The 106,551-nt window shown below is 38.2% G+C and overlaps 8 protein-coding genes and 3 long non-coding RNA genes across 13 annotated transcripts; 3 read left to right on the top strand and 8 right to left on the bottom strand.

Moving 5' to 3' along the window:
* Positions 1 to 10,593: 10,593 nt before the first annotated feature.
* LOC131322817 (pentatricopeptide repeat-containing protein At2g38420, mitochondrial) lies at positions 10,594 to 12,582 on the bottom strand. The gene has a single exon (XM_058354316.1). The coding sequence runs from the start codon at positions 12,566 to 12,568 to the stop codon at positions 10,874 to 10,876; it is 1,695 nt and encodes a 564-aa protein (XP_058210299.1). The 5' UTR covers positions 12,569 to 12,582; the 3' UTR covers positions 10,594 to 10,873.
* Positions 12,583 to 23,884: 11,302 nt separating this feature from the next.
* Positions 23,885 to 26,369, bottom strand: LOC131322733 (uncharacterized). 2 transcript variants are annotated; one of them, XM_058354153.1, is made up of 2 exons: positions 26,176 to 26,369; positions 23,885 to 25,039 (listed from the first exon to the last, which is right to left on the bottom strand). In XM_058354153.1, exon 2 carries the CDS (start codon positions 24,488 to 24,490, stop codon positions 23,924 to 23,926), a length of 567 nt encoding a protein of 188 aa, XP_058210136.1. In that variant the 5' UTR covers positions 24,491 to 25,039; positions 26,176 to 26,369; the 3' UTR covers positions 23,885 to 23,923. The 2 variants fall into 2 exon arrangements, with proteins under 2 accessions (XP_058210136.1, XP_058210137.1); XM_058354154.1 differs by having other exon boundaries at positions 23,885 to 24,505.
* LOC131323787 (uncharacterized) lies at positions 24,506 to 25,036 on the bottom strand. Its single transcript, XM_058355629.1, has 2 exons — positions 24,674 to 25,036; positions 24,506 to 24,571 (listed from the first exon to the last, which is right to left on the bottom strand). Exons 1-2 carry the CDS (start codon positions 25,034 to 25,036, stop codon positions 24,506 to 24,508), a joined length of 429 nt encoding a protein of 142 aa, XP_058211612.1.
* Positions 26,370 to 31,176: 4,807 nt separating the features above from the next.
* Positions 31,177 to 33,072, bottom strand: LOC131321922 (uncharacterized). Its single transcript, XR_009198662.1, has 2 exons — positions 33,003 to 33,072; positions 31,177 to 32,626 (listed from the first exon to the last, which is right to left on the bottom strand). It is a non-coding gene; the product is annotated as an uncharacterized LOC131321922 (long non-coding RNA).
* LOC131321921 (uncharacterized) lies at positions 31,985 to 33,068 on the top strand. The gene is made up of 3 exons (XR_009198661.1): positions 31,985 to 32,094; positions 32,432 to 32,798; positions 32,829 to 33,068. It is a non-coding gene; the product is annotated as an uncharacterized LOC131321921 (long non-coding RNA).
* Positions 33,073 to 33,371: 299 nt separating the features above from the next.
* LOC131321920 (regulatory-associated protein of TOR 1) lies at positions 33,372 to 55,597 on the bottom strand. The gene is made up of 23 exons (XM_058352947.1): positions 54,815 to 55,597; positions 51,771 to 51,873; positions 45,612 to 45,694; positions 44,841 to 44,999; positions 44,643 to 44,759; positions 44,368 to 44,522; positions 43,396 to 43,550; positions 43,147 to 43,291; positions 42,987 to 43,065; positions 42,694 to 42,795; positions 41,934 to 42,017; positions 41,707 to 41,817; positions 41,153 to 41,506; positions 40,852 to 41,041; positions 39,195 to 39,803; positions 37,605 to 37,937; positions 37,287 to 37,410; positions 36,912 to 37,036; positions 36,243 to 36,388; positions 36,021 to 36,122; positions 35,169 to 35,254; positions 34,544 to 34,628; positions 33,372 to 34,080 (listed from the first exon to the last, which is right to left on the bottom strand). Exons 1-23 carry the CDS (start codon positions 55,130 to 55,132, stop codon positions 33,742 to 33,744), a joined length of 4,104 nt encoding a protein of 1,367 aa, XP_058208930.1. The 5' UTR covers positions 55,133 to 55,597; the 3' UTR covers positions 33,372 to 33,741.
* Positions 55,598 to 60,283: 4,686 nt separating this feature from the next.
* On the bottom strand, positions 60,284 to 61,849 carry LOC131323186 (uncharacterized). The gene is made up of 2 exons (XR_009199110.1): positions 60,816 to 61,849; positions 60,284 to 60,562 (listed from the first exon to the last, which is right to left on the bottom strand). It is a non-coding gene; the product is annotated as an uncharacterized LOC131323186 (long non-coding RNA).
* Positions 61,850 to 63,428: 1,579 nt separating this feature from the next.
* On the bottom strand, positions 63,429 to 64,237 carry LOC131323185 (copper transporter 5-like). Its single transcript, XM_058354870.1, has one exon. It carries the CDS (start codon positions 64,204 to 64,206, stop codon positions 63,730 to 63,732), a length of 477 nt encoding a protein of 158 aa, XP_058210853.1. The 5' UTR covers positions 64,207 to 64,237; the 3' UTR covers positions 63,429 to 63,729.
* Positions 64,238 to 69,013: 4,776 nt separating this feature from the next.
* Positions 69,014 to 70,527, top strand: LOC131323786 (protein FAR1-RELATED SEQUENCE 5-like). The gene is made up of 4 exons (XM_058355628.1): positions 69,014 to 70,089; positions 70,166 to 70,235; positions 70,323 to 70,385; positions 70,489 to 70,527. Exons 1-4 carry the CDS (start codon positions 69,014 to 69,016, stop codon positions 70,525 to 70,527), a joined length of 1,248 nt encoding a protein of 415 aa, XP_058211611.1.
* Positions 70,528 to 79,936: 9,409 nt separating this feature from the next.
* Positions 79,937 to 84,775, bottom strand: LOC131323227 (uncharacterized). Its single transcript, XM_058354918.1, has 4 exons — positions 84,408 to 84,775; positions 81,913 to 84,138; positions 81,335 to 81,679; positions 79,937 to 80,583 (listed from the first exon to the last, which is right to left on the bottom strand). Exons 2-4 carry the CDS (start codon positions 82,096 to 82,098, stop codon positions 80,308 to 80,310), a joined length of 807 nt encoding a protein of 268 aa, XP_058210901.1. The 5' UTR covers positions 82,099 to 84,138; positions 84,408 to 84,775; the 3' UTR covers positions 79,937 to 80,307.
* A 9,556-nt stretch (positions 84,776 to 94,331) lies between these two features.
* Positions 94,332 to 96,384, top strand: LOC131322335 (G-type lectin S-receptor-like serine/threonine-protein kinase SD2-5). Of its 2 annotated transcripts, XM_058353637.1 has the most exons (3): positions 94,332 to 94,922; positions 95,215 to 95,328; positions 95,428 to 96,384. In XM_058353637.1, the coding sequence occupies exons 1-3, from the start codon at positions 94,539 to 94,541 to the stop codon at positions 96,199 to 96,201; spliced, it is 1,272 nt and encodes a 423-aa protein (XP_058209620.1). In that variant the 5' UTR covers positions 94,332 to 94,538; the 3' UTR covers positions 96,202 to 96,384. The 2 variants fall into 2 exon arrangements, with proteins under 2 accessions (XP_058209620.1, XP_058209619.1); XM_058353636.1 differs by having other exon boundaries at positions 94,334 to 94,922; positions 95,215 to 96,384.
* The last annotated feature ends 10,167 nt before the right edge of the window (positions 96,385 to 106,551 follow it).

Raw genomic sequence — 106,551 nt, 5'->3', positions numbered from 1 at the left:
ATCCGGTTTGAACCCAAGAGAAAAGAAAAAGAGATCACCTAGAAAGCTAGAAAATAGATCATCAACGACCATTGCAGTTCAATAAAAACAACATACAACCATACTTGGAAGAAGTTTGTCGTGATCAACCACACAAAGAAACAAAGAGAGATGATTGGAAACATCACATCCACGAGGATAAATTAGAATATACCTGCCACAATATGAAGCTTAAACTAGAACAGACGAAGTGCATCAGTTTGCACATGATCACAATTCATCGACACCTCTCCTGTGCCTAACCAAATGAAACCGGCCCTAAGTCCTAATCAAATTGGGATTAACTAACACCTCTCCGATGCCTCCTGAAGAAAAACACAAGTAAATTTTTCCAGCCTCTAATCAGAGACATTTTTTTCCTTTTTGATAACCAATAAATTTGTAGAAAACACATCTATGGGATGCCCACCATTTCTCCAATGCCTCCTGAATATTTGGATTTTTTCGAAACTTTAGCCACTGCAATAGTGAACTGCACAAAACGCTCCATCCTGTTTGAACCCAAGAGAAAAGAAAAAGAGATCACCTAGAAAGCTAGAAAATAGATCATCAACGACCATTGCAGTTCAATAAAAACAACATACAACCATACTTGGAAGAAGTTTGTCGTGATCAACCACACAAAGAAACAAAGAGAGATGATTGCAAACATCACATCCACGAGGATAAATTAGAATATACCTGCCACAATATGAAGCTTAAACTAGAACAGACGAAGTGCATCAATTTGCACATGATCACAATTCACCGACACCTCTCCTGTGCCTAACCAAATGAAACCGGCCCTAAGTCCTAATCAAATTGGGATTAACTAACACCTCTCCGATGCCTCCTAAAGAAAAACACAAGTAAATTTTTCCAGCCTCCAATCAGAGACATTTTTTTCCTTTTTGATAACCAATAAATTTGTAGAAAACACATCTATGGGATGCCCACCATTTCTCCGATGCCTCCTGAATATTTGGATTTTTTCGAAACTTTAGCCACTGCAATAGTGAACTGCACAAAACGCTCCATCCGATTTGAACCCAAGAGAAAAGAAAAAGAGATCACCTAGAAAGCTAGAAAATAGATCATCAACGACCATTGCAGTTCAATAAAAACAACATACAACCATACTTGGAAGAAGTTTGTCGTGATCAACCACACAAAGAAACAAAGAGAGATGATTGCAAACATCACATCCACGAGGATAAATTAGAATATACCTGCCACAATATGAAGCTTAAACTAGAACAGACGAAGTGCATCAGTTTGCACATGATCACAATTCACCGACACCTCTCCTGTGCCTAACCAAATGAAACCGGCCCTAAGTCCTAATCAAATTGGGATTAACTAACACCTCTCCGATGCCTCCTGAAGAAAAACACAAGTAAATTTTTCCAGCCTCTAATCAGAGACATCTTTTTCCTTTTTGAGAACCAATAAATTTGTAGAAAACACATCAAGGGGATGCCCACCATTTTCTAAAACAGGCCAAGGATAAAAGGGCCCACTACATCAATAGCCTAAAAACTAATCACAAAAGGAAAAAAAAAAAAAAAAAAGCCCATGTACTCTATACTCCATACCGAATGGAAAAAAATAAAAAACACTGATCATGTCAAGGAATAAGTCGAGGATCGGATTACACACCATTAACTCCCAACCATGCAAACTAAAAAATAGACTCTTAAGGCTAAACATAGTCCTCTCTACCCCATCTAAGTATTTATTGTTCCACTCTCTTCTAATTCGCCACATCAAGCAAAGCGGGACTAAATCAAGCGCTACGTCATGATCTACCCATAGTAGCCCCAAACCATTCTTGAATAAGCTCTCTCACCACAGATGGAGAAAACAACAAGAAGACCGAAGGGAACTAGATAGAGTAGTCTAAATAAAAATAACTCTACCCACTTGTATAATTAATACCTTTTCCAAGTAAGTAAAAGATAGATAACAAAATGACAACATTACCCCATATTCAAAAACAAAACTTTTAGAAAAAGTGAGGTGCATAAAGGATCGTTACGAAAACTATATTACCCATTTAAATCCACCTAAACTCCACTAAAGGTCAGTTTTCTGCAAGTTGACCTAAGTGGAGCCCAAACTCCTAGATTTTAGGGGGAACCCCAACGCAAGGATTTTTTGGTCTTGGAGGTAATTAGGTATTGTTACATTTAAATCCACCTAAACTCCACTAAAGGTTAGTGTTCAACAAGTTGACCTAAGTGGAGCCCCAATACCTTGATTTTAGGGTCTATGAGGTAATTAGGTATTTTTACATTAGTCTGCATCACCAATTAATTGTGTAGGCGGTGATTTCTAAAAGTATCTCGGTTAAAATGATTAACAATATTACGTTTTCTTCAAACAAAATATATATTTACATAACACTTGTCTAAGTCCTAATTTAGCTAACAAAATATATAAATGACAGATAGCAAAAAATAGAAAAACCAACTAAACTCCAAGCGCCAACTAGTCGGCCCTAGGCACTAGGTGCCCCTCTTCCACCCAAGTAACACCCAGTGATTTATAGAACATTCCAAATGGTTGAGCTTTACTGGAAAATTTGAGTAGTTCACCAACAACTTTTTTTTAGCAGTTGATTACGATTGGCTGTGGCTGTTGATATAGAAACACCTTTTTTAAGTAGAGGAAAAGCATCTTTGTTTGGTTTCCATCAGCACTAGCCTTCTGCAAACATCAAAGTTATCAATAAGAATATCAAAATGGAATTTTGAACTACTGAATATGACAAGATTTATCGAAATCGACGATGGTCAAACCTAGGTTAAGACTACAAACAAAAATTTCTAGAGTTCAAGTACTCTTGCCATGATTTGAAAATATACAAAGATTACATAATGTAATCGTCTTTAAGCTCAATAGAAGAAAGCAAAAATAGATCTGACTAAAAGGAACTATACCTTTTACCTTAACATAAATATATGAGGTTGTAATTGGATATGATGACCAGAAATGCTTGAGTAATTCCTTAATGGACGTCCAATGCTAAAAAGTAAGAAAAGTTAATCTCAATAAAGCATAAAGGAGTATCGGAAATCCAAAACAAGATAAACGTCTAGCATCTAATGCAAAACCTATGGGCCTGTTGTTCTAAGGGCCGATTTTCAATAGTATCCAAAACCAGTTGTAAGAAACATGTTTTTCAAGAAGTGAGAATTTGAGAACAAGGTTCTTCAGCCACTGAAAAACTAGAAGCAGGGAATGTAGAACAACACTTTGTAACTTAGTATTCTCAATTCTGAAAGAGAGTTTTTTTTATTAATGCAAGCTTCATTAAAACAATTTCAAATCTGCGAGCAAAAGAAGTTTCAGTTCTATTATTTGTAGGTCTAAAATAGAAAACTATTTCTGAAATCTCTGCCAAACACAACCTATACCTTTCCCACCTACTCTTGGAAATAGAAGTCCCCAAAGTAAACTGAGAAGTTACAATATAATGTACAAAAATTGGTGCCAACTCACATGTAAGAGTTCCTCTTCAGTGATTTTTGGCAACCTGTCCAAAACACTCTCCCGTAGATTCTTCTCAAGCTAATATTTGGTGCTTTTAATATTCTGGGTCAATCCATCGAAAACCTGCATCTTCATTGACAATCATAGGTCCGTCACCTCTGCATATGGCAGCTGGCAGATAAAAGTATGGTGATAAATTTGCAACAAAAACTCTAAATACCTTAAAAGCAACATCAGGTTTAACTATGGGATCTTTTAATCCAGAGATTTTAACCTCAGATATCCGCTCCCTTAGAGCCTTAGAGAACCATAACCATCACCGGTGCTGAGGCTGCATTTAATTTGTCAAGTTCCACCAAGTGTGTCCCCCAAGTTTTTATTGCATTAGCTTGCTGAGAATCAAAGTATTCTCAAGGATCTTGGTCCAAGAGACAAACCTAGAACAACTATACCCCACCAAAACTAAAGCAGTTCCACTTTTTATTTGAAGAAAACATACTTCAATGAAGAGAAATGCCAATGTAAGGTCACGAGATGCCTGAAGATCTTCAATTTCAGCCAGCTAAGAAATCCTCTCAAAGCGTTCCTGGTTTACCAACCCATCCGATGCTCCATTAGCTAACTCAACTGCACAGAAACTCAAAGGTTAGCATCAAAACTAAAAGAATAAAAAGAGATCAAAAGAATTATACTAGGAAAAGCAACTATGCTAACCCTATTTTGACCTCGCAAGAGCCTTAGCCACAGACCTTGTGCCTCCCAATTCCACATTTTTATTAGAATTGACGAAACATAACTTGAAAAGAGAAAAAAGAAAAAGCATTACAAGTACTACTCCTATAATACAACTTTATTGAACAAATAGAGTTCTCCGAACTGATGTTGCATATATGTGTGCAAACACCGAATAAAAGAGAAAACACAATTGATGCACACCTTAAAAATAAAGATACAAAAAAAGAACACAAAAACAAAAGTGCAAATGCCAAACATCACACACACATGAGAAAGCACCATCAATTTGGTAGCCGGAGTAACCCAGTGCCATAACAGCCGTATAGCAAGTAAAAGGTGGAATTAGGTATTACTTGAACCCCTTTTGTGAATCCATGTCATGTCTAGGCTGCGACTTAAACCCTACCCCTCCACCATCATGATACTTAAGCCAATAACCGGCTGGCCACAGATACATTTTGACAATGAAACAGAAGAAATCTCAATAAGAAACCTTACCTATGGATCTTCCTTCAAAGACAACTGCACCATGGCGATAAAGGACTTGTGAAAAAGATATGTAGTAATCAATTCTTGGAGCAACAAACCTATGAGATGTGAATATGTTTTTTTTTTTTTTTTGTTAAGTAATAATGTCAATATGTTTGTCGCTACCAAAAAAAAGTTCTATGCAACAGTGACGTCACATCATCCTTCCTCCCGTGATATCTGATATCACATTGCACAGTTGCACTAAGGCCAGGGCCGGCCCAAACCCAAGGCCTCGAGCATCTAAAAAATTTCAAATTTTAAGGGCACTCCAATATTATTTGTAAATTAGTATATATATTATTTGTTCGTTTTATAACACAAATGTCTTTGTTAGCCCAATGGTAAGTTGATTTTAGTGTCCGAGTTTGAGTCTTCTGGGTAACTTTTTCTTTTGAAATGTTTTTTCCCCAAAAATAATGTTATTGTAACTGCCATGTTTTGAAACCAAGTCAAGTAGAATTCAAGCCAACCACTTAGGCCGTTGGTTAGTAGGGCACCACCTCACAATTTAGCCTTAGGCATCCAAATTTCTTGAACCGGCCCTGACTGAGGCTTTCGTCCCTTCCCGCCTCCCACTCCCGCCTTGCATTTATAGAGTACAAGTGTGTAATATGAAAAAACCTCTTTTGGTTGTATGAAAAAACTACAAGTGTGTAAGATGAAAAAAACCCTCTTCATATGAAGCCTATTTTGTGAAGCTGTAAAGCACAGAAGAAACGATTAAATCATTTAGTTGTATCAGCAACCTTCCAATCCTTCTCTTCATTCCATTGTTACAACATCCTAACATACTTCTAAGGCAGTGGCATAGAAAAGGGAAGTACTGCTAAATGTTTCACCGGGACCAGGGTTATCTCGTTGGATACTCAAAAATCGAAAGGCAAACCCAAGTGGCAGTAGCATGCAGTAGAACTTCCTAAATATTACAGTTTAATGAATCCTGAGAAAGCATTTATCGACATCTGACGACAGTTTCTAACCCTGTAACACATTGTGCATAATTCAAACCTTTTGGAAACAATGGTGATCCAAAGTAAAGATTTTTTGATATATATAATATGGATGGGTGATCCGAGTGCAGAATCAGGCACGATCTCCTTCGTAATTGAAAACTGGGAGAAGTTAACGACAAAGAGTCCATTTCATTTTTATGAAAATGTACAAAATTTTATAAGACAATAGCAGAGATGGAAATAAATAGAGAAGGCATGAAAATAAAAATCATTGGAATGCGGCAACAGACCATCTCTCAAAAAATATGAAGACAGTAGCAGCTCCGCCTAAGTGCAAATATAAGCCCAAAGAGATGCAGACCTCATAATTAGGGTTGAGCATGGTCCGGATTGATTCAGTTTTATAGTAAACTCAGAACCAAATTAATATCTACGGATTATGAATTTGGAGAACCAAACCAACCCACAAAAGACATTGAACCAAATCAATCCAAACCATTAAAATATGGTTCAACTTCAGTTTTAAACCACGGTTTGCATGTATAGAAATTTAGGGAAATTAGTCTTTGTAGTGAAGGAATTATAGGAATAAGAATTGGTTTTCGTGTATAGAAATTTAGAGAAATTTAAGAATTGGGTCGTGGAAGTTGACTGATATGGTGATTTCATGTGTTTTTTGTGTATAATAAATTAATAATCATAGGAAATTAAATATTGCGGTGGATTTAATATGATCAATGAAATTAGGAAAGTAGTTAACTAAGGCTCCCATATTTATTTGGTGAATTATAATTAAATTATATATGTAGATGTATGTATTATATAGTTCGGATCAGTTTGAAACCATAACCGTGAACGTGAACACACAAACCAAACCATATAACGCGGTTTCTAATTTTTTTAAACCATGACCAAACCATACTACTAAAAAACCGAACCAAATCTTTTGATTTGGATTGGTTTGGACTGGATTCGCGATTTGACAGATTTTTTGCGCACCCCTACTCATAAAGATCTTTAAACATGAGATTTCTTCTTTTGATCATGAGCTCCATCCTCGCCAAATCTAACACAAAATAAGTAAATAAACCTCAAATCAGTACTTATTCTTACCATGATGAAGAACAGCAAATTATGGAACTAGTTATAGCTAACTTTAGAACAAAAGTCCCTAAAAAAAAAAAAATTCGTACTTATCCAAAAAAAATAAAATCCAAATTTGCTTACTCACGAACAACTGTTAATAATATCCCAATATCCAATTTAAGCAAAGTAAATAGAAACCTCTCTAAATATGCATTTCCGAATTTTGTCTCAAACGACGAAGAAAAATAGACACTACGGAACATGTAAAACCTGGCATTTCTCAAATGACAGAAATAGCAATAACAAGAAACTCAACAAAGAACCAATTATACTCCCTAATCCCCATTTTCTTTTAACCATATGGGAAATAACTAATGCTTTTTGAAAAGGAAATCTGATTATTTTAAAATGCACAACCATCAAAGTGTTCAAACCTCGGAAACTGAACACCTTGAAAAGGGTAATTTACCAAAAGCATAAGACCAAGTTCCATCTATTCTCAAAATAGACAATCAAGAGTTCCCAAAATGGGGTAGTGGGACAGAAAACGAGCGATAGAGGAACTAAGCTCAAAGCAACAGCCTTGCTGGTAAAGCAGCAACATACACATGCGACTTTTTTCTACCACTCAGTCAAGGAAAACGTGGTTTCCCAACAAAATAAGAAATTGAACAGTGATGACTCGACATTCCCTATATTTTCAATACAAATAATAATGAGCCGCAGGTAAACTGTTCCACGCGAGAAATTCTTTAACAGTCTTGAAAATATGGGACACACATGTAGATGCACCAGATAGGTGTCCTCTTGTGTCCACAATGATACGGACATGGATACACAAACCCGCAAGGAGCACATATGCTTCCTAACTCATAACTTTTCTCTTTTTTGATGAAAGGTGGTCTCATTGGTGGTGCAACGATGTTAGCTAGTTCATCTCATGAAAACAAAACCGTCAGAGATATATATTGGGAATTTGGGTCACACAATTCGACTTGCTAATGTCCACATGCATATGCAGACCCGCTAGAAGCAGATGTGCTTCCTCCCTCGCATGTACGATCCTTTTCTTTATGGAAGGTGCTCTCGCGTACATTGCTACTTTTGTAACTAATTCATCTACTAAATCCAAAAAGCTTTTCAGAAAACTCAGCAAGACTGTTACAACAAACACATGTCAAACCTTGCCAGGACTTTAGTTCTAACCCGTCAAATTTTATCGCAACTTACATTTCTGCTAGTCTCTTTCTTTGATCTGTGCCAACATATGCCCTCAACTCTTCAATGTCCATAGTGCTGAAAGTGTCACTGAGTTTAGAATTTAGGAAATTGCATCCATCTAAAAAACTGGAAAATTCAACCAAGCCTGGAATGACTGAGACGTCCTTAAGTTGTCCTTTAAGATGCTCCATCAGAACGAAACCTGTCATAGGTAAGATTTTAAACAACAAATAATTCGTAAAATGCAAAATAAATTTGAATGAGTCGTAAGTGATAGCAGACAATAATAAGTAGATGGCCATAAAAGCTACGGGAGAACTTGAATCCTAATCTCTTCATATTTGGCAGAAGCAAATGCCAATTACTACCTAAAGCTGTCCAAGTAAGAAGCGCAGGGTCAACAAAACCATCACTAAGAAATTCTTGCTCATTTACTTATGAATTTGTCGACAAAAGTACATCATGGACAGAGGGAACTTGCCAAGAGCACTGCAGCTTATTCATATTTTCGGGTGATCAACTAGCGCTAACCTTTTTTGCTTATCAGCTCTTCTAACTTCAATGTTATCTGGTTTCATGCCTAAAGTGCGACTAGAGCAACTTTAAGATCTTAATTTGTTCCTATTTTTCACTTACAGCAATCTCTATTCATCATCATGCGGTAACAGTTGTATGACTTAAAAAGGTGCTTTTTTAAGCCCATATGTATCTAGAACAAACAATACAGTGGCACATCAAATTCCATACAGTTTTCGTATACAGCATTTCCTGCTTGGAAATGCATGGCCGTGTAGACAACTAATCCAGTTGTGCATCTTTCTTCCTAGGATGGTCCTTGGAACAAATCCAAAATATATGAAATAGAATGATTTCTGTAAGGATCAAAGACCATTTCTTCGTTCATGTACTTTTGGCATAATGGTGGAGTGAGGTTTATGTCACCTACCCCTTGTTCTCTTTTATTTTATATGATGATAAAGTTGATCTCCCCCGTTCTCGAGTGTAATGAGGAAATTAGTTCAGTCATTTTTCCCATTTTGACCGATGCAAGAGCTCAATTTGTACACATAAGCAATAAAATGAACGTGGTGCCCGAGCCCAAGATTGAGTTTGGTCATCAAAAGCTCATTTCAAATTGGTCGGGTAATTGAACAAAGAAAGCATGACCACCATTTCAATCACGTCAAGTTTTTAGATTTAAATTGAGCAACCCACTACACAGTTCAATAAGCTTCTGTTTGTTTAAATCATAAACTAAACAAAACAAGCTTAAACATGCTGAAATTTTCTAGGAATGTCTATCAAGCCATGTACTATTCGGTTCAAATCGGTTCGTTTACAGCCCTATGAAGTACACAGTTTGTGGAAACACACGCACCTTCCTGCCCTTTGATTATAAATGTAGCATAAACAAAACAAAATGGCATACAGGATATGAGTAAGTGCTTCGTGATGTATATGAGTGAGTGCTTCATGTGCCCTTCTTCACCATCAAGACCACTGGACCTGATCACTCATTGAAAGCCAGTGCAAAGAAAGGTGTTCATACACATAAGTACATAGGAAAAAGGTTTCATTTTCAGGTCAGTTGTAATTTCTCACCGCAACATTTTGAAAAATTGGAGAACAGGTCCATAGGGTATGTAAAAATTAAGTGTGATGATTACAAGGATAATGATCAAGAGAACAAGTTAGTCAATTGAACAGATAATGGGTAACTCCTGACTAAGTGCATGAACAAGGTAAAATTATAACCACGGCAAGAGCAATAACATGAAAAGAAGCACGTCAGGTAAGGCTATCAAGACGTGGGAAGGTTGCCCTTTACGCCAGTCATGTTGGATCTGTTCCAACGTCGGCTAGGATCAAAGGCAAATGCCCTATGAGCGCTTCAGCCAAGATTATTCGCCACCGTATCGTATTTCTTTGGGTTGGTAGTAATGGGACAGGGACATCAAAGAATCTCTCTCTCTCTCTCTCTCTCTCTCTCTCTGTGACAACACACGCATTCAAACACAAGTATTTCAAGTTTCAAAACAGGAAACACTTCAGGGCCCCCAAAAATGCGACTGTTAGTCACACTCACCTTTGATGTTTCAAGGAAAATATTAGAGGGAAACGAAGTTACTTATCATAACAAAAAAACAAAACCATCGGTTTTTTATTTTTTTTTGGGGCAAGTTACTTATCCTAATGACACAAAAATATTGTATTTAATCTACCTATTTCTGCTCTTTCCTTCCTTTTTTCTCCTTTCCATGAGTTCAAGATACAAACATAGCGACAAATGGGACCAGTTAACACTACCAATTTCCACTATATCATGAATACATATTATTCGGTCGCGTATTATTGTTATTCGTCCACGATTCTCATGCAGTTTCAGCTGATAACCATACTGCAGTTTCAGCTGATAACCATACACTGCAGTTCCAAGAAACAGAACAAAACTAAAGCAGAATGCAACAACAGATTGTGCCAAGACATGCAAAAATATTGTAGCACCAGTTAAATGGCCTACTTGCGTGGGTTGAGGTAAAACTGAGAGGAATAATACACAAGGCAGCGAAAAAAGTACCTCTTTCACAGTAACACTAAATTGAATCGCGTCTATGCTCTCAAAATGTAAGTTCTTTTACTGTTTTACATATATGAACTCAACAATAGGTATTTGAACTTTTTCTTCAGCTCTCCCCTGCAACTTGCAAGTAATTGTATGTTTAACTCAGATGCCCAAATTTGAGCTACAGTTTTCCATATAGGACGAGTCTTTGGTTTGAAACTGAAGCACCAATATGCACCAAAGGCTAATGCAACAGCTTAACATAGCAAATTTACACGCACACTATAAGTTCTGGCCTTCCAAGCATGTCAGTTTGAAAAGGGGTTTCTGCATGCATTAAACCGTTATCCTCAAAACCACAATTTAGCTCAGATCCTATGAGCAACGCTTCCCATGACCTAATTCCAGGAGCAAAATTCTCGCCAACAGATTCTTTTAGTAGTTCCAGTGCCTTGCCAAACAACCCTCTTTGGCACAACCCACATATCACATCGTCAAATGTTGAAGACGGAAGAGGAAATCCCTTATCTAAGATTTCCTTAACCATATGACAAACTTCATCAATTTCACCAACCTTAACCAACCCACCAATCAAAATCCCATACGTATGCGAGTCAAGCTGCACGCCCTTCTCCTTCATCTCTTTAACAATTTCCCTCGCCCTACTCAATTTCCCAGCCTTACAAAGACCCTTCAATAGCACGTTATAAGTGACAACATTAGGATTGCACCCCAACTCTTCCATACAAGCAAGCATAACAACTCCCTCCTCCACCTTGTTCTGTTTACGCAAACCATTTATGTAAACATTGTAAGTACGAATATTCGGAACCAATCCCAACACAAGCATTTCATCAAACAGTCGGTCTGCCTTTTCGAACTTCCCCTCTGCAATAACCCCGTCTAGAACCAAAGTATAAGCCACTACATTCGGCTTAATCCCACCCGTTTTCATTTGCTCCAGCACATCCAAAGCATCCATACCCTTCCCTTTCTTCACAAAAAACCTTATCACATTGCACCAATCCACCCTCCCAGGGGAAAACCCTAATCTGCTCATATCATCCCAGAAACCCATGACCTCAACACTAGACCAAGACAAATCATTTCCATCCTCACACAGAGTAGCAATTATCAAAGAACACAGTCTTCCATCAAGGCTATACCCATCGCTTATCATGAAATTCAACAACTTAATCGCGTAATTAACCTTCCTAATCCTACAAAGACCCTCTATCAATAAACAAAAGCAAGACTCTTCCACCCTTATATTCATCAACTGACTCTTCAACAAAATTTGGGGCACAACCCTAATACCCTCCCTGTTCCTACAGAGTATTAACAACAAACAATTCAGAGAATCTACTGAAGGAACACATCTAAACTTGGGTATTCTAAAGAACAGATCAATGGCGGGTCGAATCAAATTCGCACGGCCGTAGATTTTAATCAGATCGACGAGAACGAACTCGGGGGTTTCGAATTTTTCGTCGTTTTCTATCCGGTGGAGAATTGGGGGAATTTGGTCCAGTTTGGAGGTTTGGGCGAGGGTTTTGATGATGAAGTGGTAGGCGTTGGGAGTTGGGTCGCAGTTGTAGACGGAGAAGGAATCGATGAGAGTGGAGAGGAGGTTGGGTGAGGTTTTTGTAGATTGTTTTAGGGTTTCGATGGCTTGCTGATGGTTGAAGGTTTCTTGCCACTTGGCTTTGTATGGTGAGAGTGGCCATTTTCTTGTTTTTCTGAGATGGTAATTGCGACCACCACCACTTGTTGAAGAAGAAGAAGAAGAATATGATGATCCAAAGAAGAAAACCAGGTTCGAAGAAGAAGGATGATATGGGTTGCTCAGTTTCAAATGAGGATGATGGAGTTGATATAGCAGTGCCAGTGGTCTTTTGCAGTGAGCTACGGACCTCCACATTTTCTCCACCAAAGGGACTCCATATGCGAGATGACGTTTCCCCATCTTTTGTTTGGGACGGTAAGGTAGGTGGGCTTGAGTAAGGGTTAGAGCTGGACAACAGACACGAGGCACGACAACACGATACGAATCGGACACGAAATTAGCGGGTTAGGATTGAACATTTCTGACACGAAACACGAAAATGACACGACTCGAGAACACTAATTCTAAATGGGTCGGGTTAGGGTTGAACACGTGATACACGAAATTGACACGACCAACACGGTTACGAATCTGTGTTATCCATTTTCACGAACATATATACATAATATATGGTATATCTGCAATTCTATATAGAGTTAGGTAACAGACACGATAACACGACACGAACCGGACACGAAGTTAACGGGTTAGGGTTGAGCATTTCTGACACGAAACACGAAAATGACACGACTCGAGAAACACGAATTCTAAATGGGTCGGGTTAGGGTTGGGTGATTTGTGACACGAACCCGACTGACACGACACGAACACGACCCGACACGACCTGTTACCCAGGTCTAGTAAGGGTCATCATTTAGCCCGAAGCTCATGACCCGTCCAAAATCCGCCTGATCCATCGGGTTTTTATCCGGTCCGAGCCCGTAAAACGGGCGAACTGGCCCGGCCTATAGTTTGTAATGGGCAGGCTTGGGCCTATGAATTTTTACTCGGCCCGCCCGTAGGCCCGGCCCGTGAGCCCGCCGGTGGTACCCGTCCAATAGTCCGCCCACGGGCCCACCCATTAGCCTAAAATCCCATAAAATCCTTTCTCTTTTCCTTTGATTTATTTTCGGCCCAAGGAAATTTAAGCCCGCCAACCCGTCAATTGGGTATCCCATGGGCTGGACTTGGGTTTCAATTTATGGTAGGTAGCCCGGCCCGCCCGGCCCGAAAAAAGAAAAAGTCCGGTCGGCCCGGCCCATGAGCGGGCTTGGGCAGTGACTTGGCCGGCCGGCCCGGCCCGGCCCGATGACGACCCTTAGGCTTGAGCAACTCTAATCCTTACCGATTTCTCAATTACTCCCTCCATCCCAATTTACTTGTCTAAGTTTTATTTGTAGCAGGCCGAACATAATTATCCGCATCAGTCATAAAAAATGAGGCCAAGACCATCCGTGGCTGTACCTAAACCGGGGCTCGGCTCTAGACTGAGACCCCTCTATTAACATCGTATTTACCCCGGGTTCGGCGAAAGGGATGCTCGCCCATTCTTCCGAATCGGGAAGATGGTCAATAAGGAATGTATCATACCCCGTCCTATAGGAGAGGTAATGATGATCGCTCTCCCGGTTAACTCCAACGAGGTAAACACCGAAGAGCTCCTCGAGTCCAAACGTAAGGTTATATTGCCTCCTCAGCTCTATAATGCTTGTAATGATCCGGTAGGAGTTCACCGTGAGCTAAGAAGACGTGAGAGAGAGGGCTCGGAGAACCCTTCGGACGAACTGATGTAGAGGGAATCTAACGCCCCCCTCGGTGATAGCCATCAAGGGGACGATCAGCGCTCCCTCCCTGTGTGGAAGGTCTTTGGGGTCACTGTTTGGTAAAATCCGAACGTCAACGTCATGGGGAACGCTGTACACCCTCTTGAATTCAGCATAAGAAGCCGAGGAGCCATCAAAATATTGGTTTCGGTATGGGCATGGTCTCATCGCCCTTCTGCGTCCCCGAACCTCCTCAGGGGCATCTGCGAATGGACCCGGACCTTGGTTCGAAGTACTTGGGGCTTCCATCTCTTGGGGGTCGAACGTCGTCACCTCACGAGGAGCTCTCGAGGTGTCGGGCGGTTCAATGCGATCGATTGGAGTCCGAAAAAATGCTAGGGCCCGAAGTGTCTGGCGAATGTCCTCGGGAATTTCGATGGGAGAAGAACCTGAACTACTGGAACTGTCCGAAGAGAGCTCGATGACCATTCGCCTCTACCTAACCAAGGAAAAGAATGCAAAAAACCCGTTAGCTATATGCTCAAGGAAGAATCAAGGTTTAATGCTCGGGACGGAATGGTCATCACTCCTCGGAAACCTCGGTTACCGGTTCCTACGAAAGCGCTTCCCTTTCGGGAAGAATCTTTGAGGTTCAGAAATCTATATCTATAGCTTCAGGATGAATTTAGGCCTCGAGATGAGTTTAGGCCTCGGGAAAAGCATGAGCAGCGCCGGAGAAGCCCAGCGCCGCCCTATACCAGACGGTGGCGAGCGGTTGCTCAGCCAGAATGTACACAGAAAATGGCGAGAAACTCAAAAAGAATGGTCAAAACATGAAGATTAAAGCAAGGAGATCAATATACCTCAAATTCGTATAAGATCTCCCAGCCAAAACGCTCGAAATCTCGATTGAAAGCTGGAAACAGACGGCGGCGGCGGTTCGACTTCAGAAGCAGAGGAAAAGGTGACGATCTCACCTCTGTCTCTCCTATTTATAATGGGAGAGATGGAGAGCTACGCGGGAAACGAGGCGTCGTGCACCGAGCCGTTAGATCATCGACACGTGTTACCATCGGACGGCCAGTATCAAGGTTTCTGCACCGAGGACAAGCGCCAGATATTCAGACCTTAGGCGTGATGACGCGTGTCACCGAAGCGACGTTTCGTACCAATCAACTGGCATGGCACGTGCCAAGACAGCCTTTTTATTCTGAGACCTCGGCAACTGCTGACACGTGGCTCTTCTCTGGCACGGGTTGAACGGAATCTACCGAAGCAAATTCACTCTCCGGTTATTCTCTAAAAAGGATCAAGGCCTGATATTTCATACGATGGGATCAAGACCCTGAAGCAGAGGTGCAAAGCTCCAGGGCCTTGAGGGGCTATTGTGGAGGCTTCGGTCATGGCCTCGGTTGTCTAACCGTACCACCATTAACCGAAGTCTCATATCAGGCGAGACAGTGTATATTCTCCTCTTTACTCGCTCGGTATCAAGTCTCCTGTTGGCGCTTCGGTTATTACCGAAGTACAAGCATTCCGTTAAGGTCTCTTGAAAGAGTGTAGCACACCAAGAGGGACCAAGAGCGACACGTGGCGGAAAGAATCATCTAGGCCAGGTCTGGCCATGTGCTTCGTAACCGTCTTATCCGGTGCGTCATCTATGACGTCATCCGAGGCAGTTACCTAAGCCTGACCTCCACGCACTAGCTTGGAGCCCAAGTTAACCTAGGTCTATAAATATAAAGGGATACTCATCTTTGAGAGGTATGCCATCTTTTCCTAACCCTAGACCTAAAGCATCTCTCCTTACATCTAACTTGATCGTCGGAGGGTCACAAGGCTATTCCAGCCTTAGTGACTTGTTGCAGGTTCAGCGGCGGAGGAACAGAGCAGCGGAAGAGAAGTACTAGTTCAAACCAAGGTCCCTCCTCCTAAATCGAACCCCTACACCCTCCCTGTTCCTACAGAGTATTAACAACAAACAATTCAGAGAATCTACTGAAGGAACACATCTAAACTTGGGTATTCTAAAGAACAGATCAATGGCGGGTCGAATCAAATTCGCACGGCCGTAGATTTTAATCAGATCGACAAGAACGAACTCGGGGGTTTCGAATTTTTCGTCGTTTTCTATCCGGTGGAGAATTGGGGGAATTTGGTCCAGTTTGGAGGTTTGGGCGAGGGTTTTGATGATGAAGTGGTAGGCGTTGGGAGTTGGGTCGCAGTTGTAGACGGAGAAGGAATCGATGAGAGTGGAGAGGAGGTTGGGTGAGGTTTTTGTAGATTGTTTTAGGGTTTCGATGGCTTGCTGATGGTTGAAGGTATCTTGCCACTTGGCTTTGTATGGTGAGAGTGGCCATTTTCTTGTTTTTCTGAGATGGTAATTGCGACCACCACCACTTGTTGAAGAAGAAGAAGAAGAATATGATGATCCAAAGAAGAAAACCAGGTTCGAAGAAGAAGGATGATATGGGTTGCTCAGTTTCAAATGAGGATGATGGAGTTGATATAGCAGTGCCAGTGGTCTTTTGCTGTGAGCTACAGACCTCCACATTTTCTCCACCAAAGGGACTCCATATGCGAGATGACATTTCCCCATCTTTTGTTTGGGACGGTAAGGTAGGTGGGCTTGAGTAAGGGTCATCATTTAGTCCGAAGCTCATGACCCGCCCAAAATCTGCCTGATCCATCGGGTTTTTATCCGATCCGAGCCCGTAAAACGGGCGAACTGGCCCGGCCTATAGTTTGTAATGGGCAGGCTTAGGCCTATGAATTTTTACTCGGCCTGCCCATAGGCCCGGCCCGTGAGCCCGCCGGTGGTACCTGTCCAATAGTCCGCCCACGGGCCCACCCATTAGCCTAAAATCCCATAAAATCCTTTCTTTTTTCCTTTGATTTATTTTCGGCCCAAGGAAATTTAAGCCCGCCAGCCCGTCAATTGGGTATCCCGTGGGCTGGACTTGGGTTTCAATTTATGGTAGGTAGCCCGGCCCGCCCAGCCCGAAAAAAGAAAAAGTCCGGTCGGCTCGGCCCATGAGCGGGCTTGGGCAGTGACTTGGCGGGCCGGGCCGGGCCGATGACGACCCTTGGGCTTGAGCAACTCTAATCCTTACCGATTTCTCAATTACTCCCTCCATCCCAATTTACTTGTCTAAGTTTTATTTGTAGCAGGCCGAACATAATTATCCGCATCAGTCATAAAAAATGAGGCCAAGACCATCCGTGGCTGTACCTAAACCGAGGCTCGACTCTAGACTGAGACCCCTCTATTAACATCGTATTTACCCCGGGTTCGGCGAAAGGGATGCTCAGGCTCGGCTACCCTCCTGAAGGATGCCCAAGATTGGCCACCTTCATATAAGAAACCCCCATTGGCATGGTCTCCTTGCAAGTCACTCGTTGGGCTCGGCCAACTACAGTGGGGCGTGCCTCTCCACATGCAGAAACAGTTACGTCGAAAGATAATCATGAGAGCACATGGAATGTGCCAACTCATACAAAAACGGTTACCAGATTTATCTAGTGATGTCACGATCACATCACTTGGCTCGTGCAAGGCACATGTTGGTACTTGGAGAGCAAGCTAAGGAGACTCTATAAATACAGAAGGATCATAGTCCTGAGAGGTACATGCTTCTACAGATCTAAACCTTAGTCTCTTGCTTTACTCTCTGCATATTCTCATCCTCTCACCGGAGGGCCTTGCCGGGCAACCCCGGCCAGGTCTTAGTCCTGCGTTCACTGTGCAGGATAGGGCGAAGAGGCTAGGCAACCCTTGAACCAGCAAAGGAAGGACTCAGATCGAGGATCACGGGCCACACACTATTCTAACTGGATAAAAAAACTAGTTATATCTTTAAATTGATAATGAATTTTATATCCAATATGGATCTTATTTGATAAATCTCGACTTGTTCTATAATACAATATTTTCAAAATTACTTCAAACATTATAAATTACAAGATATAATCAATTGAAAAGTGGCACGAACTCCCAAAAGTAACAATTAAATTGGGACGGAGGTAGTACATTTTATACACATTTTTTTATTCATTTTGAGTTTTACCTTTTTATTTATCCAAATTTGGAGAGATCCAAACCCATAACTATTTTTCTCAACATCTCTTTTCACTCATAAATATTTACCAATTTGTCATTTTAATTTAAACTTTGGAGGAAAAGCCAAAAAAACACTAGATTTAGGTTTTTTTAAAAATGGGTATAGCATTAGAGAAGACATACCCAAATAAATCTTTTGACCCAAAATTTCACTCAAATTTGGGTTGATATATAGGGAAGGGCTGGAGATGCACTTATAAAGTTATACTAGTACTTATTAAGTCACATAATCCTTCAAAATAACCTTTGTTTTCTGTTTTACTTCTCGCTTTGTGCTTGCATTCTAAATCTTTGCACTCAGAAAATTTATTGTTGAAATTTTTTTGAAAGACGCTTTCATGCTCGCACTCTCATCCGCCTGTGCATTATGTGTGCTTATTATATTAAGCAGATGTTCGTTTGCCTTCCTTGAAATTTTGTGCAATTAATAATTGATCTTGGAAAAAAGTTTAAATATTATGATGGAGGTTAATATATCTACAGTCTTTCTCTCCTAAGAGGGTTCTCATTTTAGTTAAAATGCGGACCTCTTTTTCCGATCGAATTTCGATGATTCAAGCCGCTTAATATGTTCAGAACGTGATTTTAAGGGTACACTCATGAAATCGGCAAAAAAAATGGCATGGAAGGGCTTCATCCGAACAGTTTTTTATTGAACGGTTCAAATAAAAACTGCTCAAATCAAGCCCTTCCCAGTCTTCTTTTTTTTTTTGCCGATTCTCACGAGTACCCTTAAAATCACATTCTGATCACATTGAGTGACTCGAATCATCGAAATTCGATCGGAAAATAGGAGAAATGGAGAGGTCCGCATTTTAACTAAAATGAGGACCCCTTTAGAAGAGAAGGACTGAATATATCTAAAGACGTACATATTTTTGAAAGAGACTATTTAATTTTTTTGTGTCTTTTGTGAGTTTCTACTTAATTTCATTTCGTATTTTCTATTTTTCTGATCATAATTTTCGTTGAGATGAATAACTATATATTAATACTCCATCCGTCCATTTTTAAGTGTCTTGCTTCGTAACTCCAACTTATTAAAAAGACATTATCATTATACTTTTCATATCAATTTTTTCCTCCACTTTCTCTACTTACCTATCATCCTTTCACTTTTACTCACTAATATTTCAAAATGGAATCTAGTTTTAGGGACAAAATAGACAATGTACTAACTTTTACCCACTAACTTTACAAAATGGACACTTATTAAGGGACAGCCCAAAATGAAATTCTGGACTCTAAATAAGGAACGGAAGGAGTACTAAACATTTTTATGAAAAAGTCAAGAAAAGTTCACCAAACTATTCACTGTCTTTAAGAATAATTAATTTAGCTCGAACTCTCTCTTAATCTCTTTCATATGAGACGAGTTTTGACATTTATATTTATACTCAATTAAGGGGCTGATAATGGTCTTCACCTTTCATTAAAACTTTTTTTATTTGTTTGTAAGAATTTTTTGAATTAAAATGAAGATATTGCTATAAAACTAGTGCAATAATAAGATTGCAGAAACTAAATTGAGCACTGGACACAAATATATAGAAATGATAGTTTCTCCAGGAACTATCGAGAACAAAGTAGGTCTTCAGGACCTATTATATTATATCAGTGTTTTCTCTTTTGCTTTCTGTCTTTCCTTTCTGACTTACACGAGATAAACTGCATGGCCTTACAAAACTATCAATTTATAGTCAAAGCAAGGAACAACCTAATAAATAGGTTAGATGAAATAGTAGCCTTTGTCTTACAAGTTGATCATCCACAATAATTCACAACACTCCCCCTTGGATGATCACTTATTAAGAATATGCCTCGTTAAAACCTTGTCAAAGAAAATCTTAGGGAAAAAACCTTTGACGAAGGAAAAAGAGTACATCATTCTTGATTCTCTTGCTATATGGCTTCAGTCTTCTGATTGTCTCGTTAAAACCTTGCTAAGGAAAACCCAGTGGGACAAAACCTTAGGCTAAGGAAAAAGAGTGCAATCATTTTCAAGTTGTTGACTCCCCATCAATGCTGCAAGATAAATCTTTGAGTCGACGCATTCCGATACTATTTACCAAGTTCTTGAATGTTGTGGTTGGTAATGCCTTAGTGAATAAGTCTGCCAGATTGTCACTAGACCGTATCTGCTGAACATCAATATCACCATTTTTCTGAAGGTCATGAGTGTAGAAGAATTTTGGTGATATGTGCTTAGTTCTATCTCCTTTGATATAACCTCCCTTGATCTGTGTGATACATGCAGCGTTATCTTCATACAATAATGTCGGATGATCTTTGATTGACGACAATCCACATTTTTCCCGAATGTGTTGAATCATAGACCTCAACCAAATACATTCGCGACTTGTTTCATGAATTGCGATAATCTCAGAATGATTAGAAGAAGTAGCAGTCAACGTTTGCTTTACAGAACACCAAGAAATAGCAGTACCACCGCAAGTGAACACATATCCTGTTTGTGATCGGGCTTTATGTGGATCTGATAAATAACCAGCATCTGCATATCCGATTAATTGTGATGTTAATCAATTTGAATAGAATAAGCCCAAGTCAGTCGTTCCTCGGAGGTAACGCAATATGTGTTTAACTCCTTTCCAATGCCTCTGAGTTGGAGCAGAACTATATCGAGCCAACAAATTGACCGAAAATGCAATATCCGGTCTTGTACAATTTGCTAGGTACATAAGTGCACCGATTGCACTCATATATGGTACTTCGGGACCGAGTATATCTTCTCCCTCTTCTAGAGGTCGAAACGGATCTTTGTTCACATCGAGTGATCTAACAATCATTGGCGTACTCAAAGGATGTGCCTTATCCATATAAAATTGCTTCAAGACTTTTTCCGTGTATGTCGACTGATGTATTAAAATTCCATTTGACAAATGCTCGATCTGCAGGCCGAGACAATACTTTGTTTTGCCAAGATCTTTCATTTCAAACTCTTTCTTTAAATATTTGCGGTTTTTAAAAGGTCTTCCGGAGTTCCAACGAGATTTAAATCATCGACATAAACCGCAATAATCACAAATCCAGAGTTTGATTTATTAGTAAAAATACATGGACAAATAGGATCATTTTCATATCCTTCCTTTAGCAAATAATCATTAAGCCGTTTATACCACATACGACCAGATTGTTTCAATCCATATAAAGATTTTTGTAGCTTAAGAGAATAAACACTTCGAGGTTTTGATTTGTGTGCTTCAGGCATAGTATATCCTTCAGGGACCTTCATGTATATGTCAGTATCTAGTGATCCATATAAGTATGCAGTCACTACGTCCATCAGGCGCATATCCAGACATTCCATGACTACTAAGCTGATCAAAAATCTAAATGTGATTGCATCCATTACGAGAGAGTATGTCTCCTCATAATCAATTCCAGGTCTCTGCGAGAAACCATGTGCAACAAGTCGTGCTTTATAGCGCACAACTTCATTCTTTTCATTGTGCTTTCGCACAAACACCCACTTGTATCCTACAGGTTGTATCCCTTCAGGGGTTTGGACTACGGGTCCAAATACTTTCCTTTTTGCAAGAGAATTTAGTTCTGCTTGAATTGCTCCTTTCCACATTGGCCAATCATTTCTATGTCGACATTCTTCGACAGTTTGTGGTTCACTTTCTTCATTACTTTCTGTAATGTTTTCATTACTTCTAGTAATGTCAAGAGCAACTTTAAACGAAAATACGTTGTCAACAACGGTTTTGTTTCTATCCAATATTTTACCTGTGTTCATATAATGTATTGAGATCTCATTACTTTCAAGTACCTGTTCCTCTTCAGGAAATAACTCTTCAGGAGATTTCTCTTCAGGAGATTCATACTTACGAGAAAATATTGATAGATTCATTCTTTCATTTGCCTGTTTTGTGGGTTTCGCCTCTCCAGGAGCATTTGAATTTGTTATCTTGGTCTCTTCGAGAGTACCAGCTACTTCAGCCTCTTTGCCTTGGTTTTTCCTCTTCCGAGGAAATTTATCTCTTGCACCGACAGGTCTCCCATGCTTCTGGCGTGCCTTAGATTCATCACCTGCTAAGCCAGTAGTTTGTTCTGCAGGAACTTCAATGCGTGCTGGAATGTTAGCAGCTGGTATATGAGACTTAGTTACCTTCTTTGTATCTGTGAATGCATCCGGTAGTTGATTTGCAATACCTTGCAAATGAATAATTCTTTGAACTTCTAGGTCACATTGATTAGTACGCGGATCAAGATGAGATAATGTCAAAGCATTCCAAGTAATTTCACCTCGAGCTTCTGGCTGCGATTTATCTCCCCCTAATGGTGGGAACACTGATTCATCAAAATGGCAATCCTCAAAACGTGCTTTAAAAAGATCACCTGTTAAGGGTTCAAGGTATCTAATGATAGATGGAGAGTCAAAACCTATATAGATACCAAGTCTACGTTGAGGACCCATTTTAGTGCGTTGGGGAGGTGCAATAGGTACATACACAACACAACCAAAAACTCTTAAGTGAGAGATATTCGATTGTTGACCAAATACAAGTTGTGTAGGCGAGTATTTGTGATATGCAGTTGGCCTAACACGAATTAGAGAAGCAGCATGTAAAATAGTATGACCCCAAGCAGAAACTGGTAATTTTGTTTTCATGAGCATCGGGCGAGCAATCAGTTGAAGTCTTTTAATAAAAGACTCAGCTAAACCATTCTGGGTATGTGTGTGTGCAACAAGATGTTCAACATCAATACCTATTGACATGCAATAATCATTAAATGCTTGAGATGTGAATTCTCCAGCATTGTCTAGACGAATTGTCTTGATTGGATAATCCGGAAATTGTGCTCGTAATTTGATTATCTGGGCAAGAAATCTAGCAAATGCAACATTTCGTGTAGATAATAAACAAGTATGTGACCATCTGGTTGAGGCATCAACTAAAATCATGAAATAGCGAAATGGTCCACAAGATGGGTGTATTGGACCACAAATATCCCCTTGAACTCTTTGTAAAAAGGATGGAGACTCAATAATGACTTTAGAGAGAGATGGTCTAGTTATCAGTTTCCCTTGTGAACAAGCATTACAGGGGTAATTGCTGGGCAAAAGAATCTTCTGGTTCTTTAACGGATGCCCATGTGAATTTTCGACAATATGACACATCATTATTGAACCTGGATGCCCAAGGCGATCATGCCATAGCATGAAAAGTTTTGGATTAGAGCACTTCTGGTGCATAACCGCATATGATTCAATTGTTCTAATCGTCGTATAATATAGCCCAGAAGAGAATGCAGAAAGTTTCTCTGATACTAGCTTCTGGCCAGATACATTAGAAGTGATATATAAATACTCTTCTTTGCCTTGGCTGATGGTTTCAATATGGTAACCATTACGACGTATATCTTTGAAACTTAGCAGATTTCTTCTGGATCTGGTAGAATACAAAGCATTGTCAATCCTTAAATTTGTCCCATTTGTTAACACAATATTCGCTCTTCCAGAGCCTTCAATTAGGTTTGCGAAACCTGATATTGTATTGACATTTGCTTGTACCTTTGTCAATTGTTTAAAATATTTGTTTTCTTGAAGAATGGTATGTGTTGTACCCCGGTCTACCAAACAAATATCTTCATCAATTATCTTTGTATTTGACAATGCATCGTTAGTATCCATGTCCCTATTATAAGCAAGATATAAGTTTAAAGATTTCATAAATAGATAACTGAAACACACCTTAACATTTTATTACAAAGACAAATACAACATGACGTATTTCTTACAACATGATTAAAAACATAAACACACATTCAAGCTTATTACATGCAATATGAGTAGGAAGTGATAATTTAGTCTAACTGCTGGGACCATTCGGGGTAGTCGTTTTCATCATAAAGATCATTTTTCGTTCCACTTGGTTCACCGATATACTCAGAGATATCAAAAGACGAGATATCAAAAGGTTCAAAAAGGTCAGGTTGATTATTATGCATTTGATCAGTGAAGTTTGTTTCAATTTCCTTTTCCTTTCCTTTGATAGATGCCTGGTAAAGGTCTGCCAAATGCCTCGGCGTACGACAGGTACGCGACCATTGTTCTTTCGCTCCACATCTGTAGCAGGAGTCCTCAGAATTCCTAGGAGGTTTATTTTCTAAATTCTTCCCTTTTCCTGCAGACACTTCTGGTCTAGTCCACTTATTCCACTTCTGGGGAATATCTGGTTTCTTGTCTGATTTCTGAACATATCCTCCATGGACTTGATGGTTATGGCTACCACGCCTATGCCCACGTCCACGACCACGGCCATGGCCGCGGCCACGACCAGGACCACGACCTCGTCCCTGATTGGGAAAAGAGACTCTATTCGCTTCTGGGAATGGTACAGAGCCAGCTGGACGAGACTCATGATTCCTCATTAACAACTCGTTATTCTATTCAGCAACCATGAGACAGGAAATTAAATCTGAGTATTTCTCAAACCCACGCTCTCTGTATTGCTGTTGCAGGAGCAAATTGTTGGCATGAAAAGTCGTAAAAGTTTTTTCCAACATATCTTTTTCAGTGATAGTTTCACCACATAATTTTAATATTGAAACTACCTTGAACAGAGCGGAGTTATACTCATTGACATATTTATAATCTTGCACCCTTAAATTTAACCAGTGATAACGAGCTCTTGGCAGTATCACTGCTTTTTGGTGCCCGTACCTTTCTTTCAGATTATTCCATAAGGTTAATGGGTCCTTAACCATAAGGTACTCAGACTTCAGGTCTTCGTGGAGGTGGTGGCGAATAAATATCATTGCTTTGGCGCGATCCTTCAACGACGCGTCATTACCAGTTTTAATCGTTTCTCCTATTTCCATGGCATCGAGGTGAATCTCAATGTCAAGAATCCATGATAAATAATTTCTTCCTGAAATATCAAGTGCTGCAAATTCCAATTTTGTGTAGTTCGACATTATCTATAAAGATAAGAGATTTCAATTTAGATAAACATTTAAATAAGGGATAGTTAATGAGCGAGCCAAATAGATAAGAATCTTAAACATGTGTACCAAACAATGTTTGTTGAAACTTTGAGGGGTAGGTTGCAATAACTACAAACATGTGGCATAAATCATATTTTACTGAAAATTTTAGGGAAATAAGATAATAATTTCAAAAGAAGCCAACTTTAGTTCGTAAAAGAAACATAAAAGTCAAGTTCAAGCTATAAATATTTCTGAGGAAATTGAATCCTTATTAGTAAATTGTTTGTCCTCACCAACTGGTAGAATTTGTTCTTCTTTGATAAAAATAAATAACAGTAGTGGTATTTAATACAGTCTAGTCAATATTTTAATGTGAAGTAACAAACGGTAGAAGTAAATAGTGTTAACCAATATTTTCCAGATTGATTGCTTTGGTAGCTGGCAATTAAATAAGTCCAAAGTATTTTTCTATTTAACTATTAAATGGACCAACCTTACTAAATACATGTCGACAATCATGGAACAAGTTACATGAACTGATTTCTACATGCATGACATCATTCTTTTGAGTATGCATAAGAAATAAGCTGAACATAGTAAGACCTTAGGATGTGAGTCAGTTGTAATTCTTTGTGTATTGGCATATAAACATCTATAAATATTTCATATCTTTCATTAACGGGAAATAATAAAAAAAATTATAAAGGAGATGCTATAAATGTAAAAATATGTAATCATATTTCCAACCACTAGGGTTAGCTCAGTGGCCAAACTCGTGATTTTCCCTTAAGGAGGTCACGGGTTAGAAGCGGTGTGGCGGATTCAATATTGAAGACCCACCCGCTTTGTTGCAAAAAATACTTCGGGTATTCTCATTTTTTTTCATATTGTGCAAAATACTTTTGGTATTCTACCCTCCTTTTTTCATATATATAAGTATTTACTAGTAGAATACTTCAGGTATTCATTTTCTTTTATTATAAGTAGAATACTTCAGGATTCATAATTGGTAAGTACTTCAGGTACCTTCCTTTTTTTTAAACATATACTGCTTGTATATATTATGCAAAAGAAAAGAATATATAGGAAGCAGAGCAAATGAGTTACAAAAAGTGTAAATCATGTACCTTTCTCAGTAGGCTAGAGACTCGTGCTGATAACGTGCTATAAAACTAGTGCAATAAATAAGATTGCAGAAACTAAATTGAGCACTGGACACAAATATATAGAAATGATAGTTTCTCTAGGAACTATCGAGAACAAAGTAGGTCTTCAGGACGTATTATATTATATCAGTGTTTTCTCTTTTGCTTTCTGTCTTTCCTTTTTGACTTACACGAGATGAACTGCATGGCCTTACAAAACTATCAATTTATAGTCAAAGCAAGGAACAACCTAATAAATAGGTTAGATAAAATAGTAGCCTTTGTCTTACAAGTTGATCATCCACAATAATTCACAACAGATATATGATTATCCCATATTCTCACCCCACCTTCCTAGTATAAATGTAATTTGTCTTTTCCACCAGTAACATCAGAGCGAGACTGATCCCTAATCACTCTCAGTCCGCACACGGTGTTTCTTTTCGCTGATTCTCCTGCTTATATATTGGTTTCAAAGGTTTGGTTTGGTTGGTTCAAACCTAGAGTTCTATTCTATCAACAGAAATCTTCGTCTCCCATGGACGAAGCCGGAGCCATTAATAGATTCGTCGCAAATACAATTCTTTTTAATTTCTTTTTTGAAACTAGGAAATTTGCCTTATTATTACTCCATACAATTAACATGCTTTTGCCATTCTAAGAAACTCAAAATTTTCGTCCCCTCTTTCGATATTAGTCATTAGAATTCTTCCCCACGCTGCCCAATAGCCTCGTGTCCGTAACACAGATGGCGAACGCCCCACAACCCAAGCACACCAATGGCAAACGCCCCTATGTGGACAGGCTAGTAAAACACAAAAGCCAGTATGTGTGTGTATGTATATATGTACACCGGTTTGTTTCAAATGAGGGGATCATGACCCCCTTTTTCGGATCGAATTTCGATGATTTGAGCCATTCAATGTGTTCATAATGTGATTTTAAGGGTATTCGCTAGAAATTGGCAAAAAAAATGACCGGGAAGAGCTTTATCCGAGGCCGAGCAAAAAAAAAAGGGCTTCATCTGAACAGTTCCGAACAATTTTTTATTGAACGGTTCAAATAAAAACTGCTCAAATCAAGCCCTTCCCGGTCATTTTTTTTGCTGATTTCTACCCTTAAAATTACGTTCTTATCACATTAAGCGGCTTGGATCATCAAAATTCGAACGGAAAAGAGGAGAAATAGGGAGGTCCGCATTTTAACTAAAATGAGGACTCCCTCATCTGAAACGAACTGTATACACACACGCCAAGCTTCTACTAAGGGCGTCCTTAACTTGCTAATTAAGATTTCCTCTTTCCCGATCAAATTTTGATATTCCAAACCGTTCAATGTGTGCAGAACGTGATTTTAATGGTATCCGCTAGAAATCGGCAAAAAATATGACCGGAAAAGGCTTGATCAAAACAGTTTTTCATTTAAAATTTGATCGGAAACAATTTCAAACTCATAAGGTCCACATTTTACAAAAATAAGGACGCCATTAATTGAAGGGGTATATAGTAGCAATGAAGGAACAAAATGAGAATGCGGTTAACACAACTTCGTCCATTTCATGGTGCAAACACAATGAGAAACAAAAAATATAATTGAAAATGCATTAAGATGGATTACACAAAGATGCGAACCCATCATGGACTTGGCGGAGTATTCTGGAAGGGCGGAAGATTTTAAAGGATGGGGCGAGATGGAGAATCGGTAATGGGAAGAGGGTACGACTGGATGTGGATCCGTGGCTTCCAAGATCAAATGGGTTTCATCCAGTTGGTGTATCCAATGAAGGAGTAGGCTTAAGAGTTTGTGATGTTATCGATGCTGCTCAGCATGTGTGGAAAATGGAGGTGATTGATGCAGTACTGCGGGAGGAAGATGCAAAAGCAGTGCGTTTGATTCCACTTCCTTGTTCGGACATGGAGGATCGGTGGGTATGGCACTTCTCGAACCATGGGGTCTATTCAGTTAGTTCCGGGTATGAATCTGCTTTGAGGCTTAAGAGGCAAGGTTCGGCACAAGGAATAACATGAGGGGAGTCGAGCATGCGTGATGATGATAAGAAAGTTTGGAATAAGGTATGGAGTCTTCCGAAAGTTTTTGTGTGGAAATGCATCAACAGTATTCTTTCGATTCGGGAGAATCTATTTCGAAGAAAAGTTACGAGAGAGATGTTGTGTTTGAACTGTAAAGGTGATTGTGAGACTTTTCCACATCTTTTTTTGGAATGCCGGTTTGCGCATATTATGTGGAAGTCGTCTCCGTTTGGTTATGTTCCTAGCATGAATGGTCAAGCATCGATCTTGGCATGGTTTGATAGTTTGATTGATAGATGGAAGGGACCAGATGATGGAGGTTATATGTTGACGTTGGCAGTGATGATTATGTGGAGGATTTGGAAATGTAGAAATGAGGTTCTATTCAATGGAGCAAATTCGGACCCCAGTCAGATGGTGGGAGTAGCTGTCAAGGAAGCCGAGGAATTTATCCTTGCAATGAGGAAACAAATTCCGGAGTCGAGACAGCCAAGAATGGGAAGTGGGGAGTTGGCTCCATGTTGGCAGAAACCGACGGGTGGAAAGCTGAAATTTAATGCGGATGGGGCTTGGGTAAGCAGATCAGATGGATTGGCAGAGGCGGGTGCAGGGATAGTGGCACGGGATTCGAATGGATCTTTTGTGGCAGCACGTTCACTGAATCTGAGTGTGGTGGGTACTCCTTTATGTGCGGAAGCTATGGCATGGCGGGCAGCTTTTGATTTTGCCATTTTGCTGGGTTTGGATTCGCTCGTTATGGAGGGGGATTCACAACAGTTGGTGAGGTGTATTCGAGGTGAGATAGCGTGTTCCACTGAAGTGGAGGTGGTGGTGGAAGATGTGAGAAGATTAAGAAATTTGGTTCGGGAGTGTGAGGTTGTGTTTGTTCGAAAATCGGCTAATGGTGTAGCAGATGCTTTGGCGAAACATGGTTTGCGAGGTCCTGGTGTTAGAACTTGGGAAGCTAGGCCTCCTGATTGGTTGTTTTCTCCCTTGGGAAAAGATAACCGACTTATTTCTTGTACTGGAATTCTCTGAGTTATAATAAAAGTTTCATATCGTTTTGGTTAAAAAAAAAAAAGACATACTAATACAAGACAATATATACACTCAACAAATGTACTGAACAATAATTGCATGACAGATTTTGCTCGATTAAGTGACTAAGCAAAGAAATGAGTGTTCCCATCTTATCTATTCCATTGTGCGAAATACATCCTCCCTTTGTCCCGCAAAGATGATCTGCCATTTATTCTATTTTGGGATGTCTCAGAAATTGTCCATTTAAAAAAGTTTCCAAATAAGTAATTCAAGATGCCCATTTTGCCCCTCATTTTCTCTCAATTTAAATAAGTTTAAAATTTCAAAAAAAAAATCTCATCAAGAGGCAAAATTGATAGGGAACACCTAATATGTCCCCCTCTTATTGTGTTCCCGAATCGTAACATGTTATGCTTTCAAATGGTTAATGTTTTATGCCTTCAAGTGATTAATGTTGTGCCTTTGAGTGATTAATGTTATGATGGAGGAAACTGTAAAAAAGTGAATTTAAGAATATTCAAAATGTTATGCTATTCTGTGGTAAAATATTATGCCTTCAAGTGATAAAAATGTTATTCCTTCGAGTTGTAAAATGTTTTCAAGTAGTTATGTTATATGGGAGAATACGGTATCCCCAAACAAGAGGGGGACATTGTAGCATCTTCATTATGTTCACAGAAGCGCAATATAATCATTTTGTTCTCTCTCTTTTTTGTCAATGGAAGAAGCATATCCATTTAAATAGGCCATACGACATCTACAAATTAGCACCAAATACAGATAAGGTCATACGGCATAAAACGATTCCCATCCAGATACAGAGATACGGAAACACAGCCAAGCCCTAAAAGTAACGATATAAAGGAAAAAACAAAGAGATGAAGCTGATGTCTAGCGTCTATGCAAGAGTCATCACTCATTCCACACCGTAATCAACAAGAATCAGCTTAAGTGTAGCTAGTACCCAAACAGGCGCCTCTAGATGGCGGAGCTCCAAATCAAAGACAACATAAAACACAATGGAAATCAGTCCTCGTATCTGGAGAAACCAGACCGGAACAAAATCCCAGGGGGAAACCCGATGAAACAAAAATTGGCCTAAACATCCAGACAAAAACCGAACAAAAATATCCGAACAAACAAACCCAAAAAAACTAGACTAAAAACCAAAGAAAAAACAAAAAAGAAACCTCTGGTCTTGGAGATGTCGTCGAACAAATGCCGACACGAAATCTAGAGGCTTATTTGCTTGGGGGAGCCAAACCACCCTTACTTCATCTTACCGTCAGATCGTCCAAAACGAACCTGGCCGGAGGGGAAACGGTGGTGGAGGGAGGGGTGCAGAGGAGGTGGTGGGAAAGAGGCGGCAGAGGCGATGGAGAGTGGATCAGGTTGGGAATGGGTATTGAAGGACGGAGAGGTGAATGAGGGTTTTGATGGAGGGGGGGAGGACTAATGAGAGAGAGAACCATAACTAAAGGAAGGGATTTGATTACAAAAGTGCTTCACACACAACGGTTGTATAAAACACAACACACAACCAATCTCTAGCCGTCCATTGCTGTAATAAATGATCACGATTCACTCAAACTATTTCCCATAAAAATTAGATTTTTTCTTGGTAGAGTTTGTTTAAAATCTAGACCATCCAAATACATCTGGACGGTCAGAATTACGCACACAACCAACACAACGATTGTGCAAGTAGCATTTTTGATTTGACTATTATTTTGTTCTATTAAACGGTTGGTTTTCGAATGAAGGCCCAAGCCGCCCAACAAATGGAACGACGGGAGTACAAAAAATGTAGGTGATATGACTCACTTATCTATTAATTAGACTCTCTCTCTCTCTCTCTCTCTCTCTCTCTCTCTCTCTAAATATTCCATTTTTTTAAGGAAACATAAACTTATCATAGATAGAAATAAACAACACGAATACCAACCATACAAACAATATAGCAAAACAAATCAAAACGAAGACACAACAAAACCGAATTAAACAAACAAGATCAATCGAAACACCCTCACAAAACCCAAAAGAATAACACAAGCATGCCCTTAATGCCGAAACACACCGATCCCTGCAAAACAAGGATAAAGGACAAGAGACAGAAAAATCAATATAAAGCATGGTGTTGAGGGATACAGTAATTTTGAGGGTCACCACAGCTGTCTCCAATATCTCTTTCCCGTTTACGCTTTTTTCGAGTGGGGTTTTGCGTCCTCATCACTACGACTAGAGTGGGGTTTGGCGTAGCCTCATCACTACGACCACCAACTTTGACGTTGTCTATCTTCGTCCTTTCTGATTGCACAGATCTTAACAGATATAGGGCCACATACCTCTAATCGGTATCACCGGAAAGCCATAATTCTCTTAGACTGCAAATTTCAAGGTCCAAAGCAGTGTCCTAAAGAACATCTCCAACCCGATCGATCGAGGAATCCTCAAAGCTACTCCCTCAGTCCCTAAATAAGTGTCCGGCACACAAACCTAGGTCTTTAAAAAGATGCATTTGGTTTGTTAAAAAAAAATCAATTTTTTTCACAAATCAATAAATAGCAATGAGTTCTTTTAATTGTGAAAGAAATTAAATTTATTAACGAAATAAATGCATCTTTTATAAGGTTTAGATTTGAGCGCTGAACACTAATTTAGAGACGGAAGAAGTATGTTGATGAGGTTCAGGCATTGGAGAAGTAGACATGCATTTGGACAGGGAAAGTGGATCTGGCGCATTGACCATCAGAACATCAACGTCCTGAACACGAAGACAAACCTCAGAAGCATATGGGTTTCAAGTATGCCAAGGTAATTATCAACAGTAGTTTCACTTTAACTTCAGAGACCTGCTATTCGCAAAGAAGATTTATAGAGAATTACGTAAGAAAAAACGCATTTAGGCTATCCCAAAAAATTTAGAAAAATATCGATAAATTTTTTAATATTATTTTATGGGATCTTATAAAAAATCAGCTGTATTATTTTGGATTTATAAGGGCAAACTGATACTTACCGACGTCTGTTGGAGTTGATTTTTTACACGACCCCATAAAATAATATTTAAAAATTTATGGATATTTTGCAAGATTTTTGTGAGACCCGGAATGGGTCCAAACGAGTTTTTTCTTGCGTGATTCCCTGCAAATCTTCCTTGTGATTAGAATTTCCGTTAACTTCATACCCGTATCCAATTCCCGAAGACAATTGCGACTATCAAGAAGAAAATCTTGACCTATAATGACCTTCCTGCACTGGTCTCGTAGGACGAGGCCACTACGCACTAACAGGTAGATCCAAGACCTTGCCAACATTCCCAAAGTCAACCGTGCTTTGGCATCTACCCTGGCCTTAGCAGCCTGCAAAGCCAACCCCTCGTACAAAGTCAAAATCATCAGAAAGGTCGTCCAAAACTAAAGCTTCTTCCACAGGATTTAGATTAGAGATTCTATTCATTAGCGACAAACTTCGCGGTAACCCTCCTGATTCTCCACCTTGCAATACCTTTACCCTTATCCTCCTTAGAGAGGCGTTGTATACTAGAAGTTTTTTTTTTATCAGGTCGTATACTAGAAGTTGATCCGGTAAGAAACCCTTTTTTCAACCTAAAACCCTTCTTCTGCATCATGAGTGCAAACACACAATAATCTACAAACCATCCAATACCCTAACACTAACAGTTCTCACAAAAATTCAACAAGGCCCATATAAGCACGACAGAACAAACCTCCGAACCTGATCAAGTTCCAAAGTGCGGCAGAGGATCTACTGTGCGCCCACCAGTTCTGTTGTACTGGATTTCCCTACCAAAGTGTTTTGAGCCGTTAGATCATGTCTTAGAATTTCAGTGCATGACAAACGCCAATGTAATCTAATGTGGTTGAAAAAGTATGGGAACAGAGGTACAAAGAAAAACCAGTACATAGGATTTGATTCCGTACGGTGAATGGTATATCTAAGTAAACAATTGAACTTGATTGAAAATAAGTCGGTAGTGCAGCTTGAACAGAGACAATTATATAACAGAAGCTTGAAGAATGAAAGAATGGGTCCGAAGTCAAAAGGAATAAAAAATCAAAACTCTGCCTCTCAAGAAACTCGAGCAAAAAAAAAAAAGAAACTTGCATTAATAATAATGAGGAATATTCTGATTTTACAAATGGAACAAAGGGATTGGGAGGAAGGGGAAATATATAACACACCAGAAAAGGGGGGGAAGCACAAATTATAATAAAAAGGAGAAAAAAAAAAAACAGAGAATATTTACATCACTTTTTACCTACATATCAGATTATTTTGTCAAAGCCTCCGGAGATATGTTCCGGATTTCTTCCAGACCTGTATGACCAATCTATGAAGGCTAATGAATATATACCACACAATTTGCACCATGGGCCCCACTGCGAATTTGAACCAATACACCCGTTGCCTCATTTACTTGAAAGCTTCTTAGGGGAGAGAAAATGATGGCGATTTATCGTGGGGGAGATATTTCATCGGCGTAGATGGAGACACAGGCATCGGCTGCACCAGCTGCAAGCAGCAGTTGGTAGGGGTGAAAGGTGAGGCAACTTACAGAACCTATTTTCTGGGCCATGAAGGTGGGGTAGTATCGTATGCTCCCTAATTGTTCACCCTCCAAGTTGAAGACTTTGATCAGCTGTTTGGCAGAGCCACTGGCAATTATGGGGGCATGTCTATGAACAGCTAGAGACGTAAGCGAGCCCCTGTGAGCATCAATTGTCAAGTACGTGTCCTTCTGGCGTCTGATGTCAAGGAACTGAATATCGCCGGCTTGAGATGCACTGACAATCTGAGTACAACCAAGAAGAAAACTGCTGAAGTTGGGGAAAAAAAACTACAGTACGCACAGGCGTAGATTGTCCTTTTGTGGTCTTAATTGCGATATCTTTGTGGTTTAGTTATGTTAAGGTCTGGCCAAGAAAGTGGGGTCGTGCATTCTTTTTAGGTTGGTTATGAACTCTGGCTCGTTTGATTCGTATTGCTGTGGTGTGATTTTGGTAGTTGTTTCTGTGGGCTTTCTTGTTACAACTTGCTAGAAGGACATAGACATGTTACGAATTGCAAGTGACGAGAGCATGCGGTGTCACCAATTAGTTACAGAAAAGTGGTTTAGTTGGCTTCTCTGCTAAGTTTAATAAGACTTTCAAGGGCAAGACCATAACTACAACAGCAGCTTTTGAAAGGCATCAGACAACTAAAAGCACAACTTTGTATTGAAAAGTTGTAAGAAAATAAAGAGGTGTCGTTTGTACCTTTGCCGGATCAAGTCCAGGTTGAAAGCCTATCCCCACAACTCTTTCTACTCTCTGAGCATGTGGTCGCGTCAGACATACGAGTCTGGATAACAAAATTAAAACATAAATCAAAATTGGATAAAAAGATGATACAGTATGATGGTGGTCGACAAGAATGGATGTTAAAGAAATACATCACATGCATTTTTTAAATATGAAATAGAGAGGAGATCATTGCAGTTTTAAGGGTGCATTTCAAACTTGGAAGCAAGAAGGGAAAGGAAAAGGGAATAATTATTTCCCTTCCTTTGTTTAAAGATAAAGGGAATAACATGTTCAATAAAATAACAGAAACTGATTCCCCTCCTCTTCGCCTTGTTCTTTACTCCTTTGTTACTCCCATTCCATGTTACTTTTCTTCAACCTTTCACTTCTAAAACCAACCATGAGAAATTATTTAAATTCTCACTTTCCTTTTCTTCGCAAAACAAAACAGAGGAAATATTTCCTTTAGAACTTTTAGCACACTTTCCTTTCCGTTTCCCTTTCCCTTATACAAGTTCCAAACACAAGCTTATAAGAATGAAACCACTGCCAAATGGAGAAACAATATTGCCAGAGAGCGTCCAAGAAAATTGCTCACAGCTCAGGGGTTCGAATGTCAAACAGTCTGACTGAACCATCCACAAACCCAGCTGCAAATTGACCCGCATGAACTTGAGAAGCAGACTACAAAAGCATCAACACACTTGTTAGACAAACAAAAAATTCAGAGTAAAACTAACAGACAACTCTGGCACAATCAATATATTAAATAGTAACAGCAGAACTTGAAAACACAAAGTATTAGTTAATGTCTATAATGTGCACTAGAATTCACAAAAACGTTCAACAGAATGAAATATAATTTCCATCCATGCTCAAAAGCACCCCAAAAAAAAAGACAACTCTGGCACAATCAAGATAATAAATAGTAACAGCAGAACTTGAAAACATGAAGTATTAGTTAACGTCTACAATGTGCACTAGAATTCACAAAAACGTTCGGCAGAAGGGATATACTTCCCATCTATGCTCAAAAGCACCCCAAAAAACGACCATGCTTAATTGTCATTTAATATTATCCTTCAAGTTTACACTAAATTCCATAGGTCCATAACAAGTTAGTAGTGATTAACAACTAATAACACCCCATGTGTTTTACTTAACATTAACACACCAGCCAGGTCAAAATTTCCTTACACTGACCAAATTAATAACTGCAGTCTATAGTGAAATTTGTTTGCAAACTCCTCAATAGTAATAGGTGTCTGCTTGCTTAGGGTCTTATTGAGAGCTAACTTAGCACCCATATCAAATTGCAAAAACAAAGAAAAGGATAGATTTAAGGAACAAGTGAATAAAAAAAAAAAAAGTCAAGCAAACACAAGAGTAACATCAATAACCAAAAAGACTGAATAGCGTGAAACAGGTACAGGTTTGAGGCAAAACCCACCAAAGCTGAGATGCTGCAATCTGATGAGGAAGGAACAGAATTAACAAGCTGCTCTTTATCCAAGTCCCAAACCCTAATAGTTGACATTTCACCAGAGGCATACTAGGAGTAACAGAATTAAACACATGCATCAGCATAAGAATAAATAAAATAAAATAAAACTAATAAAGCAAGTAAAAACATTTAGATCCCACAGTTGAAGTGTCACATTCTAGAGCATACCAGATACCCAGACTGCTGCTGCCAGTCCACAATCGCATTCACACTGCGCACACCAGGTCTGTGACCTTGAATTGAAGAGAATGCAGTTAAAAGCTTTTGTTTACCCTTTACATTGTAATCTTTCCAAATTCGGATATTCCCATCACCTGCATCACACGTAGAGAGCAAAATGTTAGATTCATTTAAAAAAAAAAAGAAACAGAAGTTCAGGAAAGAATATTCATAAACACCTATGTAGCACGGACACGAATACGGATACGGACACAGACACGGCAATTCTAAAAAAATGGGGATACGGACACGGCGGGGGACACGCCACGTGTATAAATAAATAAAAAATAAATATATGTACATATATATAAAAAAAAATTGTGAACCATTGTATATGAATAATTTCACAAATTGTATAAAAAAATTTCAAAGGAAAAATTACAGTTTATAACCCAAATGTTTTGAATAATTTCATATTAACCCCCAAAAATTTTAAAAATATTACATTTTGACCCCTAGCCGTGTCCCCCATCAAAAAATAATAAAAATTATTGGACACGCCATGTCGTGTCCCCACCGTGTCCCCGTGTCCAATACGTGGACACAGCGCCCTTTTGGAGTGTCGGTGCTACATTAAACACCATCAAACTGAACAAATACAGCTGTATAGAAATTTACTTGAGGCAACAAGAAGCAAGCTGTCATCAAGCTCATTCAGAAGGCTGAGCTTTGATATTCCTTTGTCAGGACAATCATGATTGTCAAAACTGTTGAGAAGTGTGGCTTCCTCATAATTCCATATTCTGAAAAGACAGAAGCACGAAGCGGTTAATTCGAAACACAAGACAGGTAAAGTAATCAAATCCCATTGCATGTTCAGATTGATTCAAGTGGAAGAAGGTATGGAATTAGTATTAGTATATGCTATAACCATTTGAAAAGATACAAACATACTTCGCTGTGATCCTCAGGATACAGTATTACAGTTAGCCTGTGTTAAATAAATTAGGAAACAATGAAAAGAAACAAGTAATAATAATGAGACTCACATACTTGATTCGTTCGGTCTCATCGGCAGCAATAACAACTGGAGAGAAAGGTTGCAGCAACACTGTTTTGGTGCCCGAATCAAATTTTGTATCCCAACTAGCAATTTGGTTCTGTATTTTGTTAACAGCTGGCCCAAAAGTGAGGCAAAATCGTTACAAATTATAGGACCAAAACATTACCAAGACAATCAAAGCAGAACTCAATATCAATTATTTCACCGGACCAGATACCAGAATCAAAAGTAGATTCTGAAACAAAAAGATCATAAAACTAGTTAGGAGAAAGGACAAAAAAGGGAGGATGATCATTAAGAGGACGCACAAGAACGCTGACACTTTGTAATGAGGTCCAGGGCATATTTTTCTCTCTCCTCTCTTCTAGCCATTAATGCTTCACTATCATCTGCTGCTGTAAGAAGTGGTTTCGAGAAGTGACCACAACTCCAATTGTAGATGGTTGATTGTGGAAGAAAACTACGCTCTGAAACCCCAGAAGAAGCACCACCAGAACCTAAAAGTGGATCAGCTAATCCCGTGTCAGGAGTATTTATTAGGTGTGGCCGGAACTCTAGCGAACAAACTCTTCGTATTCCTGACAAGTAACTTGGTCGAGGAGGACTAACTGGAGGAGTTCTAAATGTAAGGGGCAAATGACCTGTTAAAAACATTCCAAAACACAATTTCCAAATTAGAAAATGATACAAGACTGAAATAGAAATAAAATTGCAACACGTCAGAGGGCAGACAGATGTCAGCCAAAAGTAGCATATCAAGATACCATGCAGTAAAGTTGACTATAGAATACCAATTTATATCTGAAGTTAATTTGTAAAGAACAATTACTACACGAAGGGCCAACCAATTTCAAGTGGATTTCCTACCTAACACGTAATTGGGTAAACCACTAGAAGGGTCAGCTAGCTAATTTAGCATCTGCACAGGTGAGCTTTTTGTTGCTTTAACTTAATTGACAGAGTTGTTCTCTTGGATGTAAAAAATGGTGGTCACTCTTACAAAGGTTGGACTGACTAGAAATGAAATGAAAACATTTAACAAGAACCAAAAATAAAAGGAAAATAAACAAAAATGCTAAAATAGGCCATAGGCAGCATGCAATGGATGCTTGAAGATATGCTAAAATAGGCCAATAGGAAGCATGCAACGGATGCTTGGATATGTATCACCAAAATACTTCAGATGTCAGTTTAATTGAATGTAAACAAACCAGATGGCTAGTTGAGGGCCCCCAGTGGAAGGCTCGCACGACGGGCTATTAGCTCAGTGGTAGAGCGCGCCCCTGATAATTGTGTTGTGGCTGGGCTGTGAGGGCTCTCAGCCACATCGATAGTTCAATGTGCTCATCAAACTAAGCGAATGATTATTGCCACATTAATTTCTGTAATGTGTGAGCTGGAATAGGAGGCCAATGCCTGGCAAAGGGGGCTGTAATAGACTGTCAAGAGGTTGGACCAAGATCCAACCAAAACAAAATAGTTATCGCCTCAACTTAGGCTAACTATCTGCACCGGACACCAATTTAAACTTCAGACCTACAGATTGATTCAATTCAAATTCAAATCCAATTAAGCTTCATGATGTTATCATCATTTATCACCTATTGCGTATAAGATAATCCAATTATACCTAGAGAAATAATGTGAAACTTTCATTTGTATTCACCTCAAATTCAGATCCAAGTTGGTTATGGAGTATTTTGCGGAAATGAGTTCAGGTCATATTAGTTAACATGCATATTGGATTTGAACTCCCATCCCCACATATTAAAACTCATTCTGATTTGGTAACTGCACAAAGCAATAGGTCAAGTTCTTGGCCTGGAGTCACTTGGCCAAATATGTTCAACATTGTTAATATGCAAGGATCACAATAATCAATAAAAAAACAAGATTACCTCCATTCATATCTAACCAAGAAGACGAACGGGCTAAGCCAGCAAGACTTGGAGCTGGAGTAGGGGGTTCACCCGGTCGAACACTTCCAATGGATTTCACAGATTTTGCCACCACCTGTTCAATCCCAATAATGGAAAGTACTCGCCGACCAAGGTTGGCAATACGTGGTGATGGATCCTTGGCTATTGTAAGCATAGCCAATACACATTGAGAATACAATGCATTGTCAAGAGGTCTAGGCCTTGTGTGGTGTACCGCACCATTGCTCATGCAGTCATTGAGTATGCCAGAATCGGAATGCTGGGATGAATCATCAGACAATGGAGACCCATGCATTAGTCCTGAAGTAGCAAGTGGGCTACTGGTGGAAACCCTCCCATCTCGGACCACGGATTGGTTTTCTCCACCAACTCTCAACAGAGGACCCATTTGGGTAGGACCCATGCTTCCGTGTGGCAAATACTGCGTTGGAGTAGAATAACCACTTCCTGTACCCTTGATGGCCAAAGAAGGTAAGGAGCTGAGAACAGAGTTAGACTGAGGTTTCCAATATGCCGCAGCAATTGACTTTAAGTGCTTGTTGTGGCCAAAAGCAAACCGTGCCAGAGCTGTTAAACACATCAAAAATTTATAGTCCATGTCCACTTGCATCAACATTCATTCGAAGTCCAAACAAGATTGGATAGGAAAAGCAGGATAATCTTTGAGGTGCTCACAGAAATGTCCATGGTATAATGCATTTGATTACCCAGTCCAAACATATTTAACATGCATGAAATGGTTCCAAAAAATGAAACAGATTGTATGCCTGAAGATTCAAGTGGATGGTCGGTTAACTTGTATTTCATGGCTAGTACATATTAGATACAATCCTAGTCAAAAGTACAAGATGACAAGAGACCTAATTTGCACATAGAAAATTACAACTGAACCAAGAATTATTCTACAAGCAACATTCATTTGGTATGACAACAATATATCTCAAAGTACATCACATTCAGCTTCAGGGAAAACGAAAGCAATCCCCTGCATCTACCCCATTAACAGCACCTGGAGGTATGTATCAAGTACAATTCAGAGTTCATACTTCAGCATTTGCAGCGGCAAGAAAATGACCAACAAAACTATTTATAGAACGTTCCGCTTAGGACTAAAAATACATGTAAGACATTTCCAGCAAAGCCATTAGTTCCCTCATATAAGAACCAAAAATAGAAATGTTTCCTTTAAAATACTGTACTGCCAGAATCCAGATGTTAAATTCCAAAGATCCCGCCCTTAAAATTACTTTAGTAGCAATTCAATTCCATTGAAGTGTTAGCAAACGGAAAAGGAAATAAAATGTCAAATTTACCAGTTCAAGCCTAAATTTACAAGTTCTAGCCTTAACTTCTCTCCTCTTTTTAAGTCCAAACAAAATAGTAGTTGTTTCAACAAAATAATTACCGTAGAAGCAATAAAGAATTCTCCTAAATCAAAAAGGCTGAGGGTCGACATACCTACAGCAACCTCTGCCCGTACAAGTGGGCTTCCATCGGAAACAACATTTAGAAGGCTTTTAACAATACTAACAAAATAGTAGTTGTTTCAACAAAATAATTACCGTAGAAGCAATAAAGAATTCTCCTAAATCAAAAAGGCTGAGGGTCGACATACCTACAGCAACCTCTGCCCGTACAAGTGGGCTTCCATCGGAAACAACATTTAGAAGGCTTTTAACAATACTGATCTCAGCTCTAACTTTTTCTTCATCATCACATTCTTCATCTCCCCCAACGGCATCTCTAGATGAGTCAAATCCAACATCAAGCAGAGTGCCCAGAGCAAAAACAGCCGATGCTCTCACCTGAAAATAAAGTTACTAATACCATTATGGTAGCATTAAAAATAAATGCACAGCTCAGTAATTATATTTCTCGAAAGATGCATACAAATACAAAAGAAACAAAGATGATACCTCAGGTTGGGGCTCAGAGAGTAGAGGTGCATAAATAGCTGGGGCATCTGCCTGCAAACCAATTGTTTGTGCCTCTGTAAAATCTTCCCATAACTTTCCAAGACAGAGGCACAGCCACTGAAGAAATAGGGGTTCAGTTTGCGAATCATTTGGAGTTGAACTCTGGAGGTGCTTCAAACATACATATACCAAACCAGCTTCAATACAGGCCTCCTGACCCCGCCGGTGTCCATCTACAATGACAGCCAAAACAAATGCAGCCATTGCGCGCTGTTCTGGATATGCTTCCACGCTGTCAAGGAACCTTATGAAGTAAGTGTGCCCCCCATCCTTTACCAGATCGACCTGACATGACTATTATCCAGCAAAACAAAACAAGAATGAGCACCAGTCCAAGGAGAAAGAAGGATATGCAAGGAGAATTGCCTAAAAACACAATTTAAAACACAAAACTAGAGAGTTGGCTGAAGATAAAGCAATATCATAATCTTCTGGTTACAGTGAAAATGTGATCCAAAGGTATCCCGCAAATCGTAAGTACTTCAAATATGAACCTTATCAAGTGCAAGGATCTTAGTCCATATAAACACAAGAATCTGCCGCAGCTCTGGTGTAGTAGTTTGCAACAGCTTTAGAACATATGGAAATATTCCAACAGACAAGGCCTACAAAAACAGAAATTTCATTTCATTACATATTTGATAAGATGCCATACTCTACTGATGCACATACACGCAAAACAAATAATAAGAATTCCAACAGCAAAGCCAACGAAAACTACCAGATCTACGGCCCAGGGACCCATATCGAGGAATCTTCCCAGAAGCACAAGTGCACGAAACCGATGACATTGACTAAGTAAAACCTAAGGAAAAAAAAAGATGTGTGAGCCGTCATATAAACAGTGGAAACATAAGCCACTATGCTTTGAAAATAATATAACCAAAAAAACACCGCAACACTAGTCCCAGAGTGCACATCCCAAGGAACAGAGAAAAAATTAGAAATGAGTAACAAGGATATTCTTTTTATTAACAATAAACACATCTTGAGCGACTGGATTTCAACTTTCCTATCACAAACGCACTATACTAAAGTTGAAAATATACTTGAAACTACCTGTAGAATTGGAGGTAGGACATTTAATCACCTATATCCTGAACTTAGGTACCCAAGGTGGATTTTTTCCAATCCATAAACCAGCATGAAGCCAACCACAGCATTACAACATTCATGACTACAGCTTAGGCTGCCAGTGATTGCATCTCATGTTGGGAACCAAAAGTCAGACTTGCAATTGTCATTTATTCGTACTGTTAAAATAAAGGGCACTTAAAACCTCAACATGTTCACAAAGCCCTGATAAAAGAAACTACTACACCCAACCTTACCAATCAAAAAACTAAAGAAACAGAACTTCACAGGAGATGTTGAAATCATGAAACCTACATCCCAAAAAATTTACTTGAAATCACCATAACAGGGAAAGAATGACCAGATTAAGGTTCAGCAGCCAACAAGGACCATGCAAAGAGCCACACCTGAAGAACGATAGGCAACTGCTCAGGCGGTTTCTTATGTTCAGATCCATGATCAAGCCACACCTCAAAAGCTGTTAATTGTTCTGTGAAAAAAGGACTTGGCTGAAAACAAAATGAACAGCCTATCATTCCATAATGACAAACACATAGAAAAGTCTAGAAAGCCAGAAGCGCAATATTCTAGAAGCACCAAATACTAATGAATAATTGTGCCAAATGCAAGATGAGAGCAATATTCTTGAGAGAGAGAGAGAGAGAGAGAGAGAGAGAGAGAGAGTTTTAAGGAAAGACACCTGGAAATCAGCGTTAGGATCCTCCAGCAAAGTCGGAAGCTGAGTAAGGCAGATTTCAGCAGCCATGTCCCAGGCATCCCTATAGTGTGGAAAGTGAAATGAATCAGAACACACTAAAAGACCACGAAGCAGAAAGACTTCACACATAAACAGTAGATACCACATATGATGCTGATGAGTAGGTGGCAACATAGGATATGAAATCGGGGAACAATTTGCCGAACGCATTATTCTCTCAGCAAGTAAAAAATTTCGGAACAAACTGGCAACTAGCAGATCTTGTCTAAATAATCTCTGAAAAAGATCTGCAGGAGGCAAAATTCAGCAATAATTACCACATCAGCAAAAAACTGTAATAAGCAAAACAGTACAATCACAGCTGCACCATACAATAAGCCTATTTCATTACCATGCGGGAGGACATTCCAAGCAATCGTGTCCGTGATTGCTGTAAATATCCAATTCAGTTCTCCCAGAAGTGTTTTACGGTCGTTTTGCCGGCCAGGAATTCTATCTATAAGCGAATAATCTAGAGAATCACGAAGTAATGAACGAGTGCAGAACCTGCAATAGACGCAACAAGTATCAAATGACTCACTAACCCATGCATAACCAACAGCAGACAATATAAAGTACATGGTAGGAAAGTAGGAAAGTGGGCAAGCATCAAATAGGTATTGCCACCAATGTTTTAAAAACTGGACCGGACCAACCAGTCCGACCAGTTGGACCGTCAACCGGACCATGGTCCGGTCTGGACGAACCACAAAACTGGTATAATTTAAAAACAGGCCTATTTTAGGAAAACCGTTAAAATCAACCGGTTAAACCGAAAACCGGTCACGGTTTGGTTGACCCAAACCGATCTGCGAAAATTTTGAAACTCAGGGCAGGCCACTTGTTAGATAGCTGTAATGGACAGCAAAGTTTGCAGCGTTGGCCACAAAAGGTTGTAAGGCTTTGTTTAGTAGTATATTTATGGATACTAGGGAAGCCTCAAGTTGGTTTTCCCACCAATGTGGGACTGACTAAAACTACACAATACATCTTTCTTGAACAATATAGTTCAATTCCTCCACTTTAACTTCACAAAACGATGGGATAAATTCTATTTTCAAATTTTATTCTTTATATATATCCGGTTATAATTAATTTATAAATTAATATATATTTTTATATAATTATGACATCACGGTTCGACTGCGATTGAACCGGTGACCCATCGACCCATCCACCCGGTCCCTTTTCCGGTTCACTCACCGGTCCGGTTTTCAAAACAATGATTGCCACAAAGCTAGAAAAACTTACAAGGAGTACTTTCAAGCACTTATAGAGCAAAAAGAGAAGAGAACAAAAATTGGTGATGAAAGAAGTGCGTCACCATCTCAATGCCATCTTGATGGGTGTTGTGAGACATGATGTGAACACATCAGCAGGAAATTCAGCACTCTGAGGAAGAGTCTCATGTGCTTCACAGGAGGCAAGCAGGATGCAATCCCTCGTGGAAGATCCAGAAGACGTACTCCAACCCTGAAGCTAAAAGAATATAAAAAAATTGCTCCTCAAGTCAGAGAATTGAAGAAAAACATGATCAATTCCTATATATTGGCAGAATGAAATACCCACTATGAATATAAATTAAAAAGCATTAAGTACCTCTATGAAGGTATTGACGATTATCCCAGCAGCAGAGCAATCAAAGACATAGATTGACGGGGTCTTTAACCAGGAATCTAGGTCACTGATCGGCAACGGGATATACTGTGTATAACTCTGCACCAACAAGACATTGTCACACAATGGAATTCGTAACATACGATTAACACTAAAAGGCATGGCATTATGAAAGCTAACCTTATTAAACAGCCAAATTTCACCATTAGAAGTTGGCTTCGGCACACCATGTCCATTATAGTGGAACAGAACTCTCTCAGATTTGGCATATTTGCGACATGTCGTACAAAGTTTCCTCACGTCTTCCACAGTGGGATCCAATTGGTACTTGTAGCGAGCCTGCCAAAAGTTAGACGAATTAGGCTGACATTGAGACGGGAAGGGATCCAAACTTCCACGATCCTCTCTTAGGGTATGGTTCTCATGCAGTTACTGAAAAATCAAATGGTGTTGTTACTTCATGTACTTGTTCCAAATTTGTTGAATGAAATTCAGACAAACGAGATAAAAGTAATTCTGATGAATGAAACATGATTACGGTCTAATCGATAAGGAAAGAAAATTAGGGAGGAGTCTCTTTTAAGCAATCTGTTTTTCACAGTTTTTTTTCTTTTTTTTTGGTGCATGTGCAAAAGAGAGGTGCTTCAATCAGCCACGGTACTCAGTACCATGTTGCATATCTAGTTTCTCTTAAATTTGGAACAAAGCCAATTTTAGAGGTTTTGGTCAAAATCATATATTTGAGCATATGTTGGCCATTTGAGAAAATCAGAGAAACAAACCTTTTCCCAAACTGCAGATTTTGAAAATGACCATTAAATCCTTCATTTCTCATATCACAAGTACTACTAATTTCATATATCACAATTCACAAGCACTACAAAACAATCATACAAGGACACTCAAACAAAAAATTCAACACTAGAAGCACTAATAGAATAATATGCTAACCCGTGGTTGCCACCTCTCGTACTGAAGACTCAATGTTTTCCCAATTGTTTCAAGTGCTTTTCGAGGGGCCATGGAGAATGGATCTGCAAAAAGAGAGCAATACACAAATGAAAATTTATTTTTGTCATAAACACTAAAGAGAGATAAATTGACAAAATTATAATTAAGAGGTACAAGTAAAAAGTGAAAAAGTGGTCCTCCAAAGACAGTACAATATGAAACCACCAAAAGACTCTAAAAACCACATGATGCCCTCGATCTGTTGACATCTGGATTCTGGAATCATCAAATCAATTTAAAAGTGGCAGAAACCAATGCCCAAAAAGACGTCAAATGACACTCTCCTACATAGACTCAGTATAGGCAAACTTACTTCGAAGATCCTAGCATTAAGCTCCAACCAAATACCAGCAGAGAGTTGTACACCATAACACAACACATTCATCTGTCACCAAAAACCCCTAAAGTCGATCAAAACAAATTGGGAACAAGTAGCAATGACCCACCCAACAAATATTCGCTAACCGAACCAACGATCCTGGGGATGGAGCCAAAGGGCAATTGAAAAATAAGCGATCCAAAGATTCCTCATTCCCCCTACAAATGGTAAACCATTGATGGAAAATAAAGCATTATCCTTTTCAATGTTTTACAAATTGCTATGCGCTATTCAGGCGGAAGAGAGATGCCAAGTGCCAAGGCCGAATAGTCCGGAACTAATCAGCTCCTAGAGATTATTTGGTTTTTCTTTTTTCTTTATTTTTTTTAAATCTCTCTTCACATCACACAAAGCTATGTAGCACCCACACCTCTAGAGGTCGAGGTATCGTTGTGTCTGACACGGGGACAAGATACGTGTCCGACACGCCACGTGGTGTGTCCAATTATTTAAGTTAATTTTTTTAGGGGACACTTCTGGGACACGTATGGGGACACAGCGGGGGTGTAAGTGTATACTATGTATAATTTTTTATTTTTTTGAGGGTAACTATGTTATTACTGAAATGTCTTGGGTTAAAGTGTAAGTTAACCTATAAAAACAAGTCCAAAAGAAAAGAGACCCTAACATCAGATTCCTCTCATCCATTTCGTTTTGTTTAAATTTTGCAATTTAAACTTGGGAAATATATATATATACACACATGGCATGTCCCCCGCCGTGTCCTTATCCCCATTTTTTAAAAAATTCCCATGTCCATTTTTGTATCTGTGTATGTGCTACATAGCCGCAAAGTTAAGAGTAAGAAATGAAATAAGACTAGGAAGAAAAAAATCAAGACTAAAAAAACAACAAAAATATTATAATTTTAGGTTTTGAATCAGTGAATCCTTCATATATTCCATGTTAGATTAGTCCCACATTGCTTGAGTATGGAATGGGAGATCACTTAATCACATGAGGGACCTCTCCACTCATTGCCAATTGGTCTTAAGATGGATATTAAGTTTTCACATGGTACGGCCCATTCCATCCCAAATTAAAAATTGATAAAGCCCACACTCCATGATAACAGACCAAAAAAAGGCTGCCCGAAGATCCACCCAAAAGTGGCTACACATGACAGACCTAAATGCAGTTGCATGTGAGAGGGGTTGTTAGACAATAGTCCTACATGGCTTGGGTATGGAATGGGAGATCACTTTAATTATATGAGGGGCCTCTCCACTCATTGCCAATTGGTTTTGAGACGGATATAAAGTTTCCACAACAGATTCATAAGATTTGGGCAAGCCAGATAAAACCGAACTTACATTCAGATAATGCACGTGATCATGGTATTATTCACCAATTGTCTTGCGCTCGGACTCCACAACAAAATGGGATTGCCAAACGCAAGATTCGGCATTCATCAAAGGTTATGGGTGCCATGTTATTTCAAATGCAAGTTCCTAAGTCATACTAGAGTGATGTTGTCCTTACAGCATGTTACTTGATCAATCGTATGCTATCTACCGTCCTTGGTGGTCAGATACCCCATACGGTCTTGTTCCCTGATCATCCTCTCCATTCCTTACCCCCTCAGGTGTTCAGATGCACATGTTACATTCATGCTCTAGATTCTGGCCAAGACAAACTTGATCTCTCATCCATCCATGTGTCTTCTTTGGCTACTTGCGCACTCAAAAAGGGTATAAATGTTACTCACAATCTCTGCGTCGTCATTTTATTAGTGCTGGTGCCACTTTTAATGAGTCATTGTCGTTATTTTTGGAGGACGAAGATGATTGGTTTTATGATCCCCTGATTTTTGCTACTGTTGCTTCTCTTAGTTTTCCGTACGAATCTTATCTAGTTTTCTCATATTTTTCTGTTCGGATTGGTCTTATCTAAAAATACTAGCAGTCTACTATGTCAGGGCCCAATTTATCAAATCCCAATTTATCAAATCCTGGACTTCCCGACTGGGAGTCTCGTGGCTGACAACACATTGCGGATCAAGTGTAGAAGACTGGGCAGGTTATAGCAGAAAACCGCGCCGCATAGGGTCCAGTGAGTGGGTGACCGATTGTATAGACCAAATCACCAACCCTACACTCAAAAGCCAGTTCTTGAAAATACATCAAACCTAATCCAAAAACACTCCAGGAGTTACAAGAACTAGATCCATAGCAACCAGTTTTACCAAGGGACACTAAGCAAACATCCACAAGACAGTATTTACCATCACGAGTAAGTTGGCACATCACATGAGTGTCAAGTCACCATCAAGCCATCGTGCGAGATAACAAATCCAGCACGACGGAAAAATTCGACATTCAGTAAACCGTTTTGGACAGTCACACTTCTGAATACAGTCCAAAACGGTTTAACGAATGTCGAATTTTTTCGTGGTGTCCGGATTTGTTTTCTCACACGATGATGGCTTGACACTCACATGATGTGCCAACCTATTGGGGATGGTAAATACAGTCTTGTGGATGTTTATTCAGAGTCCCTAGGTAAAGTTGAGTATGTTGATGTTAGGTTGACCCCAATAGTTAATACTGCTACGGATCTAGTTCTTGCAAGACTCCCGAAGAATGTTGTTGGATCAGGTTTCACATATTATATTTCTGAAACTGTCTTTCGAGTGTGGGGTGGGTGATTCCGTCTATACAATCGGTCACCCACTCACCGGACCCTATGTAGCTCTATTGTCTGCTATAGCCATCGAAACAGAAAGTTTTTTTGTCTATCATGCGCCAATTGACAATCCAGAACATGTAGGTCCTGGCTATACATAATGAGACTGGTTTGGTTACCAGTGGAGAGTTTTCCGGTACCCGTAATCCACCGGTGCAAGTTACGTTTGTAGGAGTGCACCAGTCTTCTACATTTGACTAGCGATGTGAGTTTGACTCTCAGCCGGGAAGTCCAAGATTTAAAAAATTAGGCCCTGACAAAGAAGACTGCCAGTATTTTTATGCACAATGATGGATTGGAGTTACTTTGAGGAATTGTATGGCACCAAGCTTGCAACAGTGGCCCTTCGCTGGGAGTCTGGGACAAGTCGCCAGTTCACCAAATTAAAGCTTCGACACTTGTGAAATCTACCACTTCAAGATTACACTGTCGGAATATGTATTAAATCTTGTTTTGTAGGTGAAATTACTGGATGGCAATAGTGTAGAAAAGTTGAGATGATGTTGATAAAATTGATTTTCTCAAGGAATTGAAGTTACTTTGAGGAACTGTATGATGGTATGAGAGCTAGGGTTTCGGAGAACTTGTTCCCCTAATTTGTGTCATAAGTGCACCATTGTTTGTTGTGTGATCCATGTGTTATGGATCGTTTGTTTACCTCTCCACGTGTTATATTAGAAACATTTTGTTTATGTTAAAATAACATTTAACCCCAATACTTTTTAATATTGCACATTTTACCCTATTTTCAAAAACTACAAAACATACCCTTTGAATAGCCGCTGCCTAGCCAAAACCCCGCCTAGCCGATTAATTCCCGACTAATGTATAAACGGGCTAATCAATGCCTAGACACTAAAATCTAGGGGCCGCCAAGGCCGATTTTATAACACTGCTCCTTTTTTGAGAGGCATCTTTAGTCATGAGTCATGACACTAACACGAGCCAACCAAGTATAGAATAAACAACACTATTACCATGGTATAAGAGACAAATGTTTTCCAAGCCTGTATTTGAAGAAAAAGAGGCAAATTACTATCACGGCGTCATCTATTCGATCAAATAACAACTTACACCATTATGATGCAACCATGCAAGGAGAAATTTTCAAGAATGGCCAACAAAAATAACCACTCATTTGCTTCACGGTCACTTCGATTTGTAAAAATCACTGCAATTCCATTAAAATTAGATTCACTTGAGAGAGACGTTGAAAGAAGCCATGGAAGGAAGCCATCATCTATTCATCATGAGATCAAATGAATAGATACAAACGGGAAAAAAAACACCCCAAAAGAAGAGTCACTCAAAGAGAAATCCTCTCAAAACCAAACATTCTCTCCATTGTTCCCCCTCAAGGACAGAAAAACATGAAAAGAAAGGAAAGATGTGAGACATAGATATCAATAGAGATTGCCATTTACCTATGTTAACCACAGGGGATCCCATTCATTGGTTCAGTTCCATACCTACTCCTACTAACACTAAAAAAGATTGCCATAACAAGTTACTCTCCATAGCAAGTACCCCCTAACCACAGGCCTGAAGGGCAATATTTCCTGTGGAAAGAACCCCACTTCCATGGGGAGAGAAATCACCTTAACTCACTGAATAATCTTTTTTCCATTCATCCCAATGTTACACTGAAAATACCACATTATTTTCTCCATTGTATGCACCACCCTCACTACAAACTTAACCAAGGACAAATAACTAATGGGAATACTACACATCACAGGCTGAGATATGGCGACGACAATGTAATTTCACCCGAAGCCCCCTCACTCTCCACCCCTCTTCTCTCTGCCTCCTCACCACCATCCTCCACTCCTTTGCCTCCCTCCTCTCTCCTCCTCCACCACCACCACTCTCTATTCACTAGGCCATCTCCATATTGATTCAACACCGTAAAGAACCCATCAACTTTCTGCTACAACACCATCATTCAGGCACACACCCTCCCATCATTCACCTCAATGCCCTCCTTTCCTTTTTTGTATGATGAACTTGTTTGTTCATTTTCCTTTTTAGGAAGTTCCTGTGTATAACTAAAAGCCGTCTAGTGAATACGAGAAGGCATACCAAACGTATCAAGTACAATCAATCTGTTTACAAGTGAAATATAGACACAAAAGAATTAGAGGGGCCAATAAAAAAAAAGGAGCAAACTTCTCTTTTAAGTTTTAACCCCTTGTGGTTTGGGCCATGTGCTGAGTATACCCCTCGCGTTTATATATCACCACTTAATTCCCCGTGCTTTGCAGACATTTAGCATTGGGAAGCGGAACTTGTAAATGACCTCAACACCCTCATCTTCTTTCTCTCACACATGTACATACACACACATATTAAATGGCTGACAAAAGAAACCCAAGCCCTATAGTACCTAGAGAAATCATGTAACATTCAAACATGCATGCACGAGCCTATACACCAGCAAAAAGGTCTTTCTATGATAACAATAAGCTAACAGTTAATTGGTAAAGAAATGTCGTCCCACTAAATTTGCATAAGGAGACCAAGAGCCCAACGTAAATAGTCGATATTCTGTCAAAGAGAGTGCATGCATCAGCATTTTGCAGTTTGAGATGAGTGAACATTGCACAATATGAACTATGCAATTCCCAGGTAAGGCAAGAAATACGAAAGAACGCAATAGTTTAGTTTGGGATATTGCATAGAACTAGCAAGTGCGATTATAACTCAGATGGAACCTCAAATACCCAAGTCAAGCCACCAAAATAGTGTTCCTCTACAATTTCATCAGGGCACTACAGCAAGTGAAACAATTACGTTTTGAAGTTACAAGTCCAAAAGTGCTTGAAACAGGACTGGTGCAGCAAGCTGGAATCGATGTGGGGAAACAGCACATCATGACCATGGGCAGCTAAACTTTTATTATGATGTCATGGTTTCACTCTGTATCTACCATTCGCAAGTTGTATTCAAAAGAAAGAAGGAATATACATAAGAGCAACAAAGCTAAAACTGCAAAGTCCAGTAGCAGCACATTTAAAGTATTCCAAAAACTGTACCTATCCAGCACTCCATTTTGGCACAAGGAGATATCTTAATTACATCCGGTGGGCTAACGCTAATGTTTAAACAGAGAACAAGTGCAACACATCCCGTCTTCATCTGCCATGAAAGTTTAAGGGTTGCCATCAACAGATGTATTAAGTATAAACACTATCAAATCTGCAGTTGGCTAGTAAGATGACCAAACAGAAATAAAGTACAACGTAAACTAACAAAAAAAGATGAACCCAAAAAATGTACGTAAAAGAATAATAGATATACAGTGCAGGCATATCCCCTATTCATGCAAAAATACCTTAGAAACAGAGAAATCAACTTCACAATTTGATGCAAGACAAGTAGTGAAGGAGAAGAGAGAAGAAGAAAAACAGAGCAGAAGATGGAACAGGGAAGGATTACCAATCAGTATTGCAAATCATTCAGTAGCTCACCTTTACATGTGGCAACCACCAAGGAAACACGAATCAATCAACATAATTAGTAAAAGTCCCTAAGTTTTCCAGTACCCTTGCTTTCATCTTCAACTTGCTTACCCGGGAAGAAAATCATTCCAAAATAAATTGTCCTAGCATATAATTTCTGTGCTAATGGCACACTTTACTAACATATGGATTGGTTCTTGGTAGGCACAGTGGATAGGCAGTTCAAGACTATGGTTCCCTTTCAAGTGAGAGCGGATACGACATATGGAATGAACTATCACCAAAGTTAGGAAAATAAAATTTGGGCAATGAAACTTGATTACAATGAGATGCCCAGATGTGTCCATTTCCATTCCAATAGGATAGCATAGGAACAAAATCTCCTTTTACTGTTGTTGCAGGGGATATATCTAAAATTTATAAGTAGTGTCATATATATAGATCATAAAAGTATCTTAAAAGTAAAAGGGGATGCAACCTCTACCACAAACCCCTGAAAAAAATCAACTAAGGAAATAAAAAATGGAAAGCATGCATATTAAGCCAAAAATACAAGAAAAAAAGCATCATCTTGTCAAACAATGTGCAGGACACCCCTCACCTTCATAGGTCATCCTATTTCATTCCTTCAACAATCACCAAAACAAGTATAACAAACAGTGTTCTAAAAATCGGCCTAGATGACCAATTAATCAGCACCTAGGCGCTAGGCAGTACCCTGCCTCTGCGCCAAAGGGCCTAGGCATTTGTCTAGGCTCCAAGCCGATTAATCACCCGCTTGGCGGGCTAGGCGGCTAGGCAGATTAGGCAAGCTAGGAGGACGATTAGGCAGGTGTGCGATGTGATTTTCAAAATTTAAGGATTTAGTGTCGTGGTAATATAATATAAGGGGCTTTGGTGTAGTTTTACTATGGGGACATACATACATTTCCAGTCTACCCAGTTCTCTTACACGAACGAAAATTTCAAAGACCCTAACTATCAAAACTTCACATTACATCTTTGTAATTGACTAGTTATTTGGTACTACTTAGTTTCATATGGGTTGAACGTTGAACTTCGCATTATTACTTAGTTTCCATTTTATTTAATGTTTTGTTCCACTTATGTTGTATTTGCTCTCAAACTTTGCCTAATGTCTAGGAGCCGATTAATCGGCCTAGGTGCTAGGCGGTGCCTGGTCGCCCAACTAGCACCTAGCGACTTTTAGAACCTCGATAACAAGGCCGCCTACAAAGCTGGAATATCACTACCCCTTAGAAAACCTTGTCCATTCTACAAGATGCAAACAATTCACAATTGACCTCGACATCATCCACTATGATCCAAAAGAAAGAACACCATACCCCAAACCTCTCAAGCAACTAGGAAGTATAAGAAGTTCCTATTCCTCGTATCACCAACCGTCAAGTTGTGTCAAGGCCACAAAGGATATGATAAGAACCTCTCTGAGCCAAGCTATCATCCCACTCACCAGGAAAGGGGTCTCATGAAACTTTCAACAAATGCCTCCACCAAAACAATCTCCAAACCCAAGAAAGGAATCAGGAGAACAATTTTCCAAACTACATTTACGGGCACGCCATCAACAATCAACAAACGTATCACCTTCCAAATACCAATTGAAACCCATGTCATTGCATTTCACCAAAGTTCATTCTTTTTCTTTTCTTTTTTTGATCGACACTAGAGTTCATTCTTTTGGAGCAAACAAATTAGGAAATCCAAGCAAACATATCATAAGCTTTTTCCATTATCCAGCTTCCAAAGAGTCCCTGACACAGTACTTGTAGCCCAGAAACCGACACCCCGACACACGAATTTTAAAAAAATGGAGGCCATGAGACGTTAGGGGACACGTTTTAAAGACCACATATGTATACTATCACATGAAGAAAAAGTAAAACAATTAAGGTTCTAATGTAAATATGCAACACACATATACGTTACATTATAACCATCATCATATCATTCATAAAAGTATTTCGACTAAAAGCATTTGATCATTTGTGTGCCTTTTTAACCAATAAACTATCACCCGTCACCCAAAAAATACGACTTCCCTTAGTTTTAATTAGATCCTACTATTTTTTTTTATCAACCCCGACTTGTTTTCCAAGTGTCCGAGAGTGTCCAGAGCATTTTAAAGTGCCCCCGGAGTGTCCAAATGGAAAACTTTGATAAAAAAAAACTAGGACACTTGGAAATGAATGTCGGACACGTGTTAGGAGAGTGTCCGGAGAGTGTCCAAACTCCAAATGGAAAACATTGATAAAAAAAAAAAAACTAAGGACACTTGGAAATGAGTGTCGGACACGTGTTAGGAGAGTGTCCGGAGAGTGTCGGTGTCCGACAAGTGTCCCACACCGGTACGTGACCTCTGAAGAAGTGTCCGTGCTACATAGGCTGGCACCAAGCCCGGGGAGAGAACGGGGGCTGTGGCAGGCTGTCTCACACCTATATAAACACGGATGTTTCGCTTGTTATCTTTAACAGAAGTTTCACCTATGCAACTAGCCACAATAATAACATAGGGAGCCTCAACAAAGACTCTGAATTGAAGCAGCTAACAACCATAAACACGGAGGATATAAAATGGTGGGGCAAAAAGAGCTTACTCGGTCCTTCGGTCGCCATTTCGAGACCAACCCACTGTCGGCCGGACCGGATGGAACACGAACCTCGAATGCCTCGTGTCTTAGGTCGCACAAAACAATAGTCTGCGGAAAATACGCCATGCTCGTGGCAGTGGCAGTAACACCGTTGCCATAACTACTGCTCGCGGTCTCGGAATCCCTGTCCCTATCCCTATCCGTTGTCTGGCGCCCAACCAAATCCACGTCATCGGCGATCGAGCAATCGTCGAAATGATTCGAGACCGCGGCCACTACCGGGGATTGCGAGAATCGAGATGCCATGAAATCTCCCAATGCCATCCAAAGCCCGCCCGAGAGTATCAGCCCTGCCCTAATCGAACCTTATCTCGACACCACACGCAGCAGGAGCTCATACCAGGTGTTGAGGAAATGAAACCCTAACGGCCGAAATCCGGAGCTCGTATGGATCACCGATGGGGGGAGAGAGAGAGTTAAAGAGGGAGAAAGTCTAATCGACGAAAGGGCTGAAACGACGGCGCATGGAGATATCTTTATCCAGCTCCGAAGACGTGAAAAGGGCGTGGATGAGTGGAGGGTTTTGAAAACCCTAGGGCGAGGATGAGGATGAGGAAGAAGAAAGAAGAAGACGGTGGAGGCGCACAATAGAATAGAGCAGTGCGGCTGAGGCCGAAGAAAGGGTTACGTTTAGTGGAATTTTTTAGTGAGAGAGAGGGGAGAGAGGGAGAGAGAGGAGGGAGGAGGAGAATTGTTTTTCTGTACTGGAGTAATAATTTCCAAGTGTGTAGTTGGGGAAATGGTATAGGAAGTGTATTTAGAGCGTATTATGTGAATATCCATGTGCGTGTACTGTTGATGATGCTATTCTATTGTCACGTTTTTAAAATATACAGTAGATTTCAAAGATACGGGTCATTGATAAATCCGGAACCCGAGGGGCATTCGTTTGACCAATGGATGAAGCTCCTCATCTACTCCACTGTCCTCCGGTGTGAGTAATTTTGAATCGTTAATAGACTTTTTTTATGATTTATATACCACACATTATAAAGAGTAATCAGAATCATTCATCCAGTAGTCTTTGTTAGGAAATGAAATATGTTTGTATTTAATTTCATTCGATTCGAGATAAACAGCTAATCTATAAATCACTTCATATTCATAAGAGACAAAATAGACACTTTAAGTTGAAAATTTACATTTGCAGTTCATTTTATCTTCTACAAATATAAGCTGGCCCAAACTAGAGGATTGTGTAGCGGACATAGGCTTGGTCCGGTACCTCTTTTTTTTTTAACCTGACTAGTAACTCCAATTTTAAAGTTTGTTTGTTAAGCTTAAAATAACTGTTTGTACAAAAGCTATTCAGCTTCGACAGTCAATATCAATTTCTATTCAAAACTATGACACGACCCTAAGCAACAATATTGTGAAGACGATTTGTATTTGGTTGTAGACATATATATTTGGTCAATTTTTTTGCTGATTTCTCGCGAGTACTTTCAAAATCACGTTCTGATCACATTGAGCGGCTCGGATCATCGAAATTCAATCGGAAAACGAGAGAAATGAGGAGGTCCGCACTTAAGGAGCCTATTTAAGGTCCTCACAGGAAGCTCACTGTATATATATATATATATATATATATATATATAAAGAGAGAGAGAAATAAAAAAAGCAAGAGATCTCAATCTCCCTAAAATGGAACGTTTCTATATTTGTCTCTTTATTCAATGCAGTGGATTTTGGAATAAGATAAAATTTGATGCAGGAAAAAAGGAGATAAGTGTTGGACGGAAGGGGAGGAATGAATCAAAGCGAACGTCGGAATATCATTGCCGATACAACGAAAGTTGAGTTACATGCACAATTATCTGTCAGTTTAAATATTTCATTACAAAAAATCAGAGTTTTCACGGCGTTAAAAGTAGTTAAAAAAAATCCGGCAAAAGTATTCCTGGCATTTTTGCAAACGCGGCTGACACCATTGTCGGGATTTGGAAATGGTTGCCGTTGTTTATTAGTATTGGCAGAAAAATTGGCGGGATTCATTAAACGCTGAGAAAAATGCCAGGTAATAATGTAGATATTTGAAAGGTTAATCGCACCCTACCCTGATCGCAACTTATTTTTATTCATCAAATTTTTTGTTTTCAGAAACGTAAACGGTAAAATAAATGGAAACCATTGTTTGAGTTGGGCCTAGGTGACCCTACAACCCTACTCCCTCGAAAGTTGTGAACTGGATGTCATGGGCATTTTAAGAACGAAAAGTAGGCAACCACTTCGGTGTCTCCCCTTGTTTTGGAGACACCGTAATTTTGACATAATAAAATCATTATTAGTATAATCTAAACCCCTTATATGCATAACGAAACCATAATAAGGCATAACCAAACCATTAAAGAGCATAATCAAACCGACGGACGAGATTGTGCCACACCACAAGTTTGACCAAAAGTGACCGGTCAAAAACTTGGATATAACAAAAACCATTAAATGGCATAACAAAAAACCCAAAAAGGCATAACACCAAAATTTGAAGGCGTAACATGAGTATAATATTTCCCAAACTGGTATAACATAAACCGGAAAATGGAGTAACAAAACCATTAAATAGAATAGCTGTTGAGTTATGACAACATTGGCATACCAAAAACCATTGAAAAGCATAACCAATAACCAAGGATGGCATAACTAGAACCGTAAAAGGAATAAGGCATAACAATACCAAAAATGAGCATAACAATAACCATTAAAAGACATGACCGTAACCACTAAAAGCATAACAGTACGGACCTGTCTCCACTGTCACTTTCTGTCTCCCGGGCCCAACTGTATTTTTTTCCTAATTAATTTATTCATTTGAAAATGTCTAACCTAACCGTGGTTTAGGGGGAGAAATGGGGAAAAAATTTAAAATGTAAATGTGTTTTGCGATTATGTCAACTAGTAAAATGTAACGGACCTCAGTAAATCATTTTATTTTAATAATCAAGGCCGTTGATTTAGTTGTTATTGGTTATTTAGTTGTTTTTGGAAATTTTGGGCTCCATCCGGTTTATTCTTGTTTATGAAGCTCTTCGATTTGTACAAAAATTCAACATAAAAATGATAACTTATGTCCGATAAAACTTGTAACGATAAGCAATTTACTTTATTTTTGGCAAGAATGATGTAATCTCTCTTACACACGAGATAGACGGTTCTGATTTTGAAGAAATAGATAAAACGGTCATCAAATTGTGAACTATAGGACTTTAATACCTACGTAAGCATATAATGTGTTCCGATCACGTGGTTACATCCGATTATCATAGAAGTTGGTGACAAACATAGAATCGATAAGATGTGCAATGTTAACGGTTTAGATCGGTCATCAGGAAAAAATATTGAACTTCCTTTAAAATTTATACATTGAACTTTATTGTTTCTTACTAAGATCTTGTGCTTTAATATAATGTACAATACTCATACGATCACAACACAATCACGACGATCGATACTGTCCATTTTGTTTTGCTTGGTGTTTTAATTGTTCTCGTAAATTTTTAGGCCTACCGGGTTTAGAATGCCCTTTTATTGGGATGTAGATTCATTATTAGAATGACATTTTACATCTGATTAAGTATGTATTGATAAGAGATTTAATTCATTTTTGGCAGAAGTATTCAAATCTTTGTTACGTAAAACATAGACGGTCCCGATTTGAAAAAAATAGCTGAGGTAGCCAAAGATTGGTGCAGTATGGGAATTTAACGCTTCTGGAAGCACCAAATGTGTTTTGATTTTGTGGTTGGCGACATCTGATTATCACCAAATTTGGTGACAATGATTAAAATCAACAATATGTTGAATCTCATCGGTTTAGATCGAGCATTTGAGCCAATGCGAAGATCAGGGCAAAAAACGCTGCCGTTTTGTGTGCACAGAGAATGCACCCACGGGAACTTATATTATTATCAAAAGTTATGTATAATAAAAGCTTCTCATAAAAGAATAGATGATTGACTTGTTGCAAGTGGTTATGAAAGTTGCTCAAATGCCAAGTGGACCAGGCTTGATTCGTGGCCCTTCCGTGCCTCCTTTTATTTTTTAATCTCTTTTGATCTACCACGCGAAATAAGGCTTCCCCTTAGCTACTATGTTCTTGTGCCTTAAATTAAATTCAAAATTTTGTTCTTATTTGAATTTTTTTCGCATTTGTAAGTTTCGTGCCAAACTTTTTTTGCATTTATTTGAAAATGTTTAACCGTGGTTAAGTGGAAAAATTTGGGAAATTTTTTTAATATGTAAACGTGTTTTACGAAGCTCTTTGATTGGTACAAAAATTCAACATAAGAATGATAACTTATGTCCGATAAAGTTTGTACCGATAAAGTTTGTAACGATAAGCAATTTACTTCATTTTTTGCAGAAATTATCTAATCTCTCTTGCGCAAAATATAGACGGTTCTGATTTTGGAAAAATAGATAAAGCGGTCACCGTGTTGTGAATAATAGGACTTTAATAACTACCAGGTTTGCCACCCCCCCTTTTTCCTTTTGATCTACCACACAAAATACTTGGGTAAAAGTAAAAAAAAAATTACTTGTCCGATTTCTCTTGTTGAAATGAATCAATACCTTACAATAGTTTGATTCAAAACAAAAAAATGTGAAAAAAATTCAAACAGGACAAAATTCTGAAATTTAATTTAAGTTTAAGTTAAGGTCACAAGAATTTAGTAGCTAATGTGAAGCCTTAGGGCTGTGAATTCTTTTTTTCGGGCATGTAAATTTTGACCAACAAGAGGTGAATTCTGTTTTTAGGACGTGTAAATTCTGTCAAATAGAGAGGGTAAATTATGTTTTTAGGGCATGTGAATTTTATCCAACATGGGTGAATTCTATTTTTAGGGCAAGTGAATTCTTTCCAACAGAGGGAGTGAATTTTGTTTTTAGGGCATGTGAATTCATTTGAGTGAATTTACACTCAAATGAAAATACACACCACTAAATCCAAAAATCTTTCCAACAAAGGTAGTTTTTGCAAAAATTTCGGTAAAATCTCCCTGTTTTTGGTCTTAGCCCAACATCTCGCTTCTCTGTCAATACAACAATAACAACAGGAACAACATCAGGTTAAGCACAAACCCATGTTGGATATCTCTCATTCTAAATCACCTTTCACAAGCCACATTCATATCCAAAATCCGTTTCCAAGTTATCCATTCACAACAAAAACCATTAAACCAAATGCTCTCACAAAAACTCTCAACTTGTATAGGTGACCAAATGCTATCACAAAAATCATAAAACCAAATGAATTACGTACTAGACTTGACATTAAGGTAAGCAACTATCCTGCTTCTCCATCTTTTCGGAGCAACAACCACCGTGGCTAATTTTTGAAGATGAAACAGTAACCATTTCCTTGTGCTTTGCATTATTCTTTCTTCGGAAAACAAAACCACCCATTCATTCATTCACAAAAAACTTACAACGATAGCATAACTGCCCAACCAATGTCATGAGCAGTTTTAACTTCAGTTCTAGTCATTTTAACAAAACAAAAAGACATACACACATAAATAAATAAGAGAAATCTAACTATTTGTAAACTAGCATCTGCAGCTTCTGAATTTCTGAGGCCTTGCACAAAAATCGCACAATTAGTAGGGATGCAGACTTCCACAATATTGTTATCCATGGCCCAATGCCACACTTGAAGCCCTTCTTTAATTTCCACCATAGCTACTAAAGATGCTCCTATCATATGTATGGAAACAAGTAAGCATCAACGTGAAACATGATACATTGAATAGGATATATCTGTTCCTCCTACTAGATTGGAGCCCATCACAATCTCGAAAAAGATTGGATACAATTTTTCCAAGAGAATGGCAAATAGCATAACTAAGAGTCGAAAAATGACAAAAATCAAGCAACATGAGTTGCAGATTGATTTTGCAGAGCATAAATAAAATGTTTAAATTCCAAAGCCATAAAAGATTTAGAGTACCTTATTTTCCACAAGCTCGGCAATTTTCTCAACAAGAGAGGCTTTGTTAGTCTGGTATGGAATCTGTTCCATTCACAAAACCTTATTACTTGGTATTTAGGCAAGGACGCAACCCAACCTTAACTCCAGTTCAGATCTTCTACAGAAACAAGTCTAATGGTTTAATAACTTTTGCAGATGGGGTGTAGAAGGAATAATGCATAGCTTAATAAGCCAAATAAAAGATACAAGCTCCATGTCCATAATTAGTAACATAAGAGTATCCAACAAAATAGACTGCAAAATGGAACAACAATGCTCTGATGTAGGAGTAAACAATGACTGATGGTAGGAGGAAACATCAAAGGCAGGGTAGCCCCATCATATGCATCACTTTTGGTAAAGATTAAGCACAACATCAGCAGAGATTTGGTAATAACAACAGCACCCTTAGCAGCATTCAACACAGAGACAATCCAAATAAAAGCATCAGCTGGAAGATCAATAAAAGCATCAGCTTCTCTAACCATTTCAGCTTTACGCTCATGCAACAAGGGCTAATGAAGCACTTCCATCGGATAGAGAAATAGGACAGCTTTACTACATTCATTGAATCAACCTCATATGAGAGTAGCTTCATGACCACCTTTTGAACAAAAAGATAATGTGATCGTAAGAACAACTCAAATTCTATATACGATTAAAGCTTTGATCAAAGCTTTCAACTGTTCCTGAAAATAAAAGACAACACTACTTTACAACTGCAAATCTCATACAAAAAATAATGACAAATAACAAGACAAACTATATAGCATGACACATTTTTACCAACATCATTCAATCCCTTAAGATGTGTATCTATGCATTTAAATTATGAACTTCATATACAGTCAGATTATTCCAGCACTTCAAAGAATCGATCAACTTGGATTCAGACTTTTACCAGACTTTTCATTTCATGTCACTGTTGAAGCAAAGAATGCGTGGATTATGGCAGAAAATCTCATGCCCAATCAAAAAAAAAAGCTGCACAAAGTAGTTCCTGAGAGAGAGAGAGAGAGCACCTGGTGAGGATTGCGGTCTATGACAGATTGCTCCTTGAACTTTAGCTTATATGAATAGTTGTGGTTCCCCTCCCCCCGCATTGTTCCACAGTGATCACAATAAAGTTTTCCCAGTATCAGATATATAGATAGATGTCGTTACCTGATGTAAGAAAGTGAATTGCAGACTCGAAGTAGAAAAAAATAAAATAAAACACACTCATTAAGGACTCAAATTTGCACGCTTTTTTGTTATTACCTTACTCCACTGAAAAACTTCTCCATCATCAAATTCCAAGGTCAAAACACCAACAGGGTCAAGCTGAATTGAACGGCCCCAAAATTTACTTTTCAGATTGCTGTCCCCCCAAAATTTCCATCCTGTAACCGTCACAATGGCATGCTACAATCATAGGATGATGACTGACCTGACACCAACAATCAAAACCAAAAACTACCATTACCTACGTACTTAATTACTAGAAGGAAGATGTTCAAATATGGAGCCCAATTCAAACACATAGGTAGCTATTTTGGCAGTTACTTGTGACTGCGGGCTGAGTGCCATAACAGGTACTCACCCCCAAAAAAATTCAGGATGATCTGGAGACTCTGAGTTTTGGTTTTCTGATGGCCATAAACCCCTACCCCGTTCTTCTGTTATTTTTGCTATTTTGCCCAACAACAATTACAACCAATCTCATCTAATACACCAAATTGTGCACCCGGTACCAATCCCCCTGATCCTCCACTGTCCTATGTTCTTTATCATCTTTACAGTCCTGGGAAACAGAAGAGGAAAGAATTTCCAGTCCTGGTTAATGTCTTCAACACATCTCCTTTTAGTGGTTGAGACTCAAACCAGTCACACCCAATCTTGTGGTAATGTGTGGGTATCAAGTCTGAAGGTTTAGATTAGAGGGCTAATCTTTTTAGAAAGAGTCAGCCATGCACATGCTTATATAGTTCATAGTTCATGGTCAAGCATCCAGGTTGAACGAAAAGTGGACTGCTTGATATACGGGACATGACAATGTTGTCATAATTTTTCTCTTTCTCAAACGCATGCATGGGAATTCTGTCTGTCGGAGGTTCAAGAATCTATGAAAGGACATCTAAGAAAATGAAACTACATGCAGTGGTAGGGAAATATAACACAGAGAAGAATGTCCATTTAGTTATCTTCAACTACACAAAAATCCACATGAATTTAATTGAATAAAAGTGAAACCTTCTCTGAGAAAAACCAAAGGCCTTTATCTGGATATTCAGCCAGAGCCGGCCGGCTTATAGCCAAGGCGAGGGAAGCGGGCGCTTCTGGCCCCCGAAAAAAATTAAAAACGAGGGCCCCTAAATTTTTAGAATTCCTATATATGTGTGTGTGTGTATGTATATATGGTAAAAAAAAAATTACACCACCAATTAAAATTTAAGAGCCACAAAATAGGCCCAAATTGTGGACTATACCGATTATAGTTGCATTGGGGGAAAGAAGCTTTTCAAAGATGAAATTGATCAAAAATTATCTTCGGTCAACCATGCCTCAAGAAAGATTAAATGGATTGGCTATGTTGTCTATCGAGAAGGAATTGGAGAAGAAGCTTGACTATGGAGACTTAATCAAGGCGTTTGCAGCAACAAGTGCGAGAAAAATAATTTCCAAATGATGGATTTTGAGGTATGATAAATTTTTTGTATTGGTTTTTTTTTTTTTTTTTTGACTCTTAGTAGACCCCTTTTTTATTAAAAGTATAGGGTGGCCTCATTCAAGAAGTTCGCTTTTGGCCTTCAAAATTTACGAGGCGGCCCTGTATTCAGCCTCATATGTCTCCCCCAATAATGGATTAAATGGCTTGCAATGTCTTCCTTCGATAGAAGCATATCCAGATACATCAAATACAGCAACGTTTATTAGATCCAAATCGGAAATGATTAGAAACTTCAATTTCGATTTCCCCTTTTTCAAGCACATCCTGATCATAGCTCCTAAACACCAAGTACCCGGCCGACAGCCCCGCCACAACGGCGACAAACACGCCGCCGTTGAACGACTTGACGGCAAGCATCAGCATGTACCCGATCGCCGAGTTGACCCCGAACATCACGGCTCCCAACAGCCTGACGGGAATCCTCGCGCCTCCTCCGCCACCGCCGAGCTTGGAATCGAGGAGAGGCGTTGTGGTCGTGGGTGCGGTTGAGGAGGAGGAGGAGGAAAGGGGTGGTTGCTTGAGGGAGAGAAGAGATGGAGATGTACGTGGGTGGGAGATGGATGAACGTGGGTGGGAGATGGAGATGAACCAGGTTAAATGGAAAGAGATGAATCTGGGAGATTGAGACGATGGAGATAAACGTGGAAGAGATGTAGACATGAGATGCAGAGGACAACAATGTTAGCCGAGGTCAAAGGGGGTGGGCTTTTTGGTTTTTTTTTTTCCCCCATCAATTACCGGTTCTATAGGTACCAAATCTTTTGTTATGCAGAAAAGCTACGTGGACAGCATGCTGTGCACAGCAGCTGTGCACAGATCCCATTTTTTTCCGTTTTGAGTCGCACAAAGATGATCGGAGCCGCTCATTTTGTTCAAAATATGTTGTTTAAGGTCTCTGTAAAAAATGAGCTTCGTTCGATATCATTAGAGGCGTTAACAAAACACCCAAAATCACTTCAGAATTTAATGAGCGGCTCCGATTATCTTTGCGTGACCCGAGGCGGGAGAAAAAGGCCGCTGTGCACAGCCTGCTGTGCACGTAGCACAGCTCTTTGTTATGCCTTCAGTTATACATTTAATGGTTTTTATTATGTTTTAGCTGGTTTTGTCATGCCATTTTTTACGGTTTCTCCAAAATGGGAGGAGACACCGAAGCGCTATCCCGAAAAGTATACACCCATCCCTTCTTTTACCGATCCCTCCGTTGCATTAATTTTATCGTCCAAAAGTGTTTTTGGACAGGTTGGATTTTAAAATTTTCTTTTAGGGAAAGAGTTCACCAGGAAAAGTTTGTTTAAAATCCGGATCCTTAATTGCTGAGATGAACAGTGAGATTGAGAGAGTGGTGAAAGTGTACGATGGAACCATGCGATCACTACTGCAATATTGTTAAAAGGTGACGCTTGAAAAAGTGAAAAGATGTCAATTTTTGAAAAACTGAAATTAAAAAGAATGTAATAGATAAATAATATCAGTCATCTAAAAAACTGTAATATAATATATTTATGATGTCACTTTCTAAAATAGTGATATAACTATTCTTTCTTTTTAATGTCATTTTCTCATAAACTGTGATCTAATATATTTATGATGTCACTTTGTAAAATAGTGACATAACTATTCTTTCTTTTTAATGTCAATTTCTCCTTATAAGTGACATTGAAGAACAAAATTTATTTTTGGAGAAAACGGCGCCATCTATGAGCGTCGTTGCTTTGAAATCTCAAATCGGTAGTGGGTCGTTACATATGTTATCAGAGCCTGTACCAATCGGAAATGTGAGACATAATCTCGACCCCATACGAGGACATGTGTTCCTAAGTGGGGGAGATTATGACACCCTACTCCTGGGGAGTTCCAGGTAATGGTCAATCGGCTTGAGGGCAGTTGGAACCCGTGCAAGGGGCTGTCAGATCGGTGACCTGAAAGGTCAATCGAGGGTAGTCCCATATCGCTTGGTGAAGTATAAGTTGTGTGTTATAAATAATATATCGTCATCCTATCTTGTACAAAGACTTTTAAAGCTATGAGGGTACCAAAGCCAATTGAAACTTTATAGTTAAGCATGCTCACACTGGAGTAATTCTGGGATGGGTGACCTCATTGGGAGGTTTGATGGGATTTGGTGTTCAATGCGGACAAATATTATATAGGGCGGGAGCGCATCGTTACAAAAAGATGACGGCTTTAAAGCACCTTAATGACGTTTTATAACTGTCATCTTTTACCTTCAATTACGTTTATAAAGCGTCTTCTTTATGGATATTAATGACAGTTTCAAACCGTCATTTAAAGATTCAGACTTTTAATGATAGCTCCATGGATGACAGTTTCAAATGAGGAGTGCTAAATACCCCGAAAGAGTACCCAAAAATTATAACGAATTTGAAAATCAATAGTCCAGATTCACTTAAAGTTAATTTGGACCATAAATTTTCAAATTTGGGGTAATTTCGGGATATCATTTTTCATGGTACATAGAATTTCCCTTTTCAAAACTATCATCTTTCATGTTTAATGACACTTTTAAACTGTCATCTTTTATGATTATTGTTGTAGTGGATGGGATTGATGTCAGTGTGGATGTCTTGACTTCTTCTACATATATAGTGGTATGTGCTATAATGATGATCATGGTTTAAAATCCCAAGGAATGTTTGGAATTGATCACATAAAATAGTATCAGTAAAAAAACAAAATTGACATCAAAGTAATGGTTGTGACATCAGAAAATAAAACTTCCATTCCTAGCTTAAGAGTTTGTTTCGAATGCGAAATTTTATGGAAAATTACGCAACAAAAAAAAAATCGATAATCATATTCATTCTAAGTGTGGTTTATAACACATCAATTTCGAATGATCTACTATCAACGAACAATGTGGATAATAATTTTGGGTCCACAGGACCAGACACAAGATCAATGTGAACGCTATTACGAAGGAGTAACTGTTTTTGTTCCCATTTCAATTGTAATTTGAGATGCTGTAATTACTTGCTTCTTTCCAATTTTCACCTTTTAGCATATTTTAAACATGCTAATTGCAAATTGGCTGAAATCCCAGTTATTGTGCTAGATTCCCAATCAAACTAGATATCATATACTTCCTCCGTCCCATAATATTTGTCCGGTTCACAAAACGAGGATATAAAAATAATACGGTACAATTTTTGTAAAAAAAAAATCAAATTTTTTTCAACAATTCACTAGATATCGATGACTTCTTTTAATTTATGAAAAAAGTTTGAATTTTTTTTTGAAAGAAGTGCATTATTTTTAAGTCTTCGTTTTGCGAACCAGATAAACAATTTGGGACAGAAGGAGTATATGCTACTGAATGAATTTTAACGATGTCCAAATAAGCCTTAGTTGGTGGTGACTTTTCAAATGTTTGTAAAGCAAGAGTAATAGTCATCTAAAGTGTTGGGTATGGGGTGAGTGACCTTGGGCTCCATGTGCGCATCAAAACGACGTTATTTTTGTATATAATATGTGTTTTAATATGCACGATTTAAATATACAACCTAATGTTATATATCGTTCACCTTGACCCTCTATAGTATATTATAAATATGAGAATAAATTATCTCCACCTGAGAAGGAGAAGTTTCCTTTTCCTCCAAACCAATCCCCCGGCGACACGTTATCCACAGTGCCAAACCAAATGAAAATCACGTGTGGTGTCTACATGGGTTAACTTTTCTACTCATCTGGTAAATATTTAACCCTTGAAGGTCTCAAAAATTACCCATATGCCACAAGGCCCACAACACCCCATTATCTGTTTATTTTACAGTGGGATGGAAAGTGGAAAATTGGTTCTCGCGCGCAAAAGGGGAAAGTGCTGCTCGTGAGTTTACTGTTCTGTCTTCTTCCATAGCTGCTATTCAAGTGAGTATTGTATTCTTTTACTCCAACTTTTTCTATTGTTCTCCACTATAATAACATCCATGTACCCATATACACAAATATTGTATGTGTTAGCGTGAAATGGGACCTCTGTAATGAGGTTCGATTTTTTATTTGTTTGGAGTTTTTCGACCACTGAAATACATATAGGGCTTCTATGTATTATCCCTTTTCCAGCTCAAACTCTAAACCTAGCTCACACCCAAAATCCAAAATATGTAGCCCAATAAACAAAAACTCTAGGTATTTGTTACTTGATGTGAAAAATTAGGTTTTGTTTCTTATGTTATTTTTTTCCTGTTTATCCGACTGATTGCTTATAAAAATTGTGAGCATGTTATTTTATTGTAGAATTGTGATGGAAGACACATTTAGTGGAGAAATTTTGGGGGAAGAGTTCGTTATTGAGGAAAATTCAATGAATGGTTTCAAGGATCTAGAATTTTCAGAAAAGGAAAAAGTTCAACCTATTAAGTCATCTTCGATTATGGGTCCTCGAGAACCATGTATAGGTTTGGTTTTTGAGGAATGGGAAGATGCTATGAGTTGTTATGTAGCATATGCAAAAAGAAAGGGCTTTAGCATTCGGAAAAATCGAACTCGTCGATCTCTTAAGGATAAGTCAGTGATTGGAGTAGAATTTTCTTGTTATAGAGAAGGATTTTGTCGTCCGAGTTATCACAAAAAGAGTAAGAATTGTGCACCTCGCTACGAAACAATGATTGGATGTAAAGCAATGATGAGTATAAGAAGAGATGATGAAAAATGGGTTGTGAGTAAGTTTGTAACCGAACATAATCATGAGTTGTGTTCTCCAAAAAAGTACATTATTACTTCGGGGCAATAGAGGAATAAGTGCAGCTCAGAAAAATCTCATTGATGTTCTCAATGATGCCGGTGTACCCCCTTGCAAGATAGTGTCCGTTTTAGAGCAAGAAAATGGTATTGGTACTCCAGTTGGCTACGTGACAATGGATGTGCAAAATTACTTGGGAAATAAGAGAAGAAAGCTTTTGAAAGAAGGTGATGCACAGAGAATGTATAACTATTTCAAAACCTGCCAATCAAAAAATCCAAAATTTGTTTATGCAATTCAAGTGGATCAAAATAATTGTATGGGAATTGTTTTTGGGCAGATTCAAGATCAAGGCTCGCGTGCCAATATTTTGGAGATGTTGTAACCTTTGATGCTACATATTTGACCAATCTTTATAGTATGCCTTTTGTTCCTTTTACTGGAGTCAACCACCACCACCAATCAATGATGTTCGGATGTGCTTTACTTGTGAACGAGACTGCCGAATCGTATAAATGGTTGTTACAAACTTGGGTAGAGGCAATGTGTGGACACACTCCATCTGTTATTATTACGGATGATGACAAAGCCATGGCGAATGCAATTGCATAGGTACTACCAAATACTATGCATCGTCTATGTATGTGGCATATCTTACAAAAGGTCCCGGAACATTAGGCTCATGTTTTCAACAAGTATTCAACGTTTCAAGAAGAATTTCGCCATTGCATTCATGATACAATCACAATTGATCAATTTGAAATGGAATGGAATCAATTGATTTTGAACTATGAGTTAACAGAGAATGATTGGTTGAGAGATTTATACCAGCGGCGGGAAAAATGGATTCCCGCATACCTACGGACCATGTTTTGTGCGGGGATGTCTACAACTCAAAGAAGTGAGAGTATGAATAATTTCTTCAAGGATTTTGTGCATTCAAGTATGTTGGTAAGTGACTTCGTTTATCAGTATGAGAAAGCATTGGACAAAAGATATCAGAGCGAGAAGGAAAAAGATGTGAAAACAAGAACCACAAAAGCAATTCTAAAGACATGTTACAAAATGGAGGTCCAAGCAGCAGAAGTTTATACAAGGAGAATATTTTCATTCTTCCAGAAGGAATTATTCTTGAGTCAAAACCAGAGTGTGTCCAAGTTCTATGAGGGGGGAACAACAAAGACATATAACGTGGTGGCCGATGGAAAAGAAAACCTTGTCTATGAAGTAGTTTTTGATATTCTGGAAAAGAAAGCAGTTTGTTCATGCCATAAGTTTGAATTTGTTGGAATTCTTTGCCGGCACATTCTCGCCTTGTTTGCTAAAAAGTCACTTGCTAGTCATCTCCCCGAGTATTATATTCTGCGAAGATGGACTATAAATGCAAAGAGTCATGTTGCCAATGAGATTTCTCCTACTTTGATGAGTCAAGTAACACTACAAGAAGGCTCAAAAGGCTCCTCTACATTTACTAAGCACAACCTGATGATAGAGGTCTCGAAAGTTGTTGAAGAGGGTCAAAAATCACAAAAGAAACATGATCATTTAGCCATTGCTTTGCAGAAGTTGCACTGTGAACTTCGAGCTATGGAAGATGATGATGAAATTGATATTGAAGATGATTTGGAAAGTTCACCTCCACTTGAAGGTGGTACTGAACTTCTATCGAATATAACATTTACGTTACATGACCCGCCACATGTTGCTTCAAGGGGTCGACCTAAATCTCTCAGACAAAAACATCCCAAAGAGAATCATATGGGCAAAAAAAGGAAGTGTAGCATTTGCAAGCAACCAGGGCATACTAGAACTACTTGTCACATACAAAAGCAAGTCGGGTAAGTATTATGCTTTTATGATTACATGGTTCATGTAGGAAGTTATATGCTTAGTAAAAAAATTTATTTCCTTCAGGGATAATGTTGGCGGTACAAGTTCATCACCTAGTGTCTTAATTGTGTCTACAAACCAAAATCTGCACGAGGTACTATAATTTTTCTTCAGGTCGTTTGAGATGCATACCTTAATGTTTTTGTTCTTGAAACATTAGCTGAATCTGATTTTTTTATAGGCGAATTTGGATTTCCATAATCCTATTAGCATGTCCCAAGATCCTAAGTGTTCTACATTCATGGTACTAATTTGAATATCTATGCGAAAATCTAAATGACAACATTTCTTTTTTTAAATTTTGCCATCTTCTATCTTACTTTATTTTCATTTCATTGCTCATTCAGGATCTAATGATGGAGGCCCCATACACATCCTTATTTTGATGTCTTAAAATTTGTAGATGACAACAAAGCTTGTTTTTGGGAGAAGAATCATGTATGAGATCTAATGTTGTACACTTTTGTTTTGTATGGGAGAGGAACCATGTTTAGTTAGTACTCTCTTCCTTTTGGTATTTTGCTTACGGTTAAGGTTGTAAATTTTTGTTATTATGTATGGGAGAGGATTGGGGTGCACTACAGCAGACCCGAATTCGTAAATTTTTGCATACAATTTAAGTTTTAAATTGACTTTATTTGTTGTCTATCTCGTAATGCTGATTAGCCGGCAGTGAAATTTTGTCTAATGGCCTTAACCATTTCATTTCAATTTTTGGAGTTTTGGGTAGGTCTAAGAGTGGAACATGTTAATCTAAAGTTATTGAATCAACTCTAATACCCAAAAAAAAAAAAATCATTAGTTTAACGAGCTACTTGCATACCACTTAAAAACAGTGGGGCTCACTTCGGGGTTCTACACAAATGATTTGAGTTGAAGACCAAAAAAAACGTATGAATTGTAAAAAAGAGAGTGTGAAAATCAATTCCCAATCTCTTAATAGTTATCCAATCAAAAAGTTATCTTAACATTAATAAACAGAATACTCAATTTTTAAAGATAACACTGCCAAATTTGTGTAGTATTAAAATTAAATCATTTATATGGGATTCAAAAGTGGGCCCCACAAAAATCTGTGCACAAATATGTGCGGTATTGTACTTCCTTCGCTCCCAAATAAATGTCCTTACCGCAAACCTAGGCATTTAAAAAGATACATTTGTTTCTCTAAATAATTCAATTTTTTTCACAAATCAATAGATATTAATGAATTCTTTCAAATTGTAAAAAAAAATTTTAAATTTCAAAAAATCGCATGTTTTTAAAGGTTTAATTTTGTGGGCCGGACATTTATTTATAAACGGAGGAAGTATTTGTTTAGTCGCACGTTCCACTTTTTAATTAGTGAGATATAATGGGGTGTTGTGGCATGTGGGTAATTTTTGAAACCTTCAAGGGTTAAATTTTTTCCGGAGGAGTTGAAGAGTTAACCCATGTTTGGACAGCACACCTGATTTTCATTTGGTCTGGCACTGTTGATGACGTGGCGCCCGAGGATTGGTTTGGAGGAAAATGACACTTCTCCTCCTCAGGCGGAGATAATTTATTCTCTATAAATATACCGTTACATCAAAAACTTTAACAACGAAAGGAAAAAAATAATACATGATGCAGAAGTCTACCTAAAGTGCGATTTGAAAAAGCTATTATCAATTTTATTGAATTTATGTTTTTGGAGTAGGGAATTTTTGTAACTGGAACACGTATATAATGCTGAAGTAGATACAATATTACTTTCCGTGGTGTCAAATCACAATCTATAATAACACATGTGCCAAATAAAATGATTGACTAGTTTGAGATATATGTGCAGTGCTAGACTTGAGTTTGCTGATTTCTAAAGTCCACTTTTACCTCCTGTGATTATCGTCATGTACGAATATTTTTTTTATGGTTCAAAATTGACCACATAATTTACTTGTGGTTTTGAAAATATACGGATAGACCCCATGCCGTCATGTTTTCCATCTATATTAACGGAGGTGTATCTCACACGCCTCTAGAATGTAATCTGAGTCGTTCATAATGTATTAAATAAAGAATAGATTACCTCTGAAAAAATTCATTTCAATCAGGCATCAATAACTCAGTGATCTAATTTTTAATAAATTCAAATTTGAAATTTTAATTTCATAACAAAATCAATTCGACCATGAACTTTTCATTTCTTGATTGACTTGAATTTTGGCATAAATGTAGTACTCGTTAAAATTTACAATATCAACGATTTAGATTCAATTTTTGGTATAGTGGATGGTGTGGTTAGATTTAAAAAAAAAAAAAGAATCAAGGGACATGATGAGGGTATATCGGTATTTTAATGTTATGTCCGTTAATATGGATGAAAAACATGACGGCAGGGGGTCTATCCGCCCATTTTCTATGTGATCAATTTAAACTATGAGGGAGGTATCCACACATGACGATAACCACAGGGGGTGAAAGTAGACTTTGCTCTAGTTTTTTCAAACAATTCAAGCCAAAAACACGATCACTTGGAACTGAACTAGAAAGTTATCAAAAGATTCAAAACCATGCATAGTCCACTTGTTTGTCATGACTAGGTGCCGTTTCAGAAACTTTCTTAAAAATAAGTAGCTTATTTTACATTTTTAAACTTAAAAATAATGTAAATGAAAAATAATTTTTCAATTTTTTTGCATCATATATAAAAAATCTCGATGAGATCTTTCAAACAAGATCCATATTACATATTTTTTGATTTCAATAAACCCATAATTTTTAAGTTTGAAATTGACTTCTTAAAAAATAAGAACTCTTTTTGCATTCTGAAATGGGGCCTAATCAACAATCCAAACAAATACTACAAGATAAATGATCAAACTCAATCGATTAAACACATCTCACGCTGATGACCAGCCACGAGTTTTGCGTATCGTGATTAGAGATGGCAATCCCAACCCATATTTTTTACAATAATGATATAGGTACCGACAACTGGGAGGGAAATCGTACCGACAGGCCGCGCCGGGCCGTCTCCGGACGCTGGATGGTCGATCTGAGCCGTCCAAAAATTCTATAAAAAAAAATCCGAGGGACCCAACGCGGGAATCAACGGCATCCGAGGTGTGTAGGGTGTTTGATCCGAGCACTTTTTTTTCGTGTATATACAAAAAAGGGGTGCTCGGATCAAGCACCCTACACATCTCGGATGCCGTTGATTCCCACATTAGGCCCCTCGGTTTTTTTTTTTTAGAATTTTTGAAAGACTCGGATCGGCTGTTCGGTGACCGGAGACGGCCCGGCATTGCCGGTCAGTACCATTTCCCTCCCCGGCTGGTCGGTACTCATAGCAGTACTCCATTTTTAACTTGCCCAAATCCGCCAACTTATAAATCAACCCAACCCGCCCATATTGTATGATGGATTGATATGGATTCACCAACCCAACCCGCTCATATTGTATAATGAATTAACCTATATTTACATGGGTTTTTTTTTTTTTTGTCATTTGTTAAATCTAATCTACTCTATCTTAAGGAAGCTTAACAAAAGTTGGACAAAACTTCTTAAGGATTGGCTAGAAAAAAAAAACTGAACATTTTTGTAGTGGCCCGACAGAGAGGGGTGCGGGCTGCGCCCAAGGCACAAACCTCCAGGTATGTCTAGGCTAACTCCCCGAACTCATCATTACATGTTCCAAAAGGGTGCCCGAGCCTCCAAGTGGTTTGACGGGATGTTGCCCAGCTCCCCGGAGCACAATGTGCCCGAACAACCCGAAAGATAGGGGCTGCCCGTCGGCTATCCGAGCGTTTGTCCCTCATAAGTCATCATGACGTATCCGAACGGTTACGCCAGGAGAATCATCATTGGAGAGATAACCTGACCATGTGCTACATCACCCGAGATGGTTACTCAAGCATACCCTCCACGCACTTGCTTGGGGACCAAGTAAGGCGAGGTCTATAAAAGGAAAGGGACTCTAACCTAAGGAGGTAGGTTATTCTACTCTAACTTTAGACCTACCTTCTTCTCCGTAGATCTAATTTGATTGTCGGAGGGTCACCGGGCTGCCACCAACCCAAGCGACTTGTTGCAGGTCAGGCAAAAAGTGTGCTGAGCAGCAGAGGAAGGAGCTGGAGCCCACTCAGAGTCAAGATCTCGATTAACCGAACCCCCACAATTTTGTAAGTTTCGAACTTGAAACCTTTAGGTGGGAGTAAATCTCTAAACCCTAGGTAGAGATGACAACGGCACAATTTGGTTTGGTTACTAGTAAACCAAAACTTATACCTAAAACCGAAACTATAACCAAATTCGACGATTTCCTTTTATCTAAAACATAGTTGAAATTGTCAATTAGTGTTAGAATTTTCACCGAAATTGATGATCAACATTTCTAATCACTCTATCTTTATTCAATTAGGCGCTCTCTCTCTCTCTCTCTCTCTCTCTCTCCATTTCAAAGACTTCTTAATCTTTTCGATCATTAAACTCTCTGGATCATCGTTCTTTTTTTCCCTTCAAGATAAATACATTAATAGTGGGTTATAATATTTGCACTCTCTTTCACGATGTCGTACTCTCATTTTTATCCTTATTTTATGAATTTTCCTAATTATGTGGTTATTGTTTTTCTTAGATCCAAGTTGGTCTGACTAGGAACCTGAACAAGTTATATGACAGAAAAAAGGGGAGAAAACGGGTCGGGTCAAATTTGGGTATGACATGACCCATATTCGATCCAATCCGTTTCAACCCATGTATCATTGACCCATCTTCAACTGGCTCATATTCAAATCAGGACCCGTTTCAATCTGTTCAAACTCATTCAAACCCACCCATTTACTATCTCTGGGCATGAGGCATAGCTCACACGACAAAACTTGCTAAATAAGGCTCTTCCATTCACCGGATGGTGAGTTCGACTCCCTCAATTTCCCTTCCCATTCCCCTAGTGGCCTAGATTATAGATGCTACAGATCTTGCCTCGGCAAAATAAAAGAAGTTTAAACTTTGATCAAATTATATTTTTACTTTCCTTTTATTTGAATACTTTCAAAAGAATTTTGAAAGAAATGATTCTGTAATCAACAATCAAACTTTGCCAAGCAAGTGCTAGTATGAGAATATTCTAGGCGGTTTAGCAAGACCTAGCTAGGTTCAATGAATAATCAAATGGTGTGGGATAAAAAATATAGGGATTGTCCAATTCCAATGAGAGTTGCCACATCGTCCAAACGATACAATATTAAATTAGTGTTCTTGTGGTGTTAAATTAGAACGAGCTAGAGGTGTACACAATATTGTATGATTAATCAATCCATTAGGTTAATCAATTGGGGTAGCTTAGTTGGTCAGGCCTCTTGCATTTCACTTGGAGGTCTGGAGTTCGAGTCTTCCAACCTGCGTGCGGGTGGTTTTATTTCCTTTGGTGAAAAAAAATCAATCCATTAGATTAGTCTTAGTCCAAGACTTAGAGTTTGCTTTCACCTAAGGTCTCAGGTGCGATTCCACCTGTTTGGGGCCACCTCGTTGATCCCATGAGCATGTGAAAATGCTTTGAGAGGATTATAGGGATTAGTCTGAGAAAATGCTTTGAAGGGGTATAGGGATTAGTTTGAGATGAGCAAAAGCTGGTTCAGAACACCTTGCATCATGAAGAAAAAAAAGAAAAAAAACAATCCATTAGGTTGGTGTCTTATTCCATGAGTTGGATCTTAATTGGGTTGGTGTAAATTTTTTGGAACTTAGCGAATTATAGTAAGTTAAGTAGAAATAATGTAGGCTCTGTTTTATGTTAATTTAGAAAGAAAGAACAGGGCAAATAAAAACAAACAGCAAGCCTCCATTATAAATTCAAATGCGAATACTCAGAGCACATTCGGTTCCAAGTGGCAAGTAGTATATGGCAATCAACCAATCAGAGCATAATTAGAGCATCTCCAATGGTAACTCAATCTCAAGCCCAATCCAGCATTTCTCAGGCCAAAAAATGATATTTCCGTTCCTCATGCCAATTTGGCTCAACTAAAGGCAAAGCCGTTTATTGCCGCATCTGTATCAGTGTATTAATTTGCTACCTTTTGATTCAAATCTCTAGAAAATGATTCCGGTGATTTAATATATGTGAGGCGTTAACGTAAAATTACTTCAACATTATTGGAGCAACTTTGTGAAATTTTGACAAAATGCTAAAGTAACAAGTCAAAAAATAGATTTGAGTTGAGAAATGTAACTCAAAATTGTGAAAATGCCCTTATTGGACTTAGGTATAGAGCACATTTTGTAGGTACGCTACAAAAACCATTATGGACTACTCATATTGTGCATACTTCTTGGGTTTTTTTTTTTCATCTAAGTTTTGAAACTTGATGCAATTTTTGAGATATTTTTGAAATGATTTTTTACCTTTTGAGAACGCAAAACAACAAGAAATAGTTATATTCTCCCTGTTCAAAAAAAGCTGCTCAATTACATTCCTTAGGACTGGACTTGTGTTTTCTACATCATATGAACAGTCAAACTCTTTCCATATTTAATTTGAAGGAAGTTGCTAAACACAACTCATTGTGCTGTCAGACTAACAAAAAAACAAAACAAAAAACTCATTGTGCTATCATTAAGTTCTATAAAAATATTGGAATATGTGAAAAATGTATAGAAATATGTGAAAGTGCATTGATAAATGTAAAAGTGTATTTTTTTTTATCATTTTCTTTAATTTATTGATAGCCCACTGCTAGTAGAAGGACCCTTATTTGAAATAGATTTCCCTGAAATATAACTTTGGAGTGCAGAGTGCAATTCGTGTTATCTCGGCCGTCCAAAGTGAGATTTGTAGAAAGAATCTTCTCGGTAATCTTTTTAACATCTGGACCATTGATTGCCGAGATAAACAATCGAGATTCAACTGCGGCGACTTTGCTGGAATTCAATTGCTCAGCAGCTAGGTCCATTCCATTCTAATAACAGTAACGCAACAATCCCAATTCATAGAACATGGAGAAACAAATTTATTCTATACTCGACAAGTACCGAGACGCCATAGGAGTTAGATACTGGAGTAAAAGATATGTTGTGCAATTGTTTGTGTAAAATTGTTGTGCTACTTTGAAAAACTGTTGTGATACTAACATGATTCAGTTCATACTAATTTGGGGTTGAGTGGTTTTTGATGGGGTTATGAAACACATTGTAATTTAGTTGTGTAATTTGCAGAATGAGCTTGCTAACCATATATACGAGTTAGCCAAGTCAGGCATTCCTCCAATAAGGCATGTGGGCGTGCAAGAATCAAGGTGCACTTCACACAACTTGTTGAGTGTATGGCCGGCCGGCCGGCCTTCAAAATTTCCAATGCTTCTCAAGCCGCGCCAAGGGGTATTCCAGGACTTGTGGAACCTGCATTAATGTGTAGTGAGGGAGAGAGGGCCTTGAAGCACCACATAACGTTGCTCCAAGAGCACTTAATTACTGTAATACATGTTAAGTGAAAGAAGATCCTAGAGCACCATGTAATGGTGCTCCAAGAATACTCAATAGTTTCTCCTTCACTACAATAAACAAAGGGAGAGGATCCCGTCCAGTTTTTCCTTCTAACCAGTCCGGTCCAATTTTAGACCATTTGCGGGCCCGAAAAATGGCCCTCAACAATAATCGTTCACATTTTAGAGCTCGTCGAGAACATTGACTGCGCTAAAAATCACGTCGATTAGATGTCATTTAATATGATTTTGAAATACATTGATCTTTAGATAATTGTGTTAAATGGGATGTAATCCATTGTTGCACAATTTTTTTCTTACAAACTTGACGTAGTTCAAAATCATATCAAACTATATCTGATCAATGTGATTTTTGGCGTGGTCAATGTTCTCGACGAATTTTAAAAAGTGAACAGTTTCAATCATTATTGTGTGCTCGAGAAGAGCCCATACATGATCCAAACTAGATCGAACTGATTGGATGGAACTGGACGGGATCCTCCCCATAAACAACAGGCCCTAACTAGGACTCTCTCTCTCTCTCTCTCTCTCTCTCTCTCTCTCTCTCTCTCTCACAAAAAGACAAACTATCTCCATGTTAGGAGTTCCTTTAAAAATGGGGCATCAACACAAAAGATGACTTAAAATCTTAAATTCCATGAGGAAGGTATTAACAACCTTATCACCTTTCTCGTGTCTTGCTCTCCTTCATCGCTTCTTGTGCATAGCATAAAAGATTCAGGAAAAAAAAGAAGAGAACCATATAGGACGAGAAAACAGACAAAACTTCATAAGATACCGTATGAAAATGAAAATTCTATAAAATAAAAATTACGATTATCACAGTAACCCATAATTTGCACGAATTCGTGATGGGTATACAACCTGGATATCCAACAAAAATGGCTGTGAATTCGGAAATCTCTGCTGCAAATTGCCATTATATCCAAGAAGAAAGGATATTCTCTTCATAACGACAAGGCAAAATTCGCTCTAATACCAAAGAAGAAAAAAACATCAACACAATTAAGATTAATCATCCACCAGCTGATCCAATTCTAGCTTGAACAAACAATATAATTGGAAATGGGTGAGACACCATGTCGCATGGATAGGGACACAGATATGGACAAAAAGAATTTATACATTATGAAAGATTCCCGTAGACGGGACCCTTTTACAATATAGATTTTGTCAGAGAGATTAATCTTACAAAAAAGAGTAGTTCTTTACAACCAATAATTGGTTCCCAGAAATTACCTTCATGCATTACATTGCCCCCTGTGGGAACGGCTTTGAAGGAAACACAACATTTATAGGTGTACAACCAATTGTCCCTTTTGGTTCTAAAGGGAAGATTTTGGGTTCAAGCTGATGGAGGGTCATCAAAAGCCTGCTAGTAACTCTGATTTACTAACCTAGTACTAACATTCAACATATGGAAAAACGACAGAAACACAAATGTCACAGGCCCGTCTATCCCAAAAGATAGTCTACTAGGTGAAGTTACTTGGTCACGTATATGTTCAAGACATCCAGTCTCTATCCAATGTGAGATTTGGAGGCTGAGACATCCAGAATATGCATTTATGCATGATTTCTTGCGCATTGCCCCTTCCAATGAGTTTCAAAGATAAAAACCTTATATCGCTCTAGAACTTGACCTAGGTAATTCGATGAACTCAATTAGATTATTTCTTCTTACTCTTACTAAGTCTAAGCATCTCAACTATGAATTGTATTTCTTATAAATTTATAATCTGTCAACTTAGAACATACCAATCATATTGAGGAACTTTTTAAAAGAACTGTTCAAGGAATAAGTGCCTTACTGTTTGCCCTACCCATGGGAAACTACTAGTCTTGATAACACCTTTTTGGTGTTGGACACTGGCCATGACAGATAAAAGCACTGGTCAGCTCAAGATACAAACTGTAAGAAACAACCTGCATCTTCCTTAGTGAAACAAAGCGGAGGTGTAATTCTACAAACATTTCCATAACACCCTCGTTTACCATCCAAACTCACATCTCTGTAATATAAAGGAGGGTATCTTTTAACTAGACATGGTTAGATCAGAACCACACATGAGAATGATTAGAGCATTTATTACCTTTCAACTTGACATGGTTAGATCATAGCCACACATGAGAAGGATTAGAGCATTTAGTACCTTTCATCTGGTCCATCACATGCAGAGATTCAACTTTTTAACAGGAGAATTCAGCTGGCAATCAGTGAGGAGTTCAGCTCCAAGCATGAATCATATTTCCCCGATGACTTCAATAACAAAGTAGCTATGCAATATCAGCAACCAACTACTCTAAGCTAAAAAAGATAGTGCACTGATTACAAATAATTGATCTTTTTAAACACGACCCGAACATGAATTCCAGTTCATAAAATGCTATACATGGATGTATCTATAAAGCAAAAATAATGCTACAGTGATTGGTGACCACATTTGAGGGTACCATCTGATATGTCATCAATGCACCGGCATAAAATCATGACAAGTGGGGCCCATTTCACCTATACATCAGCGGCAATTAAATGGTACCCAAAGTTCAAAACAATTCAACTACAATGTGGTATTAACGCTTATTTTTACCAGTCAAATATACAAGAAGGAACGTAAACAAAAATGTGACAATTCTTTGCAAGAAGCATATGTCTAATCCCTTATGGTGGGCCAGTAGGTAGAACAGCTACATTTTTCAAAATTGTCTGAATGTAAGATTAAGACGGCCTGGCCGGACCTTTGCTTCTTCCACCAAAGCTAGAGGAGCTGAGTTGGAGATAATAGATGACACCCCATGAAATATATGCCTAGACTTTCCGCCGAATATCAATACATCTCCTGATTCCAATAGAAGTTTCTCTGCCTTGTTGACACCCCTTTGATCTCCATAAAGGAATTCTGCTGAATCACCAATGGAGAATGAGACAACTGGTAATCCTTTGTCTAGACTCTCTTTGCTTTCATCATGATCCTATGTCAAGAAAAACGGTGGTAAACCAAGTGAAGAGGTATAATGAAGTTCATTTATAGGCCATAATTTTGGCTATCATTTCAGCAGTATTCCACATTAGATGCAGCATGAGCAACAACTAGACTAGTTAGGTCATGTGGTTTACACGTGCAACAACTCACAAAAAAGAAGAAGAAGCGACAATCAATCTATGTTTATTCGAATATGAATACATATTTCGAAATAAAGTACTTAGCTTTTAGAATGTTTTTGTGTCTTACCATTCCAACTCACCAACCACGTCTCAACAGAAGTGGATGAGAAGTGCAGTGATATGAAAAACTAATCCTAGGGTTCAGGGAGAAACTTGAAATAATACTTTAAGCAACCAGTTCACGATTGAAATTGGCTCACAAAACGAAGGAACATTCCAATACCAAGGATATAGAATCACTTCCAAGAAGTCCTAAATCTTTCCATCAAGGCTATTACATTGGAACACGTGTTACTATATTTCCACCTTTAACATGGGACTGGCGTTAAGTGCCCTAAAATTTGAAGACAATTTCCCCTTGCCTTCACATAATTGAGGTCACATATAACTCCCAAGTATTTACATAACCCTTCCCTTAATACTATGAAGAGCAAATAAAATATAGTTTGTTAGGTAGAATTGATGATTGAGAGTCATGGCATTTATGTGATTTTTTTTTTAAAAAAAAAACAGTTCAATTAAGAAGTTGAGAAACAATGCATGAATCTTACGGCTAACCTGATGAAGACCAAGTCGCCCAATGTTTGTATAGAAATTCACAATGCATATGTTTGGTGACATATCAGGAATTATGTCTTCCACATTGCATACTTCATCATGCTTTCCAACTAAGGCATGAGAATCTTGAATTGCTTGTTGAACTAATGAATGAAATACATGAGGTATGGCCTGCGGTTCAGAACCATCAACTGCTCGGTGAGTTTCATACTTCTTCGTCTGTGGATCCCAATCTTGACCAAGACACATCATCTGCAGACGAAGTTTTGCCCCATCTCTGTAACCAGGTTGATAAAAACCTCCTGGGCCAATACCAAGCATCCGACATATCTTTACTATTTTAACCTAAATGATTAGAGCATGTAAAGAGTGATTTACCATTGAACATACAACACACATTACCAAAATAGGTATAACTTAATGGATTAGAGAATACTAAAAAGCAATTCATATGTGACGGAGAAACTGTACTCAAGCTTTGCATCTTCTTAATTCAAAAAGAAAAGAACCTTCAAACAAGTTGTTTTGAACACTCAAAAACAAAGTTTATCAATATTGAAGTCGCGTCTGCCCAGTACCTGTTCGCTGAGGGTTATGTAACCTTTTAACAAGACCATCCTTTGCCTAAGAACTTGTCCAGTATTTTTCGTTGAGTGCTCCATTTCAATCAGTTCTTCTATGTTCTTCTCATTCAAGGATGAGTCCGATAAGGAAGATCTTGCAACTTCAGGGAGGCAGATATCAAATGATTCAAGAAGAGGCATACCATTGGCAGAATCAATTTTCACAGCACCCACTGAGTACCCGGAAATAATTTGCCGTCGCTTCTGTCGTTTCACAGGAAAATGATGCTGCTTCTTCCCAAAACTTGTAGGCAACAAAGACTCATCCTATTTGCTTTTAAGATTTGTTGCATGTGAGGCCTCAATTTGTGACAGACCAATATCCCTGGGCCTTTCCTTCAATTTCTTCTCAACATGAGTTGTCAAGTCAATCTTAGTTCTCCTTTTGTTCTTAGAAGTAAAACCAATACAACTAGAAAGTGGACGGAATTTCTCATCATAGACAGAATTTGAAGCAGCCAAAGGCATAGGATGTTCGAAAACAATATCAACCATCTTCCACTGCAAAGTTTTCCCTCCGACAAATGAATATCCACCCTCGGCAATAGAAGACACAATAGGTGAACGGCCACCAACCCCAACCTATGCATTTGTAAAAATGGGAAACCAAAATTCGAATACTTGAGTATTGAAAATGGAGTTCCAAGAAGAATTGATCTAGCCAGAATAGATGGCATGCATTAATGCATTTCAAGTTTGCAAATATTTAACTACAGCCTATTCTACATAGAGATTGGTAAGACTATGTATGCGGCCATGCGGGTGCATGTAAAAATATCAAATCTTCCAAAGCTAAAATAGCAGGTAGGGGTGAGCATAGACCGGATTGGCCCGGTTTAATAATAAACCAAGAATCAAACCACTATCTACGGATTATAAATTTGAAAAACTAGACCAACTCGGAAAATTCATCGAACTAAATCAATCCAAACCATTAAAAGGTGGTTTAGTTTCATTTTTGAACCACAGTTTGCTTGAAATTGAGATATCATCTCCATAAACTATTTAAAGTATTTAAAATTACATAGATAAATTAAACCAAAACTTATATTAAAGCTAGTAATTTTAAAATCACCAAAACTCACTAACATCAATCAATTAAAAGTAGAATACAAGTAACTAGTGAAGGAATAGTGCCATGGAAGAGAGTATTAGATTAGGAAATTAGTTACCAAGCAAAAATAGTGGGAAATCAATTGACTAAGTGCAAGCCGTGTATGTCTAGTGTATTGAAATTATAGGATAGTTTATCATGTCTAAAAGTTTAGGAAATTAATCTTGAAAATGAAAGAATAGGATGGTGGATAGAGCATTAGATTAGGAAATTAATTTTGTTCAGTGTATCTAAATAAATTGTGTACACACACACACACACACACACACACACACACACATATATATATATATATATATGTTATATGGTTCGAATTGGATCGGCTTGGAACTAGAACCGTTAAAATAAATCCACAGACCAAACCACATTACTAAAAAACCGAATTATTAACCCATTCGGTTTGGATTGGTTTGGACTAGATTCACAGTTTGACGATTATTTTGCTCACCACTAATAGCAGGACATTGGGAATCTGGGATATGTGTCTGAAAGTTAGTCATGTATATGAGACAAATCCTCAAAATTTATTTGTTTCGGAATAAATACAAGTTATTCTAGCTAATGCAAGTTTCTTTTTCCCCTACTCTTTCAAATACCATAAAAATCAAGAGATCTAAATGTCTAAATTGACATAGGACACATATCCCCAACCATCACCCAAGGTATCCGACCCAGGTACTCATGTATTTTCATTAGAAATAGTCCATGTCGCATATATAGACTACAAAAATTCTAATGTTTCGATAACAAAGGAATTACTTCAATTGTTTCTAGCATGTTCATTATCGCATTATAAATTGTACATCATCAGGAGTCTCACACTCTCACTAATCTAATCCAAATTATATGGTAAGGCATTAGATTCCTCCGTCGCTACCAGAATTACAATGTCAACGAAGCATTAACTATATAATAAGTTACAAGTTCCATCCACTTAATTTCCCTATGATCACCAAAACTGGAACTATAAAACCCTAATGAGCATTGAAAAATTTCAAAGACCCACTACAGGAAAAAAATTAAATTCTCTCTTGGACCCATTTCGTAATCTTATACTCCATCTGTCCCTAAATGTTTGGCACTTTCATGTTTTTTATTGTCCCATATTATTTGTCCATTTTGAAAAGTCAAAAGCAAAATATGGTAAATTTCCTATGTTACCCTTTTCTTTTGGGCACCAAATTTCAAATTCAAATTTTCAAGTACTATTCAAAGTACACTAGAAGGGTAAGATTGGACACTTGATTTTTGCACAATATAATAATATTTGTTCCTTAAAAGTTAGAACTCCCAAAAGTGCCAAATATTTAGGGACGGAGGGAGTAGCATTATTCACCAATAACAGCCACAGTTCACTACATGACAGATAATATTGTGTAACTAGTACATGGAGATAAAACATACGGAGTAAATAAACAAGGGTTCTCCAATAAACAAAATCAAAGAGAAGCACTCACAGTTTCGCCGGGTGATTCCAGATTCCCAGGGAAGTTGCAAACTCCTGTCATTGCTCATTTTTCTGAGACAAGAAAACTGCTGAGACAATTGGCGCGAAATATTGTGTAACTGAGCGTGCATAGGTTGAGAGGGCTGAAACCGTATCAAGGGCATGTGTTCAGCTGAAAGCTAAAGTCACATAACTCGCTAGTGCGAGAGCGTTTTGGAGTAAGTCTCAATCTGCAAGTGAGAATTGAAAGACGAGCGCATCGAAAGTGTAGTCAATAGTGTAGGGTAATTAGAGCTTTGAGATTGGGGAATGATCGGTTTTTCCTTCTTCAAAACAACGAAGGGTGAATCAGAAGGGGTAAAGTGAGGGGAAATATTGGGCCTCGCCCACTGGGCCTTGCTAAATCAGGCCCATACAATCTACACTTGGGCCGTGCTTATCCTTGTAGAGCAATTTTGGGAAATGCTTGGCAGGTCCTATTTTTTGTGGGGGCTTCCTGCGGACCCCTTTTGTAGAGTCTATCTGCTCCAGTCCCTTTTTAAAAATGCATTTACAATTTTGCCCATTTGTACAATTTTTATTGTCATTTTCTAGAATTTTTTGAGGTGTGAATTCTAGGTGAATCCTTGGTGTGAATTCTGGATTTGAATTCTGGGTGAATTTTTAGTATGAATTTTTGTTGTGAATTTATGGTGTGAATTCTTATTGTGAAGCTTGCGCATGTGGTGGCTGCTAAGGCTAGCTGTGGTCTTCTTCCCTTAGATTGGGTGGCACTCCTCCTGGTTTTATTTCTCTGTTTTAGCTAAGGATTCTGTTGCTTCTTTGTAGCCCTGTGGACAGAGTTTTTGGTTATAAAAAAAAAAAAAAAAACTTTGGGTGAATTCTTAGTGTGATTTTTGGGTGAATTCTGGAGGGTGAATTTTTTGTGTAAAATTTTTATGTGAATTTTTGGAGTGTGAATTATGGAGAAATTCATTTCTAAATGAAGAATTCACACCTAAATGAAAAATGCACCGCTAAATGAAGAATTCACACAAAAGAACAAAAGTTGTAAGGTTGAGAGCTTAAGAGAATGCACTCCCCTTCAAATGGCTACCCATAAATCTGGTCTGGAGGTAACTTAAAGCTCTGATCGGAATACTACCTTTTAATTGTTCAATAATGGAACAATTCATTTTGTTTTCCTTCCATCGAACATACTCCTCAAGTGGGATTGCAAATTCGACTCAGTGTTGTCTTCGATCCAAAATAAGCTCCGGAGATCTAAGCCTTAATGGTTTGGGTAATGGGTCTTAAAGCATTTGCATCTTTCAACAACAGGGTTTCGTTACCATTTACCAAATTTTCCCTCCATCGAAATCGACAGAGATTTCGGGAAACAATGCCAACAACAAAAATAAAGGCGAATGCGGTCATGTCTCCACAAGACGGATCCGTGGTTCCACGCAGTATTTCAGGACTTTACCGAAAGAGAAATGGCAATCGAGTCAAATGTGAGATTAAGAACGAAATTGAAGACAAATGGAAAAGACTTCCATTAATCTTCAACGATTGATCTATCGCCATGAGCGACACATCGAAGATCCTAAGTTAAGCTTAGAATATGGAATTCTACTCATACTCCTAATTATAACCCGAATGGGTTAGCAGTGCAAAAAATTAAGACAAATAAAGATATATTTTGATTTGTTGGAGAGAGATTACAATGAAGTATTAAAAGACTATTTATAGAAAACAACAAACGTAGGAAATAACTTCCTAACTTCTCCACTAGTCTTCATTCAATCATTTGCATCCACTTGTCAAATAACTTTCCACTTCCCTTCAAATGTGTAGGAGCATGACAAGTGTCATTTTAACTTCCACATGTGTAGGAGCAAGCCAAGTGTTCTGCAGGCAAATAACAATAATAAAATAAATACTAATACTAGTTCTAATATTAATACAAATACTTAATAATAATAAAATAGGAAGCATTCTCATAATTGCCACCTTTCGGCCGATCATCGATAGGCAATGAAATATGGTGTAAACAATGCCCCCTTATTCATTTGGGTGAAGGGCTAACGTAACCCAAGTGAATAATTTAACTAGTTTTAAATCACCCTTTTGTCGATATCGACGGGTGATAACCTTTTACAGTGTAAATATTTATGCTCCCAACTCTTGAAGAGTTTTAGATAAATTTTACATCAACCCTTTCACTTTTCGACTGATGTAACAAAGCCTTCAAGGCTTAAACAAAACTACCGTCGAAAGTCATGTGTTGGCTTCTAAGATGCAATATTCCCTCAGTCGATAATTATGGGATAATATTGCTTTTGTCAAGCACCAAGCATATGCCGTGAGGCTGGCCCACAACAATGAACTGTAAAGGCATTTATTTTGCTTCAAAAATGAATTTTTGCCCCCCAAATTCATTTGGTCAAACCAAATAAAATCGGGCAACCATCAATTTTCACATATTTTTTCAAAGGGTTCTTTTGGCCCGTAAACATGATTAAAGTTTGTAATCAAAGATCAATAATACAAGAACCGTGCTTTGAAAGTATGTGCTACGTACATTTGCCAGAAGCCTTGTCCATTATCGACTGTGCAAAAAATCGAGAGGACTATGGCCTATTATTGACAGAAGCATCCTGTGGTCGATCGGCTGGAGTAATTTTATACAGTTGATCTCCAATCAGAGGTTGTACTTGCATCTTTCCAAGAGTGGCCAAAGCAGATTTGTCGTAGAATTATCAAATCAACCAAAGCCATATAAACGGCTCTAGAAATCCAATTTGGACACCTGGCAAATACAAAAATCTTCACCAGACGAGTAAAGGAGCATTTTCATCAACACTACTTGGTCAATACAAAAACAATTTACTTGACTGTTGACCTCATATTGAACATGTAGTTCATATTTCACAGCCGTAATTGGCTTGAACTCATACTCCATGGTTAAGTTTTCACTATTCTTAGCCCATATAGATGGAGTGGAGGGATCATTTTCTACTTCAACCATTCATGGTCTAAATTGAAAAACTCTAGTCGAATTATATTCATAATTCGACTCACTTTGAGTTTCAAACTTTTGAGCCATTTAAGTTTTATAGTTGGCTCTTCTAAAAATGAATTTTTGCCCCCCAAATTCATCATTGACATCGAAAGGAGGAACAATCGCCTAAACACAAAAATGGCGGCATGGACATGTTCAAATTCATCCAACTTACGAACCTCTTTTACAGTGGCCTGTTTTGAATATTCAAGCCTCCATGGCTCCATGCGCCACTGTAGGGTTCTAATGCACAACCATTTGGCTATACTTCATAGCCACTTGTCTAATTTATGGCCATATGTTTAATGGACCATTTTTAACAAATGGTCAATTTCAAATTATTCAAGCCTTTCGTGCAAGGCAGAATTCTGTCATTTCTCAATATTACACTTGCTTCTTCCAGACATCATCCATATATGCAAACAGATTCAAGAATTGGCCATTATCTATCAAGCCATTATCCACTTCTATTGGTTCTTTTCTTTATCCAGAACGATTCAAGAGTTGGCCAATAAATGGCCGTTATTCCATTTTTGCAAAATGTTCAAGCCTTACATGAAAGGCTTTCATTTTCACAGTCGATCTTTGCCATTACTTCCGATTTAGTAATAATGCCCTCCTTCTAGTGCCAAAATTATTTACCAATTTTTCCCTCGATCGAAATCGACAGAGATTTTGGGAAACAATGCCAACAACAAAAATAAAGGCGAATGCAGCCATGTCTCCACAAGACGGATCTGTGGTTCCACGCCGCATTTCAGGACTTCACTGGAAGAGAAATGGCAATCAAGTCAAATGTGAGATTAAGAACGAAATTGAAGACAAATGGAAGAGACTTCCATTAATCTTCAACGATTGATCTATTGCCGTGATCGACACATCGAAGATCCTAAGTTAAGCTTAGAATATGAAATTCTACTCATACTCCTAATTATAACCTGAATGGATTAGGAGTGCAAGAAATTAAGACAAATAAAGATAGATTTTGATTTGTTGGAGAGAGATTACAATGAAGTATTAAAAGACTATTTATAGAAAACAACAAATGTAGGAAATAACTTCCTAACTTCTTCACTAGTCTTCATTCAATCATTTGCATCCACTTGTCAAATAACTTCCCACTTCCCTTCAAATGAGTAGGAGCATGACAAATGTCCTTTTAACTTCCACATGTGTAGGAGCAAGCTAAGTGTTTTGCATGCAAATAACAATAATAAAAGAAATACTAATACTAGTTCTAATGTTAATACGAATACTTAATAATAATAAAATAGGAAGCATTCTCATAATTGTCACATTTCGATCGATCATCGACAGGCGATGAAATATGATGTAAACAATTACCCATCATCAAACAACCCAATCTGGGTTGTCGACTAGGAGGAGGGTCGCCGCTCGATTCTACTCCATAATCACCATCGGAGTTCAAAGCCCAAACAGTTCAACCATAGGTATTAAGCTCTGCACATCTCAACACCCGTTTTCATTCCATTCTCGCTAAGATGCAACAGTGGCGCGGCGATGGGGTTCGTCCAAAGGAGGATTTCCGCTCCTCACTTTGGTTCGGTACAGGTGAAGCTATGTTCAAGTTGATGGAGATCTCCTTTTCCGTTGGTGTTAAGGTATTTCCTCGAGGCGTACTGTTCTTGCCGTATTCGGTTAATTTTACACTGTTTATTTTTGGATTGGGTAAGAAAGATATGAGAATGGGCAAATTGATAACCAGATATATGAGAAACCATATCTATTTTTGTTGGTTTCAAAGTGGTCATCGTGTGTGGAGTTCATTGTCCACCATGGTTCTATCAAACTAGTAGAATTGGTACCATTATTTGGGAATCGGATGACAAATTATGGCTCCTTTTTGCCCAATTCCTTGCAAATTTGAGTTTGGCATTCAATTCACTGCTGGTATTGTGGTTTTACAAAACAAAACCTATTGTTGGTATTGGGCAGTTGGTGCCGCTTATCAATTGCCCAATTTTGGGGCACAATGCGAAATGCAGTAGGGTGGTTTTGCCCAATTTTGGGGCTAAGGCTTTAGCAACTATGCTAGGCTTGTTCACATTCCAAGTGTCTTTGCTTCACTGGGCCGTATGTTATAGCGTAGTTTGACTATGACCGTGTTCATCCTTACTAGATTAGTGGTGATGCACTGATTGAAAGAGATTGTTGTTTGGTTCTTTTTGCTGTTTGAGTGCCTGCAGTTTGTGATGCCTAATTCGATGTTATTTTCATGAAATATGCAGTCTATATAATTGCAGTAAAACAAACAGATGTGATTATCTGTCTATACTTTTTGTATTATTCCAAAAAGACTAAGAGCTATGCTCAATAAATTCAATAGATATGGTTATCTGTCCAAATTTGTACCATCATTTTTTCAAAAATACTGACAAATAAGGTTATTGCAAGTGCTCTGTACAATCGAAACAAATCTAATAGATATGGTTACCTTTCAAATCTATAATATGAGTTATCCCAAAAGACCAACAAATAAGGTTATCTTTGAGAATTTTGTTCTTTGTATAATCACAATAAAATCAACATATATAATTATTTGTTCAAACCAACATTTGTTTCATTTTTCAACTTTTGGCCAAGATAATAATAGAGGATAAAGAGGTGGATAAAGTTCTCTCTTTAAAATAATAGATATTATATGTGTTCATTACAACCATACTTGTAAGAAAAATGATATGGGTACGGATAGTGTATCGATGGGTGAGTGGGGCCTACTATGAGATCCCACAAAATAATTTGAGACATTTATTAGTTTTAAAATATTTTTTGAGCTCTCCAAAGGAAAAATGTTTCAATCATGTAAATGTAAGTGTTTAATCCAATTTTCTAACTTTTCATCAAAGTTCTCCTGAATTCTTAATGAAAAAAGATTAAATACTCACAATGTCCGATTGAGTTTTTTTTTACGAGTTGATTTTGTTTCGCATTTGTTAGTTTTTGGGTTAGTTTTTTGTCTTCATTGATTAATAGTAAAGATATTGGTACCGATCACCACCATCCCGAAATCATACATATATATGCGAAAATGAGGTGTTTGAGTCGAGCACCCTACACGCATCGGATGCTGTTGATTTCTGCGTGGGCCCCCTCAGTCTTTTTTTAGAATTTTTGGATGGCTCAGATCGGCCGTCCGGTGGCTGAAGTGGGCCCGGCGAGGCCGTCAGTACGATTTTGGGATAGTGGTTGTCGGTATGTATAGCACTACTAATTGATTAAAATGTCTTATTTTTGTCTTTATTCAAAAAAAATTGATAGTAATTTTTTGATAACACATAAGCTTATCTATTCAAACTTTTTTTCAAGACACATATCATTTCCGTGATATTTTCATCTTCCAATATTTACATACTCCAGTAATAAAAGGAGTCAACATCTCCCATTCCCAACATCATACTATCATTTCCTCTTTTTCCATTTACATCCTCTCAAATTTAAAATACTAGCAGATTTACCTAAAAAAAAAATTAAATACCAGCAGACAAAGACAAAAAAGAAGAAGAAGAAGAAGAAGTGCAAAGTGAAAATGAAGAAGTTTTGTGCCACTTGTCAGCAAAACAAATTAAAAGGAAAAAAACAAAAATAGGAGTCCAACCCAACTCAGACCCCTTACATCATCAATTCCCCACTCTGCCAACACTACGAGGATTGCGCCTCTCTCTCTCTCTCTCTCCAATGGGCCCATCACGCCATACCGATAATTTCTGAGTCTGCGGAGGTTGAGACCACTTACCACCGTTATCCTCCCAGAGTGGACGGTGCCGGTGGTTGAGGGATTGGGAAACGAATCAGTCCTAACCGGAGCATTTTTTGTTATAGTGTCCGCTGGAGCTGAGGTTTTTGCGATCGTTGGCGGTCGTTTGCCGGAGCTAAGTTTTCGGCAGATATTTTGTGACCTCAGTTGAAATCGGCAAAGGAGTTGGAAACTACCGATAAAGTTAGGAGAGAGAGAGAGTTCTGCCGGAGAGAAAGGAAGCACTAGGGTATTTTTGTCCATACAAGGACTTTAAACAATAAAACTAAGGTTGTGTTCTAGAAACAAGTTAAGAACTTATTTTTTGTTGAATAAGAAGGGTTGTTCCGGAAAATAAGAAGGGTGTTACTTATTTTGGAAGAATTTATATAGGTACTAATGGGCGACGGGAGGAAAATCGTACTGGCGGCCGCGCCGGGCTGTCTCTGGCCACCGGACGTCCGAGCCGTCCAAAAATTCTAAAAAAAAACCCCAAGGGGGTATCATATATACACGGAAAAAGCGTGCTTGATTCACACCTCGGATGTTCCCGCGTTGGCCCCCTCGGTTTTTTTTTTTAGAATTTTTGGACGGCTCGGATCGGCCGTCCGATGGCCGGAGACGGCCCGATGCGGCCGCCGGTACGATTTTCCTCCCCCGGCGCCCATTATCATAGCAACAGTCTTATTTTTTGTATAAGGCAACTTCAAGCTCAAAAATCATGTGTTTACGCAAATAATTTTCCTATCACAATGGATCTTGTTTGATAGATCTCATTGAGATCTTTAATACGGTGCAAAAAAATTTGAATTTTTTTTTTCATTTACATTATTTTTGAGTTTGAAAATGTGAAAGGAACTTTTTGTTTGGATTTTGTGGAATGACCCTTCTTATTTTTTAAATAAGAAGTGGCAAAATAAGTATTTAGTTTTTAAGAAGATTTTCGGAACGAAGCCTAAGTCAATGGACCAGAAACCTTATAAAAACATAGCCTGGGCTAATGGCCCAGTGGACCTCTATTTTTGGACTTTACTTTTTTTTTTTAAAGGTACTCACAAGCCCATCCAATTAATTAAACGGGTTTAAAAACTCAACCCAACCCAATTCGATGGATGGGCCTAAATACATATCCCAAATCCTTAAAAAAAAAAAAAAAAAAAACAGGTTGGGCGAGCTAGCGGGTCAGTGTGCACCCCACCCCTAACCCTAATGGGTATGTCGTTCCTTCTAACTCTAATCGCTTTGTATTTTGCTCTCCTCTTGCAACCTCTCACTTAACCATTGGAGTGTTTTGTCGATCGACCCTGACCGGTTCGGGCACTAACGGTGGGTTTACCTTTGCAACTTAGGCGACGTAGTAAGGCGAATTCTATTCCCCAAAATCATAGATTTCAGTCAAGGTCATATATTCAAATCACAATCTCAAAATGAACGATTTCAATTATCAATATGTAATTTTTGACAATATGTAATTTGGAATGAGCACAACCTTTCAAAGGTTTTAAGCAAAAGTGGATAAAACGAGGATAAATGAAATTGCTTTTGTATATCCTCTAAGCCCTTAGCTATTCATAGATTAAGTAGGTTGAAGTCCTAAATACACGTGTCAAAAATGAAAACTAAGAGAAACTTTCAGATTCCTAATAACTCTCTGTCGAAGTGGACATTAATAAGAGTGATTATTCTACGATGAAAACTAAAAGAATCTTTCAGATTCCTAATAATTCTATGTCGAAGTGGAAATTAATTAGAGTGATTATTCTACGTTGCTGGAACATTACTGCACATACTACAAATGTATGGTAGAGAGCTGCTATGGCACCTACGAATATTGTTGGACTATAATTTGAATGTCCCATAATTTGGTCCTCGGCGCATGCCAAAAGTTCTATTGATACAACACTGAATTGTAGGTGACAATTATGGTTCTTTTGTTTAATTCATTCACATAATAAGGTCCTATTACACATCATTCGAGCGTAATACAAGTGTCAGCAACGCCTAAAGTAATAGTATATAGTAGTACATGTCTAATTAAAAATGATTTTTAAGTGGGGCATCCATATCCTAATTACATGTATTCGTCACTCTCCCACTCAAAAGTTAGCTTGATTCCTTCCCCACCCAAAAAAGAGGCACTCAAAGTTATCTACTCAACCAAAATTATAGGGACAGGGTCCCACCTGGAATTCCATTACCTTCTGCCTGCATTTTGCACTCCCTGGGGTCCAGAAATAGCAACACACTCACTAGCTCATGTCTTGCAATAAAAACACACAATTCAAGGGCCAATTGTTGGGCACTTTCAGAATACTGGTCAGTACACAATGTGAGTTGCTCTCCGTCTTTCAACCACGCAACATAATTGAATAAGATTAATTTTTCTACTGAATATTTTGTCGTTATATAAATAGTGGGGAGTACCACGTATGTAGCGCCATATACTCCAAGAATACTGAACTCTAATTCAAGAGCTTATAGTTATGACACAATAAAAGTCATCTAAACATCATCACTACATGAGTAAAAGTTCATTCAAGAAAGGATATAGTGCTGTCAAAACTGTATTCTAGAACTGCACACAGTTCAGTGTGGTAGGATTTTGTTTTGGGCTTAGTTGTTTGGGTTTGTCCCTTGTAATCTGGACTTTTAGATTCTTTAGATGTTTGGGTTGTGTTCCCTCTGTTTTAATTATTGGGCTTGTCCCATATATCCGGACTTTAGGTCTTTCAAGTGTTTGGACTTGTCTCATATTGGTGTTTTCTTGGTTTGTATTTTGTCAATCTAAGATTTGGGTCTCGGATACGATACTATGTACTCTTCGTGTTTCTATTAATCTTTGTAACAACTTTAAAGATTAATAAAATTATTTTTTTTTGCCGTAAAAAAAAAGTATTCTAGAACTGCATTCTTGAACTGTTAGCGTGGAGAGCTGTCAATGATAGTCATTGATTACCTTTTTATTTTATCACCAAAAAGTGGGTCTAATAACGAAAAAAACCACCTCTTGCTATACAATATTCATGCACTTTTTGGGAGTGGGGTGACACTCGACAGTGTTTTACCACTCATTCCAACCTTTCCCCATCATTCACTTTCATTGATTCCCACCTGAAAATAAAAATAAAAACAAAAACAAAACCTTACCCACATTGCATACCCACCTACTGGAATATCTCAAAAACTGATTTATCAAATATGAAAACATAGGCCTCAATTCCCCATGAAACTCTGTTTCCTCGTTTTTCTCATTCACTTGTTCACTCATGGCCACTGCAACTCTGATATTCATATTGGATACAAGGTCACCATTCCTGTCCCAACAGAATACAGCATGGGGTTCATAGGAAGAGCTTTTATAATTGAATCTGAACAGATGGTTCCCAATTTCAAAGTTGCATTGAGTGTTGAATCTGGAGAGCAGAAGTACTCATGTTCATTAGATGTTTTCCTCGGAGATGTAAAAGTATGGACTTCTGGCCATTTTTCGCGGTTTTACACCACAGAGAAATGTGTGCTCGAGCTGACTCAAAGCGGAGATCTACAGTTAAAGGGTCAAGAGGACCGCCTTGGATGGAAAGCCGGGACTTCTGGACAAGGTGTGGAGGTAAATTTAAATGATCCGTGTGGTAACGTTGTCGATTTTTCTGCTTCTTGTTTACATTAAAATGGATATAGGTTTTCACTTTTTTTTTTCTTTCTATGTTTCGGTTTTTGATGGGAAACCGAAACAAAAAAAACATGTCTGGTCTAGTACCAGTTTCCGAAAAGTAGCTGTGAAAACAAGTGAGCAACTGAAAACTTATTTTCAGAAACAAGAATCTGAAACTTGTTAGATTATGTTCTGCAATTTCTCAACATTATGCCAATTCTCTGATACTGAACCTGTGTTGATGCAGAGACTGAACTTACTAAGAACAGGTAACCTAGTTCTGGTAGACGCCCTCGACCAGATAAAATGGCAGAGTTTCAATTTTCCTACCAATATAATGCTCTGGGGGCAGAGATTGAATGTGAGAACTCACTTAACTTCTTTCCCCACCAACTCAACTTCATTCTTTTCATTCGAAATCCAGCATGACAAGCTTGCATTGTACTTGAATTCTGATAAGGTCAATTATACGTACTGGGAATTCAAGCCTCTCGGCAACCAAAACATCACATTTATCAAAGTGAGCAATAAAGGAGTAGACATCTTTGGTGATGAATATACGAAAATTGACCAAATTCCATCAGGAGGATTTCAACCCTTGCGATTTATGGCATTGGGGAACGAAACGGGGAATTTGGGTTTTTATTACTACTCAACTGAGCAGGGGAAATTTGAGGCCTCTTTTTTGGCTATAAACAACAGTTGTGATCTTCCTTTGGTATGTAAGCCTTACGGTATATGTACATTATCTGATGTTTGTTCGTGCATTCGGTTCATAACAAGAGATGGGATGAATTCCAACTGCAGCAATGGAATTTCTGGAGGGTTTTGTGGGAAGAATCAGATGGAGATGGTAGAATTACCTGGCGTTACTACCGTATTAAAGGGTACAAATGTGAAGGATAACGTGAGCAGAGAAAAGTGTTCGGAAATTTGTTTGGATGACTGTAATTGTACTGCTGCATTGTATACATTCGATTCGGGAGAGTGTTTTTGGTATGGTCTTGTTAGAGGAGTGAAACAGGTTTCGCGGTTGAAGGAATCGAGTTATATGGTTAAGGTTCCGAAAGGAAGTGGTGGAGGTAAGGGGAAGAGTTCTGGTTTGAAAAAATGGGTGTTGGTGGTTGTGGGAGTAGCTGATGGATTGATTCTTGTTCTTGTTTTGGGAGGGATTGGGTACTATGTAATTCAGAAGAGAAGAAAGAATTTACAGAATATTGATAACAATTCCTAAACCCAAGTGGTTTCATAGTTAATTTTTTTGTGAGAATTGACCATCAAAATACTCATATAAGCTAGATCACTTGTAATAGAAACTGACATCAATCGTTGTGGAAAGGCCTATTTTCATGGCATATGGTGTGCAATTGTGTTTCCCTGTCAAAACTTGTGCAAAAGCTATGGGTTTTTTTTTTTCCCTTTCCCTTTTGGCCTTTTCATGTCATGGAAAAAGTCTGTAAAGTTGCCCTTCACATTCCGACATATGTATTTAGATATCTCCAAATACGTGAGTGTGAACGCTTAAAGAAAATTAGTCCCATGCCATCACGAGATGGGTGTTCAATAATTCAACCACGAGCTCAGAGTCATAAACAATTGATGAAGACATCATGTTCATGTTCTTGTGCAAATCAAAACTTGGTTGATCTTTTTTTGATGGTGATGTTATGGTGTCATCTTTTTTCTCCCCTTAGGAAACAATCCAGTATGCTCTACAGAAAAGACCATCACAGATTCGAAGCTACTAGGATAACGATTTAGATGATATGCGACTATGCAATGCCGAGATGTGATGCATATATTGACAAAAAGAAAGGTTTTGAATGAGAGAGTTTAGGCTCTCTTTGAGCCAAATTTAAGGTTCTTAGATGGATGCACATGGTAGTGTAATCTTCAATCATGTTGAGATTGACATCACTTCAGAATTTTGCAGAAACCATTTTTGAAGTGAATGGATTGCCTCCACACTTATACTTGGAAATTGGTTGAAGATGGTAACTTAAGTTGATCCCATCCCACAATTTTTTTAATTTTTTGGTAAAACAGGAACGTATATTAACTAAACTAAACAAGTTCTGGGATATGATATCCCTTGAATATCGACATACAAACTGGTTGAAAAAGCTAGAAGGGATAGCAATTAAAATATTTAAAGCATGCATATCATTGCTCGCTATCTTTGCCATAATATCAACGCATTGTTTGCTTAGTAGAAGAGATGTACTAGGGGTGTGAAAAAACCCGTGACCCGACGGACCCGATCCGATCCGATCCGATCCGATCCGAAGGGTTTCGGGCGGAGCCGAACATGTGGTTCGGTCGGGTACGGGTTCATTTTTTGAAAAAAATTAGTTTTCGGTTCGGGGCTCGGGGTGTTGTTTTTCTTACCCGATCCGATCCGACCAAAACCGACCAATTCATATAGATTACTTCAGTTTTGGTTGGACCCGACCTGACCCGATCAAAAAAAAAAATCGGGCACACGGACGGTTATTCTCACTCGTTTGGTTCGGATTCGGGGGACGAACCCGACCCGTCCAACCTGTGTACACCCCTAAGATGTACAGTACTTTTTTTTTTCCCTTTCTTCTGACAAAGGGGCATAGCAATACCATTACAGATGCCATCACAAAATACAGAAGTGAACCAAAACTATCAAAATTTAGACTCGAGCACATTCATAAATTAGCAGGCTTAGTGGCACCGCTGCTAAAGCAGCCCAACAATTAGGTTGCTGGGCAAAAAACCAGTCCCCGATATGATAGTAGAGATCCCGAGGAAAAACAGCTCAAACCCAACTAAGCACAAGATGAAATCGGAAGACCAAGGATCTGGTAATGGAAGATGTGCTTAAATGTTGCTTTTTCGACCTTCCTCCGGAGTGCTCTACAATTATCAATAAGATTACTAAACGGATGAAATTTATCACCATTTTCCAGGAGTCGAATGGCAAGTAGAGAATCGAAATCAATTTCTACTTATTGAAGATGTATTCAAATCTGTGATTAGTTTGACGCCATCTCGCATGGCCCACAGCTCCGCGGGAGGGCAGGCTGATTGTGGTTCCGGTCGCTGAAAGCCTTGTACACAAATATCCCGCACAATTTCTATTAATGCCACCTGCTCTAGCTAGCTATCTTCCCATCCCAAATTGGTAACATATGAAAACCAAGGTGAATACATAACTGGTGCCCAATTTTCCTGGGTGGGGTTGAGCTGGGTTATTGAGAGGATAGATAGTCCCTTTTGGGAGAAAATTTACTGGAATTAAAATTTCTTGACAGTTGTTTTATCAACATTTGTATCTCTTTTCTGTCTCTTTCGAATAGTTCTTTTCCCGCATATACATTCATACTTCAAAGAGAATACGAGAGAGTCTAATCAGAAGTCCACTTTAAAGCGCATGCTAATTGTGTTGAAAATAAGTGAATTGAAAATTGACTCCAAAATAAACCATTTGATTTGGTTGTAATTTATTTGTCTTGCGATGGATAAATAAATGTGGAGTAATTGAAATTGTTTGATTTGCCGCTGAACAAGGCCATGCGTGGCAACGGATTCATAAAATTCCATGGCTTAAAGTTTGATGGGAACTTGTAGTAATTAATTTAATTAGTTACTTCATTCTTTAAAAGCTTTTTGAATTGATTTTAGTGTTGGTTCATAAACCAACATGTGGCAAGCTAAACTAATGGGTGCCAATGCTTCATTTACCTTAGCAACATGAAGTGTCTCTTCATTTGTAACGTGGAAATGGAAATGAAGTGTTGGTTCGGCCGAGGTTCGAACAGTGGTGTCTCCCCGGTCAAGACCAATCCAAACAGTTGCGTCTTTTTCCTAACACCATTCCGAATAGTCACCGTTCCTCTTCATTGGGGTGTCTACTTCTCAATAAATAGGACCTATGAAAATTTCTGCACTCATAACATACATATTCTGAGAGAATTCTGCACAGTTTTCTAATTCGTCCGTTGAACAGATTGTAGTGCTACTTTCGTTCTTTGAAAATCGGGTAATCATAGGAGGCAAACGTTCAAGAGACCCAAGAGCACCGGTATGGGAGACAAATTTGCTTTAAAGATATAGTATTATCCATAAAATACTAGTCTCGATTGCTAATTTCTGGACGCCTGAAATTGGTTCCGTAAGTTTTCTAATCTTGATTACTTTTGGTGTGTTGCAATTTGTTATTTCCAGAAATAAACAAATCCCGGTTCCAACAAATTGCAGTGCTTCTTCTGCACCGGAATATCACTGTATCCCACTATGCATGTCCCGATAATCAGACGTGTAAGCAACGTAATCGATCGAGGCCGAATTCTGTCTCAAGGAAATAGTGTTGGCCTCGATCTACTTCGGTATCTACTTCGGTTCTGTGTTTGTTCCGCTTCAAGCCGGTAAGGATTTCTGTACTTCACCATCATGGGTTGTAATTCTGTTTTCTCAAGTTCGTTTCTGTTGGAAAGCAGAAGAGATAGGAATCACTGATGGGAGAATGAGATTTTCACATAAAATAGTAAGCACATTTATATTGATAAAGCACATAAACAATTACACAATCGCTCTCACACTTCTCTCTGTCTTTTACTCTCACTTAACTCCCACATTTTTATAGTATATATTACAAGCCCATTTATAGGCAAAACTAGACAAAATAGATGACCTTACAATTATGGAAAAACTCACAAAATCAAACACACAACTCCAATTTTTATCCACATTTTATTTCTTCTTCTTCTTCTTCCAAATCTTATCTTTGACTAAAAATCCCACTTGCCTTTCAAGCCGTATCACCAAACGTCTATTAGAACAGTTGAACCTCGTTTTTGTCATTCAAACTTACTTTCCAACAGTTTCTGTTTCATCCCAATATTAATTATTTTACAGAAGCTATTACAGTTCACATTCAATAGATACACATAAAATTTTATCTTGTACGTAGTTTTATTTTACACAGTCTCTCTTTTCCGAAAGAGATCAAGAATATATAATAGTACAATAATAGTAGCATGCATCGACAAGTTCTGCAAAGGGAAGCTCTTACAAAAAGAATATCGAGCGCAGAGATGTTCTCCTAGTCCGGAAATTGGCCCAGCTAGCCCATATGATCATAATTGGGTCACCAGCCGGCCTTAATTGAAATCACATTTGAGTGATGGGGGCACCTCAAATCCACTAAAATTACATTTGGTGGGCCCTCTTGAATCTTCTTAATTGCATGTGCAACTTCTAATCCTGGATGAACATGTCACATGCAGACAGTTGAACAGCTAGCCTCTCCCCTTTCCAAATACCTTCAACGCCAAAAATTTTAGTTAATTAAATATTGCTCGCAAATATAGAATATATGTAATAGTCCTAATTACTAATTTCTTTTAAGTGTGGCCCACCTTAGTTTACGAAATTTTTCTTGATAAATATATTAGTATCATTTAGGTAATTTATCTTGTCAAATCATCCATTTTCGATTTGCTTTCTTTTGGTGTCCTTGATGTCTAAGTGAAGTGATATAAGTTAACTATACATTTAGTCTGCATATTGTAACCACCGGATGTGTTCAAAGTTCATTATTGATCCACCATGACCCGCATATATATGCAGTCTTCTCATCTCACATAAAAAATACTATGCGCACGACCATTGTGTTGGTTATGCAACTAATTCTGGCCGTCTAGATGTGTTTTGGACGGTTCAAATTAAAAATAATCTATTACCGGATCTATGACCGGTCATAAATGAAATGAATCCTGACCATTAATTACAATAATGAACGGTCAGAGATTGATTGTGCAAAGCGTTTTGCACAACGGTTGTGCGCGTAGCATTTTTGATCTCACATATGCTAGGTAATTTATTGTCTAAACCTTGGAACTAATCCCAAATGTTAGTACCGGAGTACCCTATGGATTTGGTTACACAATGCTATTTCTTGCGGCCGATCTAAAAACAGACTTACGGGTGCGATGTCGAATGTCATAAAAGACTTAATTGAAACTCTTCCTAACACTAATTGATTTTAGGACAGATAATAAAAAGCGATCCGACACTAAAGAAGAGTGAGATATTCGTACTGGATGCATTTTTATCCGTTTTTGATATATGTCCAATTGAAACCTTACCAACCATAACGGCTCCCAAAGTCAAAAGTGTGTATTTTATTTCTGCCCAGCCAATTCACACTTGCGGGTCAAAAAGAAGAAACGTGTATGATCACCCCTCTTCTTTTTTTTCCTAAAAGTCCTTTTGAGTGCCACCATTTTCCCAAACCTTCTAGCCCCTTTTCCATGCATGCATGCAAAATATATTTTCGCATTTTCCTTCTTTTCCTTTTCTAGTAGGCCGTGGCCATGCCCTCTATGGTAATTTACACATTAGAAAGCGCTATTATTCCCCAGACTTTTAATGAATTTATTCTAAAAGAATCCGTGGCAGCAGGGCCGGCGGAACCAGGAACCTCTAATAATGGGGTCAATATTTAGGCATATACTTAATATTCTGATTATTTGGTAATCAAACAGAAAATATCGCTGCAAGAAAATTACTGGTAGTGATTGACCGGGAAGAGATATTGTGTAAATAAATGTCGTTATTCAGAAATTATGCATAGAAATTTGCAAATGTGTATTTTCAATTGAAGATGTGTATGAAAACTCTAATTTCTTTAGCATTCAATGAGTATATATCCACAATTATTGATGGATGGTTAGCAAAATTTTAGTGTTACAAAGAGGGCGAATTTATAATTTTAATGGGGTTGCATCATACTTGGAGCAATTTCATTGAAATTAAAAATTCAATCGATTTAGTGGATGAATATGTGGAAATCAGTGGGGTCAAGTAACCCAAATCACCGTTTGAATGATCCTTAAAAAAATTAGTTCGATCGGATAATTAATAAGTATTTCATACAATCTTTTAATTTTTCATTCAGAATTCAGAGTTCTGAATTTTGAATGAACTTTGGAGAAAATTTTAGAAAAGTGTGTGCCCAATATTCCCTTGATTTGAACTGTACATATTATTACGGTGTGTTGAGAAGAACATTAACAAAAAAAAGTTATCTTGATCGAATTAATATCCATAGGTATCTAAACGCAAACATTATTTGAAAATTATGAACTCTTTTGATACCTATCGATGTCCGATTAAGACAAATTTTTTGATTAATGCTCTTTTTAACAAGCCCTACAATATTTACAATTCAGATCAAGCAGGTACCAGACACACAATTATCTAATTTTTCTTCAAATTTCATTCAGAATTCAGGATCCTAAAATCTGATTAAAAAACGAAGTACCTAAAATTAATATCTGATTGAGCTAATGCATATTGACCACTTGAATTATTATTTTATAATTATTAAACGGTTCAGATTCGATCATTCAAAAATTTAAAAAAAGGTCTACTATTTTTTATTGGTTTGGAGCTTAATTAAGGGGGTGTCACGTTTGACGTTCCAACCGTCCCCCCTCCGCTCCTGCTAGTTATAAGTCTAATAATACTAATATTCAAACGTTCCATGCACATTCGAATGAGGAGCTTCTGCATTTGCTCTACTTTAACTAGAAAAGACTGAAAGATAAACTATCTTTCTTTATTCTCGACGCATGCAGTAAAAGACATAATTAAGATCTGAACGACTTTTGTTAGTAATAATTAATATATTCTGCACATGCATTAGTCAGATCAAGGTTATTCCTTCATACATGCAGAATCATACAGAATTCAAAGGGGAAGGGTCAGAGTCTAGCAATATTGTTGGTTTACATGCAGCATGTAATCAAGCTAGCTACTTCTTCTGATTCGCTCTTCTTTGATTTTGTTCTTCGCAATGATGATTAAATTTTTGGTATCTTTTGTTTTGGTATTTTTATTTGCCTTTTTTTGAATCTTTGTAAATTTACATATTATTTTTTTGTCTGACTATTCGTCTTGACGAGAGATGAATCTAAAAAATAAAAAGTTATGACCACAATCAGGAAAAAGTTAACTAAAGACAAAAGATACTCCACCAAATAGCTGGTATTTTTGGCTTTTTGTCGTCTATGAACTTTTTTCAGCTTCGGTTGACACTTTTATACTTTTTTTTTTTTTTTTTTATGTCTCTCGTTTAGATGAATAATTAATCAAAAAAAATACCACAAAAGGCTAAAAAAATCACACAACCCACAAAATATATATACTGGAAAAAATACAAGCCTAAAAATTTAGGAAGAATGGGTTCTGGTTGCCCTCTATAGTTGATTGAATATTTGCTAAGTTTGTGTACTTCAAAATCCCAAAATTCATCAAGGAAAATGCACGTAATTAGTTGACCCGTACACTACTGATCATAAAAATAGATAGAGATTAGTACTATATATATATATATATCTCGGAAATATACAAATACCATTAGGCATGCATTACTCAATACTATACTAATAGAGTAATAATAGTATCTCTCTCATTTAGTAATTAGAATGCTTTTCTCTTTACAAGTTGAATTGAAGCAATGCGCGCGAAGCAACAAAGTATGATAACTTACTTGTAGTATCGTTTGGCTTAAAGACATACCTGGCCTAACCTAAATTATTAATCAACTCGATCACCGACTATGTAGAATTTTTGAGACACACACACACACGCACTACGATTTTGAATTGTATTCCTGCGAGATTTTGAATTGCTTCAAGGAAGCGTGTGGGGTCCATGAAAAATATTTCCCTCTTTCTTTGCGATTTCATGACCGGCCGTGTTCATAAAGTATTAAATACTAAGTACCAAATGTCAAACAAATCACAATCTAGAACTAGAAGAAAACGTACAGTACTAATTAATTATTAATGATGAAAACGGACATGATAATATATTGACACTATATATATACTTTCTTAATTGTAATCTCGATCCGATAAAATGTAGCAGCAGCAGTTGAACTACTCATTTAATTAAGAAAAAATATTCAATTACTGGGGAGCGGCCGGACTTGTCTGACTAGCTTGTCTTCCATACCATTCTCTTTAATTTTTTTTAATACTTATAATTAGATGTCCGGACCATCTTACGTCCAGCTTGACTAATCCTAGGACCATATATAAATTCACCGTCAACTAACAGCCGATGTTCGTAGCAGCTTACACGCATTTCAACTAATAATAATAATAGGGACCATAAAACCCACCTACTAAAAGTAAATTATATTAGTGCCACAATTCGTAGACAACTTTTTTCTACTAAGGAGTAATAAACAGAACCACTTTAATTAGATTGGGGAATGGTTAACCTGGTGATAGACTCATCCTTTCCCCAAGTCCCCTAAGATAGAGTAGATTAAGATTAAGATTAAGATTAAGATTAAGATTAATGAATGGCTAAAAATAAAAATAAAAACCTGGTGCAACTACTAGCTGCAGGTGAATGAGGTATCAAGGGGGAGATGAGTTCCAGTATTCGAGGGCTTCTCTTGTAATTGGTGTATATATGTGGGGGTCTTTTAGTCATTTGGTATATGTGAGGGTATTTGGAAAATTTGCAATTGTAAGGCTATTTTTGTCCCTTTGTATGTGTGGTTCTTTTTTTTTTTTTTTTGCCGCACGGTATGATAGTATGCATCAGCTTGAATCCACAACCTCCCTCTTAAAGCATCTCCATTATAATAAGCAAATGAGTGTAGATGAACAAATTTAACAATGCTGCTAAAAAAACATCCCATATTGTAATAAGCAAAATTACAAGTCTTTTAGCAAATAACCAAATTCCACCAATTCCATAACCAAACTTAACAATTTTTACCAATAGCTAAAACTCAATAACTTAAAAACACACTACACATTGGAATCGTCTCATCGAGATGCATAATTTGGTGTGGTCGGGTGTAAGAGCCCACAATCCCACATCGATGGGAAATGAAAAGTAAAGTTAGTATATAACGTAATCTGATCAACTACTGTATAACTTGAGGTTAACCAGTCTTTTGAGCCGCGTGATTAGGCTACGAGTTAAGTATGTCAGTTGGCGCGGGTCGTTACAGTTGGTATCAGAGTACAACCCTGGTCTACATAGTGGGGGCCACCTCTAGAATCTGGTACGAGTACACTGATTGTATTATACAGAACTAAGTGCCACACTATGACCATTAAGGGAAGGTTGTTGGGCCAAAATGCAATGAGGACGTTGCATCATAAGACGGAGAGATTGTAAGAGCCCACAATCCCACATCGGTGGGGAATGAAAAGTAAAGTTAGTATATAACGTAATCCGACTAGCTACTGTATAATTTAAGGTTAACCTTTTGAGCAGCGTGGTTAGGCTAAGAGTTAAGCAGGTCAGTTGGCGCGGATCGTTACATCGGGTGGATGATTGAAACTCGTTTGCGATTGGACAAATGTGAATTGTGTATTGTGGGAGTTTTTTTGGTTAGAGATGAAAAAATAACCAATGTGGAGATAGAGATTGTTAAGTTTGATTATGAGCTAAATGGATAATCAAATGCTGACGTGGCAAACCTAGAATAGTATATGCATCAATTGTAAGAGTCCACGAGATAACCAAGCCCAACAACTCAACCAATACACGAAATTATAAGTCCATTTTAAAATAGAAACAAAGAAAGAAAGGAAAAGTCATTCTAAAGGAAGAACGTCCACACGCAAGTGGCCGTAGACTCGAACTCCTGACCTCTTTATGAACCAAATTGAACTATCAACATTGTGAAACAACAAATGTACAATGTGGTCAAACAATCAGCTACAGTAGCAATACCATCTACTCAACGTCAACCATGAAAACAAATTAACATATATATGTGATAGCCATGCAAAGTTGCAACTAAGAAAAACAAATTCTTGTCATTTTCGGAAACTTCACTACGGAACTCTCTTATTTTCTTCTTCTTCTTCTTTCTTCTCATTGTTAAGTCCAAAGTTGTCGGCAACAAGTGCAATCATACCAAACAGATCATCACAAAACGACTACTAAGAAAACAAATGCATTATATATGCATGGTGGCCTTTCTAACAAAGTTTTTTTTTTTTTTCTTGGCTAAGCAAAAAGTTTCTAACAAAGTTATTGGGTAACTTCAACTTTTTCTTTTCTTTTAAAATTCATGAGCGGTTCAGATCATTTTAAGGGACCCAAAAATGGGCCCCGCCCGCCCATCTGTACGTGTACCATTGGTGCACATCAATCTCATCGGTTTCCATAGAAGGTTTTTTTTTTTGGCAAAAAAGATTTTATTAATCTTTGAATAGGATTACAAAGATTAAAAGGAACAGAGTTCATCATATTTTGGACAAAGCCAAACTAATTATCTAAATAATTCAAAATGAGGAAAACAGAAGGCAATCAATGTCTACCACCCCAAGAATACATTAAGCAGCCTTGAACAATATTGATACAACTCTCATTTTAAAAAGATTGTTCGGTGCGCAAAATGAAAACTAAAAACAATTATATCTTTTGTTTATATTATTCTAGTTGCTAAAAATGCATCAAATTTTAGTAGATAAAAAGTTATTTCCCCATCTAGCGTGCCGAATGGAGCTAGGGATTAAAGTTAATAACCCAAACTTGTTTCGTCGAGTAATAAGTAGTTAAGCGTCTA

This window comes from Rhododendron vialii, chromosome 4a (assembly GCF_030253575.1).
Source record: "Rhododendron vialii isolate Sample 1 chromosome 4a, ASM3025357v1".
Classification (NCBI taxonomy): domain Eukaryota; kingdom Viridiplantae; phylum Streptophyta; class Magnoliopsida; order Ericales; family Ericaceae; genus Rhododendron; species Rhododendron vialii.
Note: the sequence above shows the minus strand (reverse complement) of the source record. Positions and strands in the feature narration are given on the sequence as shown.

Coding starts and splice junctions, on each gene's coding strand:
- LOC131322817 (XM_058354316.1), bottom strand. CDS start 12,568: ATGGGGAAACGTCATCTCGCATATGGAGTCCCTTTGGTGGAGAAAATG.
- LOC131322733 (XM_058354153.1), bottom strand. CDS start 24,490: ATGAGGAATCATGAGTCTCGTCCAGCTGGCTCTGTACCATTCCCAGAA.
- LOC131323787 (XM_058355629.1), bottom strand. CDS start 25,036: ATGTCGAACTACACAAAATTGGAATTTGCAGCACTTGATATTTCAGGA. Junction 24,572..24,673: donor ATAACTCCGCTCTGTTCAAG/GTAGTTTCAATA, acceptor CTCCTGCAACAG/CAATACAGAGAGCGTGGGTT.
- LOC131321920 (XM_058352947.1), bottom strand. CDS start 55,132: ATGGCATTGGGAGATTTCATGGCATCTCGATTCTCGCAATCCCCGGTA. Junction 51,874..54,814: donor AATGGCGACCGAAGGACCGA/GTAAGCTCTTTT, acceptor CTTTCATGGCAG/ATGAAGACGGGATGTGTTGC. Junction 41,507..41,706: donor AGATCCTTGCACTTGATAAG/GTTCATATTTGA, acceptor GCTGGATAATAG/TCATGTCAGGTCGATCTGGT.
- LOC131323185 (XM_058354870.1), bottom strand. CDS start 64,206: ATGTCTACATCTCTTCCACGTTTATCTCCATCGTCTCAATCTCCCAGA.
- LOC131323786 (XM_058355628.1), top strand. CDS start 69,014: ATGGAATGGAATCAATTGATTTTGAACTATGAGTTAACAGAGAATGAT. Junction 70,090..70,165: donor CACATACAAAAGCAAGTCGG/GTAAGTATTATG, acceptor TATTTCCTTCAG/GGATAATGTTGGCGGTACAA. Junction 70,386..70,488: donor CTAAGTGTTCTACATTCATG/GTACTAATTTGA, acceptor TTGCTCATTCAG/GATCTAATGATGGAGGCCCC.
- LOC131323227 (XM_058354918.1), bottom strand. CDS start 82,098: ATGCCTCTTCTTGAATCATTTGATATCTGCCTCCCTGAAGTTGCAAGA. Junction 81,680..81,912: donor ACATAACCCTCAGCGAACAG/GTACTGGGCAGA, acceptor CTAATCATTTAG/GTTAAAATAGTAAAGATATG. Junction 80,584..81,334: donor GGCGACTTGGTCTTCATCAG/GTTAGCCGTAAG, acceptor TTCTTGACATAG/GATCATGATGAAAGCAAAGA.
- LOC131322335 (XM_058353636.1), top strand. CDS start 94,539: ATGAAACTCTGTTTCCTCGTTTTTCTCATTCACTTGTTCACTCATGGC. Junction 94,923..95,214: donor CTTCTGGACAAGGTGTGGAG/GTAAATTTAAAT, acceptor GTGTTGATGCAG/AGACTGAACTTACTAAGAAC.